Source organism: Camellia sinensis, chromosome 5 (genome assembly GCF_055761805.1).
Source record: "Camellia sinensis isolate YWXY chromosome 5, ASM5576180v1, whole genome shotgun sequence".
Lineage (NCBI taxonomy): Eukaryota > Viridiplantae > Streptophyta > Magnoliopsida > Ericales > Theaceae > Camellia > Camellia sinensis.
This window is the reverse complement of record NC_138965.1, coordinates 198592358-198719775: the sequence shown is the minus strand read 5'-3', so window position 1 is coordinate 198719775 and position 127418 is coordinate 198592358. Positions and strand designations below refer to the sequence as shown.

The 127418-nt window shown below is 36.4% G+C and overlaps 3 protein-coding genes across 12 annotated transcripts; 2 read left to right on the top strand and 1 right to left on the bottom strand.

The window, feature by feature from the left end:
• Positions 1-64284: 64284 nt before the first annotated feature.
• On the top strand, positions 64285-73513 carry LOC114309542 (uncharacterized). 3 transcript variants are annotated; one of them, XM_028255289.2, is made up of 15 exons: positions 64285-64511; positions 64827-65216; positions 65958-66035; positions 66411-66466; positions 66723-66842; positions 66954-67024; positions 67235-67328; positions 67512-67721; positions 69360-69611; positions 70465-70573; positions 71313-71380; positions 72000-72069; positions 72157-72231; positions 72326-72417; positions 73154-73513. In XM_028255289.2, exons 2-15 carry the CDS (start codon positions 64899-64901, stop codon positions 73227-73229), a joined length of 1689 nt encoding a protein of 562 aa, XP_028111090.2. In that variant the 5' UTR covers positions 64285-64511; positions 64827-64898; the 3' UTR covers positions 73230-73513. The 3 variants fall into 3 exon arrangements, 2 of the variants coding, with proteins under 2 accessions (XP_028111090.2, XP_028111091.2); XR_003645788.2 differs by having other exon boundaries at positions 64356-64511; positions 71993-72069; XM_028255290.2 differs by having other exon boundaries at positions 64502-64609.
• A 2936-nt stretch (positions 73514-76449) lies between these two features.
• LOC114309543 (uncharacterized) lies at positions 76450-85931 on the top strand. Of its 5 annotated transcripts, none has more exons than XM_028255297.2 (6): positions 76450-76616; positions 76733-76798; positions 76919-77001; positions 81608-81843; positions 82018-82795; positions 83497-85931. In XM_028255297.2, exons 4-6 carry the CDS (start codon positions 81610-81612, stop codon positions 85686-85688), a joined length of 3204 nt encoding a protein of 1067 aa, XP_028111098.2. In that variant the 5' UTR covers positions 76450-76616; positions 76733-76798; positions 76919-77001; positions 81608-81609; the 3' UTR covers positions 85689-85931. The 5 variants fall into 5 exon arrangements, with proteins under 5 accessions (XP_028111098.2, XP_028111095.2, XP_028111096.2 ...); XM_028255295.2 differs by having other exon boundaries at positions 76503-76616; positions 76733-76804; XM_028255294.2 differs by lacking the exon at positions 76733-76798.
• An 8667-nt stretch (positions 85932-94598) lies between these two features.
• Positions 94599-103497, bottom strand: LOC114309544 (uncharacterized). Of its 4 annotated transcripts, none has more exons than XM_028255299.2 (5): positions 103236-103497; positions 102846-102965; positions 98719-98954; positions 97722-98502; positions 94599-97049 (listed from the first exon to the last, which is right to left on the bottom strand). In XM_028255299.2, the coding sequence occupies exons 3-5, from the start codon at positions 98950-98952 to the stop codon at positions 94864-94866; spliced, it is 3201 nt and encodes a 1066-aa protein (XP_028111100.2). In that variant the 5' UTR covers positions 98953-98954; positions 102846-102965; positions 103236-103497; the 3' UTR covers positions 94599-94863. The 4 variants fall into 4 exon arrangements, with proteins under 4 accessions (XP_028111100.2, XP_028111102.2, XP_028111101.2 ...); XM_028255301.2 differs by having other exon boundaries at positions 102846-102928; positions 103236-103458; XM_028255300.2 differs by having other exon boundaries at positions 102846-102959; positions 103236-103428.
• Between the last annotated feature and the right edge of the window lie 23921 nt (positions 103498-127418).

Sequence of the window (127418 nt, the reverse complement as noted above, 5' to 3'; positions counted from 1 at the left end):
ACAGCTCCCCCTGCAAAAGTCATCAAATACCCCGAAGTAGATTTCCTAGAATCAACATCACCAGCCATGTCAGAATCTGTGAACCCATCAAGCATCGGCTTACCATCCCCAAAACACAAACACACCTTCGAAGTCCCTCAAAGATACCTTAAAATCCATTTTACCGCTGCCCAATGTTCTTTACCCGGATTAGAGAGAAAACGACTCACCACACCAACGGCGTGAGCAATATCCGGCCTTGTACAAATCATGGCGTACATCAAAGAACCAACTGCTGAAGCATAAGGAACTTTCAGCATCTCTTCCTTGTCTTTCTCACTTGTAGGACATTGATTCGAACTAAGTTTGAAGTGACCCGCAAGTGGACAACCAACCGGCTTCACTTTATCCATATTGAATCTCTCAAAAACATTCTCAGTGTAGCTTTCTTGAGACAACCAAATCAGCCCCTCTTTGCGATCACGAACAATTTTCATACCAAGAATTTGCTTTGCCGGCCCCAAATCTTTCATAGCAAAAGACTTGCTTAACTCCAATTTCAACCTATTTATCATGGTAGAATCTTGACCCACAATTAACATGTCATCAACATAAAGCAAAAGAATAATAAATTTGCCATCCGAAAAAATTTTCACAAACACACAATGGTCCGAAGTGGTTTTAAAAAAACCATTATTCATCATGAAAGAGTCAATTTTTTGTACCATTGCCGCGGGGCTTGCTTGAGGCCATACAAACTTTTCTTCAATTTGCAAACAAATTTCTCTTTTCCTTTTTCCACAAAGCCTTCCAGTTGCTCCATGTAAATTTCTTCTTCAATATCACCATGAAGAAATCCGGTTTTCACATCAAGTTGCTCAACTTCAAGGTTCATACTTGCAGCCATGCCAAGTACAACCCGAATAGAAGACATCTTCACAACTGGCGAGAAAATCTCATCAAAGTCAATACCTTTCTTTTTCCTAAAACCTTTCACAACAAGACGTGCCGTGTACCTCAGATTCTTGCCATCATTCTTCAATTTGAAAACCCACTTATTTTTCAAAATTTTCCTTCCTTTAGGCAACTTCATTAAATCATAAGTCTGGTTTTCAAGCAAGGAATTCATCTCCTCGTTCATGGCCTTTTTCCAATCACCTTTCTTTACATGCTCAATTGCTTCTTAGTAGCTCTCAGGCTCCCCTTGATCAGAAATCAACACAAATTCATTAGGAGGATACTTTCTTGAAGGTTGTTGGTCCCTTGTAGATTTCCTCAACTCAAGTTGTGGTGGTGGTTCTTGAGTTTGATGCTCTTTCTCAATTTCTGGCTCAACTTCATTAGAATTAGCATCATCCTCTATATCTTCAATAGGTGGCTGCACATCTCTCTCATTTTCATCATCAACTGAAGATGAAGGAGATGGATCCATGTCCATCAGATCACTAGTTTTTGGCTCCGGTTGATCACCTTTGCCAAAGTCTTCATTGTTTGGTCTTCAAGAAACACAACATCACGGTTTCGAATGACTTTCTTGTCGACCGGATCCCACAATCTATAACCAAATTCATCACGCCCATAGCCAAGAAAAATACATTGTCTTGACTTGCTATCAAGCTTGGACCTCTCATCTTTTGGAATGTGAACAAAGGCTCGGCAACCAAACACTCTCAAGTGCTCCTAAGACACATCTTTGTCAGTCCAAACTCTTTCTGGAACATCACCATTCAAAGGATAGGAAGGAGACAAATTGATCACGTCAACCGCTGTCTTCAATGCCTCACCCCAAAAGGATCTTGGCAATTTAGCTTGTGAAAGCAAACACCTTGTTCTTTCCACAATGGTGCGGTTCATCTTCTCGGCAACTCCATTTTGTTGAGGAGTCTTCTTAACTGTCTTTTGATGCCGAATACCTTGGCTGCAACAATACTCATCAAATGGCCCAATGTATTCACCACCATTGTCTGATCGGATGCACTTCAATTTCTGCCCTGTTTCTCTTTCAACCATGGCCTGAAAATGCTTAAATACTTCTAGAACTTGATCTTTAGTTTTTAGTAGAAAAGCCCAAACTTTCCTTGAATAATCATCAATGAAAGTGACAAAATAAAGTGCACCACTATGTGTTCTAACTTTTAAAGGACCACAAACATCCGTGTGAATCAACTCCAAAACATTTTCTTTTCTAGAAGCAACATTTTTATGAAAAGAAACTCTATGTTGTTTACCCGCCAAACAATGAACACAAGTTTTAAGATGTGTACCTTTCAAACCGGGTAGAAGCTCTTTCTTGAACAAAACTTGCAGCCCCTTTTCACTCATGTGGCCAAGTCGCTTGTGTCACAATTTGGTAGAAGTATCATCTTGAAGTGCATTGACAACACCTTTACAAATTTTTCCTTGCAACGAATAAAGTGTATAAGTCTTCTTACACTTAGCCACCACCAAAGAACCCTTTGTGAGCTTCCATATTCCATCACCAAATTTGTTGTTGAAGCCTTCATCATCTAGCTTCCCGGTAGAGATCAAATTGAGGCGAATGTCGGGAACATGCCTCACATCTTTAAGCAACAACTTGCAGCCCAAATTTGTTTCCAAGCAAACATCACCCATACCAATAATCTTGGACAAACCTTCATTACCCATTCGAACAGAACCATAATCTCCTTCGGTGTAGGTAGTGAAGAAATCAACTCGAGAAGTCACATGAAAAGAAGCACCGGAATCAATCACCCAATTACTCTCTTGGCCTACAAAATTGATATAATCATCTTCACAAACGACCATGAGATCACCATTGGTAGTAACTGCCGTTGTGTCTTCTTGCTTCTTGTCCACACTTTTGTCACGCATTTTCTCCTTATTCTTAAGCTTTCGGCATTCTCGCTTCATGTGCCCTTTCTCATGGCAATAATAGCACTCAATGTCTTTCTTTAAAAAAGAACCATCTTTTGATTTATCACGGCTTTGATCACGACCATGAGGAGTTTTACTCCTCCCTCTTGTTTTGCTTCGGCCTCTCACAACGAATGCTTCCGAATGAGAGGAACCTGCTGATTTTCTTCTAGTTTCTTCATTCAACAGGCTACTAGTGACTTGGCCAATTGTGACAACTCCATCGGGCGCTGAATTACTAACGGTCACAACCAAAGTCTCCCAACTTTCGGGCAAAGAACTAAGTAGCATCAAAGCTTGCAACTCATCATCAAAAACAATTTTCATAGAAGCAAGTTGGTTAACAATACTCTTTATTTCATTCAGATGTTCCGGAATAGGGCTGCCCTCCTTATATTTTAAATTAACCAACTTACGAAACAGAAAGACTTTATTTGTGGCTGATTTTCTATCATAAAGGCTCTCTAATTTTTTCCATAAATCATGTGCTGAAGTTTTAGTAGCAATATGATGAAACACACTATCATCAATCCATTGACGGATAACACCAACGGCTTTTCGATTAAGCTTATTCCATTCATCATCTTTCATACCCTCGGGTTTGCCACTATCACCCTCAATGGGTCCATACAAATCTTTACAAAATAATAGGTCCTCCATTTTAGTTTTCCAAGTTACCCAATTACTTCCATTGAAGCTAGACATACGACCCACATTCCCCTCCATTGATTTACATAAATAAATAAACCCAAATAAATCGTAAGCTCTGATACCAGTTGTTAGGAAAAATATGTGATTCCCCACAAGTAAATCAATCAATGGGAATAAAAACTAATGCGGAAAAATTAAATCAAAAACAACACAAGAATTTTTACGTGGTTCCCTCAATGTGAGGTACGTCCACGGGATCGAAATCCGATTCCACTATCAACCAAATAGTTTCAAACGATTACAAACGAGACACGAATGGTCTCACAAAAAACACCTTAGGTGAATTCTAAATAATCACAAATAAACAAAGAGGAAAAACCTCACCAAATAGATGAACCAAAATCTTCAGAACCAAAGTTGAAGAAGATCCAAAATAACGAACCAAATCAATTTCACCCACTAACCAATGATGCACAGCAACAATGGAACATCAATTGAACTTAAGCCCCAACAATCAATGTTGGCTCCGGAATCTGTGTGGCTGCCGCAGTACTTCTTCTTTTTGGTGAAAACCAATCTATATCTCTCAAAATATTGAATAATATATATTGTGAATCTAGGGTTTTGTAATCAAATCCTAATTGTATCCAAATTGAATTGGGTTTCCTCAAATATAATATATAAAAATATATTATACCTAAATCAAGTTAAATTAAAATTCTTTAACAAACCAATTGGGTCCCACACTCCAATAAGGAGGTATACCCAACAAGACATACCCAAGCGGTGAAGGAGGTCAAGAGTATATTTGCGCTGTGAGAGGAGTAAGCCATTATTCTGTGCAGTGACTTCCAGTCCCAAAAAATAATGTAATGGCCCCAAATCTTTGATACCAAATTCAGTAACAAGTGTAGCAATGAGAGATTGAATGTGAGACTGAGCATTGCTAGTGACAAGTATGTCATCAACATAGACGAGGACATAGAGAATAGCACCAGCTCGTCGGTAAATGAACAATGAAGTGTCAGTTTTGGAAACCACAAAATCATGAGCAAGTAAGAAATTGGTGAACCAAGAAAACCATGCCCGCGGTGCCTGTTTCAAGCCATATAATGATTTATGAAGTTTACACACAATTAAGATGTGTGTCATCAACAAAGTCGAGAGGTTGTTGTATATAAACAGTTTCATTGAGGTGCCCATGCAAGAAGGCATTAGATACATCCAATTGATGTACAAACCACTGGTAAAAAACAGCAAGTGAAAGAACGGTGCGAATGATGGTTGGTTTAACAACCGGACTGAAGGTTTCAGAGTAGTCAATACCTTCTTGCTGATGAAATCCCTTGGCGACAAGACGGGCCTTGTAACGATCAATAGTGCCATCAACTCGGCGTTTAATCTGATAGACCCATTTGTAACCAATGATATTCATGTGAGGGGATGGAGGATGTAAAGACCAAGTGTCATTGCGTAATAAAGTAGAAAATTCTTCAGACATAGCCTAGCGCCAATGGGCAGATTTACTTGCCATTGTAAAAGAAGTAGGCTCACCCTCGGAATCGGCCTCAGAAACTAATAAATGGGCTCGGTGTGTGGAAGACATGTGGCGTAAATTCATGGGATGGGTGCAGACGGGTGGTAAAGATGGTGGAGAAAATGGTATAGAAAGATCAACAACAAGATCGATACCAGGGACGGAAGAGTGAGGAAGAGGAACAGGGGAGGCCGAAGGTGGTGAAGGAGAGAGATAAGGGTGGGGTGTGGGCAGCAGGGAAAGAGGGGATGCGACGGGGAAGAAAGGTGCTTGAGCAAGGGTTGGAGAAGAGGCAAGGGATGGAGAGATAGGAAAAGAAATATATGGACTGGCAGGGGGAATGGGTGGAGCAGGTGGTGAACCAAGGATAGAGGGGCCCGAGAAGGGAAATTGAAACTCATCGAAGCGGACATGGCGAGCAATGTACAGGCGCCCTATTGGGGGATGAAAACAGAGATAGCCCAAGTGTTGGGGACTATAGCCGAGAAAGACGCATGCCGAGGAACGGAAGGACATTTTGTGGCGGTTATAGAGGCGGAGGAAAGGGTAACATAAGCATCCAAAGACACTTAAAAATCGATAATCAGGAGAACGATGAAACAAAATTTCAAGTGGAGCTTTTCCATGGGACATTGGGGATGGCATGCGATTGATGAGATATACGGCAGTGTCAAAAGCATAGTGCCAAAATTTGAATGGAAGAGAAGCATGGGCAAGAAGAGCAAGTCTGGTTTCAACGATATGGCGATGATGACGTTCAATGGAACCATTTTGTTCACGGGTGTAAAGACATGGTAAACGATGAATAATACCACAATTTTGGAAAAAAATATTTAATTTGCGATACTCACCTCCCCAATCAGTTTGTATTGATTTAATTTGAGAAGAAAATTGTCGCTCAACCATTAATTGAAAACGAGAGAAAATATAAAACACATCTGATTTATTTTTCATTGAAAAATACCACAAATATTTGGAATATGTATCGAGAAAAATTACAAAATATTTGTGACCTTCACTGGAAGAAACAGGGGCAGGGCCCCATACATCACCAAAAATAAAATCTAAAAGAGCAGTGCTCGGATGGCCTAGACTAGACAAAGGCCCTGTTTGGTAGAGCTGTGGGAAAGTGCTTATAGCTTATGCCTAAACAGCTTATAACTTATAACTATGAACATAAGCTGATTTTTGACTTATAAATTAAGCATCTACTGCCCCACTCAAAGAATAAGCTGATTTCTGACTTCCAAAAAGCTATAAGCTATAAACTATAAGCTAAACCAAACACATCAAAATAGCTTAAATTAAGCTGAAAGCTGAAATAAGCAGCTTTTAAGCTGCACCAAACAGGCACAAAGAAAGACGACAAGATTTTCCAAGTTGGCAGGCATGACAAATGGTGTGAAGATGGGTAGCCTTCAAAGAGCGTGGGAGTTAATGAGAAGTGATGATTTGACGAAGAACTCAAGCATGGGGATGACCAAGACGACGATGCCAACAGTCAACAGAGACCCAGTCAGAAGCAAACACGGATGGAGAAGATAAAACTGGAGGTGAAGATGGGGGAGAGGTGGAAGAGAGACGGTATAAACCACCTTCATTCGGACCATGTAGAAGCGGCTTCTTGCTGACCTGATCCTTACCAAGAAAATAAGAAAGGTGAAATTCAAAAAAGACATTGCTATCCTTACTAAATTGATGAACTGATAGAAGAGATTTAGTAATAGATGGAACATGAAGAATGTTAGAAAGGCGGAGATACGGAGAAGAGGAGTTAATAGAAAGAACCAATATAAGAAATAGGAAAACCATTACCGTTGCCAATACGAAAAAGATCAGTACCCGAATAAGATTCCAGAGCCGAGAGAGTAGAAAGATCAGGAGTGACATGATGAATGGCACCGGTGTTGGGAAACTAGTCGAAAGAGAAAGGAGAAGGGCCAGTGGGAGCAGCAAAATAGGCAGACGGATGAACATTGTGGCAAACGGATGAACATTACGGTCAAACCGATGAAAGCAATTTGCAGTAGTGTGATTGGTGAAGTTGCAAATCTAGCAGTGAGAACGCACTACAAGAAAAAACACTTTTGGCGACCACCTGTTTTTTTTGGTCGCAAATAGTCCACTTTCTGCGACCAAAATTTAACTTTTGGCGACCACAATTTTTTAGTCCCGGAAAATCACCTTTTGGCGACCAAAAAAAAAGTTGGTAGCGAAAAGTATACTTATTAGCGACCAAAGGCTTTTTTGGTCGCGGAAAATCACCTTTTGGCGACCAAAAAAAAAGTTGGTCACAGAAAGTATACCCTTTAGCGACCAAAGGCTTTTTTGGTCGCGGAAGATTACCCTTTGGCGACCAAAAAAAAAAGTTGGTCACGTAAATTTATTGCGGGATAAATTTTAAAAAAATGATACTACTGTAATTACATGCTATTTTTCTGTTTAAGCATTAAAAGTTTTATAAAATAATATATAATCCAATTTTTATAGGTTATATATATTTTTTGCCAAATATGAACGAGAAGCATGTTATTGGCAGAGTGGATTGATGCATGGTGACTCCTTGGTCAGGAGTTCAAGTCCTAGGCAGCACAAAAGAATTATTTTTTTTGGGTCAAGGCGCTGACTTTTGGCGACCAATTTATCTTTGGTCGCTAAAAGTTTACTTTTGGCTAATATGAATTGGACTTTCCACGACCAAAAAAGTTGGTCGCGAATGGTCACTTTTAGCGACCAAAGGCTTTTTTGGTTGCAGAAAACTATCTGTGACGAGGCTTTAGCAACCAACATATTTTGGTCGCAAAAAGGTTTTAGCGACCAAATATGGTACTTTTCGCGACCAAAATGTTGGTCACGGAAAGTGTTTTTTCTTGTAGTGACGGGAAGCAGTGGAGTACCCATGTGAGCCACGACCAGTTGAGTCGCGGTAGGTGAAGTCGCCACGGACACGACCACGGTGGGAGGAAGAGCGTCTACAACTAGGGAAACCGACGGAGGCTTGGGCAAGGTTGGCTTGAGCTGAGGGTGGTAGAGGTGGAGCCGAGGAAGAGGCTAAATTGAGGGACGAAAAAGCATCGGTGTGCAAGAACTCATGGCTGAGGAGGAGGCTGTGGAGTTCAGAAACGGATACGGGTTTAGAACGGGCTGCAAGAGTGGTGACATGATCACGGAAATCAGAGTTAAGACCTTTGAATACATAAATTCGGCATCAGAAATAGGCCGACCAGCAGCGGCAAGATCATCGGCAATGGCTTTAGCTTCCTAAAGAGAGGCAGTGACAGGTTTATCATTTTGGCGAAGAACTTAAAGACTCTAATGAAGTTGAAGAATGCAAGTATGAGAAGGGGAAGCAAGAGAGTTCTCAAGAGTATTCCAAATAGCCCGTGATGTGGTACAATCGACGACCAAAGGAAGCACGTCTTCGGAAAGAGACGCAATGAGTAAACTCATAAATAGTTGATCTTGACTCATCCAAGCAGTGTAGGCGGGGTTGGGTGAAGAAACATCATTAGTTTCGGTGGTGACGAGAGGGCAAGGAATTGACCCATCAATATAACCGAAAAGCTGCTGTCTACAGAAATAGGGAAGGAGCTGAGTTTTCCAGTATAAATAATTTTTAGATGTGAGCTTGAGAGAGATAAAATGATGAGCATGGTTAAGAGAAACCAATGGAGAAGAAGAAGAAGTAGAAGAAAAATGTGACGCCCTCAAAATAATACATAATTCCCACATCCAATCTTTCCATAAACACGATAAATGGTTTACATTTCCATACAACATCAGAGTTAATATTATAAAAGTGTATTTCATATTAATTACAAATGTTCACAAAAGTAATAGAATGCCCTGTAGGCTTACATCTTTCCAAGTTGCTACTTGGTCAATCAAAAGAAAAGTTCTAACTCCCTTACAGGTAAAGCCCTCGGCTTGCATTTACATATAATTAACAAAATAAAAAACAAAGCAGAGTCATCAACTCCGAAGACCTCCCAAGCAAAGATCTTGAACTTGGCACGTCTCCTGTACCTGAAAATGGTGTCCCAAGTAGGGTGAGCCAAAGCCCAGTAAAGATATACTAAACCCAACATGAGAAATAACTAAAACATTATCACACAATGAATGGTCGACACGTATAGACATTATCATACAACCAATGATCGGCACGTATACACCAAATCACATCCTTCTCATAGCCCGACAACAATTACATCCATGCCACCATCCACTTCCCTTATTTATCCAATTCAATTCCTCAATATGGTTCATTACCTAACCAAACAATTTAGGTGAGACTACAGCTCGACTCTTAAATACTTCCGTTATCGATGATTCAAAATGAGATTACATCTCACGTAACTATTACTTCACTTTATAAGGTCTCGGGACTTTCACCCCAGACGCCTCGGCCAACTTAATTATCTATGAGGTTCATTTCCCAATTCCTCTCAAATAATGATACAATACAATGTATTTAAACATATAACCACCTATGGAGTACATCCCCTATCTTCTCCCAAACATAGGTGCACAAACAATGTGTTAAAGTATATGAACACACGTGTGAAGTACATAAATAATGTGTTAAAGTATATGAACACATATGGAGTACATCCCCCATCTCCTCCCAAACAAGTTACATACATAATGTGTTAAAGTATATGAACACATATGTGTGTGGAGTGCATCCCCTATCTCCTCTCATACATTGGAGTACATCCCCTATCTCCTCCCAAATAAAGATACATATATAATGTGTTTAAGTACTTCATCACATACCATGATCAATCAATACACATATTTGCTGTATTATTCCAACCATCACATTCAATGACATAACACGTTCGATTAGTTTCAGTTTTCCCCAATCAACATGCAGTATCTACAACAATCAAGACTATCCTCCACCGATAATCCAAAGAAGTTATTTCTAAACAGATAATAAATTCATCAACAGATAAAATATCGACAATCTCATAGGTGAGCGATTAAATTAGCCAACTACACCATTTACTCCCACAATTTCCCAATTTCATTATTCTCAACTCAATTTCACATTTTTCCAAATTAATTATTCAAATTAATTTATTACAAAAATTAGGGCATTCTCCATTTTTCTCAAATATTGATCCTAAGACCAAATTCCACCAATTTAACTCTTAAACTCATATTTCCAAGGCCGTAAATACACATGGAGTTATTAAACACAAAACCCCTCTTTTATAAATTACAAACTAAACCCTAACTTTCTCCAAAATTACCCAACAACAACAACTAATCAAAATGACAAATATTTAGGTCAAGACCCATAAGAAGGAGTAGGATATCCCTACCTCGAAATTAGAAGCCCAAAGGAGTAGATGAGGAAAAACCAAAGTGCTCCAAATCCACTATTGTTCAGATTAAAACAAAGCCCTCGCGACCCTCTACCTTTCTTACAAAGAACTTAGGGTAGAAACATAATAAAAATAGATGAAACCTTAGGAAGAAGATGTATAGAGAGAGAGAGAGGGGTCGGATATAGGGTTTGAGTGAAAGAGGAGATGAAAAAGTGAAGTGTAATCCCGCTGCTATCTACTGATATAACACAGGCTCGCTCGAGCGAAGGATTGGTCGCTCAAGCGACCAGACACAAGGAACTCTCACTCGAGCGTAGAAAGACTCACTCGAGCCAAGAATGCGAAGTTTCAAGTCTGCAACCCAGAAGCACGCTCGAGCGACAAAATGCTCACTCGAGCGACGAAACCCAAAACATACACCTCGCTCGCTTGAGCGAAAAAAAGCTCGCTCGAGCCAAGAAACACAGCTCTCAGGTCCAGAATCAGACGCAGACGCAAGCTCGAGCGAAGGACTTCTCGCTCGAGCCACCAGATACAAAACTCAACTCTCGCCCAAGCAAAGGAACCCTGGCTCGAGCGAAAGATCTAAAACACAGAACTCGCTCGAGCGAAGAACCAAAATTCTAGGCAGTAACACTTGGTTTGAAAACTCACCCAACCTGTTACAAACCTGCCCAACACATCTTAAAACTCATATACAAAGAATCGAAGGACGGAAACAAGATACAACAGCAACCAACACCCACGAAACCAAGTCCGGGTTACAATAATCAATGGAGGAAAAATCGGGATCGCTATAAAGAAGAAGTAAAAGAAGGGGTGGACATGCTCTGATACCAAGTTGATACAAGTGATTGGGTTTGAAACTTATATTTTTTATTGAATTCATATTTTGCTCCAGTAGCTTGTGGACATATATACATGGGTTACATAAGTTGTAGATAAAGATAACAATTAGAGAAAATGATAAGAATAAATCCTAGAACAACTCTATCGACACTTATATCAGTAACACAAAATCATACAAAATCTTATCACTAACAATAACCAACTATTAATGTGGGATGCTTTAATCCAAAAATAACATTGAAAGTCTTAGGAGTCTTTTGGGAAGTTGGTAAAAAGCCAGTTTCTAACTTTTCATCTATTTTGGATCACATCACCTCTCACCTAACTTACTCACAAAAAGATAAAATAAACTAAAAAAACTAGCTTTTTATCAACTTCCCAAAACACCCCTTAGAGGAGTTCAACTAAAAACCATTTTCTTATGTCCTTTAACTATTAAACGTTTGTAAAAGGGAAGTTGTAGCCAAATCTCCCGATGTTTTTTTACAAAAATGATTCAGAATACTAATTTTAATATTTTGATAAAGTACTAATAACATGACAAGGAGAAAAAAAAATCAAAACTAAAACATCATATCACATTGAGTAGGACCCACTGTCAACTCATTAGAACTAATTTTAGAACTTAAGAATTAGAGTTTTAAAGAATTTTTATTTTTATTTTTATTTTTTATCCATAAGTTAACAAACTATTAATGAAAAAAAAATTAAGGGATTTTTTTTAAGGTGTCCTCAAAGAGTCAATTTTTTGGTAAATAAATCAAAATTTCAAAAAAAGTTATTTGTTATCCGTTCAGGTGCACCCATCATGCATAAGTCCATGCTTTCTGGGATAAACACCTCAGGCTTGGGTAGATGGGCCGGGGTGATGTATATGCTGGGGTCATAGGTGGATGGCAGTATATGGATGAGATTGAGATAGGCAGGAGATGTTTGGTCATTGGGGTCTGAAGGTGGAGCTATCGTCCGATTGTCGATGAGATTTTGGACCTCATGACGAAGGCGGTAGCAACGGTCGGTGCCATGACCGCGCTGCTGATGGTACATACAGTACTTGGAGGGGTTATGTCTGGCTGGGAGTGGGTCAGAAAGAGGTTGAGGATCGAGGGGTTTGAGATGCCCTTTTTCCATCAGGAGTTTTAGTGCACTAGTCAGGCTCATATAGAGGGGGGTGAAAGTTCTGCCCTGAGCTCGGGCTGGGCCGACGGTTTGTAGGCTTGGTTTGGCAAAAGGGTTGGTTGTGGTGACTGTATTGATTTCAGTGGGTTCGGGAATAGTGCTACTTCCAGCATTGGTACTCCTTGAAATCATCCTCCTTGTCGGTTCCCTTGTTCTGGGAATGATCCCACTGTTGAACGCATTCTCGACCTGAACCCCCAGTTCATGTAGGCTTTTGAAAGTGAATAGTGGAGCGACTATCAACTTTTGCAACATATCATGCTCGAGGTTTCGCACCATCATCTGCACTTGATCCCTCTCAGAAGGGCGACGATCTGTCATCTGTGCTGCCTTTGCTCTCCACATCGCAATAAATTCTACAAAAGGCTCTGTTGGGTTCTGGCAGGTTGCTTCAAGTTCTTGGATGGTCATTTCAACTTGGGTATTGTAGGAATACTGATCGACGAAGGCCTCAGTCAATTCTTCCCAATTTTGCTTCACATTGTCCTCCAACTTAGCGTACCAAGTGGCTGCTACACCCGACAGGGTTCTTCCATACAGAGAGAGTTTTTGTGGCTTAGTCAGACCCATCGGCTTCAGGACATCCAAGAAAAGTCGGATATGAACCATTGGATCTCCAGACCCGTCGAAACGGTCAATATGTGGCATCTTGAATCTGTCTGGGAGCCGTACGGCAGACTCCGTGTGCCCATCCTCAATGTCGGGAATAGAGTTAAGGCCATGTGCCTTTTTGAATTGCTTCTCAAGGTTTGCGATTTTCACCGCGGTCGGATCGAGGTCACTAGGATCAAGGGGATAAAGCCTCTCATTAGGCTGCACCACGGGTCTGGAAACTCGGGCTTGAGCCAACCCTTCTCAAGGATCTGGACCGTGCAAATCTTCAGCTGGCGGAAGTGGGTCAAAGTTCGGCTGGGGTCCCAAAGCTGGATGTGAGGTAGATGCCCCAGATGGGCGCTGCGTTTCAATACGGGTCTCAGCCTGCATGGCAGTTCCCTGATTTAGCGCTACTGTCACGGCCACAAATTCTTCCGAACCCTGTGCCATCACGGTCTGCTGAGTTTGAACAAAGGTGATGTGACTGGCGACTGACGGATTAGATGAACCGGTGAGCCCTGACTGGCTTTTCTTTGCCGTGCCTCAGTGAAAGAACACTGGTTGCCCTTGAATTGAATCTCTGGCCTAACAAAGTCTATCAGCACTAGTCTAATGTACCCGGGGGATATCGAAGCTTTCTGAAGCTATAGTTCCAGGACTACCCCTAGCAAAAGAGGAAACATGCAGCATCTCAGCCTGATTTCACCAAATAGATATGAGCATAACAGGATGACTGTGCCCTCTACTGAACTCTGCCCCAAAATTCGGCCTGTAAACTGTTACCCTTTGGTAAACCGAATCCCAAAATGCTGAACTGGTGCCCGCAGGCCTGATGCCCAAACTTGTAAACTGATACATGCATTCGTATAGAGACGCACTCTAAAGCACATAACAAGCAAGTGAGAGCCAAAACACCCCTATGTTGGGGTAGGGTTTCCCTGTCCTATTTTGTCAGGAGCTAGGGTTTCACTACGCACGCAGCGGTTTCAAACAACCTATATCGGGTAAGCAACCTGTCCTAGCTTGGAATGGTCACTATGGATTCCGAATATGCACTAGGTCGAATGGTCAAAAGGGTGCCCTGGTAAAACCGGGGTTTGTGTTACCATACTGGCAGAGCCCACAACCGGTCAGCCTTATGGTCATATCTTGACAAGACAAGCCTCCGGCAAACCGTTCAGGAATAGCAGATGGCAAACACAGTGTCCTAGGCGCACCAATGCAAATGCAATGCAAAGAAACACATAAGTGTAGTCAAAACCAGATATCATGAGTTCGAGTCAAGTTCTCTAACTCCCCAGCGGAGTCGCCAGAAACTGTAGACGTCCCCCGAACGCCCCGGGGAAGAACGAGTTCCCCCCGTTCCGTTCGATATTGGGCTCACTACAGTTCGGACTCTCAAATTGTCACGGTTCTAAGTCTGAACCAAAGAGTCCAAATCCGACAAATCGTTTTTGAGAAAACATATTTTTTTAGAAAAGAAGTGCCAAACATGGACTACTTTGCCAGATACAGAGTCGCCACCTAAATGTTTTATTTTGGGAAAATTTAGGAAACCCTGACTCGTTTGCCTAAGGCCACGTGTTCGTCATCACCAAAGTTGCCTCGGCTCGGGAACTTGGGTACGATTGGGGAAGGTCACTTCGTGAGCACCCCCGCTCGCCCGATCAAAGATTGGCCTCTACTAACCATGATATCGAGTTTTGAAAACATTATGTGTTCTTATTCCGGTTATTAGCCTAGATTTACTATGTGATACGCAAAGCATACAAGTATAGACTGGATCGCCTGAATTGGAACAAAACATTTCATGTTTGTTTGTTTGAAAATGGTTTGATGGTGCTACCCGCAAGTAGGCTAAGACGTGGATTTGCCACCCTCGGGTGGGCTTAGAAAAAACATGATTTTGCCACTATCTAGTGGGCTTAAAACACGCATTTGATGAATTGTTCCAATTCAAATAACCCAACCTTCACCCACAAGCATTCAGGCAGTTATATCACATAAGCATATAGCCTCATGGTAAGCATGCTATTCATGGCAGTCACTCACACGCATGCAAGGATGCTAGAGCGTAAAACTTATCGAGTACTCCAAGCCAAAACAGAAGCTAATTAGAAATCCATGCATGATCCTAATTATACGAAAATGCCTAATGCAACATATGCAAAAATGCAACTATAGCAGGCTCGGCTATTCTAAACATGGCATATGAAATGCTACAGCTAACATGTATTCAACTTGGAATTAAAAATACAATGCAGTTAGTATGATGCGCCGAGCCCGGTGCATGCAAAACAGATGAATGAATGCAAACATGCTATCATACTGTATGCTAATTGAAACATGCCCTAATCTAACCATCATAAGCGGGTAAATAAAAGGGAGAAAGACGTGGGGTTGGAAGACATGCATCACACACACGCACACTTATTACAACATTGCCCTCGTGCAGAGGGTCCGAATAAATAATATACAGTCCCAAATGAATAATTACAGTCCAAATATGTACAAAATCCTAATTAATTAACAAATTAAATTAGGAAAGCAATAAATTGGCATGCATGCCAGGGACTGCCTCAACTCTGTTCCGGATGATGGATGATGCATGCTTGAGTTGCCTTGTGCGGAAATCCACTGTGATGCCCCAATTAGCCTCTGTTTGTAATTATTCTCGGGATGCGTGCCAAGCTTTGGAAGGCTGCTTATTCTTGATTTGCTGCAACAGAGAGCAACAAAGGGACATGGCAAAGTATTTTCACATATGTATGCATGACTACTCTTCAAGGAGTGTAGTCCTCGGTTCTCGTGCCACCAATCACGCATATCGATGCATGATGGCGGAGGAGTCGAATTGCACGACTCAATATGAAATGAATGCACATATAAACACAACAAAACCTAAACTCCATAATGGAAAATCCGGAGTGTCGGTGACTGGGAATTGAGACACGTTCCGTCACTCGAAGTACGAAACGTCCCTCGTTTCCCGTGCTCGGGCTAACTCCTATCCCAAGCACAATGCAATATGCATGACATGTATGAATGTAACTAATATACAACCTAGCATGCACAATGCTATGAGATGGCATACACAATGCACGATGTAACAAGGCATACGCAATGCTCTAACATACAACATAGCATACGCAATGCTATAAAATGAAATGGCATACTCAATGCACAATGGACTTACACCAACATGAGTGGACCTCAGCCACAATCACATCGGTAGCCATTAGATGAAAATGAGACACTCGAGATGCGTGCACACATGCACGCAAATCGAGAACCGAACCCAAGACATAGCATGCAACACTAACAAGGCATGGCAAGGCATGAAACATGGTATGCAAACATGCAAATTTCAGTGCTGAAATATGATGCAAAACAGCCCTGAAACATGGAAACATGGCACCCGATGCATGGAATGAACCCGAAACACAAAACTAGGCATATGCATTGGCCTATAGCTATACAAAACATGCATTATTTGATCATGAAGAATGAAGAAAGATGAAAGACAGTCCCAAAACATGCATATTTCCAGTTTATAACAAGTCCCAAAAACGAATGCAAATAGGGCTAATCTATCATGCAAGAAAAGGCCTAAAATAGAGATTAAACACAAAGGGACAGCAGCTGGCCCCAAACAATGAAGAGCCCTTCAACAAAGTTGAAGAGGGGCTCAAAACAAGGTATTTTAAAATTTATGGACGAGCCCAAAACAGTGCACAAGTAAGCTTAAAATACTATGCAAGAAATAGGCCTAAAAGAAGGTTTAAACACAAAGTATAAAAAGGGAGCCTCAAACAGTAAAAGACCCTTGATCAAACATGAATAGCGGGTCAAAATATGACTATTTTCAGTTCGGGTCAGAGCCCAAAAATACAAGAACAAGGGGCTAACAAAACATGCAAAAATAAGGCCAAAAGAGGGATAAAGAGGCAAGTGACAAAAGGAAGTCTCAAACAGTAAAGATCCCTTCAACAATGTTGAATAAGGGATAAAAATCAGCCACTTTTCAGTTTATAACCAAGCTTGAAACAATTTACAAATGAGCCTAAAATACTATGCAAGAAAGAGGCATACAAGAGAGGTAAAGAAGCAAGTGTAAAAAGGAAGCCTCAAACAGGGAGAGGCCCTTAAACAAACATGAAAAAGAGCTCAAAATAATGCTATTTTCAGTTAGGGTCGGAGCCCAAATATGCAAGCAAGAGGAGCTAATATATTGAGCAAAAATAGGGCCAAAGAGAGGGATAGAAGACTTACCCTTGAAGACCAATGCTTCAACAACTCTTGGACCAAGTTTGGAAGCCCTTGACCTCTGGAAATGGCCTTGAAGCTGCTAGAATGGAGTGTGGATTGGTTGGCTTGGAGATGGAGTAGAATGGATGTAGGATTTGAGAGGTTTTGAGGGTTGAAGTGTAGAGAGAGAGAGATACAATGCAAGAGCCTTAAAACAAATTTTGTAACCCTTAAAACACAGCTGGGGGGCCTGGATATATAGGCAAAAGAGGGGGGAAAAAGGGGGGGAATGGATTTCAAATTTTCCCCCAAAAGTGCAGCCCCCCGGATACACAATCTGGGGGGAAACAAAATACAGATTTGTAATGTACCAGAGGAGGGGAGCAAGGTCGGCCTGGTATCTAAGTTGCAGGTGGCCGGCCGGCCAAGGGTCAAAAGGCTCAAGAAGTATTAGTGGCCAGCCACCCCAGATTGGTGGCCTCCCATGTGTGCACAATACAACCATGCGGTCAAAAACTGGAGAAAGTAAACCAGGAGAGAGAAAAGCCCACGTTTAGGAGGGGTTCAAAAGGGTCACACACAATTACTGGCTGGCCATATGATATTGGTGGCCTCCCAGGTGTGTACAACACAAATATGTGGCTTAGGGCTGGAAAAAGTGGCCTTAGGGTGGTCAACATTGGCTTTCAAGTGAGAAAAACGGGAAACGGAGGGCGATGGAGGAATAAAACTGGTTGTCAGAAAAATTACTGGCCTCCCACCCTTCTACGACCTTCTTAGCAGTGGAAATAAGGTCTCCACCAAAAATGAACTCAAACCGATGCAAAATGGAGGTTCTGGGGCCGAAACGCGCAGCCCGAGGCCCCGAAAACTGACTATTAGGCACCGAAAGTGGTGTTCGACCACGAAGTTGGTCTCTCGAGCCACAGTGTCCCTCAAAAGAGAGCAAATAAGATTCATGCCAAAAACCAGAGCAAACGGAGGTGGTTAAGCGGTCCCGAACCGAGGCACACGGCCAACAACTCCGAAAAACTGAAAACCGGGCTCCAAATGGGAAAAATGGCCTACAACCACGAAACGTAGCCTACGGCACTGAGAGATGATCTACGAGACCTCTCCCTCCCTTCGGGAAGAGAAAAATAGAGAAAACAGAGCCTGGTTCGCAAACCGAGGCAAAGCATGAAAGAGTCCGGAAGTCCGGAGGTGAGGCTCGCAGCCGAGACTCTGAAACCTTTGAACGAGCACGATATGCAACATCACCAAGCGCTCAATCGGTGACGTCTGAGTCTTAAGGTCGGTCAAAAATGGGGTGTCTACAGTTGCCCCTCTTTGACAAAACTCGAAAGTCATAAGTGACGGGAGTGAATGTCAAAGCCCAGAGACGACCCATTTTTGACAAGGCCGAAGACTTAGACAAACAGGTGAGATAAACAGAGATGTGCCCGCAGGCGTACCCGCAGGCAGGGGGCAAAATGCAACCGACAATGCAAAAAGCCGAAGGTACTCAATGATCATGCAAATGCAGCAAGCATATACAAATCTAACTACATTTCATGCAGTAAGGATCATGTAAATAAAGCTGTAACGAAGCAAATATTCACAATAAATGCGACAGTTTTAAGCGGGAAGGAAAATCAAACTACATTTCATGCAGTTATGATGCAATCTTAGCGAGCATGTGTGATAGATACACAAATGTGAATACAAAGTGTGATAGATGCACTATGTGAAGCAAAGTATGATAGATATACAAAAAGTGAACGCAAAGTGTAATAGATGCACTAAGTGAACGGAATGTGATTGATACACTAAAGGTGAACACAAAGTGTGATAGATGCACTATGTGAACAGAGTATGATAGATACACTAAAAGCGAACACAAAGTGTGATAGATGCACTATGTGAACAGAGTATGATAGATACACTAAAAGCGAACATAAAGTGTGATAGATGCACTATGTGAACAGGTGTGATGGATACACTAAAAGCGAACACAAAGTGTGATAGATGCACTATGTGAACAGAGTATGATAGATACACTAAAAGCGAACATAAAGTGTGATAGATGCACTATGTGAACAGAGTGTGATGGATACACTAAAAGCGAACACAAAGTGTGATAGATGCACTATGTGAACAGAGTGTGATTGATACGCTGAATGTGAACACGAAGTGTGATAGATGCACTTAGTGAACGAGTGTGACGGATACACTAAATGAACACGAAGTGTGATAGATGCACTTAGTGAACGAGTGTGATGGATACACTAAATGAACACGAAGTGTGATAGATGCACTTAGTGAACGAGTGTGATGGATATACTGAATGTGAACACAAAGTGTGATAGATGCACTATGTGAACAGAGTATGATTGATATACTGAAAATGAACACAAAGTGTGATAGATGCACTATGTGAACAGAGTATGATTGATATACTAAATGAATGAAGTGCGATTGATACACTAAATGAATGAAGTGTGATTGATACACTAAATGAGAATGTATGTGATAGATACACTAAAGTGAATATGTGCATGGTAGATACACAAAAAGAGAATGTGTGTGATAGATACACAAAAGTGAATGAAGTGTGATTGATACACTAACTGAATGAAGTGTGATTGATACACTAAATGAGTGAAGTGTGATTGATACACTAAATAAATGATCTTAAATGGAACTTCTTTGAATGAACCGTACATACAATATCGTGCATGAATAAGAAAGAAACTTGATAGGTACAATGCAATACAATGCATGATGTTTAAGGAACGCAATAAACAAGCGTAGCGGCGCTTTAGAAAGCACCTCATGGGGTGAGTGGCGACGAACCGCTCTACTCTGACGGGGATCTCCCCTCGTGCTCTTCGAACACTTACCTTCAACTCACAGTACAAAGGCTCTGAAATACTGACAAAGGTTCTTCATGTAGAACACTTTGGACGTTGCCTTTCTTCCTGATCATATTCACAACTTTCCCTATTCTCCAACGGGGTGACAGACTAGGTTGGTTCGGTATCCAGAATTGAGTCGCATACACGCTATCTCAACCTATGGGGCTTCCATACAGATTTCAAGCCGAGGACACGCCTCTGGGTATTTAAACCAGACTTTAGTCCCGGAAATCCCGAACCTTCACGTTCTAGGCATTAGCCATTCGAACTCTAGTTTCCACCTTCGCAATTGGTCTCTTAGGAACTCATTGCGAACACAGCCAAGGTGCCTCTGGCAGGGAATGGTACTCAGGGAGAGCACTTTTGATCGCCATTCTGGCTTGAAGCAGACTCGATCTCGAGCTTGAGGCAATGGCACACTCATACTTTGGAGCATTAGCAAGACCTGAAGAGGTACATCCGGAATACAATCTCGGAATTTACAGAAGTTGAAACAAACTCAGATGCTCCAAATTTTTCCCTCTTTTCTTTTGCTTTGCAGTCTGGAACCCATATAGCTTCAGATAGGTCCTGGTTTTACTGTTCCCACATGACCTGGGTTGAACCCTGCGATTTTTATGAAAGAACAAATCTTGTTTTGCACAGATGTGGAGAACGGCACGGCACTCTAAGCACAAAACGATTCATCTTTGAAATTGAGAATGAGTTCTCGACCGGGTATTGAGCCTATGACTGAACACAGCAAAACGACTCAACAAAGAAATAAAAGGCACACAACCTAGACACATCGAGTAACACTCGAAACGACTCAAAACAAGAATCGAGATAAAACAAAAAGACACGACACTCAGACGTGCACAGAGAGCCTGTTTCACCGGGTAGTGTTTCCCACCCTTTCTCATTTGTGGGTCTCACATCACTCGGCCCTCAAGCTCTGTTTTTCTGAAAAAGCCCTCTTCTCACTTTTCCTCTCATCGTACATCTCTCTATTCTTCAATCTCTCATTTTTCATCCCTCCCCTGGGTGGTTGATGGATAAACAGCAAATTGTGGGCTCGTGCCCCTAGCATTCTGCTAGATTCTCTTTCTTCCGCTCATAGCTAGTGAATTCCTCCCACGGAAAGGTTGTGCTACAACTAGGTGTGTAGCAAACCTGCAGCTAACATCAGTTGATGATGCTTTGCTGGGGAGTTTGGACATGATAAGATCTATCCAGATGATGGAGTGCAATATCTTGCCCCATTCTAGTTCGTGCTTCGCACTTTGCTTGATACCTCGTTGCTTGGAGGATGTGAGAGCTTTTTGCCCTTTGTTGTGCCTTTTTCTGGCGAATATGGTGCCCTTTTCGACAAGTAGAGTGCCCTTTCTGGCAAGTATTTTGACAAAGGGGAAAAGACAGAACACCTGACTCAACTATGCCCCTAGTTCATCATTTTGACCATTTTTTGTTTTTGCTTTCTACTAAAACAGTTTTGACCAACATGAGAGTTAGATTAACGCACTTGTTCGATTTTCTGATTTAAAATCATGCAAGTTAGGCTGTGAGCACTGAGAGTTTTCCTTTTTTGGGTCCAAGAAATGGTCCAGTTTTGAAAAAAAAAATGGAGTACTTTTCGAGAAGATTAGTCAACTTCAGTAAAAATTCTCAAAAACTATTTTTGCAAACGACCACTGCTCAACGAGCACGGAACCTACTCTTGAGATGCACAACCTCGGACCCATAGCAATGGAAAATTGCCCCTTGTCTGAAGGACACTACATGGCAACGGAAAGTTGCCCCTTGTTTGAAATGACACTGCGGCGTTTTGAATGGCAACGGAAAGTTGCCCCTTGTTTGGATAGCACCGCAGCGTATTGTAGTCAGTCCTCAAAGTGACGAACACAACCAGACTCTCAGATACAGAGAAGACAAAGATGACCAAAACCATCGCATGGACACAATCGAATTTGAAGTGTTTAACGGCTGGACTTCAAAATGAAGTTGCCTACGTATCCCAAACATGGGAATCAAGCCTTACGTAGTTCAGGGTTAAGGTACACTCGGGTATTTAACCTCTCCTTTTGCGCTCTAACTTTTGCCAAGGCCGCCCTTCCGGGTTTTCAACCTTGCGAGCTATGTTCTTCTTTCTTTTTCAATTCTTTTCATTTCTTTTCTTTTTTGATTTTCTTCTTTTTTTTGTTCTTTTCTTTGCCTTTTTCTTCATTTTTCTTCTTTTTTTTTTTATTCTTTGCACTTTTCTTTTTTTTGTTCTTTTTCTTCTTTTTTTTTTCTTGCTCTAACTTTTGCCTGGGTCGCCCTTCCGAGTTTTCAGCCCAGCAAGCCTCTCAAGGGTAAAAGTGTAGCTTTGTCCATGTCAAATGGTTTTGAGATCCTGAAGTCGTCTGAATCCAAGAGAATCGCCGTTAGTTGCTGACGAAATAGAAGTCCATCCAATGGGGGCTGAATTTGCCCCTAGTGTTGTGGATAGGAACTCGGCTGTCCTTCAGCAATACTTTCTTCTTTTCTCTCTTCTGGGATTTGGCATTCTTGTCGATCTTCATTTGACTTGCGGAATGATCCACCTTTGGCTCTTCGAGCTGTCTGACATTTTTTTGCCCCTAGTTCGAAGGGTGCTTCTGACCTAGCTTCGCAAGCTTCTTTTGATGACATCTGGTCTTCTTGACCTGACTTCCTTGCCTCTTGTTCGAGGGCTGCTTTGAATCTGGCCACACAGGCCTCACATTATGGTTGACCTTTGAACTTTCTGAGTCCGAGTTCGAGGTTTGAAAGCAAGGGGTCAAGTCTCGAGGCTGAGAGCGATCCTAGGCTGCACAATCTCAAGAGCGATTCCACACAGGTCTTCGCAAGACCGCGCAAAACATTTTTTGAAATCTTTTAAGAAAGCGACTAGTCACATGCGCTGAAGACAGTGTGGGACCAATCTGGATCAAGCTAGGATCCTTCTCAGTACTCACATTAATAAGCATGATCTCGATCATTAAAGGCTTAGCATGTCTCTCTTTCTCTCAAATGATCAAATTTTTGCAAAACCCGAGGAATTCCTTCCTCTTCGTTTTCACCGCAATGTTCAAAAAGTTTTGAAAAACTTGGGTCAATGCAATGATTTTGGAGTGCAGAAGAGTAGGCGAAAAGTACTGTCGTTTCATTCAAACTTTCTGGCACGACTAGCGCAAGGCAGAAGCAAACACAAGAGTGTGAAAATCACTGCTGTTTCATTCAAATCTGTTGGCACAACTGGTTCCCCGACAGAAACAGGCTCAAAAGAAAACAAAAGGACAAACACAAAACAAAATAGTGATATCCAAAGTAACACCCCCGGAATCACCCGACTCTAACAAAACAGGACTGACTCGATACAACAAGACAGACCCTTGATCAAAAAGACCGACTCAAAACAAAGAGACAGACTCAAAACAAAACCACAGAACTGACTCAACACCCAAGTCAAAAGCTACAAAAACTAGCATTCACAAATGCTCGAAACAATGCGTGCCATACGCCACATCAGGAGTAAACTGAGCGCCGTCTGCAGGTGGTTCATCCCTTGATCACATCACATTATCCCCCACAAGTTCACTGATCAAGTGCCGATAGACTTTGCAGGACCTGGTGCGGCAATGACCCCATTGTCAAACAGATCCTGTACTTCATGGCGAAGACGAAAGCAGTCGTCGATAGTATGGCCAGTTTGTTGATGGTACGCGCAGTACTGGGTAGCATCATGTGTAACCGAAAGAGGATTCGGGAGAGGTCGAGGCTCAAGGGGTTTGAGATGGCCTTGTCCAATAAGGATTTGGAGAGCTTTGGACAAAGGCATATAGAGGGCATCGAAGACCCTCTGACCTCGGGGTTGGTACTTCAAGGCTTGTGGATTTTTACTGGGCGCACCAGCAAAAGGATTGGCAGGTGCTGGCCTGGTTTGCTGATCTCTTCCGAGTGGAGGATTAGAGCTAACATGATCATTTCTGGTACAATGGCCCTTTTCCCGATTTTTCCCTTGATTCAGACTGCCCCCAACTTGAGTGGCTTTTTGCAACCATTGCAAGCACTTGCTGTTTGTTCAGTCCTTCAGCTTTCAAAGCCTCAACAGCGGACAGAAGACGTTCATGGGGATCCATACCCGCCCCTACCTTGTTCTTTCCACTCGCCTCCACTTTGCCAAGGGATTGGCATTCCTCAAATGCAGCCCGTTCCAAGACTGGGGAGCCTTTTGACATTAACTCCCTGGTATGTGATGTGGTTGATAACAGAGCCAATGTCCTGGAGGCCAGATCTGTCACAGTTCTCAGAAGATCTTCGATCATTCTCTTCAGCTCAGAAGTAGTGGGCTCACGGGTTTGAGATGATTGAGGTTCAGATGCACCCATCATGCATAAGTCCATGCTTTCTGGGATAAACACCTCAGGCTTGGGTAGATGGGCCGGGGTGATGTATATGCTGGGGTCATAGGTGGATGGCAGTATATGGATGAGATTGAGGTAGGCAGGAGATATTTGGTCATTGGGGTCTGAAGGTGGAGCTATCGTCCGATTGTCGATGAGATTTTGGACCTCATGAAAAAGGCAGTAGCAACGGTCGGTGCCATGACCGCGCTGCTGATGGTACATACAGTACTTGGAGGGGTTATGTCTGGCTGGGAGTGGGTCAGGAAGAGGTTGAGGATCGAGGGGTTTGAGATGCCCTTTTTCCATCAGGAGTTTTAGTGCGCTAGTCAGGCTCATATAGAGGGGGCTGAAAGTTCTGCCCTGAGCTCAGGCTGGGCCGACGGTTTGTAGGCTTGGTTTGGCAAAAGGGTTGGTTGTGGTGACTGTATTGATTTCAGTGGGTTCGGGAATAGTGCTACTTCCAGCATTGGTACTCCTTGAAATCATCCTCCTTGTCGGTTCCCTTGTTCTAGGAATGATCCCACTGTTGAACGCATTCTCGACCTGAACCCCCAGTTCATGTAGACTTTTGAAAGTGAATAGTGGAGCGACTATCAACTTTTGCAACATATCATGCTCGAGGTTTCACACCATCATCTGCACTTGATCCCTCTCAGAAGGGCGACGATCTGTCATCTGTGCTGCCTTTGCTCTCCACATCGCAATAAATTCTACAAAAGGCTCTGTTGGGTTCTGGCAGGTTGCTTCAAGTTCTTGGATGGTCATTTCAACTTGGGTATTGTAGGAATACTGATCGACGAAGGCCTCAGCCAATTCTTCCCAATTTTGCTTCACCTTGTCCTCCAACTTAGCGTACCAAGTGGCTGCTACACCCGACAGGGTTCTTCCATACAGAGAGAGTTTTTGTGGCTTAGTCAGACCCATCGGCTTCAGGACATCCAAGAAAAGTCGGATATGAACCATTGGATCTCCAGACCCGTCGAAACGGTCAATATGTGGCATCTTGAATCTGTCTGGGAGCCGTACGACAGACTCCGTGTGCCCATCCTCAATGTCGGGAATGGAGTTAACGCCATGTGCCTTTTTGAATTGCTTCTCAAGGTTTGCGATTTTCACCGCGGTCGGATCGAGGTCACTAGCATCAAGGGGATAAAGCCTCTCATTAGGCTGCACCACGGGTCTGGAAACTCGGGCTTGAGCCAACCCTTCTCGAGGATCTGGACCGTGCAAATCTTCAGCTGGCGGAAGTGGGTCAAAGTTCGGCTGGGGTCCCAAAGCTGGATGTGAGGCAGATGCCCCAGATGGGCGCTGCGTTCCAATACAGGTCTCAGCCTGCATGGCAGTTCCCTGATTTAGCGCTGCTGTCACGGCCACAAATTCTTCCGAACCCTGTGCCATCACGGTCCGTTGAGTCTGAACAAAGGTGATGTGACTGGCGATTGACGGATCAGATAAACCAGTGAGCCCTGACTGGCTTTTCTTTGCCTTGCCTCAGTGAAAGAACAATGGTTTCCCTTGAATTGAATCTCTGGCCTAACAAAGTCTATCAGCACTAGTCCAATGTACCCGGGGGATATCGAAGCTTTCTGAAGCTATAGTTCCAGGACTACCCCTAGCAAAAGAGGAAACATGCAACATCTCAGCCTGATTTCACCAAACAGATATGAGCATCACAGGATGACTGTGCCCTCTACTGAACTCTGCCCCAAAATTCGGCCTGTAAACTGTTACCCTTTGGTAAACCAAATCCCAAAATGCTGAACTGGTGCCTGCAGGCCTGATGCCCAAACTTGTAAACTGATAAATGTATTCGTATAGAGACGCACTCTAAAGCACATAACAAGCAAGTGAGAGCCAAAACACCCCTATGTTGGGGTAGGGTTTCCCTGTCCTATTTTGTCAGGAGCTAGGGTTTCACTACGCACGCAGCGGTTTCAAACAACCTATATCGGGTAAGCAACCTGTCCTAGCTTGGAATGGTCACTATGGATTCCGAATATGCACTAGGTCGAATGGTTAAAAGGGTGCGCCGGTAAAACAAGGGTTTGTGTTCCCATACTGGCAGAGTCCACAACCGGTCAACCTTATGGTCATGTCTTGACAAGACAAGCCTCCGGCAAACCGTTCAGGAATAGCAGATGGCAAACACGGTGTCCTAAGCGTACCAATGCAAATGCAATGCAAAGAAACACATAAGTGTAGTCAAAACCAGATATCATGAGTTCGAGTCAAGTTCTCTAACTCCCCAACGGAGTCGCCAGAAACTGTAGACGTCCCCCGAACGCCCCGGGGTGGAACGAGTCCCCCCCGTTCCGTTCGATATTGGGCACACTACAGTTCGGACTCTCAAACTGTCACGGTTCTAAGTCTGAACCAAAGAGTCCAAATCCGGCAAATCGTTTTTAAGAGAACAGATTTTTTTAGAAAAGAAGTGCCAAACATGGACTGCTTTGCCAGATACAGAGTCGCCACCTAAATGTTTTATTTTGGGGAAATTTAGGAAACCCTGACTCGTTTGCCTAAGGCCACGTGTCCGTCATCACCAAAGTTGCCTCGGCTCGGGAACTTGGGTACGATTGGGGAAGGTCACTTCGTGAGCACCCCCGCTCGCCCGATCAAAGATCGGCCTCTACTAACCATGATATCGAGTTTTGAAAACATTATGTATTCTTATTCCGGTTATTAGCCTAGATTTACTATGTGATGCGCACAGCATACAAGTATAGACTGGATCGCCTGAATTGGAACAAAACATTTCATGTTTGTTTGTTTGAAAATGGTTTGATGGTGCTACCCGCAAGTAGGCTAAGACGTGGATTTGCCACCCTCGGGTGGGCTTAGAAAAAACATGATTTTGCCACTATCTAGTGGGCTTAAAACACACATTTGATGAATTGTTCCAATTCAAATAACCCAACCTTCACCCACAGGCATTCAGGCAGTTATATCACATAAGCATATAGCCTCATGGTAAGCATGCTATTCATGGCAGTCACTCACACGCATGCAAGGATGCTAAAGCATAAAACTTACCGAGTACTCCAAGCCAAAACAGAAGCTAATTAGAAATCCATGCATGATCCTAATTATACGGAAATGCCTAATGCAACACATGCAAAAATGCAACTATAGCAGGCTCGGCTATTCTAAACATGGCATATGAAATGCTACAGCTAACATGTATTCAACTTGGAATTAAAAATACAATGCAGTTAGTATGATGCGCCGAGCCCGGTGCATGCAAAACAGATGAATGAATGCAAACATGCTATCATACTGTATGCTAATTGAAACATGCCCTAATCTAACCATCATAAACGGGTAAATAAAAAGGAGAAAGACGTGGGGTTGGAAGACATACATCACACACACGCACACTTATTACAACATTGCCCTCGCGCAGAGGGTCCGAATAAATAATATACAGTCCCAAATGAATAATTATAGTCCAAATATGTACAAAATCCTAATTAATTAACAAATTAAATTAGGAAAGCAATAAATTGGCATGCAAGCCAGGGACTGCCTCAACTCTGCTCCGAATGATGGATGATGCATGCTTGAGTTGCCTTGTGCGGAAATCCACTACGATGCCCCAATTAGTCTCTGTTTGCAATTATTCTCGGGATACGTGCCAAGCTTTGGAAGGCTGCTGATTCTTGATTTGCTGCAACAGAGAGCAACAAAGGGGCATGGCAAAGTATTTTCACATATGTATGCATGACTACTCTTCGGGTAGTGTAGTCCTCGGTTATCGTGCCACCAATCACGCATATCGATGCATGATGGCCGAGGAGTCGAATTGCACGACTCAATATGAAATGAATGCACATATAAACACAACAAAACCTAAACTCCATCATGGATAATCCGGAGTGTCGGTGACTGGGAATTGCGACACGTTCCGTCACTCGAAGTACGAAACGTCTCTCGTTTCCCGTGCTCGGGCTAACTCCTATCCCAAGCACAATGTAATATGCATGACATGCATGAATGCGACTAATATACAACCTAGCATGCACAATGCTATGAGATGGCATACACAATGCACGATGTAACAAGGCATACGCAATGCTCTAACATACAACATAGCATACGCAATGCTATAAAATGAAATGGCATACTCAATGCACAATGGACTTACACCAACATGAGTGGACCTCAGCCACACTCACATCGGTAGCCATTAGATGAAAATGAGACACTCGAGATGCGTGCACACATGCACGCAAATCGAGAACCGAACCCAAGGCATAGCATGCAACACTAACAAGGCATGGCAAGGCATGAAACATGGTATGCAAACATGCAAATTTCAGTGCTGAAATATGATGCAAAACAGCCCTGAAACATGGAAACATGGCACCCGATGCATGGAATGAACCCGAAACACAAAACTAGGCATATGCATTGGCCTATAGCTATACAAAACATGCATTATTTGATCATGAAGAATGAAGAAAGATGAAAGACAGTCCCAAAACATGCATATTTCCAGTTTATAACAAGTCCCAAAAACGAATGCAAATAGGGCTAATCTATCATGCAAGAAAAGGCCTAAAATAGAGATTAAACACAAAGGGACAGCAGCTGGCCCCAAACAATGAAGAGCCCTTCAACAAAGTTGAAGAGGGGCTCAAAACAAGGTATTTTAAAGTTTATGGCCGAGCCCAAAACAGTGCACAAGTAAGCTTAAAATACTATGCAAGAAATAGGCCTAAAAGAAGGTTTAAACACAAAGTATAAAAAGGGAGCCTCAAACAGTAAAAGACCCTTGATCAAACATGAAGAGCGGGTCAAAATATGACTATTTTCAGTTCGGGTCAGAGCCCAAAAATACAAGAACAAGGGTCTAACAAAACATGCAAAAATAAGGCTAAAAGAGGGATAAAGAGGCAAGTGACAAAAGGAAGTCTCAAACAGTAAAGATCCCTTCAACAATGTTGAATAAGGGATAAAAATCAGCCACTTTTCAGTTTATAACCAAGCTTGAAACAATTTACAAATGAGCCTAAAATACTATGCAAGAAAGAGGCATACAAGAGAGGTAAAGAAGCAAGTGTAAAAAGGAAGCCTCAAACAGGGAGAGGCCCTTAAACAAACATGAAAAAGAGCTCAAAATAATGCTATTTTCAGTTAGGGTCGGAGCCCAAATATGCAAGCAAGAGGAGCTAATATATTGAACAAAAATAGGGCCAAAGAGAGGGATAGAAGACTTACCCTTGAAGACCAATGCTTCAACAACTCTTGGACCAAGTTTGGAAGCCCTTGACCTCTGGAAATGGCCTTGAAGCTGCTAGAATGGAGTGTGGATTGGTTGGCTTGGAGATGGAGTAGAATGGATGTAGGATTTGAGAGGTTTTGAGGGTTGAAGTGTAGAGAGAGAGAGATACAATGCAAGAGCCTTAAAACAAATTTTGTAACCCTTAGAACACAGCTGGGGGGCCTGGATATATAGGCAAAAGAGGGGGGAAAAAGGGGGGGAATGGATTTCAAATTTTCCCCCAAAAGTGCAGCCCCCCGGATACACAATCTGGGGGGAAACAAAATACAGATTTGTAATGTACCAGAGGAGGGGAGCAAGGTCGGCCTGGTATCTAAGTTGCAGGTGGCCGGCCGGCCAAGGGTCAAAAGGCTCAAGAAGTATTAGTGGCCAGCCACCCCAGATTGGTGGCCTCCCATGTGTGCACAATACAACCATGCGGTCAAAAACTGGAGAAAGTAAACCAGGAGAGAGAAAAGCCCACGTTTAGGAGGGGTTCAAAAGGGTCACACACAATTACTGGCTGGCCATATGATATTGGTGGCCTCCCAGGTGTGTACAACACAAATATGTGGCTTAGGGCTGGAAAAAGTGGCCTTAGGGTGGTCAACATTGGCTTTCAAGTGAGAAAAACGGGAAACGGAGGGCGATGGAGGAATAAAACTGGTTGTCAGAAAAATTACTGGCCTCCCACCCTTCTACGACCTTCTTAGCAGTGAAAATAAGGTCTTCACCAAAAATGAACTCAAACCGATGCAAAATGGAGGTTCTGGGGCCGAAATGCGCAGCCCGAGGCCCCGAAAACTGACTATTAGGCACCGAAAGTGGTGTTCGACCATGAAGTTGGTCTCTCGAGCCACAGTGTCCCTCAAAAGAGATCAAATAAGATTCATGCCAAAAACCGGAGCAAACGGAGGTGGTTAAGCGGTCCCGAACCGAGGCACACGGCCAACGGCTCCAAAAAATCAGAAACCGGGCTCCAAACGGGAAAAATGGCCTACGACCACGAAACGTAGCCTACGGCCACTGAGAGATGATCTACGAGACCTCTCCCTCCCTTCGGGAAGAGAAAAACAGAGAAAACAGAGCCTGGTTCGCAAACTGAGGCAAAGCATGAAAGAGTCCAGAAGTTCGGAGGCGAGGCTCGCAGCCGAGACTCTGAAACCTTTGAACGAGCACGATATGCAACATCACCAAGTGCTCAATCGGTGACGTCTGAGTCTTAAGGTTGGTCAAAAATGGGGTGTCTACACTAGCCGTCGAAAAATCCTTCCATGATTGCTAATTATACTCTCTCTCAGTCAGCTCTACTATGCTATGTTTGCAGTTAGGCTTCCCTCTTGATTTTGAATTTGAACCTTGTGAGTAACCATTAGGCCACATCACTTTATATCCCTCGATCATTCCAGTGTTACGCAGACCCATTATTACCAATATGGGTTGACATGTGTCTGACTATGGTTGGCAATTTATATTACCTTCCCAAATTGCCCTTCTCATGCCACGTGTTGAATTGTGATTGGCTTATACAATTTATACAGTCAACATTACCCCCCGCACTAATATACCCAATACTTGGTGATATTAGTGAATCAAAACTTCACCCACGTCCTAGGACGTGCATGGGTTTCACATCTCCTTAGAACTGCAACCGTCTGCATTAAATTCTTTTCTATACTTTGAACATTTCCCACTATCTGAGCATTCGAAAAGGCTGATACAGCTCGCATGGCCAAACAAACTTTCTTTGACATAAATCGAGCATACGAGGAGTAGTTAGATAATGATGTTCACCCTCGAAATAATTTTCATGCATTTATTAGCCACACCTATCCATCTCCATATATTCAAGTCATAGAAGCTTTTGCAAACTATCGACCTTTGGATTACGAACCTATTGTTCATAATTCTTTAGCCCAAAACTTTGTAAACATGAATATTGGAAGCTCTTCTTCTAACCCAAAACCTTCTGCGTGGGATGAAGCTACGACTTCTTTTTCTTCTTCCAAGGCTTTTGGCTGGGGAAGCTGGCCAGAACTTGAGATATCCAAGTTGAGAGAGCGAATTGATCATCGATTCGTCGAGTTCGCTGGTCCTCTATCTTTCTCTCCTTTCACTCGGAGATCGGTGGTTTACCCGTATGTATCCATCGATTGCCGACGCAGTTTAGAAGAAAACTTACTTATAGCATGGTACACATCCTCCATGCCTACGAAGATAGTGCAAGCCACTCGTCATCCAGAGGAAGCGCAAGGGTACAACCCGTCATTCTTAGCCCATAGGGCAAAATTTTGCTCTTCTGACTGACTTAAATGTGTAAACAACCCCCAGTTCCCTTCTTCTTTTGAGATAGATCCTCCTGCACCTCATCTTCCTCAAAACCCTCACTGGATGGAAGAACTGAGACTTACTCTCTTTGAGAATCAGTTTCTTCCTTCCTATGAACCTCCAACTCCCCCCACTATATTTAGGCGATATCAAGCTCAGCTTCTACTTACGGCCTTTTCTCACTTGCCCTTCAATGTTCTTGAGGGTGATGTTCCTCTTAAGAACTTTCGATGGGCTTGTGACATTATGACTCGGGGTTATGTCCTCAACCTCATTGCCCAAACAGAGCTTTAGATGTTTTTGGATCAACTCCCACTGCTTCTTTATTGGCACCAAACTTCTTTGGCTGTCACTCAATCTTTAGACAAAATCTCAACCCATCAAATTCACACCCAGTATAAAGTAGAGAACCTTATCGACGATTATAATGATTTCAAGAATAAAGACTCTGCATACTGGGATGACTTGGATATGGATGAGATGGAGCAGGAATTGAAGGAAACAGAGTTCAAAATAAAAGCAAAACAACTTTTTTTTTATCAAATAAGAGCATATCAGCTTCAGCTACCTAGCTTGGAGAGGATAGAAGACAGAATAAAAAAAGAACAGAAATTCATTGATCACAGTTGGAACAAATTCCATGACGTTGTCATTTTCTTTATTCCTTATTTTTATGAAATTGAATATGTAGCCAAAAAGGCTTTCTGATGTAATTACTTTCATCTTAATAAAGCTAAGTTTTTCTTTCTTTATTCGGCATGGTCTGACTTTACTCTATTTGTCCAAAACAAACAAAATCGGAGCTTCGAATTCATCAATTTTGTCCTTCAGAACTTGATTTGAACATATCCAATAGAATACTGGAGACCTAATTTGAACTTCCTCAACATGTGGAGTATAATTGACAATCTTTGTCTTAGGTTTTCTTTTTCCAATCATATGGTTAACACAATCAACAGTTTCGAATCAACTATTTTACTTCGAATAAACAGTCTACATTTTCCGAAGTATGGAAACTTCCCTTAAGGATTACATTGTTTTATTCTAAAGGGTAAATTACACTGACACCCCTTGAGGTTTGGTTCAATTACTATCCACCTCCTGACGTTTTGGAAATTACATTCACACCCCTATAGTTAATAGTCTCATTTCACAAACCCTCCTGCTTATATAAAAGGTAACAACTCCTAGTAGAAAAACAAAGGAAATTACATTTTTAAAAAAAAAGTAAAGGAAAGGGAAAAAAAAGAGAAAGTACAGCAAAGTAAAAAAGGAGAGAGTACATGAGTTTAATATCTTCATTCCGTCTAAATAATTACAATGACAGGGGGGTTAGTGTAATTTCTCAAACGTTAGGGGGTGATACGTATTAAACCCAAACCTCAGGGAGTGTAAGTGTAATTTACCCTATTCTGAAAGAGTGAGTCCCTTTGTGTCCTTCACTGCTTAACCAAATATTGGTTTTATGTCACTTCGAACTCTAAAATAAACAAATTCTAACTGCAAAGTATTTTAAATTTTACTTCAAAGGATTTTACTTTCAACAAGAAACCTAAAAGCAGGTCTTTAACCTTATTGAAGTAAACAAACACCTGAGCATTCTTGTTCTCTTAGGTACGAAATGTGCTTCGAAGTCAACTTCCTGCTTTCGAAGCCCTAGCTAGATGTTTGTCACCTGACTCTGGAGCCAAAGCTTGGCTTCGAAGCCAAATATTTGATTTCGAAGCCAACATAAGTGTTTGAGATACGTTTCCCTCCCAAATTATCAATATTGAGAGAAACTTTTCGCACCCGTACCTTTAGTACTCCTTTATGAATTCTACCCATTCTAAAATGATTGGGTGTTTTTCAGACAGAAAGGTTTAAAAACCCTTTCCTTTCGTGCTCTTAATTTACTTGCTTGCTCAACACATAAACCCTTCATCTCCATTGACTTCTCCTCTCTTTTACCCCTTTTCTCAACTTCGTCTTCTGAAAAACTTCTGTCAATGGCTTCTTCCGCCTCGAAGATACCGGTCGTGGAGCGTGTGAGTCTATCCGTGGCCTTAAAAAGGATCATTGCTGAAGAGTGTGAGAAATACAAAACTAGTGAGAAGAGTGCTATTGATGGGCACATTTTCATTCCCCGTCGCCATAAACAATAGGAATATGTGCTTGGACCTATTTTTAAAGAGGCTCCCACTGAGCTCCCAGCTCTGTATCCGCATTTGTAGGATCATTACCTCCTTTATGAAGGCAGTCTTGATTAGGGAAGCTGGAGAATGAACCGAACCCATCGCTGCTGGCCCACAGTAAGGCCAGAATGGAAGGAATGGTATGATCGGGTCGTTCCTGCTAAGACACTAGATCTTCAAGAGCTTTGCCTCTTTGACGCCCTTCAATTGTCCAGGTTCACCATTTCAGAGGATCCATTTTTAATACCTGTTGCTCTTTGTTTTTGGAATTCTGCTTTCAATTTCTTCAAATTTAGATATGGGATGATGGCTCCTACTGTCCTTAACATCTGTCATCTATTACGATTATCCCACATTGGTACTCTCATTGGTCCAGACTATCCTGACCTTAAAATCCCTTTTTTCTTTCCCCCCTCTAAACTCATCCTATAGCGACTTTGTCAAGGTTGAGAACAAAAGAGAAGGCCCTGTGACTAATAGGGAATTCTTTTCTTTTTTATTGTATTGACTTTGCAAATTCCTCTTCTGTACTTCTTCTTAGAGGATCATGCCTGAGTTTGCTCCTCTTGCCAAAGCCTTTGTTTTGCATAAAAAGGTGGCCCTAGCTCCATATGTTTTGGGTCATGTCTATAGAGCTTGTTCCCTCTTTTGTGAAAAACCCATGGACGCCAATCAAGGAGGCCCATTCTGGAAACTGCAACTTTGGCTTTTTGCATACTTCACTGATTTGCAGTCTAAATGTTTAAAGTTTTTGGTGTCGAACCCTACCACTTATGGCATAAAGTTAGCCAATGTTTCACTTTATCCTTCCAACTTCGCCTTCTACTTTTCTTTCTTTCACCAACTTTCAACTTCCCTTTCTTCTCACACCTTCTGTCCCTTCGAAGCTACCAATATTGGCCCAGCCTAGTTGCGGACCTTTTTGAGTGATAGGTCCTGCTTTAGGCCTCAGCACAAAAGTATGTGGGCTTCTATTTTGATTCCAAGGGAACTATTCATTGGCACTATGAATCCCAGAGCTTATAAGTGCATCTCTGAGCCCTATTGCCCTGCCTAATTTGCCAGACAATTTGGACTCTCACAGGGGATTCCTATCCCTCTCTGCAGACAGTCCAATTCAAACCTTGCGAACAAAGAACTTAAAGTTCCAAGATCCAGATTGGAAAAGGTAACCTCCAAGTTCATCCAAGACTTGATTGATTTTGAATACCTACCCTTCATTCCTCAAAGCAACATACTAAAGAGGTACCAGAATTGGTGGATGGCCAATATAGAAGTGTACTTGGCCATTTCTCCTCAAGATCTACTAATGGTATTAGATGTACCTCAAGCCAAGTCCAAAGGGACTAGAGTTGTTACTTCCTCTACTGCTCATGCTACCCCAATTCTTACCCCTGTTACTACAAACCCTACTCCTGTTGCCTCACCTCTCCCTAAAGTTACTCAAGCTGTTTCGAAAAAAAGTATGTACTGCTTCTTCTTTTCTTTTCTCCTTCTCTACGATGCTTTTGCTTTTTACTTATAATTCCTTCTTTGGTGTAGGTGGTGTAGATGCCTCACAAGGAGACTCTCCTCAAAGAGCTCAAGCTTTAAATCTCCTCAAAAGCAAGCAGCAACCAGAAAGGAAAACAAAAGCTCTTGCTTGATCCTGAAGAAGAAGTACCTGAGGCTCACATGGAAGAAGAGAAAGCAAAAAAAGAACAAGAGACATCATTTAAAAAAAAGAAGAAAATGACGGTGTCTCTCTGATTTCACTAGGGATCTCATTCATGAAGCATCTGCTGAAGCAGTGGAAGCGGCAACACTCTAAAGAAATCATTGTATTCAGAGGGCTAAGAAGAGGAGACAACAACAAATGCTTAGGAATGAGGCTGTTGTTACTAATGCACTTCAAAGAAACAACAAATTATTGAACATTATACCGTTCGCAGCTCTCCAACCATTGCTACCACTTCTGAAACTAGTAATTTCCTTTTGTGTCTCTAATTTCCTTTCTCAAGTTTTTGATACTAAAACTTAACATTGCTTCGTATTTCTTCTTTTACAGCAACAACTACTCTGTCTTCTTCTTCAATAAGGACTTTTTCAGTTTCATCTGAAGTTGAAAGACTATCAGAAGCAGTGCCTCGAAGTGTAGAGCCCATTCAGGCAATACTCTCACTCCCTGGTTATACACTTTTCATACATTTTTTTAGGCAAAGCATTCTTGTATCCTTATCCTTTGGCTTAACTTCATACCTTCCTCTTCTATCCTTTAACTCAACCCAATTTATTCTCCCTTCAATCCTTACTGCTCTTTCCCCTCCTGAGGAAATCCCAGTTATTAGTTTATCTCTAGTGATAGTTGATTCTCTCAGAGAAGACACTGGTAGCTCACCAGTTCCTTGTCCACTATCCCCATCCGGCTCCAACCCCTCTTCTCTTGACCTACTGGTAGCGAGGACTATGGAAACTGCTAGGGATACTTCATCATCCTCTTCTATCCTTATGCAGCCATATCTTCCTTCTACTAAAGCCCTTTCTGCACCAACCATGTCAACGGAAGAGGTGGACATTTTCGAAGCTAGACTAGCTAGCCTTTTTGACATGTCTTCTACCATTCCAACAGCCAGTAATGAAACTGAGCCATTGGTTCTAGCTAATTCTCTCTTGAAAATTTTTAAGAGCTCTTCCACCATCAGTAGGGCTTCTTCACTTTCACTAGATTTGAGTAGCTGTTTGGAGTTGTTGACATTGTTCTCGAGGATCCCCTTCGAAGCCTTGCAAAGACCTATTATCAAGAATGGTTTCCTCCAGTGCTGCAAGGTTATTGAGCAATCCAACATGGCTATTTCAAGTTATTTATCTCATGCAGCAGCTACCATTGACTTTTACATCAACATCTGCCATGTTACCAAAGCTGCAGAGGAGAAATTGTTGACCAGATACATGCTGAGGTGTCTGAATTGAAAGAACAACATTCTTATGTCTCCCAATTTCGAGCCCAACTCTTGGAGAAGAAAGCTCAACTAGAAGAAGAGTTATTAGCAATCAACCTGGCTTTGGATTGAACTGCCACCAAGCTGCAAATCACCAACCGAGGGCTGGCTAATTGAAAACAGGAGATGACTATAGTCATCCAGTTGTTCCCATCTTTTAAGAGTAGATAATCAATTGTAAATGAACAATTGAAACATTGTACTGACTTTTAGGCCAATCTATGGCTGCATGTATTGAACTCCTTATGAAATAAATTCTTTATTCATTATTTGAGTGTTTTCATGCTTCTCTTGTTTAGCACTTACTATTCTCCTTGTGTTTCCCACACAGTTGGATAATAAGGCTTTAAATACCTATCATTAATTTTCTTAGGGTGCACATACCCATTCAAATTTCTCTAATGATATGCTCCCCAAGGCAAGGCTCTGTGAACTTGATATGGTCCTTCCCAATTAGGTGATCATTTGCCAGACTTATGGCTTTTAATCCCTATTGGGAGTATTGTCTTCCATACCAAATCACCTTCATTAAAGCTAATGTGCTTGACTTTCTTATTATAATTTTTGGTTGCTTTCTTCTTTTGAAAAAGAATGTTATTTAATGCCAAAATTCTAACTTCATCCACATTCTATAATTCCAAGCACATACTCTGATGGTACTGCTCAGGAACTAACTGATCCTGGCATCTCACCCTCAAGGACTTGATATTAATTTCTACAAGTAAAACTACATCATGCCCATATACTAAAGCATTAGGAGTAACTCATGTACTTGATCTTTGAGAAGTCCTATAAGTCCATAATACATCCAACAGTAAGTTATGTCAATCCCTGGGATTGTCTTCCATAACTCTCTGTATTCCTTATTGGATGATTCTACCTGACCATTTGCTTGTGCATAATAGAGGGTAGAATTAACAAGGCTAATTCCAAACTTTGCCACAAAAGACTTTACTATCTTCCCATCAAATACAGTCTCATTATCAACAGTTATGGTCTGTGGGATGCCAAATCTGTGGATCAGATCTTCAATGAATCCAATAACTTCAGTTTGGTCTACAGCCTTATATTGTTTAGCTTCGACCCACTTAGTGAAGTAGTCTGTGGTCACAAAGATGAAACAATGATGCTTCGAAGAGGGTGGATGTATTTTTCCTATCATATCCATAGCCCATCCTCTAAATGGCCAAGGCTTCACAACTGCATGCAAATCAGTTATTGTTACATGTCTTACTGTGCCATGTTTTTGGCATGCCTGGCAACCTCTGGCATACTTTATACAATCTTTAAGGATGGTTGGCCAATAGTAGGAATGCCTTTAAAGTAGCCATCTCATCTTCACTCCAGGCTGATGAGCACCACAGATGCCTTCATGACCTTCAACCATGGCTGTCAATGCCTCATTTGGCCCTAAATATTCTAATAACAACCTGTCTACTCCCCTTTCGTAAAGAGCATTACCATACACTATGTATTACATAGTGTCACGACCCAAACTCGCCCCTATGGGTTTAGCACCGTAACCGGCCAGTAATCCGAGATTATCGAAAGCCTGCTTAATAGTAAAACAGTAATACAGAGTACAGGGGCTGGCGGAAGCCAAAACAGTAATTAAAAGATGTCCAATGAGCTGTGACAATCTGTATGCAAAAATATTTTTCACACATATTCACATTTAGTATCCAACAGTACTATACATACGTCATATACAATCATTCAGGTTAGGGACCAAGTCCTTACCATAACAGTACAGTAACAGTTTATACAGTCGATACAAAACAGTGACAGAAAAGGAAGAATCTAAAACACCCCGAAGCAGCCTTAGCTTGGCAGCACTTGGAACCTCGCAGTGAGACAGGGTGGTTGGCTTTGACAAAACGAGAGCTTAGCCCGACACTCCTAGCAACGGTCTGGTACCTGGACACCTATATATATATATGAGCAGTGAGCTAAAGCCTAGTGAATAACATATGCGTAAAGAGGTTAAGAATGAATGTCCTTTCAGTATTGAAAACAGTCATTTATCAGTATATCAGTCATTCAGTTTGTGGCTCATATTTCATGCCATAACAGTCATTCAAAAGCTATAATAGTCATATGTGGTACATCTAATAGCAAAACAGTACAGTAGGTCTTAACAGACCGAACAGTCAGTTGATGGCCATCATATCAGTAAACAGTAGTGGTTTCAAACATGGGAACTGACAGAGATCTCTGTAACAGTAGCAACAACAGTTCAGTAACAGTAAATTACTATGGATGCCACGAATACAGTTCACAAATAGGACAAACATTCATTCAGTAAACAGTGTCATTTCATAAAGCAGTACAGTCATTTGTTCAGAAAATAATCTCAATTGAACATATCTTTACAACATTGTTACTCACAGAGCACTGGGCTATAAGCAGCTAGAGCGTCCTCGGATGCCAACCCTACACAGTTACAGAACGAACACACACTAAGCTACACAGTTGGGAAATAATAACTTAATCCCTAATTTGCCTCAGTGTGGTTCTACATAAATCTCCTCATTAAGATGCCTTAAACTAGGCCTAGGAATGCCTAAAATGGAATGAGGATGCAAAGATGCACTTTAAAACACTTTTTCGAATTTTCAGAAAACAGGGGTCTCGCTAGAGCGTAGCTTTCTACGCTCGAGTGAACATGCAGACAAATGAGCTTCGCTCGAGCGGACTGTAAGCTACCGTAAAAATACTGGATGCACAAAAATCACGCTCGACGGGCGCTCGATCCACGCTCGAGCGTGAGACACAAGTCCTCGCTCGAGCATGAACTCTCTCGTTCGAGCAGACTGCATAAACACAAGGCGTACGCTCGAGCATGGAGTTCCTCGCTCGAGCGTGAGTCCAAAATCTGGAATTTCTAGATTTGAACCTCAAGCTCAAAACTCAACTTTAAAGCATCAAATTCGACCCTCTTGGGCTAATTTCTGAAAAAACACTTAAAACCCATAATATAACATGTTTTGAAGATCAATTTGTAAAATCAAAGCCCAAGGGTGAGTCAATTAAACACCATTTTCAAATAAAACATCAAGAACATGATGAACATGCAACATGCATGAATTTAACCAACTTCAAAGCTTCTAAAGCGTGATCAAATGAGTTAATTCACTCCCAAACATGATGAATTCATGGACTATAACCCAAATATGGACATGCATGCAATAATTTCCATGAAAACAACTCCAAACTTCAAGAAATGCACATGCATGCATGTTTCAAGCTCCAATTCAACAATTTAAAACCAATTTATGACCTTAGGCTCCTATCTATCATGAATCATGCAAGATATAACTCAAATGCAAGCTCAAGAAGATGGTTCTCCTACCTTAGACCTTGAATTACAAGTGTAGAAGCTCAATTATACAAGACTCCTTTAAATTCTCTAAATTCTCCAAGCAATTGGTTGAAATCAAGTTTTTCTCTCTCTCTCTCACTCTCTCTAGTCGGTTGAGCTCAAGAAGATGGCTGAGGAAATGTTGTATGTCTAAGTGTACTTAAGCCTCAAGGTGTTGGAGAAAGTGGCCCACTAGCATGGCAATTTGGTGAATAAGTCCAACTCTTGCAAATTAGCATTATTTTATCCAACTTAATCATACCAAATCAATTTTCAATTAAAAATACCATAAAATCACATAAATTCCAATTAGCATAAAACATTAATCAATTTCAGATTCGGCCGCCGATAAGGCCTTCAATTTGCAGTTTAAAACATAACATATGAACAGATCATTTAACAGTCGAACAGATAGACATGCATTTAAACTAATACACTCAATCAATTAACTCAGAATTTCAATCAATTCAATTACTTATCATGATCAGTCTCAGTTTAGCAGTAATCAGTGGTGTCATCAGTAAACAGTAGTGAGGGTTGTCACACATAGATTGTAATTTGATCTTTCTGTTGGCTTTCAAAGATGGGCCAGTTAGATATTGCATTATTGGATATCTCCAATCTTGGTCTTGTAAGTCATTATGATTGACTTCTAGCACTACATTCCTTTTAGTTAAGGGTGATATTACCTTTTAATATGTTGCTTGACTTATGTTCATTTAAGTGTCATCCCTTCTCCTGAAATTCGAAACTTTTTGAGCCATATCATTAGCTTTGTTATTCATGAATCTTAGGATATAAGTCACATTTTCTATCTTAAACTAAGATAAAAAATGTAATGCAACAATATAGTATGACAACATGCTTGCACTTTGACATTTGAAAATTCCTTTCACTTGGTTAACCACCAATTGAGAATCCCCAAAAATATCAACTGCATGAGCTTGTAATTCAATAAGTATTTCCAATCCCATTATTGAAGCTTCATATTCAGCTTGATTATTAGAACAAGTAATTTCATCAACTCTAAAACCATGCGTAGTTTCTACCCTATGTAGTGATTTAATCACCACATCAATTCTAGTTAGACCATTGGTTTTTGATCCATCAAATCACATTTGTCATGGCTCAATATTAACCATACCAAGATCCATTATCTCTTGGCTTTCTGTCTGGCATGGATGATCTACCAAGAAATTAGCTAAAACTTGTCCTTTTACTGCTTTTTGGGGGAGATATTCTAGATGAAATTATGATAAAGCTAGTATCCATTTGCCAATTCTTCCTCTCAACATAGGTCTAGATAACATATACTTAACCAAATCTGTGGTTGCAATTACCAAAACAGTTGTAAGCAAAAGATAGTATCTTAGTTTCATTGCGGCAAAATACAATGCAAGGCACATCTTTTCTACAGCTGAATATTTACATTCACAAGAATTTAAGAACCTACTAAGGTAATAAACTACTTGCTCTTTGCCTTCTTCATTGTCCTGAGCTAAGAAAACTCCCAATGAATCTTCTGCTGCAGCAATGTACAACTTCAAGGGCTTATCACTCTTTGGTGGCGTCAGCACTGGAGGCTTGGCCAAGTAGGCTTTAATTCCTTCAAAAATAGTTTAATGCTTTGCTGTCCATACAAACTCCTCTTTATCTTTCAACCTTAATAAGAAAGAAAATACTTTAATTTTCCTTACAGTGTTAGAAATAAACCTTCGAAGAAAATTAACTTGCCTAAGGAATTTTTGTACTTCTTTCTTACTTGATGGAGACTTGGTTTCAATGATGGCTTTGACTTTATTCGGATCAATCTGTATTCCCTTCTTGTGTACTATATAGCCCAAGAAGTTTCCAGCTGATACACCAAAAGCACATTTGAGAGGATTAAGCTTCAACTTGAACTTTCTTATTCTCTTGAAAGCTGCTTCCAAGTGAAACAAATGTTCCTCCATGGATTGGGACTTCACTATAATGTCATTAATGTAACACTCTAAATATCCTCCAATGAGATCATGAAAGATAGTGGTCATAGCCCTTTGATATGTAGCCCCAGCATTCTTTAGGCCAAATGGCATTTTAACCCATTCGAAGGTGCCAATGTTCCTAGGATATCTGAATGCGATCTTATGGACATCCTCTTCTGCAATGTAGATTTGGTAATAACCAGAATGCCTATCCATCATTGATAAAATCTTGTGCTCTGCTGAACTATCTACCAATAAATCTACTATAGGCATGGGGTATTCATCTTTTGGAGTTACTAATTATGATTTCTAAAATCGATGCATACCCTCATTTTACCATTCTTTTTAACCACAGGCACAATATTGGACAGCCATTTAACATATCTAGCTGTTCTAATAAAGCTTACCTTAAAGAGCCTAAGAATTTTCTCCTAAACCTTCTAAATCACTTCAGGACCCATCCTTTTTGGTTTTTGCTTGTATGGCTTGAAATTAGGCTTCATAGAGAGCCTATGTTCCACTAATGACCTATCCAATCCTGGCAGTTCATTATAAGACCATGCAAAACAATCTTTATATCTCTTTAAGACCATTAATAACTGGTCCCTGTCAAGAGCACTTAACCAAGCACTGATATAGGTGGGTTGCTGTGTACAACCTTCCCCTAAATTAACTTCTTCCAAGGGGTCTTGTATTTGAGAGTTCACCAATGCTTCTTTTTTGATTTCTTCTGTCTTTGAAGCAATTTCTTTGCTTTGTTCTGCTCCCATTTTCTCTGATTCAACATCTTTGTCCTCCTCCTCATAAACAAAGGCTGTTCATAAGGCTTCTTCCTCCTATATTTCTTGGACTTTTGTTTCGATGTCCAATACACAGTATTTATCAAAGGTCAAAGGTCTGACCTATTGTTGTTTATGCTTACAGCCAACTACCATGGCTTCCTTCTCTTGTTCCTGAACCTTTTGGACTATTGCTTTTAAGTCCAATGTTGTAAACTTGACTAAAGCCAAAGGTCTAGCTTCTTGGGTTTCATCCTCTTGCCTACAACCAAGCATCATTATCATCTTTGACGACGAATTCTTCATTAGCACTCTCCTGTACCAAGTGCTTCAGGTGTGCTACTTCCTCATCAGCCGTCACTTCGGCTGAACCATCAGGTTTTCTCAATATACTGAGTGGTGTTACTCTTTCAGTATACAATTTGGCTCTGCAAAGTCAGCACAAGCGACAAAGGACAGAGGGTCTGCATTGATCTCCTCTGTCTCTCTGTTGCACAAGGCCATCATTATCTTCTGATGTAGAGAGGAAGGCACATATTTGTTGGTGTGAATCCAATCCCTACCAAGTAAAGCATTATACTTAACATTGCTGTCAATAACAAAGAATGTCGTCATGCAATCTCTGGTTCCTACACTAGGTTGATGGGCAAAATACCCTGAGCTATCTGTTTATCTCCAGCAAAACCAGTAATGGTTGTACTGGTTAGAATTAATCTGGGGTTCTTTTTCCCTAGTTTCTTCAAAGAAGATTTCAGAAACAGGTTCACCGTTGCTCCATTATCCATTAATATCTTATTCATCTGCATCCCATCGAAAAAAACCTTGATATATAAGGGCTTGACATGCTGTGTCATGGATGTTGTAGGATACTCAAAAAGATATGAGAGGTTAATACTCACTTCTTCTTCACTCTCGTCCTCAGTTTCCATCGGTGTGGCCACTTTGGATTCATCTTGAACCATACTAACCTGTGAATCTTCACTAGAAATTGGAATAGGGTCAATCTCTTGACCTTCTTGGTTTCCATCTTCAGCCTGGAACTCATGTGGTAGTATATGCACCATATTCACTGATACTAGAGGAAATGAGCCAAATTGAACTACTGACTGCACTTGCTTCTTTTCCAGGCTAACTTGTTCAATTACTTCATAAGCATCTTCCATACTGTATTCTGGCACTTCAGCACTTTTGACTTCCTTCGAATGGTCTGTTCCTGTTGATTTTTGACCAAAACTATATATTCAGCCATGAAGGCTTCAAACATCTCCTCCTCAACCATTTCCTTTTTTTGGCCTAGGTCAACTCCTCCTTCTGTCTCACTGTCGCTTTCTATCAAAGCCTTTTCAAGACCTACTAAGCTGGATCTTTCCTTGGTTTTCAGTTCAGAATGAACTTTAGCCAACTGTTGTTTGTTGAAACTCCTCCTGTTCTGAGGAGTCGATTTTGGACTATGGTCCAATTTTGGACTTTCTTTTTCCTTTGTCTAGCCTTTTGGCTGGGCCAATGAAGAACTCTCTCTACTTTCCTTTAGATCCTTTTGGTACTGAGTGTACCTTTGCTGGATCTTCCTCCTTTGGGACCTAGAAATTCCTGGAACCAAATTTGGTTCCTTTGTTTTTGGATGCTTCAGTAAGACCCAATTATTTGGAGTCACCAAGGGAGGTTTAACCATCCTGCCCTGGTCTCCAATAACACTTCTTTGGGTAGGCATTTCCTTAGGCTTGTTCTACATGACAAACCAATCTAGAACCCCAGGTACCCATGAACTCACTAGCTCGGTTGTTAAACTATCTCTTTCTGCCTTTGAAGCTAGCTTCGAAGCTGCCTGTGGAGGCCACTGCTTGGCCCTGATCCCCTGTCTTGAGCCTAATTCAAGTCTTCCATCAGGGTGGCTACTTTCCATCTTGTGTGAGGCTGGTCTAGGGGGCTAATCTCTAGCTCTGATCCATAACTTGAGCCCACTTCAGGCCTCCTCTCAGGATGATTGCCCTTCATCCGATAGTAGTTGGGTGGTCTGAACTCATGTAAAGATATCTTTTCCTTGGAATGCACTCTAGTGGCTGTTGGTCCAGCCAAGAATGGTTGCTGTCTGGAACCAGTTGGGTATGGCCTTTTGTTGTAGGCACTGGTTGGCTTAGGGCGCCTCTGCACATCCTTGTAATACTGCTTCCCATCAATTGAAAGTCCTTTTAACTACTTGTAACTTAACCTGTATCTGGGACACATCCTTTGCATGACAGTTGCCTCCAATGAGTCATCATCTAGTGCCTCCTCACTAGAATCCTCCATTTGGTCTGCAAAGCCGTGCCCATTCGCTGGTAAACTTCTGGTATCTTTCTTAACATTAGTATGGCTGGCAACATGCATCTGCATGTTAACCTCTTCCAATTCCTTCAGGGATAAGTTTTAGAAGTCTGGCACAATAACATTGGCTGCAACTTCTCCAATTTCTGGAAATGGATTACTGTCAATCCCCATAGTTTTCTCTGTTTTAGCTGGGAATTTTAAACTCCCCTTTCGAATCTGTTCTTGGATCATGTCTCGAAAAATAATACAGTTTTTAGTTGAGTAAGACCGAGAATTATGCCATTTACAATACATTTTTCCTTTAAGTTCTTTTGGAGAAGGAATTTTGACTCCTTTTGGCAACTTTAGGAAATTCGCTGCAAGCAAATGATCAAAAATGTCATATGCCTTTGTTAAATCGAAAGAGTATTTCCTATGAAGGTATTTCTTTTTAAACTGCTGATCTATTATAGTGTCTTTATATATTAACGCTTCACAGATCACAGGCTCTTTCCCTATGATCTCTGTTTCATTAATCTCATAATTAGGATCTTTATAATAAGTCTTGTATGATGCATTACTTCGGTCTTGTTCTTCCTCAAGTAATGATTCATGTCTAGACACCTTATAGGTTAATTCCACTAAGTCTCGAAACTCAGTTGAGTCAAACTTCTTTCGAAGCCTAAACTCTAAACCATTTTGAGTCAATCTCACAAATTCAAGCTCTGATAGAATGACCCTACACTTGTTTCGTGCTCTTTTGAATCTGGCAATAAATTGAACAACCTTCTCCTCAGGCCTTTGACTGCCATAGAAACTTCTGGCTCCGTTTGGAAGAACTGGGCATGAAATGCCTCTTCCATTTGTTGCCAAGTTTGGATAGAGCCAGGTGTAAGGTTAATATACCATATAAAAGCTGCCCCAGTTAGAGAATTTGGAAAAAGTCTTAACTTCATGTGATCATTATTGGTAAATTCATCACATTAGGCAACGAACCTAGCAATGTGTTCTACTGTTGACTGGTTTCCATTCTCATAAAAAAGAGCAAAGTCTAGTATTCTAAACCCTCTTGGGTATTCATGCACCCTATCCACCCATTTTGGATATGGCTTTCTATAGACAGGAGTTTGAACCCCCCGAGCCATAGGTTCACACATTTCTCTGACAATATCAGCAATTTGGTCCCTAGGGACCATATTTTGTGCTTATTGGACTATTACTGGAGGAACAAACACAGGGTTTGGTGGAATCCCATGTGCTTGATGTCCTCTTAGTCCATAGGGAGACATATTTGGGACTGGTTGTCCCCGTGGTACGTGCTGCTGTTGAGGGTGTGGCTGACCTCTCTGAACCTGTCCTGCAAAAGGTGTTGCAATAGGAGGAACAAGTGTTGTTTCCCTCCCAGCACCAGGAAACCCTTCCAACCCCCCGGGTGTAAATTTGAATAGAGGATTAGTGAACCCTCTTGTACCAGGTATGGTTTCGACCATGGGGTTTGGAAACATTCTCATGCCATTTTCTTGTGTTGGCCCAAATCCACCAATTTGTATGGCTTCACTGTCAGGTAATGGGACATTTAGATTTACCACGGGCCTCAAAAGAGGCTCATACCATGACTGAGGTACAGGTGATGGTCTTTCATAATTTGGATTACTAGTCTGACCATTAGTCTGTCCATTATTTTGCATAGACTGCTTATCTTTAGCCAATCTTTACTGAGGAGCATTTGAATTTTCCTTTATATACCTTGTGTTAGTTGGTTGATGGGAATTTATTCGACCTACAAAGGATGTTGCCCATCTTTCTATTATGTTCATTAACTGCTGTTCCATGGCATCCACCAAGCCTCCCCATGGATTCATTGGCTGGGTAGATGGAACAGTAGATGGTCTAATTCCATGGCCTCCTCCAATATTTTGAACATGTGGTACTTGCTCTAAAGTGCTGGTGTAGACACCCCATTTTTGACCGTTCTCAAGACTTGGACGTCATCGTTTGAACACTCGATGATCATCTATGATCGTGTTCGTTTTGATTTCTTGGAGGTCTCGGCTACGTGCCTCGCCTCAAGATCTCTCAACTTATCTGTTTTGTGCTTGGTCATGGACCAAACACTTGTGTTTTTGCTTCTAAGGGCAGGGAATGACTTGTTGGCCATCCCCACACCTCACCGGCCATGGCTTAAGGCCACCGACCCTGTTTTATTGTTACCGACCAAAAATGATGGTCGGTCGACAATGTATTTAGTCGGCCGGCCCTTTGTGTTGATCGATCGGCCTTTTCTGCTGGCGGAACCCTGTTCATCTGCTTTATGCAGATATTTTGTGCCAGGTGGCACAATCTGTATCCCTCATACACGTGTATGAAGGATTTGCATCCTTGTTTTAGCTTCTTGAGGAAGCTTGAACCTTTTGAACCCTTGTTTTAGCTTCTTGAGGAAGCTTGAACCTTTTGAACCTTTTTAGCTTCTCCAAGAAACTTAACCCTTTTTAGCTTCTCCAAGAAACTTGACCCCCTTTTTTTGGCTTCTTAAAGAAGCTTGACCCTTTGCTCCAAGCTTCTAAGAGAAGCTTGAACCTTTTTTAACTTCTTGAGGCAGCTTGACCTCTTTGCTCTAGCTTCCTCAAGAAGCTTGACCCTTTTTACTTTAGCTTCTAAGAGAAGCTTGGCCCTTTTACTCAAGCTTCTAAGAGAAGCTTGGACCTTTGTTCTTCTATAAGAGAAACCCTCTCCCTCATTAGCAAAAGTTTAGATTTTTGGCCACGGCTTCATACACATATATCTGTCTCTATATCTCCTCCATTTTAGCTCAAAAGTGTAAGGTTCTTGGCCCCATTGCACTACAACTCTTAGCCTAACCCTTCCACCTTCGGTCTAAGCATCTTGGAGGCCATTTTCAGAGACTAAGGGACTGATTTTTGGGTCCAGAGCTGTTGGAGTTCTTGGCTACAAGGATAACACTCCTTTTCTCTCTTTTATTCCCCATTTTTGCACAACCTTTTAGCCTATCTTGCATGTTGTTTTGAGCTTAGTGTATAACTAATAAAAGTTCTGATTTTGCATGCTTTTGATCTTTGTTTAAGGTCACTTTTGTGTTTGGGGTTGTTTACCCCCTCTTAGGCCTTGTTTAGCCTCATTTTTGTGCCTTTTTTGTGAGTTTCGGGACCACCTTGTATTGGCCTTCTCACCATTGAAATCCAGAGGGATTTCAATGGTGGGGGTGGTATTTTGAGGTCCTAAGAAGGAGAGGGTCATCCCCTCTCCTTGTTGCCCTCAATACTTGTCATATTTGCCTCATATGTGACCACCTTTGTTAAGTTCATGTTGGTCATGTCTTAGCTAGTATTTGTGCTTATTTTTCTGTCATATGCCACTATTTTTTCCTATCTTGGCCATTCCATGCATGGTTTATACACTTGTAGTGTAAATTTTGCAAACTAGTCTTGTATGTCTCATGTTTGAGCATGTGTTTCTAGCTTGTTTTTAGGCCATCTCAGTAGATTTTTGGTATAGTTTTAACATGCCTTAGATTTGTTTTTGCTTGGTTTGGTTGGCCCTTGCACGCCTCATACACTTGTAGTGTAAATCACACACACTAGCTTTGTATGCTCCTTAAAGTAGCATCTCATTTTAGCCTATGTTGTGTCCATTTTAGCATGTTCTCAGGCTTATTTTATCATGTCATACCTTTGTTTAGGTTTGGTTTGGTTAGCCCTTGCATGCTCCATACACTTGTCATGCAATCCTATGAAATAGTCTGACATGCGTCATGTTGTGACATATCTTTTTAGCATGCTTTTGGCTTGACTTCAAGAAGGTTTTATCCATGTTTTGGTATGCTTGAGGTCTGATTTTGGTTGCCTTGGTCACCCATGACTTGTTTTGCATAGCTTTGGTTCAATCTTGCTTGTAAGCTTTGTGTATTGAGTCATTTAGTATGCATTACTTGGCCTATTTCAATGATTTGGCATCATTTGTAGTGTAATTTCAGTCCATGTTTCATGGTCATGCACATGCATTTATCACTCTTCAAATGCGTTTGAGAGTTGTGCTTGTATGCCTCATTTATGGACCATTGCATGAGCTTCATCTTTGTGCATTCTGAGCCACCATCCCAACACATTTGGCCACTGATTTTGGCATGCTTGAGAGCTACCCATGTTAGTGTAAGTCCATCTCACCATATTGTTGCATGCTTGTTTCATTTTGCATGTTGTTGCATGCTATATATGTCCACATGTTTAGGTTGTATGCCTATTGCATATTGCATGTTAACATGCTCATGTTGCATTAGATTTGTTGCACACTTAAGTTATTTGCATGCTTGCTTGCTTGCCTAGGTTGCATTGCATTGTGTGTGCATCTCTTGCCTCTTGATCAATCATGATAGAGGTTGGGGCCCTTTATGCGTTTTGTGCATTTCATTCCATATTGAGTTGCACACTTGGCTTCTTTGGCCATCATTCATGGAAATGCGTGATTGGTGGCCCAAGGATCGAGGACCATCCTCCATTGAGTTCATAACATGATAAGGAAGGTGGTCGTGCACACATTGCTTTGAAAATGCATTGCCATGCTCTGTTTGCCCTCTGCTGCTGCAAAATAGGATTCTGCAGGAAGAGTTGGCCGACCGACCACATTCAGTGCCAACCGGCTATTCATTTATGTCCGAGAGCTATACAACTGGTCGATGACCACTTTTCCATGGCCGGTGACCTTCCACAGTGCTCAGAAGGTGGTCCAGAAGCAGCCTTAGGACTTGTGCAGTCTTCAAAGGTGCAGAGCAGTGTAAACAGAGGCAACATGTGGCATGGCGACGGATTTCTGAGCGAGGCGAATCGAGCATGCAAGCATTTGACCCTCTTCCTGAGGCAACTTTACTGCTTTAGTAGTTTAATTAATTTGTTAATTAATTACGATTTTGTAATATTTAATTAGCTTGTTAGTTAGTCAATTTATATTATTCTTTCGGACCCTCCGAGAGAGGGCAATGTTGTAATAAGTGTGCGTGTGTGTGATGCATGTCTTCCAACCCCCATTTCTTTCTCCCTTTTATTTAACCGCTTACGATGGTTAGATTTAGGGCATAATTCAATTAGCATCCTTATGCTATGCATGTTTGCATCATTCATATGTCTTGCATACACCGGGCTCGGCGCATCATACTTACTGCATTATATTTCAATTCCAAGTTGAATACGTATTAGTTGTAGCATCTCACGTGCCATCTTAGAATAGCCGAGCCTATCTTAGTTACATTTTGCATGTGTTGCATTAGCCATCTTAACATAAACTAGGATCATGCATTGATTACTAACTAGTTTTTGTTTTGGCTCGGAGTACTCGGTAAGTGTTTATGTGAGTGATTGCCATGATAGCATGCTTACCATGAGGCTATATGCTTATGTGATATAACTGCCTGAATGTCTGTGGGTGAAGGTTGGATTGCTTGAATTGAGACAATTCATTGAAATCCGTATTTTAGCCTACTTCAGAGTAGCAAAACTCAAACCATTTTTCCGAACAAACGGATATGCAATGCTTTGTTCCAAATTAGGCGATCTAGGCTATACTTGTTTCGCTGTGCTCATCACATAGTAACTCTAGCTAATTAACCGGAATAAGAACACATGTGTTTTCAAAAACAAGATATCATGTTTAGTAGTGGCCGATCTTTGATCGGGAGAGCGGGGGTGCTCATAGCTGACCTTCCCCAATCGTACCTAAGTTCCCGAGCCGAGGTAACTTTGGTGATGGCGGACATGTGGCCTTAGGCAACGAGTCAGGGTTTCCTAAATTTTTCAAAAATAAAACATTTAGGTGGCGACTCTGTATCTGGCAAAGCAGTCCATGTTTGGCACTTCTTTCTAAAAATCAGTTTTCCAAAATGATTTGCCGAATTTGGACTCTTTGGTGATTTATCAATCTCACATCGCACATTGTGAGATTAGATTAAGAACCGTGACATTTGAGTCTGAACTGTAGTAAGCCCCAAATGAACAAAATGGGATTCCCTCCCAGGACGTTCGGGGACGTCTACAGTTTCTGGCGACTCTGTTGAGGATTTAGAGAACTTGACTCGAACTCATGATATCTTGTTTTGATTACACTTATGTGTTTCTTTGCATTGCATTTGCATTGGCGCGCCTAGGACACCGTGTTTGCCATCTGCTATTCCTGAACGGTTTGCCGGAGGCTCGCTTTGAGAAGCGTGCCATAAGGCTGACCAATTACGAGCTCTGCCACGATGGGAACACAAATTCTAGTTTTTACCGGGGCACCATTTTTGACCATTTGACCTAGTGCATATCGGAATCCATAGTGACCATTCCAAACTAGGACGAGTTGCTTACCCGATTGTAGGTTATTTGAAACCGCTGCGTGCGTAGTGAAACCCTAGCTCCTGACAAAATAGGACAGGGAAACCTTACCCATCCATAGGGGTGTTTTGGTTCTCACTTGTTTGCTATGTGCTTTTAGAGTGCGTCTCTACAAGAATGCATGTATCAGTTTGCAAGTCTGGGTATCAGGCCTATGGGCATCAACATCAGCATTTTAGGAGATCAGTTTTACCCGAGGGTATCAGATTTGAGGCAGAATTTTGGGGCAGAATTCAGTAGAGAGCACTGTCATTCAGCTTTGCTCATATCTGTTTTGGTAAAATCAGGCTGAGGTGCTGTCTGTTTTCTCTCTTGCTAAGTAGTCTTGGAACCGTAGCTTCAGAAGGGTCTGATATCCCTCGGGTACTCTAGACCTATGTTGTTATGTGATCAGGGGATGAACCACTTGCTGTCGTGCTCAGTTTACTCCAGATGTGATGGATGACACGTACTATTTTGAGCATTTGCGAATGTTGTTTATTCTACTTTCTGACTTGGGTATTGAGTCTGTCTTGTTGTATCGAGTCAGTCCTGTTGAGTCTGTCCCATTGTATAGAGTCAGTCTTTTCATACTGAGTCAGTTGAGTCTGTGTTGTTGTATCGAGTCAGTCCTGTTTTGTTAGAGTTGGATTATTCCGGGAATGTTACCTCGGATGTCACTATTTTGTTTTGTGTTTGTTTCTTTGCTTTCTTTTTGAGTCTGTTTCTACCATGGAGCCAGTTACACCAGAAGATCTGAATAAAGCAGCAGTGGTTTTCATACTTCGTGCTTATTTCTACTTTGAGCCTGTTGTGCCAGAAATTCTGAATGAGATGGCAGTATTTAACTAAAAACTGTGTCTTTTCTGTGCTTTGAAATCATTATATTGACCTGAGTTTTTCAAAACTTTTTGAACATTGTGATGAAAACGAAGAGGAAGGAATTCCTCGGGTTTTGCAAAATTTGATCATATGAGAGAAAGAGAGGCGTGCTAAGCTCTTAATGAATGAGATCATGCTTGTTAGTGTGAGTACTGAGAAGGAACCTGGCTTGATCCAGATTGGTTCTACATCGTCTTCCGCGCGAGCGATTAGTCACTTTCTTAAAAGATTTCAAAAAAAATGTTTTGCGCTGTCTTGCGAAGACCTGTGTGGAATCGCTCTTGAGATTGTGCAGCTTAGGATCGCTCTCAGCCTCGAGACTCGACCCCTTGCTTTCAAACCTCGAACTTGGACTTAGAAAGTTCAAAGGTCAACCATAATGTGAGGCCTGCGTGGCCAGATTTGAAGCAGCCCACGAACTAAGGGCAAAAAAAGATCAAGAAGATCAGATCTCATCAAAAGAAGCTTGTGAAGCTAGATCAGGAACACCCCTCGAACTAGGGGCAAAAGATGTCAGATTGTGCTCGATGAGCCGAAAATGGATCATTCCGCAAATCAACAAAGATCGGCAAGAATGCCAAATCCTAGAAAGGAAGAAAGAAAAAAAGTTCGTTGCTGAAGGATAACTGAGTTCCTATCCACAACACTAGGGGCAAATTCAGCCCCCCATTGGATGGACTCCTGCATCGTCAGCGAACAGTAGCCATTCGCCTAGATTCAGATGACTTTAGGATCTCAAAACCATTTGACATGGACAAAGCTACACTTTTATCCTTAAGAGGCTTGCTGGGCCGAAAACCCGGAAGGACGACCCAGGCAAAAGTTAGAGCAAGAAAAAGAACAAAAAGAACAAAAAAAAAAGAAAAATGCAAAGAATGAAAAAAAAAATGAAAAATGAAAAATGAAGAAAATGAAAAGAAAAGATGAAAAAGAAAAAAGAAGAAAAGAAATGAAAAGAATTAAAAAGAAAAGAAGAACAAAGCTCGCAAGGTTGAAAACTCAGAAAGGGCGGCCTTGGCAAAAGTTAGAGCGCAAAAGGAGAGGTTAATACCCGAGTGTACCTTAACCAGAACTATATAAGGCTTGATTCTCATGTTTGGGATACGTAGGCAACTTCATCCTGAAGTCCAGCCACAAACACTTCCAAATTGATTATATCCATGTAATGGTTTTGATCATCTTTGCCTTATTTGTATCCAAGAGTTTGGTTGTGTTCGTCACTCTGAGGACTGACTACAATGCACTGTGGTGCCATTCAAACAAGGGGCAACTTTCCGTTGCCATGCAGTGTCCTTCAGACAAGGGGCAGCTTTCCTTCCGATCTGAGGTTGTATATCTCAAGAGTAAGTTCTGTGCTCGTTGAGCAGTGGCTGTTTGCCAAAATGGTTTTTGAAAATTTTTACTGAGGTTGACTGATTACCTTGAAAATTATCCCATTTTTTCAAAACTGGACCATTTCTTGGACCTAAAAAAAGAAAATTTTCAGTGCTCATAGCCTAACTTACATGATTTCAAATCAGAAAATTGAATAAGCATGTTAATTTAACTCTCATTTTGGTCAAAATTGTTTTAGTAGAAAGCCAAAAACAAGAAATGGCCAAAATGATGAACTAGGGGCACAGTTGAGTCAGGTGTTCTGTCTTTTCCCCTTTATCAGCGCACTTGCCAGAAAGGGCACTCTACTTGTTGGAAAGGGCACCGTATTCGCCAGAAAAGGGCACCATTGAAGCTGACCGCAAAAGGGTAAAAAGCTCTCACATCCTCCAAGTAACGAGGTATCAAGCCAAGTATGAAGCACAAACTGGAATGGATCAAGATATTCCACTTTCTCATCTGGACAGATCCAATCACGTCCAAACTCCCTAGCAAAGCATCATCAACCGATGTCAGCTGCAAATTTGCTACACACCCCATCTTAGGGCAACCCCTCTGTGGGAGGAACTTACTGGCTGTGAGCGGAAGAAAGAGAATCTAGCAGCATGCTAGGGGCAAGAGCCCGTAATTTCTTGCTTATCCATCATCCACCCAGGGGAGAGATAAAAAATGAGAGATTGAAGAATTGAGAGATGTGCGCTGAGAGAAAAAGTGAGGAAAAGGGCTTTTTCAAAAAAACAGAACTTGAGGGCCGAGTGATGTGAGGATCACAAATGAGAAAGGGTGGGAAACAATACCCGGAGAAACAGGCTCCCTGTGCACGTTTGAGTGTCGTGTCTTTTGTTTTGTCTTGATTCTTGTTTTGAGTCGTTTCGAGTGTTTCTCGATGTGTTTAGGTTGTTTACCTCTTGTTTTTCTTTGTTGAGTCGTTATGTGCTGTGTTCAGTTGTAGGCTCAATACCTGGTTGAGAACTCATTTCTTAATTTCAAAAAAATTATTTTGTGCTCAAAGTGCCGTGTCGTTCTCCACATTTGTGCAAAACGAGATTTTGTTCTTTCAAAAACCGCAGGGTTCAACCCAGGTCATATGAGAACAGTAAAACCATGACCAATCTGAAGCTATATGGGTTCCAGACTATGAAGCAAAAGAAAAGAAGGAAAATCAGAGCATCTTAGTGTGTTTCGACTTCGGTACATGCCGTGATTGTACTCTGGATGTACCTCTTCAGGCCTTGTCAGTGCTCCGAAGTATGAGTGTATCTCAACCCCAAGCTTAAGCCAGCTTCAAGTCAAAATGGCAATTAAAGCAGCAGCAGATGTTATCTCTCGCCAATATAAACAGGGTGTACCCTTTTCAAGCGGAGTGTTTTACAAACCCCTCCGAGAGGTAAATCGAAGGTCGCGTTTGGATTTGGTCTCGTTAAGGCTTGTATTTCCTTATTCGGCATTTTGTTTCAAACACACTTTTGAAGTTACACATTCGTCGCATTGTTATGCACACCATTTCTCACATTATTATGCACACCATTCGTTGCATTGTTATGCACATCTATCTAGCATTGTGTATGCTCGTTACTTGCATTATTATGCACATCTATCTTGCATTGTTATGCACCCTTCCACCCACATTGTTATGCACCTTACTTGCATAGAATATGCATTTTATCGCACTGTCTTGTGCACTCACGCTGTCTAACGCATCGCGCTGTCTAGCGCATCGCACTATCTTGTGCATTTGCACTGTCTTGTGCATTCGCATTGTCTAACGCATCGCGCTGTCTAGTACATTGCACTGTTTTGTGCTATGTATCACTCGCGCTCTCTTGCGCACCTTCATCGCACTATCTTGTGCATTCGCACTGTCTTGTGCACTCGTGTTGTCTAACGCACCGCGCTGTCTAGTGCATCACGCTGTTTTGTGCAATTTATCACTCGTACTCTCTTGCGCACCTCAATCGCACTATTTTGTGCATTGCATTTCAATGGTGCTCTTTTGCGCATCGCACTGTTTTGTGCATTGCATTTTATCACGCTATCTTGCGTACCTTACCTGTACTTGTTAGTGCATTGCATTATTCGCACTGTCTTGTGCACCCTCTGGTCTAGGAGACCTTAAATCCTTTGGTCTAGGAGACCTTAAATCATGCATCTTCATTCGCACTGTCTTGTCCATTCTCCAGTCTAGGAGACCTTAAATCCTCTAAAGGTGCAATTCCTTTGGTGTTTGTCGTGCCCGAACGACTCCCAGTGGTCTGGTATAGCCATCTGTCTGTGTTTGCGGTGAGTTCCTAAGGGACCAACTGAGACGGTAGAAACTAGAGTTCGAATGGCTTACGCCTAGAACACAAAGGTTCGGGATTTCCGAGACTAAAGTCTGGTTTAAATACCTAGGGGTATATCCTCGGCTTGAAGTCTGTATGGCAGCCCTATAGATTCAGATAGCATGTATATGCGCCTTAATTTTGGATACCGAATCAACCTAGTCTGTCACCCTGTTGGAGAATAGGGAAAGCTGCGACCATAGCCAGGGAGAAAAGTAGTACCTATGGTTCAACCAAGAAGAAACAAAAGATCCCCAGCAGCATGAGGTAGGTCATTGCCAATTGCCACTGTAAGGTATCTTCGATTCCTAACTACTATATCATCTAGTATGTATATTACATTGTACATAGCATACATTACATGCATTCATTGCATATAGAATATATATTGCATTGTAGTGCACTTCCACCTGCATTGTCGTGCATTCTTCACTTGCGTCGACACGCATGTTTCGCTTCCACCTGCATTGTCATGCATTCTTCACTTGCGTCGACACGCATGTTTCGCTTCCACCTGCATTGCCATGCATTCTTCACTTGCATCGATACGCATGTTTCGCCTCCACTTGCATTGTACATTGCATTGTAGTTTGCATGCATTTACTGCATTATCCATCTATGACTTGCGCCTTTTCATGTTGAGCTTGGTTTGGTATGTGCCCATACTTTTCGAGTTGAAACATGGTTATGATATTATGTGTACGCACCTAGTGTTGAGGGTGACGGCACAGTTTCCGTGTTAAACGTGGTTTGTTTGTGTCCATGCCTTTCCTAGGCAAAATTTGGTTTGGTCGCGCGCCTTATCCACTGCATCTATTGCATTTTAGCTAGTATGTATATTGCATTGTACATAGCACATATTGCATGTATTCACTGCATCACCTCCATCTATCACTTGCGCCTTTCCATGTTGAGCTTGGTCTAGTATGTGCCCATACTTTTCACGTTGAAGCACGGTTATGATATTATGTGTACGCACCTAGTGTTGAGGGTGACGGCACCGTTTCCGTATTAAACGTGGTTTGTTTGTGTCCATGCCTTTCCTAGGCAAAGTACGGTTTGGCCGCGCTCCTTATCCATTACATTCATTGCATTGTAGTGTAGTGTGTTGCATCCAGCATTTAGGATCACGATCTTTCCTCAGCGGGTCATTCCTTACTTATATCATGCCACCCAATTACTTGTTTTATCTACAAAACGCATAGTTATGATATTATGTGTGCGCGCCTAGTGTTGAGCGTGTCGGCACCATTTCTATGTCAGATGTAGTTTGATTTTTGCATCTCCATCCCTTCATGATATTTGTATGGTTTTATACTGCTTGTGGTTTGATCATTTCAAATGCATTGCATATCATTTGCATTGTTTCAATACATTATATATCATTACATTGTTTTGTAATATTGCATATCATCTTGCATCTAACCCGCATTGTTATGCATCACACTTAGGTTGCATTTTCATGCATCCACACTTTGCTTGCGTTGTCACGCAGTTTTCACTTGCATTACTATGCATATTGCTAACGATATTGTACCTGTTAAGTTTCTTCCTCTTTCAGGCACGATATTGTATATACGATTCATTTGAAGCTGGCGCGACTAAACGAACCGAACATGTATTGTATTCTCCGTGTGAGACGCATAAGAATCGTATAATTTCCTTACATCCTTTCTGCATGAAATGTAGTTTGGTTTGTATATGCTTGCTTAAAACTGTTGCATGATTTGCTTCATTACAGCATCATTTGCATGATCATAAGTTATGCTCGGCTTTGTGCATTGTTCTTGCATTTTGCCCCTGCCTTCGGGCGCATATCTTTATCTGTAGCTTGTATGCTTTGTCTAAGTCTTCGGCCTTGTCAAAAATGGGTCGTCTCTAGGCTTTGATATTCACTTCCGTCATTGTTATGACTTTCAAGTTCTGTCAAAGAGGGGCAACTGTAGACACCCCATTTTTGACTGTCCTCAAGACTTAGATGTCATCATTTGAACACTCGATGATCATCCATGTTTGTGTTCGTCTTGAGTTCTTGGAGGTCTCGGTCGCGCGCCTTGCCTCAAGATCTCTTGACTTATTTGTTTTGTGCTTGGTTGGACCAAGGACTTGTGGTCTTTGCACCTGAGGGCAAGAAATGGCTTGTTAGTTATCCTCACACATCACCGGCCATGGCCTGAGGCCACCGGCCCTGTTTTATTGCTACCGGCCAAAAGTGATGGCCGGTCGACAATGTATTTAGTCGGCCGGCCCTTTGTGTTGGTCGATCGGCCTTTTCTGTTAGCCGAACCCTGTTTATCTGCTTTATGTAGATATTTAGTGCCAGGTGGCACAGACCCTGCCCTCTATACATATGTATGGAGGATTTGCACCCTTTGTTTTAGCTTCTTGAGGAAGCTTGAACCTTTTTAGCTTCTCCAAGAAGCTTGAACCTTTTTAGCTTCTTGAAGAAGCTTGAACCTCTTTAGCTTCTCCAAGAAGCTTGAACCTCTTTAGCTTCTCCAAGAAGCTTGCACCTTTTTAGCTTCTTGAAGAAGCTTGAACCTCTTTAGCTTCTCCAAGAAGCTGGAACCCTCTTGTTTCTCTATAAGAGAGGGCCTCCCTCTCCTTTAGAGAGGTTCCAAAAATTTGTTTAAGGCAAGAAGCATATATCTCTCTTTGTCTCTATAATTTCGGCTTAGAAAGTGTTTGTTCTTAGCCTTTAACACCACACCTCATAGCCATACACCTCCACCATTGACCTAAGGTTCTTGGAGGGTCTTAAGAGGTCTCAAAGAGCTGGTTTTTGGTCCAAGAAGCTGCTGGTCTTGTTGAGCTTCACGGGTAATCTCTTTTCCCTCTTTATTTCCCATTTTTGCACAAGCTTTTAGCCTATCTTGCATGTTGTTTTGAGCTTAGTGTATAAATGATAAAATTTCTGTTTTTGCATACTTGTGAAGTTTGTTTAAGATCATTTTTGTGTTTAGGGTTGTTTCCCCCCTCTTAGGCCTTGTTTGGCCTCATTTTTGTGCCTTTTTTATGAGCTTCGGGACCACCTTGTATTGGCCTTCTCACCACTGAAATCCCTCTGGATTTCAGTGGTGGGGATGGTGTTTTGAGGTCTTAAGAAGGAGAGGGTCATCTCTTCTCCTTGTTGTCTTCAATACTTGTCATATTTGCCTCATATGTGAGCACCTTTGTTAAGTTCATGTTGGCTATGTCTTAGCTGGTATTTGTGGTTATTTTTCTGTCATATGCCACTGTTTTTGCCTATCTTGGTCAATCCATGTTTGGTTTATACACTTGTAGTGTAAATTTTGCAAACTAGTTTTGTTTGCTTCATGTTTGAGTATGTCCTTCTAGCTCATGTTGGCCTCATTTCAATGGATTTTTGGTCATATTTTGGCATGCCATGAATCTGTTTTTGGCCGGTTTGGTGGTCCCTCACATGCTTCATAGGCATATAGTGTAACTCATGCTTACTAGCTTACATTGCATGTTGTTTTGGCCCTCCATTCTAGCACATTTTGACCTTGCTCTAAATTGATTTTGTTCATGATTTGGGCTGCCTCAGTGCTGTTTTGTGGCCTCATGGTCAAAAAATGCTTGTCATGCATACTTGTTGTGTAATAGCATTGACTAGCTTTGAGTTTTGAGCACTCTTGCATGCCTAACTTGAAGTATTTGCATGTTTTGGCATCATTGAGCATGATATTTCAGAGCTTATAGGGGTGCTACACTTCCATATTTTCCAGTGCTCCTTAGAGTTGTGCTTGTATGCCCCATTTGTGAGCCATTGCATGAGCTTCATGTAAATGCATTCCGAGCCACCATCCCAACACATTTTGGCCACTGATTTTGGCATGCTTGAGAGCTACCCATGTTAGTGTAAGTCCATCTCACCATGTTGTTGCATGCTTGTTTCATTTTGCATGTTGTTGTATGCTATACATGTCCACATGTTTAGGTTGTATGCCTATTGCATATTGCATGTTAACATACTCATGTTACATTAGATTTGTTGCATACTTGAGTTATTTGCATGTTTGCTTGCTTGCCTAGGTTGCATTGCATTGTGTGTGCATCCCTTGCCTCTTGATCAATCATGATAGAGGTTGAGGCCCTTTATGTGTTTTGTGCATTTCATTCCATATCGAGTTGCACACTTGGCTTCTTTGGCCATCATGCATTGAAATACGTGATCGATGGTCCGAGGGTCGAGAACTACATTCCCTTGAGTCTTAAACATGATAGGGAGGGTGGTTGTGCATACATTGCTTTGAAAATGCATTGCCATCCTCTGTTTGCCCTCTACTGCAGCAAAACAGGATTCTGCAAGAAGAAATGGCCGGTCGGCCATTTTCAGTGCCGGCCGGCCATGTATTGTTGGCAGAGAGCTCCACTTATGGCCGATGACGATTTTCCAATGGCCGGTGGCCTTTCTTTTTAGCCGGTGACCTTCCACAGTGCTCAGAAGGTGGTTCGGAAGCATCCTTGGGACTTGTGCAGTTCTCAGATGTGCAGAACAGTGTAAACAGAGGCAACATGTGGCATGGCAATGGGTTTCCGAGCAAGGCGAATCGAACATGCATCATCCCATCATTCCGAGGCAGGGCTGCGGCCACCTCCTTTTGTAATTAATTTGTTAATTAATTAAGGTTTTGTAATATTTAATTAGCTAGAGTAGTTAATTATTTATTTGGTTTGTATTATCCTTTTGGCCCCTCCGAGAGGGCGAATTTTGTAATAAACGTGCGTGTGTGTGATGCATGTCTTCCAACCCCACGTCTTTCTCTCTTTTACTTACCTGCTTTCAATGGCTAGTCTTACGGCACGTTTCAATTAGCATACTTATGGTAGCATGTTTGCATACATTCATTCGTATTGCACGCACCGGGCTTGGCGCATCATACTAATTGCATAGTATTTCAATTCCAACTTGAATACGTGTATCGAGTTGTCGCATTTCACATGTCATTCTTAGGGTAGCCGAGCCTATCTTAGTTGCATTTTGCATGTGTTGTATTAGCCATTGCTAACATGAACTAGAATCATGTATGATTACTAACTAGTTCCTTGTTTTGGCTCAGAGTACACTGTGAGTATTTATACTTTAGCATCTTGCATGTGTGTAAGTGTTAACATGACAGCATGCTTACCATGAGGCTATTTGCTTATGTGATATAACTGCTTGAATGCCTGTGGGTGAAGGTTGGATTGCTTGAATTGGGATAATTCATTAAAATCCGTGTTTTAGCCTACTTACAAGTAGCAAACTTCAAATCATTTTCCAAACAAACGGATATGCGATGCTTTGTTCCAAATTAGGCGATCTAGTCTATACTTGTTTTGTTGCGCGCATCACATAATAATTCTAGCTAATTAATCGGAATAAGACCGCATATGTTTTCAAAAACGAGATATCATGTTTAGTAGTGGCCGATCTTTGATCGGGCGAGCGGGAGTGCTCATAGTTGACCTTCCCTAATCGTACCCAAGTTCCCGAGCCGAGGCAACTTTGGTGATGACGGACACGTGGCCTTAGGCACGAGTCAGGGTTTCCTAAATTCTCCTAAAAATAAAATATTTACGTGGCGACTCTGTATCTGACAAAGCAGTCCATGTTTGGCACTTCTTTCTAAAAATCAGTTTTTCAAAACGATTTGCCGGATTTGGACTCTTTAATGATTCATCGGTCTTGCATTGCACTCTGCGAGATTAGATACAGGCCCGTGACATTGAGTCCGAACAGTAGTAAGCCCCAATGAACAAAACAGGATTCCCTTCTGGGACATTAGGGGACGTCTACAGCTGGTCTATTCGACCATAGGTTCTAATAGGATAGGTACTTCTACAGGATGTGCTATCACATTATCCTCTGGATTAGGTATTTCTACATCTACCTCCACACCTTCTTTCAGGCGTTCATTTTCTCCTTGTCTCCTACATCTAGCCATTTAAATATGTCCCACCGGGCATGCAAAAATATATGTTGGCTTTTTTGGCTTTCGAAGGTTAGTATTGTAATTTTAAGTGTACTAGCAAGAATCAATCAGTCCTCATAGAAGATTAATTGCCAACCAATTATCAGACGATTATGTTTTAGTTCTTTCAGTCTCAATGAAGAGGACTTTTACTGGTGGCTTGTTTAGGAGAATTTAGTAAACAACAATTAAGTGAAGAAAATCACAGAATTTCATTAAGTAAAAATGAAGAAACTTACAATGATATGACCTAGACTTGTAGAGGTTTACAGTAACAAGCTATTCAAAACTACTCCTATGAATGAAATGCAATACAGGAATTTGAAGTACAGAAATGTAAAGAACTGTAAAAACTGAAAAGGAAAATAAAGTAGATAAAACTGATTTTTTTATCTGAGTCTGGATCTCCCTTTCTGGGGCCTTTTCTGCTATTTATACTTCTCAATGATAACAGTCGAAGTGGACTCCTAACCGTCGAAATATCCCTCAATGATCGCTGATCATGCTTTCTCACGGTCAACTCCATTACGCTATATTTGCAGTTAGGCTTCCTTCATGATTTTGAATTTGAACCTTGTGAGTAACTGTTAGGGCACATTACCTTATATCCCTCGATCATTCCAGTGTTACGCAAACCCATTATTACCAATATGGGTTGACACGTGTCTAGGGCTGCAAATAAACCGAGCTGTTCATGAACAAGGTCGGTTCGGCTCGACTCGTTAAGGGCTCGACTCGGCTCGGCTCTCGAATATTAGGCTCGTTTAGTAAATGAGTCGAGCTCGAGCTCGCATAAGCTCGGCCCGTTTATGTTTATTTAAATTATATAATAAATATATTATTTAATTATTAAATAATATATAAATATATATAAAAATAATAATATAAATACATTTTTTATATATTAAATAATATAAATAATATTTTTTAAAAAATATTTATATTTAAATAATATAAACAATATTAAAAAAAATTATCGAGCCGAGCCGAGCCTAGCCGAGCCGAGCTCGAGTTTCATTAAAATTAACGAGCCAAGCCTAGCTCGAGTCCAGTTCCTTATCAAGCCGAGCTCGAACTCAATAAACGAGCTCAAAAAGTAAACGGGTCGAGCTCGAGCTCAGCAAAGCTCGGCTCGGCTTGGCTCGGTTCGTTTGCAGCCCTGCACGTGTCTGACTATGGTTGGCAATTTATATTACCTTCCCAAATTATCCTTCTCATGCCACGTATTGAATTGTGATTGACTTATATAATTTATACAGCCAACAGTTATGCTAGAGATCCTAAATAATTTATCAAATTTTTTACCAAACTTCTCATATAAATGTAGAACCTACAAAGATATAAATTTATATCGGTCCCACTCCATATAAGAAATTTGATAAAAAATTTAGTAAATCATTTGGTCCAGAGCATTTTCCTATAATTTATTTTGTTAAGCCTCCGTTTGGGAAGTAGGTAGACTTTTTGACTTTTTTAACTATTTTAGCCTGGGCTAAAAGACTTAGTTTGGGAAGGACTTTTTAACTTTTTTTTATGAAAAAATAGTGTAATAATTATAAATTAAATGTGATATTTTATTTGTTGTGCCTAGGAGATTTCATTGGCTGTGGTGATCATCACATGTTGGTCGTGCCAATCCCCAATGATTGGCAGGACGTGGGGTCAACATGCAATTTAAAAAAAGACCAGGGGTGTTTCTGATAATAAGACAAGTCAAACCGCGCAAAAAGGACCCCCGCCCCCCCCCAAAAAAAAAAAAAAAAAAAAAAAAAACATAAAATAAAATAAATTTCAATTTCAATCGACATCCACGCCCCTGGCCAAATTAAAAACAAAAGCTCATAATCATCATCATCAGGTCCAGCAAATCCTCGTCTCTTCTCTCTCACGTCACATCCTCTGCAAATTCAATCCCCAAATCTCACATCAAAGGTACATCTCTCTCTCTCTGGAAATTGTGACTCCCCTCTCTCCCTGTCTCTCTCTCTCACACACACACACAGCAAGTTTCAATGAAATTTTGACTTAGGGTTCGTATATCCCTAATATAATATGTACTCGTTTGTATATCTATGTATAATATTGTGTTTACCATTCAATTGTGGTTGGTAATTTTGGTTGATCGTTGCTTTGACTGATTCGAGGAAATTGAGCTTGAATTGTGTAATTTGTGCGGGGTTGTTGTGGTTATAATTTTTTGATTTTGGATTATTTAGAGTTTGATATGGAGTTGGTGTTTATCTTCAGGGGAAGCTGTATATGCAGGACTTTTGAAGTTTGAGTATGTTTTTGGTGAGGAATTGATTGGGAGTTGAGAAGATGTATCGGCCTGTGGCTGCCACCACTACCCGGGGTGGATTACCGACTGATAGTGGGGGGGATTCTGTGGTGACTCTGGACCAAGTTCCGCGTTGGATTGATTCCGAGTTCAGGTTTTCGTACGAGAATGAAGATCCCGCCTTTCCCAATTCCTACTTTCCGGACCACCCTTTAACTTCTCCAGCAGGGGCAGAGAGTAGTGGAAATGGAATGGTGTCCAGGTTTCCCATGGATCACGAAATCAACTCGAAGATTTATCTGTGGAGGGGCAACCCTTGGAATCTTGAGGTGGATGCTGTTGTTAACTCCACAAATGAGGTGATCAATAGTTACTTTGTAAAGCAGTGTTAGTTGTGCGAGTTGGTGCCGTCTCTAGGACGGTGTATTTACAATGATGGTTATGTGGTTGAATAAAATAAATGTCTATTTTTAGAAACTGACACCTTGAATTTCTATTCCTATCTTTATATGGAAAGGGATATGATTAGAAAGCCCGTTTGTGCATGTAGGCATGTTTAAATGTGCTACAAAAGGGTAAATCGTCGGCTGCTTGGTTCACCGAATTTGGTTATATGATAGAAGCATGAATGCAGCAGTTTAGGTTTCATTTCATGGGCTCTATAAGTTCTCTGAGCTTTTAAAACCCAAAGTTATGATTGTTCTCCTTGGACCTTGGAATCTTGAAGTTTATAGAAAGTTTGCGAACTTCCTTTAAGCACTTATTGCATGCAAAAATAAATGAGACCTTTGATCTTTTTTACGAAATTATGTGAGATTCTCTGGAAAATTTTGCCACCTAATTTCATGCAATACCAGCATTTTCATCCATTCTGGAATTCCAAATTCATCGAATTTAATTGAATCATAATCTATTTATCTGACTTTTCTTTAGGGATCACTAAATGCACCATAGGACCAGTTCCATTTCTTTCCAGCAGAACAAACAGTGAAATATTAAGTTTCAGTTCATGTTCACATTAACAGTGTCAGACTTAGATTACTAACATACGAATGCATGTGTTTTTTTTCTGAGTAATTTCTCAATTGGGTGGTTGACAGAACTTGGATGAAGCACACAGCAGCCCTGGTTTGCATGCTGCAGCTGGACCTGATCTTGCAGATGAATGTGCAACATTGGTAAGTTGTTAGTATATCAGAAGACTTTTTCAATCATTTTTTTCCCCTTGATCCTGTTTCTTTCATTTGTGGTTGTTATTTGGAGATGCATTTATTCTTTGGCATACCTGTGTATACTTGGTTTTGCAATATTGGTAAAAATATAGTTGTTACTCTTTTTGCAAATATAAAATTTACAACGAAAAAATGTGTCATAACATTCTCATTATAGTTAATTGAGAAGTACTTTTTTGATGAAACAATTTTTATTTTGGATCTAAAATGAAGCAAGTTGAATGAAGCTATTGTGATAGGTATTAAGATGGAACTTTATGGAAATAACTAATAAGAAATGTCAAAAGCTGAAAAGACTTGGTGTACTTTGTTTCTTCACAGGGTGGCTGTCGAACGGGGATGGCAAAAGTTACCAATGCATATGGCCTTCCTGCTAGGTGAGTGTAGTGGTTTAGCTTCCTCAAGTAATCTGCTTGTACTTATCTGACTAAATTTGCATATTTACATTAACAATGGAGAAAGCCAGTAATGCATTGAAGTATTGTATTAATGCGAAGCAGTAATTTATACCTTTTATGCTCTATTCATGCGCTTTGTTTGAGTACCAATTGCAACAACGACAAACTCAATTTGTGATAGTTTGAGATGCAAATTCATTGACTTAATACTGAATTGCATTTCTACTTTTGTTAGGAGGGTTATGCATACTGTGGGTCCCAAGTATGCTGTAAAGTATCATACCGCTGCAGAGAATGCTTTGAGTCACTGCTATCGGTCTTGCCTTGAACTTCTCATCGAGAATAGGCTTCAAAGGTTAGTTGGTAGACCCATGCCACACCCTTTTCTTTATTTTATCTTTGTTTTTCTGTTTGGTTTCATTTTTGTCAAACTGGAGTTTATTATCTTATACATATATCAATGCAGCATTGCTATGGGCTGCATATACACAGAAGCAAAAAATTATCCTCGTGAACCTGCTGCTCACGTGGCAATAAGTGAGATACGTCTTAGTTCGCTATTACGCTATTATGCTATTACAATTCTTCATCACGTGCTTGCGAGTGTGAAAATATTTCAGTTACTATCATTCTGTTTCAAATGACATCTTATCAAATTTCAGTTTGGAAAGTTAATTGTTTCTTGTTTCAATCGCTATGATCAAATTTATTCCCTCACCTTTTATTTATTTATTTAAATTTATCTAGGAACCGTGCGACGGTTTCTTGAGAGACACAGAGATGAAATAGTGGCTGTTGTTTTCTGTACTACGACGTCAGTTGATACTGAGATATATAAACGGTATGTCATTCTTGTTTTTTGTTTGTTCCATTAAAGCAATGTGGGTGTTTTACATTTTTGTATGTCAATATCAATACGAGACCTCTCTGGGTCTAATGGCATTTGACTGTTACAATTTTGTTTATTGTTGATTACTTGAATGTTGAAAATTCATGGATTATTCTCGCTTTATTCAAAATCTAGATTGCTTCCGCTTTATTTTCCTCGGGATAAACATGAAGAGGAAGTGGCCATGGCAAAGCTTCCTGCAGATGTTGGGGATGAAAACGGCGAGACAGTTATAGATGAACGTAAAATCAGAATAAAGCCTTTGCTCAATGTGAAAAAAACTGTTTCGAAACCTCTTCAAGCATCAATGGATCTTCCTGCCAGTGATGTTGGGTTGATGAAACGGTTGGTGAATTTAAAAGCTTAATATAAACTTATACACCTTAAGTGCTCTCTCTGTCACTCTCTGTCTCTCTTCTTTTATTCTCCTTTTTATTAAGATTGTTCGATTATGTAAATATTGGAATTGCCATAATTAAGCTGAATGTGTGTGCTTGTCGGTCAGCAATATGTTTCATAGTCCAATTTCCTATGCATTTTGTTCTATATGTTTACAAATTCTGATTGTTTACTATGGTACATAGAGTTGAGTACATGTATTGGGTGAGGATATGTGTCTTAAGTGTCAGATTCATCTAATCTTATGGCCAAGGACATGGGAACATGGCAAAATATTTGTATTTGTTGAAATATTTTTTTATTTTCTAGGGTAAAGTGGTGTTTACAAGGTGCCATAGAACATTTCAGGCATCATATGGGGTTATATGCATAGTTTCATGGTTAACTCGAATTACTAGACATGCTTGTTAGGTGAATGTCCAAGTATACATGTCAATCGCACATGTCATATTCTTCAAGTTTCAAGTGTAGGACACGGGGTACATCATACATTCAGAAGACTCCATTTAACATAAGTTGTTTCCAAGATTTCATTGTTGAGTATTGTGTTACAATTTGAGTAGTTTGGTCTAATGTTCCAATTTTTCCCCTATATAGAAATATAACGAGAAGGCCATAAGGAATATGGGTCTTGGTGGTGAGAATTAGATACAATTGGCTGTTGTCTAATAGAGAATATGGAATTTGTAGCCAAAGCCATCTACTGGAAACTTGGGATATGTTCAATAGAGTTGAGCTGATTCGGACGGCAACATTGTGCTGCTTATCATTATTATGATAAACTCATGCAGTCCTTTAATGAATCACCCTTCTCGTTTTCACTATTAAAGTTGAAGTAGTTTTGATGAGTTGGTAACCAAGGTTCAGACAGACATTTTACCCATCTTACAATAAGTTTCAAGATTCTGGTGATCTTGCTACATTTAGAAAGAGGTGCTTTGCTAAAAAGCTTGGCATGTCTAGTGATAGGTTTGAAAAATGAAAGCATCAAGAAAGAAACTAACATGAACAATGTGCAATATGAAGTGATGAATTCACCATGATAAATTTCATTAATTTTCATGGATAAATTAATTTTTTGAGAAATCTTGGATACCATTCTAGTTGAGGAACCATTCCAACCAAAGTGGGGCCCAGGGGCTTTTATATTTTATTTCTTTTGGGGCTTCCCTTCTACATGTTTATGTATATGATTGCATTGGAAAAGTTGGTGTAACATTTTCCAGATTAATTTTGGACTTACAACCCCATTGCTTCTCACCTAGATACCGAATAATGTAGTTATACACAACTTTTTGTTTTCTTTGTTCACTGATTAGTGTTTTTATTTATTTATTGTTTGCTGTGTATTTGTTTCTTAGAGAAGTAAAAGCTATTTTTATCACCGAAGCAGCAAAAGAAAGAAAAAAAAAAGTTGTTGCTATATATTATCAAGCACTTTGTTGTTAAACAAATTGATGTTATGTGGTTATGGGGTTTCCATATGCTTGCATATGTTTTGTCTTCCTCTGTTCCCTCTTTCTCTTTAAAATTCATTGTTCCCTTTCTTATCAACCTGACTTATTGGATGATTGTTCTGAACAGGAACTCATCATATTTGGATTCATATTTAGATCCTGCTTTCATGTCCCTGATTAAGGATCCAGATGAACGGCGGAAGGAACAATGGGAAAAAACTGCTCAAGCACAGAGTGGATGGAATTGTGCTAAAATGCTCGGATTTGGTGACCTTGGTGGGCCTCCAATGTCAGCTGCTGAAGAATACTCTATTCATTCTCGACATCTTGCTAAAGCAAATTCTGTTAACCTTTCTGAAATTGCGGAAATGAAAATTGTGTAAGCATATGTTGGCTGTCCTTTTTGTGGTAGTAGTAGAACACCTTCATTTTTGCATTTGCATTGATTTTCTCTATAATTCTTTGTAAAAAGAACAATTAATTCCAATTAAATCAACCCCCCCTCCCCCTCCCCCTCCCCCTCTAAAAAAAAAAAAAGAAAAAAAAAGGAGAAAGATAAAGAAAACTCCCACCAATCGTTGACTAGTGTTTTTTTTGTTGTTGTCAAAAACTTTAAAATTGTTAATTAGTTGAATTATTAAATATTAAGTGATGTTTAGATTTTTGGTGACAAGTGCATATCAAAGAAATTTTTTTTGTGACAAAAAGATCGCTTAAATATAAATAAATTTTCAGAAAAATGACAGGCACAAATTTTGAGGCTGTGTTCTCTTAAATAAAATTTTTCTTGACATCCTATCAAATTTGTAATATATCTCCCATTCTACTTTTTTTGTTACTCATAACTTGTATCATAATTTTTTCATATAATATGTGCCCATACGCCCACATGGAAGTTTTTTTTTCTTCTAAAAAATATAATGTTTGACTAATAGAACATGCAAAAGGTTGGTTTATAATGATTAGATTGTTAAGTTGTTTGAATGAATGTCTTATTCTTTTTAGATGCTTAGGTTTACCTAGCTTTTAGCATGTCTCTACTTAGCTGTCTTTATTTTGAAGCATAAAAAGTTATTCCATTAAAATTCTGAAGTACCATAAGATGAAAACCTTATTGTAAAGTCCTTGTCCTGCAAAAGTTCTTTTGAGTTTTCAAGCATCTGTTTTAAGCATGCGTAATATGGTGCATATGGAAAGCAAGTATTCATGTTGCCCTTTCTTTCTTTTTTCAGTTACCGCGGGGGGATTGATAGTGAGGGTCGTCCAGTGATGGTTGTTGTGGGAGCACATTTTTTGCTGCGATGTCTTGATCTGGAGCGATTTGTGCTTCACGTAGTAAAGGTGAAGGGACTACTTCCTGCCTCACTTGCACTGTTTGCAGTTGAATTTATTTTTCACGTCTTTTAAAGTGATCCTTGGCATTGGAACCTGCATGCTGCATGCTTTTCTTTGTGTTGCATTTGGTCTAAGAAGCACAGGCACTTTTACGAAGAAGGCGTTGTGTGTCCAACACTTCTTTAACGTGTCTTATTTAAGAATTTAAATTTCATAGTATTAAACACTTCACAAACACTTCAGTGACGTGACGCTTCTTAAACCCTCTAAACACGACCTATGTGATGAATTATTTCATAGTAACAATGTTCTCCATTCTTTGGAATGCAATTTGTACACTTTAAATATATTTTGAAAAATTTATAATACATCATGTGTATTTCAATGTTCGACAATTCTGTTAGAATGCAATTGTTATGTGAATGATATCTAAATGTTTAACATATGGAATATATGACTTTTAAATTTTAATTAGTGTTGTGTTTCTTTTATTTTCATTACCTTTGAATGAACTATTCTTATATTTGACATATAATAAATTTATAAAAATAAAAATAATAATAAAAAAATTAATGTAAAAAAGCATATTGTGTTCTGCATTTTTTGAAGATTGATGTGTTGGCATGTCGTGTGACTGTGTCTTTGCTATTAGCATTTGGTCTTAAACTCTGGTGGTTCATTGACTATGCTCTTTAGTATTGGCAATTAGAAGTAAGGGTAAATTGTTCTCAATTTTGAATTTCAGGAGTTTGAGCCCTTGATACAGAAGCCTTATTCCATTGTTTACTTCCACTCTGCAGCATCTTTACAGATGTAAGTATTGCATATTTCCCTAGTTGACTTTCACTTTGTAGTATCTTCAGTAAATTTGCTGCTTCTCTGATCAATAAGTCGTAAAGTACTTCTCTGCAATTCAAATGATGTGAGATAAGTAAAATTATTGGAATCGGCAAGAATCGTAGTTAAAATTTTCAGCTTTTTACTCTAAATAGAAGTGAAGGAAGGATAGTTTTGTTTTGTGGCTTTGTATGGCTCTAAATAAAGGTTTGCTTGCGTTTAAGAACTACTTGAATGAGTTTAGCTTTTTACTGCTGCTAATTGACACTCTTGGCTCCTGAGGTGATATTTTTGGACACATGACCAACATACATATTCTAATTCTTTATTTTAATTATTTTATTTGACCCCATTTGTGCATTAATGCAGTAGTGTCTCCCTAAATTTTAAACTAAATTAAATGGCAGCCCGTTGCATGAGATTCCCACCACTAAATCTTCTGGAAATAATGAATTCTGACACATGCTGAATTTTATTTTATTTTAATTTTTTCAAAAGTGGCATTATCTTGGTGGAGCTTTAGCAATTCATTTTTCCGCTCTAAATCTATTATTGTTTTGTTCACCTTTTGACTTCTGCATCTTGGAGTAAATAGGCAACCAGACCTTGGATGGATGAGGAAGTTACAACAAATACTTGGTCGCAAACACCAGCGTAACCTTCATGTATGTGATAGTGAATCGTTTATCCAATTGAAAATTTACATTTCTTTTATTTATTTTCTAAATTTATCCTCTCCCTTTGCAATGTAGGCAATTTATGTTCTTCACCCGACATTTGGACTAAAAGCTGCAATTTTTGCTCTGCAACTGTTTGTAGATAGTGTGGTATGTTGAGTCCTTGTTAATTAGTGTTTGGAGCATAAACCTAATTAACTTCTCTTTTAGGGAGCTTATTAAATTATTGAGAATTGACGTATAGGTATGGAAGAAAGTGGTATATGTTGATCGCCTTTTGCAGCTATTCAGATATGTTCCTCGTGAGCAGCTGACCATCCCCGACTTTGTGTTTCAGTTGAGTTTACAGTGCTATTCTGAAATTTTGTTCTTCTATTACCCTCCGTTTGTTTGGCAGAAAATATTTTTTGTATTTTTTGGCATTTGGTACGATTGAAAACGAGAGTCTTAACGGAAAATAAGCTTATTTGGGTAAAAATGGTTTTTTACTTTTGAAAGGTGGAAAACAAAAAATATTTTTCAAACTAAAATCTTACCACCTCCCCACCACTAACCTCCACCATCTCACCGCCACTAGCACATTAAGTTTCGAAGTCGCAACCAAAAATGTTTTTTTGCATTTTCTGCTATTTGGTACGACAGAAAATGAAATTTAACGGAAAATAAGTTTATTTGGGTGGAAAATGTTTTTTATTTTTGAAAGGTAGAAAGCGTTTTACGGTGACTAAAGTTTTACCGCCACTAACACCAGCACTAGCACATGAAGTTTCAAAGTCGCAATTGAACATCAGAAATTTTTTTCTATGGAAAATATTTTTTCTCAAATTCTTGAAAACATTTTTTGTCAAAATAAACAGAGCATTCATTTAATCAAAAGATTCTGATTTGAGGCTACCCTATTATTTTTGTTGTTGTCCAACTTGTTGATCCTTGCTAGAAGATTGATTCTGTGATCAAACATTGGTTCCATACTATCTTTTGTTATTTGGACAACAGTTTTGCTCTGCAGTGATGCTGAACAAAATGTCAACAAAATTTTCATTCCGAGTTTTCAATTTATGTGTCGATGCAGGCATGATTTGGAAGTGAATGGAGGGAAGGGCCTAATTGTGGATCCTAGAACAAAATATGTATATCCTCGAACATAGTTTTATTGCGATTCAAAATTGGAGCAAGTGTTTGAGCTGGTCTTCATGATTGCGTTTTCTTCATTTCTATGCATTTTTTTTTTTTTTTTTCATTTCTTCCCATTTTATTGTCTAAAGGTATCGGGGTTATATGTGTTTTTATTTATAAACAAGTCAGCTTTCATTTTATTTAATTTTCTCAAAATTTAGAATTTTTTTATTTTTGAAAATATTTCCGGATGAATGTTCTGTATAATGTTTGCAGATGGAAATAAAGCAGCAGCTTCTTTTTTCCTCTCCTGAAATTTCTTGTGCCTTGGATGAGTCAATAATAATATATATTTGTATGCATTGAGCATTAGTGATGGATTATGGAGTCATCTATTCTTAAATTTGAAGTTTATACCTGTTTTTTTCCGAGCAATAGAACCACCCTTCCAAACTAACGATATTATCCCATTGGCCCCGACCGGAGTTTTTGTAATTACTAGGAGGTGTATTCTGTCTCACTCAAGTATAATATTTTTATTTTATCTTTTTTGTCTTTAAAAATAAAATAGATGACAAGTATATTTTTAAAAATATATCATCATATTTTTAGATAAATAAAATAAAATATAAATGTTATAATTATTGAATTGATTTAATTTTTTTACACGATTGATGTATATAGGGAGTAATAAAATGAAAGATTTTAATTATTGAAATAGAATTAATGATTCGAATTATTGAAATAGGATTTATGAAAGAGAGTGAGAAACTGTTGAACTATTTTTGTATTGGATAAAGATTGGTAGCTCGAGGATATCCCCCCGAATCCCCCTAAAGCCCAAAACGACGTCGTTTTGGGCTTTAGGTTTTTTTTTTTTTTTTTTTTTCTTTTTTTCCGCCATTTTTGAACGCAAAGCAGAGGAAGAGGGAGAGAAAGAGAAGGAGAGGGAAGAGGGAGAGGAAGAGCTCGTCGCCCAGCCGAGGTCGTCCGCCCGCCGGTCGTCGGCCCAGCCGAGCTCGTCGCTCGTCGCCCAGCCGAGCTCGTCTGCCTGCCGGTCGTCGGCCCAGCCGAGCTCGTCGCGTCGCCTCCGCCCGCCTCCGCCTCCAGTCCATTTTTTAGGCCCCCTCCAGTCCTTCTTTCCCCTCCCCCTCCCCCTCCCCCTCTTCGTCTTCTTCATCCTTCTTCCGCTGTATAAAAAAAAAAAAAAAAAAAAAAAAAAAAGAAATTAGGGGGATTCGGGGAGCTCGTTTTCGAGCTCCCTAGCACTACTCTTTTGTATTTACATCTGTGATATATTAATTTGTTTCCTTAAAATGTAACGGTCTCACTGTAAAGATGGGGGTAGGGTAGGAAAAGAAATATATATATATATATATATATATGTAACTCTCATCTTTTTGAGAGCTTCTAAATTTTTCTCTACATCCGCATGGCGAATACTTTATTTTAAAAATACAAGTTGTATAATATATATGATAGGAGATCAAAATAAATAAATTAATAAAAATTGTGTATGTCTGTTCAAAGAGATTAAAAAGTGTTTTTAGAAGCTCCCTCTGTCTTTTGTGAATAAATATTTTACCACACTTAGAGTTTCCATCAAAGATAGCAAGAATTAGAAGTTGTTTGGGATGACCTAAATAAGTGTATTTTTTGTCTTTTTACGAAAAGATGTGCAGAAAAGTAGAGAGGTGATGTGATGAAAAAAAGATAAAAAGATAGATTATTTTGTAGTAGCCAAACTTAGCTTACTATATATGTAACAGTTGTAAAGAGATTTTTTCTCTATTTTTTCACAAGATATTTTGGGAATTTGCAAGATTATTTCCCATACATATCTACTATTTATCTCATACATGTAATTATTGAGTATGTGACTTCTCATATAAAAATTAAAATTTACAAACTCAATTAATCTGTTTGAAAACAAATTTAAGATATATATTTAGATCTCTGTTTGTCAAGAATATAATTCATTATCCCCTTTGGTGGGACTCACATAAAATCTACTGTCGTTAACTAAACCGTTCATCTTGTCAAATTTCTTATTGAGTACATCATTATAAAATAAAAAATTAAATCAAATATTAATATTATATGATCACATCATATCATATTTAAAGGAATGGGCATTGTTGGGTTTCATGGAGCCACCACAAGCTCCACTTTGATGATTTGAATTGTTTAATTTATTAAACTATGTGTGTTAATCATTCATAGAACTTTTAAATTAATCTAGTAATCATAACATGATTTTATTAGATTTGCCAACAATATATATATATATATATATATGCATTTTTAAAATTATTATTATCGTCTATTTTTATAGACAAATACCATCTAAGCATATTGATATATGTCAAATCAATTTGATTTTTTTCATAAATAACCTAAACACGTTCAAATAAAATAAACAGTTAAAATCATTGAAGGTAGACCCATGGTGGATCCCACCAAACCCAGCAATTCTTTCAATTTTTGTGGATTGGAGATCCACATCTTATGTAAAAAAATGAATTATTTATTTTTTAATGTCAAATATGACTGGATTATTATTGTAGATATCTCATTAATTTGATTTTTCATATAAAAATTACTTGGTAAGACATTATTTGACACTTCTTGCAAAAGTGTTTTTTTTTTTTTTATCTTTTATCTTTTTTTTGAATTATATTACTTCTTTACTCTTTTTGTAAATTTTTTATAAAATGTTAAAAAGTATAATTATATATATATATATATATATATCATCCCAAATATCATCATTATTTTGATAAGATGGTTAAAAGTTGACTTTTTTAAGTTTTTAAAAAAAATCTATAAAAAAAATAGGAGAGACGATGTGACTCCAACTAAATTAAAACATCTTCTCAAAATAGCTCAAGGTGTTGCGAAATAAAAATTTCACGTCTTGAAAGTAGACAATCATTACGGGACTCTCATCCCCATTAGTCTATGTTATTTTAATAATTTTTCATTTTTTTATAAAAAGATTTATAAAAAAAATTACTAAAATCTAGTGAACAAAAAAAAAAAAAAGAATTTTGGGGTTAACAACTACCAAACAGCTAAGAAGATTTTCAAGTTTTTTTTGTTGTTGTTGTTTTTTGGTAAGTAATACAGGTATAAATATATTTATTTGTGTGTATCTTTATTATCTTGGCATATATAGTTGTACGGTTTTAAATGTAATATTTAATTTTCATTATTATCTTTACCGAAAAGCAAGGAAGGTGGAGAAAATCTAGAAATGTTCATTTCTTTTCATTTCCTCAAAAACCCAGAAAATTTTAAATTGGAAAAGAAAAAATGAGAGAGTGAGAGAGAAGGAAGAGAGAGAGAAGGAAGAGAGAGCAGAGAATAAAAAGAGACCGGATGTTGACAAATTTTCATGTCACTGTTCTTAGAAGAAGGTCGTTTTTTTTTTTTTTTTTGTGTAGATTTCTTATCTAGGATCTCTCTTTCTCTCTCTGAAAATAAAAAATAAAAACTCATTCTTTTCTCTCTCTAAAAACTTTCTCTCTTTCAGAGACTGGCCCAGCAGATCGAAATCTCCATCTTTATTCCTTCTAGTTGTTGACGATCTAAGCTTCTTGTAATGGTGTTACCAAAACACCCACTTTGTTTTTCTTTGTATTTATTATTAATCTTTCTTATTCTTTTTTGCCCTTTTGGTAGTGCCATTCTCTGACTCTGAATTTCCACGATTCTTTAGTTATTGGGCATAGGACGTACGGCTGAATTATTGAATCCATAAGGGTTTCTTGAGAAGAGTTGATTGCAGGATGTAGGTCTGAGGTAAATTTTATACACTCTTGCTGTTTAATTAGATTTACAGGTTTTTGATTTCTTGGGTATGGTGGGTTTCTGAATTTGATAATATATTTAATTGGGTTTTAATTATTTTCTAGTTTCTTTTTTTGGGTTTGTCAGATTATTGGCTTAGATTGCTTTGAACAATTGTTTTGTGCATTTTCTATATTATATCTAGTGAGACACTTTATTGTAATCTGCTAATTTGGTTTTACTGTTGATGAATTTGATGCACTTTATTGTAATCTGCTACTTTGGTTTTATTGTTGATGATTTTGATGGGTATTTGGATTTGACGAGTCTTCATTTTTTATTTTTGTAGGATCTGTTCTAAATTCTTGTTTTATCTAGTTTAACTGCTTGTTGATTTGCAAAGGAAAAAGTTGCTGCTTTCCTTACTGATGATAGGGTTGTACTGGAAATTTTTATTATGGTGTTCATATTTTTTTGTTAAATTGATCTTATGCATGATGGTTACTATCTTAATTTTAAGTGAGTGGTTTCAATTGCATTAGTGAAGTTCATGGTCCTTGCAAATAGAAGGAAGGTCTTTATTGCTCAATTGAATTTTGAATTTTCTGATCGATTGTTTGGGGACAACAGTGGTTCAAGTTCAGTTTTTTATCCTAGTTTTGAGGGAAACTTTCCACTTGTGACCTGCTGATGCCTGTTGAAGTGCATTACTTCCAAATCCAGAAGTCTATTAGTTGATTTATTCAGTTTTTTATAATTCGTTTGTGCATTAGAAGATATTTTGTTGCCATTATATGGAGATTTAGACGGCGTAGATGAGCAAATAGTTGTGTTCTCTAATTTATCAAAAAAAAAAAAGTTGTGTTCTCTAGCTGTCTTTCCCACTTTGTTTTTTACATCGTGTTCAACTCTAGGTACTATAATTAAGTTAATATCTTATGCATCTCTACAAGCTGTCTTCTCTTTTTCTATTTCTTCTTCTTCCTCTTTAACTTGAATCTAACCTAGCTAGCTGTCTCTGAGTATCCTATCGTAGTGTGTAAACTTTTATTATTCAAGTTTTAATGGTATTGCATTTTTGAGCTTTTGGTGTTGCTGTCCCAAATCACCAAGAAATGCAGATTTGGATCATTGTTATTCTATAACCTGACTGTGTATACCATTGCTTTTTAGTTTTTATGGTGTTGTGAAGTCAAGTTACAGTCTAAGCATTCACCTTCGGCCCTATAATTTTGCCCATAGGTGTATTAAAGCAAGAGGACCATTACTGGATGGTAAAATTTGTAAATGATTGCTGATCCTAAAACTGTAACCCCTGGTGAAAAGTTTTACGTATGCTTAATCATGTGGTCATGATGAAGAGTATGCTACTTATCAGGGTGAAACATATAAAGAATATGCCAAACTGATTTGCTGATGGGTTCAGCACAGTTTTTCTATGGATGTCATTGGCTAGGAAAAGAACTTCAGTGCGACTTTGATATACTGAGAAAACATACCATAAAGTACACTCTGCAATGGCTCTACAAGCATGGGGCGATGAGTTCTCTCTGTAGCATATTGCAGCATAGAAGAAACCTAACTTTTATGAATTATTCATTTAGTATTGGAATGTATAAAAAAGTTGCATTCGGGTCTTTTGATGAGAAGGGATGTCTTCCTCTTGTACCGTTGGAATGCTTGCTATGTTCTTCTCCTATTGCTACGTTGTTTGACATACCATAACTATAATATTTGTAAAATGACTTGAACTCTAAAAGATAATTTTTGCTTTTCTTTTTTATTAATATGGAAGATTATGTTTATCACCACTGCATTTAACCATGAGGTGAATTTTTTTCCCTAGTTGTCACATTCCATATGATACAATTGAGCAAAACTATATGTCATAAGGATATGTAGTGCATCTTGACTTGATTATACAATAAGCATAAGAGACGTGAAGAAACATATGAAGGCACATTAACTATATTTGACATTGCTGCAAATAATCAAACTGTAAATCTTTTATTTAAAGAAAAAAAAAATTATGTACTATTGTGAGACAAACAATTCCTCTTAAAGTTTAAACTATTGGGGAATAGGATGAAATTGTGTACCAGTCTCTTACACCCTCTCGCTTGTGGAGAGAAACAAAATAGATTGCAAACACAAATGCAATGTAGTCCATATGGATAAACATTTTGGAGGAATAATTACATGAGGATAACCTTGAACCTGCCAATGTAATCATAGCCTTGTTACATATCTAACAATCAGTTGCCATAAAATTTTAGTTGTTAGGGAATGGGCCAAACAATGTTTATTTGGCTATCACAGTTTCATGCTCTTGTGTGCTTATAGCATAATGCCAATGTCCTAATGCATTAGAGGGAACCTAAAGATAATACCCCCTTATATAATCTACTTAACTCTACAAGACTTTGTCCCAATTACCTTATCCATATTATCTACAGCATAATTTTTATGTTATACTTGGCCATGTGAACAACATTTGCTTCATGTGCATTTCATTTCCAATTACATGTAGAAGTGTATCTTATAGTCATGGTTTTAGAAAACGGTTGATATTGTTGTGTAATGTTATCACGTAATAAAACTATCCCTCTCACAAGTAAATCTCCAAAGCCACTTGCCTAATAGCTCTATTAGCTCTATTAACGATACCCAACTCAGACCCCATTCTCTGACTGCTGAACAACAATATCCCAATCAGCAAAATGATGTTTAAACTTTTCCCTTACTCCACCATAAAAAATCCTGCCGCAACTTCTCAAGTTTCTTGGCTATGCAAGCTGGAATAGTGTGCAAAGTACTTGCATTGGTTTAATATCAGTTTAAAATCCAGTGCCATTTTTAATCACATTTTTAGGTCTTACTAAATTGATTAGAAACTTAAAATAAGTAATGTGACAAAGTGGGAACATCCATTTGAACAAGTTTCAAGTTGTTTGTAGTGATTTTGAAAAATGTCATGACTCAATTTTTTTCCTGTTATGTAGTGACATCAATACACCGACATGACCATTATGGCATAATTGAAACCATTACAGTACACAGGTTATCATCTGATATGACAAAAGTGATAAGTTGATAGTCAATAATTTACAACTTGACAGCTCCAGTTATCTCTATGTCAACACATGAAGTGCCATTAGATGCTTTACCAAATGTAACAATGTGTGAGATATATGGAAAAAGAAAAATACCAAGATGATAATGGTCTGTGGAGTCTGTTGGAGTGATGGTATCATGGAAATGAAATCCCCTGTAATTCAGTGCAAGTTCTTAACTAGTGTCTTCTAACTCTTTCTGTGTCATGGAGCTGATCCTGTTTGTGGCGGACATGGTTTGATAGAAGAAGAGAAGAGAGACAGTTTTAGAATGAGAGGACTCATTATTAAAAGCCAAATCAGGTTCTTTTTGAATGCCAGGTAAGACAATGATTTGTCTCAAAAGAAGAAGGATAGTGCTTTCTAAAAACAGTGAACATTCCACCTGAGAAAGGCAATGGGAAATGAATGGGATATTACTGGTGGAACAGTGCTTTAAAAATAAATAAATAAATAAAGTAGGCAAATTAAACAAGAAGTTACTAACACCAATCCTTATCTGTTTCTTGAATTGCTTTCCAGATGTGATTCTCTGACACTCACCCTGCATTTGAGATATGTAAAATGGGTTTCTTGTGGAAAGTCCATTCTTCTCAAAATTAGTTAATGGTGATCACTCCAAATGTCCCATTAAGTTTGCAGTTTCATGTCTTCATATTTATCTTGTGATGTGTTTTGTTCTGGCCTATTGAAGCAACCTTGGGTTGCTTTGTTCATTTTCAATCTTTTAATAAGAACACATTGTATTGCAGCAAGAAAAGCTCCAAAAGGGGTGTATCCTTAGTACAAAAGATAAAGGACATCAAAAAGCTCAACACAAAAGTTGAGCTCAGCTAAGATATCTATAACGAGAAAAGAGGATTCACAAAATCCAATATCGAGTTATCAATTGTGAAAGATGGAATCCAAAACTGCCGTCCATACAAAGAAAGCAACCTTAGTTGGTGTCCTGATCTTCCATATTTTTTTCTAGGGGAAGTGGTCCCTCGGCTCGGCCCTCTAACAATCAAGAAATTATAGGACTTGACCGAAAAGGAACCATTTCTATGCCATATCTGGTCTTCCAGATGGGACTTCAAGTCCATAGTCTCCAATTCCCAGTCCTGAGGAAGTCTACTAAATAATCTTCCAGAAATTCTAAAAAAAAATAAAAAAATAATAGCATAGCATTATATTAATTGCAATGCTAAACAGAGCCAAAAAAGCTACCGAAAGAGGAACATTTAAACCAAACTGAATCCTGCTGCCATCCCCGACCTCAATGTTGATTATTCAGTAGCTTGAATACCATCTAGGTCCAGGCATCAGAGATATCAATCTGTGTATCGCCATTGTGATAATCTAGACACAAATATTCTGATTAAAACAATGTGATGCATGAAGACAGGTTTTTTCTTTTATTCTTTATATATATAGTCTGTTGTCTGTTTTTGTGCTTGTCAGATTGAGGACTATAGTGCGTCCTAAATAAGTGAATGTAACATTGTTTCTTCTTTGATTTGCAGGAATGGGAACAAAAGTGCACTGTGAAGGCTACCTGAGTGGATATTACTCCATGAGGGATCTCAATTTGGATTCTAGTAGTAGTAACTGGCACTTGTTTTATGGAGACAAAACCTTAGCAAATGGGCAATATTACAACAGTTTTTTACCTAGGACTCCCACGAATGCATATCCAGGGGGTGATAAGGATGCGTTAAAGCAGACAATGCTTGAACATGAGGCCATATTCAAGCGACAGGTAATTCCACTCTCAAGTGCCTACAACTCTACTTTGTTCTGTGTCTCATTTTGACACAACCAACCGATTTAATAATTTACCGAGTCTAGTTTACTTCTATCAATAAAGGACTTTATTTTTTGTGGTCCAATTTTATAAACACTTGAATTATTTGAATTTCTTTTTGTCACCCAGGTGTTTGAACTCCACCGTCTTTACAAAATACAGAAGGACATGATGGATGAAATTAAAACAAAGGAACTACATAAGCATCTGATACCAATGGAGACATCCTCATCATCAAACCTATTCGTATCTCAAATGCCGTCTGAAGAAGCTTGGAAATGGCTTCATAAACCCAACTTCCGCTTAGTGAACTCTGTTTCTGCAATGCCATCTGCTTCTGGTACTGAAATCGTTAGTTCTCCCCTGAGTTGTACAAAAGGGAACAACACACAACATAATCGAATTCCATCCCAGAATGGATGTAACTCAAAGGATTGTGAGATATTGGAGTCCAGACCTTCGAAGGTTAGGAAAAAGTTGTTTGATCTTCAACGCCCAGCTGATGAGTATCTTGATACAGAAGATGAGGAGCAGTCCGCGGACAATAAGATATCTGATATTTCAAGTTATCCTCCCTGTAGAAATCATAAGATTGCTTCTGAGAGCAGTGTAAAGTTGAATCTTGGAGGTGGTGCAAAGATCGATTGTAATGGAGATGCTTCAAGATCTGGTTCTTGTTTGAGGAACTCTGTTGGGTTGGCTGATTTGAATGAACCCATTCAGGTTGAAGAAGCAGAGATTGAAGATCTGGATTTAGCTGGTAAACCAAAGTCACAGTTTCTTCTAGGTTTGACCAAGGAGAATTTTCAGAACTCCCAACATGGAAGCAATAACGGGACTTTCACTAATTTATGTGTTGAGGGTAAAGGAATTGGAAGAGAGTGGCTATCCCATATGAATGAAGCAGGTAAGTATTTTTCTTCAACTTGCAAAATATTTGTTAAGTTTGTCTTTTGTTCTAAGTCAGCATTTTCCACCATTATTATTCAATTAGGAGAAAATTTTGATTCTAAGGATCAAATATGAAGAAATCTTGACTATCTAAGGATTTATAGAAGTAGTTGGGATTTGTGAGAGATTTATATTCCAAGTTGTAATTGATTCCGGCAAGAGTAATATCTTGGGGTTTATCAAGTACATTTCTAGGGCACATCATCTATGATCTATCTTGCTTCTTACTTTTGTGCTATGTTTGGATCTTTGGATTTTCCAAGGGAAAGGAAAATTAAATTACTTCTAGGTATTTAGCTTATATGGGTAATTGAACCCAAAAGATGATTTTTTTTTTTTTTGGTTGGGGGGGAAGAGAACAATTATAGTCATTTTCCAACCAAAACAAAAGAAAAACAAAAAGCAAAAGAAAAAAATTTAGCTTCTTTCACTTCATTTTTTTTCCCTTTCCTTTTACATTCATTTTCCTTTCCCTTCACAGATCCAAGCTCCAAAACATATCCTTGGTGATTATGCAGAATTTGTGGAACCAATAACTTGCAGGGATTTATTTTTTAAAATTAAAAACTGTAGCAATTATTTTCATAAGCTCATTTTTTTTTTTCTTTTTTTTCTTTTTTCCCCAGACTGACTGCTGATGATTTTGTGTATGTACAGGACACAGTAAAATCAATTTGCAGTCTTTTCCTCAAGGTCTCCAACCAGATAAGTCGAATGTGTCTTCCCAGAGGATGCATACTACACTTAACAAACTTCATCAAGCTTCGGAGATTCTTCCATCTGATCATAGCAGGGAAGATCTGTGGAGAGAGAGAACAGCTGGTGGTTTAGAACTCTCTGAAAGAAGCTGTGATCTCACTAGTTTTAACCATCTGGAACTGGTGGTGCGTTCCCATGTTCCCAATCCCTACCCGTTGGTTCATGCCTCTGATTTGGACAATACTTGGTCCCACTCCGTCTCATCTTGGGGAAAGCCAAGTAGTAGCTTGACCCAGAAATTGACATCAATTCAAACACACCTGCCTTTACATTCATTGGCTACCTTAAGTAGGAGTTCTCAATCATCCGCTCAGAGCCATGAGATTTTTATAGACAAGTGGCATCTTAATAGCAGTTCTGGGTCGAAGCCTGGTTTTGGAAGTGGTCTACCTTACCGTAATGGGTTTTACCAAGGATCATCATCAGGGTCCAAGGACATACCAATTCATTTCCCTTCAGCTGGATTTGATTATTTGAACTGTAATAAGGATGATAAGGTGGCCTCTGAACGCTCGATTAATTTTGGTCCCGGAAGCTACTTAAAGGGCTCAAATGTTATGGATAAGCCAGTGAAAGGTATTAACCTGAATGTCATCCTTTCAAAATCTTCATCCAATGAGATTGCTCCCCAACAAGTCCTAGAGATCATAGATGAAGAAAGGAAGTGTGAGGACCATCTGGAAGTTTTGCCTTGGCTTAAAGCTAAGCCTGCTAGTAAGAACGAGGGCATCAGTACAAGGAGGGATTCAAATTCCTCACAAATAAGTTTCTTACAAGCTGCTTCGAACCAATTGTCCAACAAAACTGAAACTTTGAAAGGCCCCAATCAAATTTTTACCCAAAAAAATTCACTAGCTTCATGTGACCATGAGATCGGGGCCAGGAGGAAGGAGGTAGGTGACTGCCCAGTTACTAGAAAGATCCTTGGGTTTCCCATTTTTGACAATCCTTGTACTCCTAAGAAAGAGTCTTCTTCTCTTGTCTCTACCTCTGCGTCTCTTCAATGCCCTCCTCAAGGTGAATACATCTCAAATGTAGGCAAACATAGAGTAATTGATATAAACTTGGCTTGTGATCCCGAGTCTGGCGCACAGATTGCTGCAGAAGTACTTACTGTAGAGAAGAGAAGAGATAAAGAAGTTTCTAATTTCAGAAACTTTGATTTGAACTCTTGTGTGAGCGAGGATGAAGTTACATTAGCACCGTCTGTTGCAAGCACCAGTGTCAATGTGAAGATTGCAGTGGAGATAGATCTTGAAGTCCCCGCTGTTCCAGAGACTGAGGAAGACATTTTACCCATGGAAGATCAAAAGCAGCATGAGATGTCTGTGAAATCACCACAGCACAAAACTGAGCAGCCTCAGGATGAAGAAGCTTTCAGGATGGCAGCTGAGGCAATAGTTGCCATCTCATCCTCCGGTCATCTCAATAGTGTGGAGGAGACTGCTTGCGACCCATGTGAAGCTCCATCGGCAGATTCCCTCATGTGGTTTGTGGAGGTAGTTTCTTCTTATGTGGAAGGTGATAGCAAATCAAGAGGCAGAAATGGAGACAACAAAGTGTCTTCCCCTGAAGAGATTGATTACTTTGAGGCCATGACATTGATGCTGAGAGAAATCACAGAAGAAGAGTATATGCCTAAGTCTCTGGTTCCTGAAAACTGGAACGTGGAAGAAACAGGAACCATTCAATTACCAAATCGACCCCGAAGGGGCCAGGCAAGGAGGGGGAGGCAGCGAAGGGACTTTCAAAGGGACATTCTTCCAGGCCTGGCGTCTTTGTCGAGGCATGAGGTAACTGAGGATCTTCAGACATTTGGAGGGTTGATGAGAGCAACAGGTCACCCTTGGCAGTCGGGATTGACTAGAAGGAATGGCACGAGAAATGGTGGGACCCGGGGAAGGCGGCGATCGGTAGTGCTCCCCGCCCCTGCTGAGACAGAGAGCGTGATTTGCACGCCCCTAATGGAGCAGCTTAATAATATTGTTGGATTGGAGGATAAAACCCTAACAGGGTGGGGAAAAACCCCTCGACGGCCCCGCCGCCAAAGATGCCATGCAGGTAATCCTACCTTGATCACTTTAACCTAATTGTGGGATATGAGGATTTGATTTTTAGACTGGGCACTTCATATATAGGGAAGTAAAGAGCTGTTTTCATGGCTTTTGAAGTGAGTTTGTTGTTAGTTTGAGGGGGATTTGCCTTTGTACATGTCTTCTTAGCCCATAATTGGGGCTTCCCCTTGATTTTCTGTTTGTGGGTTATCATCCTTTGTACTATTCCCAAATAATGTTGCATTATTTCTTCTGGGATATATATACAACATTCCTTCGGATGCGTGTTCCCTACTGCTTTCAAGAATTGTTCTTCGTCTCAGGAGTTATTTTCATATAATCTTAGTTACAAGTATACGTGTCCTTTTGTTAGATTATTTCATTGGATTTGGAGTGTAATCTTGTTTTAGAGATGTATGCTAGTGAGATTGTTTTCATACTTCTTCAATAAGCTTTTATAGAGTTGTAATTATCAGCCATCGTGTCAAGATTTTAAACTTTTGATACCGTTATTGATCAATATATCGGTCAATTCTGTCCAATACTGTCTGATATTGGCAGATTCCATTCAACATATCATCCATCCCATTTTCAATGACCCCCCTGCTACAAGACACCTCTCTGCCAGATAGTGTGTTCCTGGACACCTTCGTAGCACTTTTTGACCATAAACTTTAGAAGCCAGTATATTAAGGATTTGCATTTCTAGGCTTATTCTCAATTGGACGGTCAAAGGAGGCTTGGGACATGGGACAGGATATCCGAGCAGCGGATACTCTGCCACTTACTGCCCACCTATCCTATACTCCCCCGGCTGGAAGAACAATACTCTTCCCTGAGGTAGTGTTCTGTTCATGGAATGATTATTCTATCAAACATTCATTCCCATGTTTAGTTAGACTAAAAAAATTATGACAAATGCATTACAAATGGAATCATCTTTCACCATATTAAAGGAATTCCATTGAACCAAATAGAGCAGGAGTGTCTTCCTTGGTAAATTTCCAAGTAATCTTTTTTTCTTTTTCTTTTTTTTGAATGATTTTCCAATTTATCTTGAATCCAATGATTTTGAATAGTAGGCGAACCTCGAGTTGTGACCACCCCAACTAAACATATGAACCTTAAATTGTGGGTTGCCAATTTGGCTACATCTATGAATTAAATTGTTCTTAAAGTGAACAGACATTGTTGTGTGCATCCTCAGTGTGCAGGAAGTGAATTTTGATAAGTACTGAACATTAATCCTAATACTATGTAATTATAGTTGAAGTGTCGCATATCTTTTTATTGTATTGTTAAGAGTGAAACTGTAGTGAGTTGACGATGCCACATATTATGGGATTAACCATGTAAATCTGTGTTTTGTGTGCTTGATCTTGATTCTTGTTTTATTTTCATCTGTATGTTGTGCTTCACCTATTCTATTTAGCTTTTCAATTCTTAACAAAGTGGTCAAATGATGTGCTGCATTTGACATATGCTACATCAAAATATTGTGTTCTCACATCTAACTGTAGAAGCTTCAATTTTTGTTTTTTGTTTTTTGTTTTTTGATTTCCCTTGTTTGCAGGCATTAATGCCATCTATCCACATTCATGTTTAAGAATAAACATATCCTTAGTATTCTCAAGCTTCAAAGACAAAAAAAGCCCTAACTACATTTCTCTCTCTCATCAATGACAACATCGACCCACAGATTCAAAGTCCAATTCCTTCTGAACCCTCAGTCAAAACCCTAATTCTCACCTCAAAATCCTTCATTCTTCTCTCATCTATGGTTTGTCACTTTCTTTTTCACTGAAGTTATAGAACATAAGGTGGAGGTGGTGTGTGCCAATGTCAGCATTTGGCGAGATGGGTCAGTGATGGGGGGCAGAAAGGACCAAATGTAGCCTAGTAAATCAATAATGTTTGGCTGCAAATTGTCCGACTAGCTAAACATTATTGATCTCTTTACTGCATTTGGCCGAATAAATTAAAAACATTCCTGAACATGAACTGAATGATTAGGCCTAGTTGGATGAACAAAATTTTTTTAAAAATTAGATCAATATTTGTTAAAAATATGCAGATATTTAGGAGATTTTTCAATGGTAAAATATTTGTATTATAATATTTTACAATACAATTTTTTGACAATATGAATTGGGTTAGCGACTCTAATTATACATTCAATAGTCTCTCTAAAATTAAGAAGGGTAAATTACACTGACACCTTTTGAGGTTTGATCTAATTACATTTTACTCCTTGATATTTTGAAAAATACTTTTCTATCCCTGTGGTTGATAGTCTCATTTCACAAACCCTTTACTTATATAAAATGCAACAACTCCTAATAAATAAAAAAAAGAGAAAATTACATTTAAAAAAAAAAGTAAAGCAAAGGAAAAAAAAAAAGAAAAAAGAAAGTAAAGCAAAGCAAGAAAAGAAAGTGCATGAGTTCAATATATTCATTCTGTCTAAATAATTACAATGACAAAGAAGTTAGTATAATTTTTCAAATATCAGAGATAATATGTATTAAATCTAAATTTAGCGTGTGTAAATGTAATTTACTCAAAAAAAATAGTTTCAATAGTCAAAAACAGATATGAAAATTGACTGCCAAAATAACACAAACCAGTAGAATGATATAGCTAAAAATAGTTGATTTTGTTTTATTTATTATTATTTTTGTGCACTGTAATAGCGTGTCTTATTATTCAATAACTAAATGGCTATTCATTATTATATTTTATCAATGAATAGTGGTAAAAATTAATATTTAATAGCGTTGCTATAATATACAAATATTATTTCTTCTATTTTTCTCACAAAATGTCAAGTAAAAAACATATATATAGATGATCATGGGAGATATGTATAAATAAAGATGATTGTCAAATTTTAAATATAGCTATATTAAAAATAGTCGAGTTACATCTCACAAAGATCTCTCACAAAATTATTCCTTTATAGGCTTTAATTTGTAAGAGTTTATTCACTTATTCCATAATGCTAAATTCTAACTGGTCAGAGTTTAAGTATTTTGTGGGAATGAATCATTTTTCATATAAATATAGCTTGATCATATAACTTATGGTTTATCTAGCTATTAAAATATCTTTATTAAACTAGTTATTTTCATTTTTTAGTTAAAATAGTGAATAAATCAGTAAATTTCATCTCTATCAAACTAGTTATTAAGTTAGCTATTTTAATTTTGAGGATTTTGACTCAGCAAATGTAACTAGTGGTTTAGCCTACCTAAACATTAAAAAAATATTTTACTTTTTATATTTTGAAATTAATTGTGTTAAGTTTATAAAAGATAATTTCAAATTAAAATAAATAAATAAATATTTAAATAGTATAGAGAAATAATAGAGAGTTTGTTGGATAATGTATTTAAAAAGATATAAAACCAAAATAAATAAATAAAAACTTTTAATTTAAAATATAATAAAAACTAATTTGATATTGATGTTCTTTCAAAATTGATATTCCTTATATATTTTTGACGATAACAAAATTATTTTGACACTGGAGTTATTTTAGATGGAAACATGGGTATGTTTGGTTTGGTTTTGAGAGAGTAGTTTTTAAAAATTGTTTTGGAAAGAGATTAAATTTTTTTGGTTTGTTTGGTTGTATATTTTGAAAGTAGTTTTAGAGTTTGTAATGATTTGATATTTTGTTGTAATTGAGTAGATGTATGTGAGAGAAAAAATAATTGAGAATGAGAGAGAAAAGAGAAAAAGTGATTGATTGATGTATAAGAGAGAAAAAGAGATTTTAAAAATTATTTTGAAAAAATTACAAACTAAACAAGTTTTTTTAAAAAAAATTTCCAAAATCACTCTACAAAACTAAACCAAACATACATTGTCTCTTTTTTGAAGCTTTTCAGGTTGAGTAGGACTCATTACGAATCATGTTCTAATAATTCAAATCATTTATTTTATATAGCCATCTTCATGTATATTATCATAAAAAAATTAATTTAATTCGATAATTATAATTTATTGAATTTGTGATATTTGTTTTTAAGAAAATGGTATACAAATGTATTTTTTTTTAAACATAAAATTTATATTTAATATGATAAATTATAATTATTAAATCGATCTATCTTTTTACCAATAAATAAATAAATAAATAAAATATATTACAAATAATCTAAATAAAACTGGTGACACAAGATCTAAAATGATGCGGATGTACGGCAGAGAGAGAATCTAAGACGCGCGTGAGGTCAGCAGTTGGTGGGTGCAATCGTTGGAGAGAGAAAAGAAGCATCCATGACTTGTACTGTACGCCTCACAAAGCGTTTGTTGTCGGTTTATATAAAAATATACTAGTAATATTATATTACTATATTTGATGAGTACAATCCAAATATTGGGGGGGTCAATAGATACTCATCTGTCCAATCACAGACTGCCACCTCCTCCACTTTTCCTTCGACTAGCAATAAAAAAGCACACACACATCTTATCCTTGTTGCTCGTCCTTTTCTTCGACCCCACCTTTGCACTTATGCTCCCTTTTTTTTGTTTTTATTTTTTATTTTTGAAAAAATTATAAAAATAAATAAAGTTAGATCTTTTAATAAAATAAAGGGTTTTTTTTTTAAAGTCCCTGATATTATGATGTTATAGCATAAAGAACATTCAATATTTTTATAATGTCTAAGGTCCCTCAACATCGATCTAGAGAAAATTTGACCAGAAAAAATTCGAATAGAGAAAATTCAATCCAAAGAAAATTTGAATAGAGAAAATTCAATCCAGTGAAATTCTTTGGTCCAAACCCAGAAAAAATTCAATTTAATCCAGATAATTTTTCTTAACCAACCCAGAGAAAATTCAGTGAAAAAACTAGAGAATTTCTCTGGTTTTAACCCAGAGAAAATTCAGTTTTCTTTTACCTAGAGACTGTAAATTTGATTTTGAAGTTTCAATTCTGTGCATGAATGTAGGTATTTTTCTTCAGGTAGTAACTCTATGGCATAGACCACCCGAAATCCTCCTTGGCTCCTCAGTGCACTTCGCTCCTGTTGGCGTGTGGTCTATAGGCTATATATTTGCTGAGATGGTTATGCATCGGCCTCTGTCTTCTTCCTGTCAATCCCATCTTCGTCCCAGCTCGACGAGCTCTTCTACTCCGGATTCAATGAACTCAACACAAACATCACTCTCTCCGGAATATTCGAGTTTCAAAAAAATGGCATTCTTCGATTAACCAACGAGACCAGTAAAAAAATGGGTCATGCTTTTCACACCTCTCCATTTCACTTCAAGAACTCCTCCAATGGCTCTGCTTTTTCTTTCTCTACCTCTTTCGCCTTCGTCATCGTCCCCGAATACCCAAAATTCGGCGACCATGGACTCGCCTTCACTCTCTCTCATTCCGTAGACCTCCTAACAACTCTTCCTAGTTAATACCCAGGCCTCCTCAACGCCTCCGACATCGGAAACTTCTCGAACCACCCAACAATCGTTGCCGATGATGATGCTGAAAACAAGGATTTTGAATCGTCCGAGAAGAGACCAAGGAGTGCTTGATTAGGGCTTTTTCATGTGCTCTTCTTGAATTCGACATCGGTACACCAACCAGTGCGTTCAAAGACATACCAACACCCTCCATGTCTGTTCAACAGCTCTGCAATGCAACTATGGCTCTCTCTCTCTCTAGATTCTCTCTCTAAAAAGTGCAGAGTGTTTTTGATAGGTAGAATGGAGAGACAAATCATCGAATTGGTTGATGGAGGTTTGAAGGATGAGGAATATCAAATTTATCTGTAGGGACCTTAGACATCAAAAAATAATTTTGTGGATCTCTTCCATTACGAAAAGTAGAAGAGGGACCCTAGATCAATTTTTCCTAAAATAAATATTATATTTTAATTTCATTAATTTAAATTCTAATATTTTATATTATTTTCAATCTAAATTATTTGTCTATTTTTATTAGATAAAATCAATAAAAAAATAATATTTTAATCATTAAATTCAATGTAAGTGTATATTAAAATATTTTTTTTGTTAATTTTAAAGATTATTATTTTTTTTTATCGATTTTACTTAATGAAAATAGATAAATGGTTTAAATTAAAAACAAATCAAAAGATTAATATTTAAATTGATAAAATTTATTACTTATATGGGTGTGTTTGATTTGGGGGGACTGGGGGGGATTATTCACTGTTCGGATTGTTTATCCGAATGAGAGAGATGTTCACCGTTTGTTTTTTTTTTTAGTCCGCTGGACATGGAGTCCGGTCGAACTCCATATCCCTCATATGAGGGACTATTGTATCTTGGGGAGGAGTGTGATTATTTTCATGGGATTATTTACTGTTAGGATTAAGTAATGAAATGACCATTTTGATCATCTACTATTTAATTATGTATTATATTTAGTAAAATTCAATAAAATTTAAATGTCTCAATTTAAAAATAAAATTTTATTTAACTTTTTATTGATGTTTTATTTATTCAATTTTTGAAAATATTTTTTTTATAAATATTTTATTGATGTTTTATTTTAAAATTTTGTTTATATTTTATTTATTTCATTATTTAAATTTTAATAGATGTTTTATTAATTTCCTTATTTAATTATTATTATTTTTTAAAATAAATTTATTTAAAATTTTTATTGATATTTTATTTATTTAATTTAAAAAAAATAAATTTATTTAATTGTGTAAAAAATAAAATAAATAAATTTTTATTTAATCTAGCTAAAAATAATTAAAATATTAAAAATATGTTTAACATTGCTATTACTTAGTAAACAATTGAAAAAGAGTAAAATAGTCTTTTGCTCATTTATCTTATACAATCCGTCCAAGCAAACATTGAATTCACTAAAAATAGTAATTTTCAGACACCTAATTCCATGAGAAAACAAACACGAGATACATATCCAATCCAACGAAATAGTCCGAGAGATTCATAGTCTCCTAATTCAAGTCCGACGGATTCTGATCCCCCCTTTATCCAGTCCGTCCAATCGAACACACTCATAATTTATTTTGTTGTAATGGTCAAACTCTGAGTTTTTTTTTTTTTTTCAAATTTTTTAATTTCATGCAAAATAATTTCTTACAATGATGATGTAATATAATAAATGTCAAGGTTTAATTTGTCTCACACTCAATTATATAGAGATCAACTCTCTTACCATATCATTGTGAACAAATTAAAAAGTTTAATTTGTGTGTTTCTAATATTTCTCTTATTTCAATATATTTATCAACTCCAACCCATCTGATTATATCTATTTAAAACTCATTTAAATGTGTCTAAATTTAAATAAATTACATCTTACAAACTCAATTAAAATTAAATTTAAGTTGGTGTCCATGCAATCCCGTTTAAATGTGGATCACCTTATCCTCCATTATCACCATCACCTCCAACCCCACCCCACCCCACCCCACCCCACCGCACCACCCTCACCAGTTTTTTAGTAACAACTTTATTCTAAAAAAATAATTAAAAAAAACGGAAACAATACTTGTCAGATCCAATCAATATTTTGTCATATTTATTAGTACAAAGACTTTCATATAAATCATATAAATCTTTAGTTATTATAAATATGTCACGTTAATTAATTAATAAAATATAATAAAAAGGTAAATGTAACATTATTTTCTATTTATATCATGGGAAATGATTTAATAGTCTCTCCTCCAATTGTATCATTGAACAGGAGGTTATTGGGTGCTCCAATGTATTGCCAGTTATATGTCAATGGAGGTGGAATACTTTTTTGTATTGGTGTTTGTTTGGGGCAGGACAATGAGTTGTTTATAATTTATTTATTTATTTATTTATTTATTTGTTATGAGAGTTTGTGTCAGTATATGTTTAGTATAATTTTTATTTATAGTTTATGAATTATAATTAGCTTAAATAAATTTAATAAATTAATCATTTAAAATGCGGAAATGGTGACTTTAACTTTTGTTATTAAATTAACTTTTAACTTAAAAATAGTTGCATCAAATTTCCATCGCAGCTAGGTAGATGTTTTTTGGTTGGTACTGGAGCTAAAAATTAAGGTCATTTTGACAGTCAGTCAGTCAGTTTGAGAAGGAAATTTGAATTAATAACATGTGAACTATACAAAAATCATATTTGATTGTGAAAAATGGCAGGACACTATGAATTCTCCCAAGGAAGGATGGGATCTTATCTCACGAGATTGGAGATAAAAATGTAATTAATCTTTTTCTTTTTTAAAATAATTGGGAACCAAGTCCTAAGCCCACGGTAAGAGCCTAAACAAAACTCGATAATCAAATGACACTCCTCTAATCGCATAATTCATGCAAACAGGAGCTAACAAAAATCAAAACTGAGTTGAACGTGTGAGCATAGCCACCAACCGACCATTGAGAAATTATTGAACATTCATTTGGATCCTTACCATTCATTTGGATAAGTCTCACATGGAATCTTAACAAACAGTACAGATGACAAAAGATTCATTTTATTACACTTTTAGATGTGGGCCATCAAATTTGAATAAGATGAAATCCTAACCATTAATAAGTGAGTAATTTGAAGGGTAAAAAATAGAATCAACTTATAGCTCTAACAGACTTTATTTACCACAGCACAGCAATATTTACTGCTGGATATCCCCGTCCCATCTCAAGTCTCCTCTCCATCACACGATCAGCTGAGAAAAACCCATCCCACCCCTAAGTAGGTGTTCCTTATCCAGTTCTTTTCTTTCATTTTCTAGGGCAAACTCAAGCCTAACATGGTTTAAAGGCGCTTTGGAGAAGACTCAAAACAACCTACACTAGCATTCATATATATCTCTAGACAAGACTATGCTCCAAAACTAATGAACTAATCTAACCAAAAGACATATACTTGTACTTTGAGATTACATGGAAATAGCTCATTGAGACCAAAGAACAATACCCAAAAGCAGAGTAGTGAACATGCATCCGAAGCAATGTTGTATACATATATATCCCAGAAGAAATAACGCAACATTATTTGGAAATAGTACAAAGGTTGGTTGATTACCCACAAACAGAAAATCAAGGGGAAGCCCAAATTATGGGCTAAGAAGACATGTACAAAGGCAAATCCCCTTCAAACTAACAACAAACTCACTTCAAAAGCCATGAAAACAGCTCTCTACTTCCCTATATATGAAGTGCTCAGTCTAAAAATCAATCCTCATATCCCATAATTAGGTTAAAGTGATCAAGGTAGGATTACCTGCATGGCATCTCTGGCGGCGGGGCCGTCGAGGTGTCTTTCCCCACCCTGTTAAGGCTTTATCCTCCAATCCGACAATATTATTAAGCTGCTCCATTAGGGGCATGCAAATGGTGCTTGCTGTCTCAGCAGGGGCGGGGAGCACCACTGAACGCCGCCTTCCCCTGGCCCCACCAGTTCTGGTGCCATTCCTTCTAGTCAATACCGACTGCCAAGGGTGACCTGTTGCTCTCATCAACCCTCCAAATGTCTGAAGATCCTCAATTACCTCATGCCTTGACAAAGACGCTAGGCCTGGAAGAATGTCCCTTTGAAAGTCCCTTCGCTGCCTCCCCCTCCTTGCCTGACCCCTTCGGGGTCGATTTGGTAATTGAACGGTTCCTGTTTCTTCCACTTTCTGGTTTTCAGGAACAAGGGGCTCAGGCATATACTCTTCTTCTGTGATCTCCCTCAGCATCAATGTCATGGCCTCAAAGTAATCAATCTCTTCAGAGGAAGATACTTCGTTGTCTCCACCATTTTGGCCTCTTGATTTGCAATCACCTTCCACATAAGAAGAAACTACCTCCACAAACCACATGAGGGAATCTGCCGATGGAGCTTCACATGGGTTGCAAGCGGTCCCCTCCACATGATTGAGATGACTGGAGGTTGAGATGGCAACTATTGCCTCAGCTGCAATCCTGAAAGCTGCTTCATCTTGAGGCTGCTCAGCTTTGTGCTGTGGTGATGTCACAGACATCTCAGGCTTCTTTTGATCTTCCACGGGTAAAATGTCTTCCTCGGTCTCTGGAACAGCAGGGACTTCAAGATCAATCTCCACTGCAATCTTCACATTGACACTGGTGCTTGCAACAGAGGGTGCTAATGTAACTTCATCCTCGCTCACACAAGAGTTCAAATCAAAGTTTCTGAAATTAGCAACTTCATTATCGCTTCTCTTCTCTACAATAAGTACTTCTGCAGCAATCTGTGCGCCAGACTCGGGATCACAAGCCAAGTTTATATCAATTACTCTATGTTTGCCTACATTTGAGATGTCTTCACCTTGAGGAGGGCATCGAAGGGACGCAGAGGTGGAGACAAGAGAAGAAGACTCTTTCTTAGGAGTACAAGCATTGCCAAAAATGGGAAACCCAAGGATCTTTCTCGTAACCTGGCAGTCACCTACCTCGTTCCTCTTGGCCCCAATCTCATGATCACATGAAGCTAATGTAATTTTCTGGGTAAAAAGTTGATTGGGACCTTGCACAATGTCACTTTTGTTGGACAGTTGGTTAGAAGCAGCATGTAAGAAACTCATTTGTGAGGAATTTGAATCCCTCCTTGTACTGATGCCCTCATTCTTACTGGCAGGCTTACCTTTAAGCCAAGGCAGAACTTCCAGATGGTCCTCACACTTCCTTTCTTCATCTATGATCTCTAGGACTTGTTGGGGAATAACCTCATTGGATGAAGATTTTGAAAGGATGGCATTCAAATTAAAGTCTTTTACTAGCTTCATATCTATAACATTTGAGCCCTTTAAGTAGCTTCCGGGACCAAAATTAATTGAGCGTTCAGAGGCTACCTTATCATCCTTATTGCAGTTCAAATAATCAAATCCAGCTGAAGGGAAACGAGTTGGTACGTCCTTGGACCCTGATGACGACCCATGGTAAAACCCATTACGGTTAGGTAGACCACTTGCCGAACCAGGCTTTGACCCAGAACCACTATTAAGATGCCACTTGTCTATATCATGGCTAGATGATTGAGAAATACTACTTAAGGTAACCGATGAATTTAAAGGCAGGTGTGTTTGAATTGATGTCAATTTCTGGGTCAAGCTACTACTTGGCTTTCCCCAAGATGAGACAGAGTGGGACCAAGTATTGTCCAAATCAGAGGCATGAACCAATGGGTAGGGAATGGGTACATGGGAAGGCACCACCTGTTCCAAATGGTTAAAACTAGTGAGATCACGACTTCTTTCAGAGAATTCTAAACCATGAACTGTTCTATCTCTCCACAGATCTTCCCTACTACGATCAGATGTAAGAATCTCTGAAGGGTGATGAACTTTGTCAGGGGTAGTATGCGTCCGCTGGGAAGACATGTGTGACTTATCTGGTTGGAGACCTTGAGGGAAAGGCTGAAAATGAATTTTACTGTGTCCTGTACACAAAGAAAGAGTTCACACAATATCATCAGCAGTCAGCATTGAGAGTGAGAGAGAGAGAGAGAGGCTTATGGACATAATAGCTACAGTTTTTAGTTTGCAACAAACAATTCCCAGCAAGTTATTGGTTCCACAAATTCTGAATAATCATGAAGTATATGTTTGGAGGTTGGATTTGCAGAGGGGGCGGAAAGAAAAAAAAAAAAAATGAAATAAAAGAAGCTAAATTTATTTATTTAATTGTGGGGTTAGGAAAATGAGGAGAAAATGAATGTGTATCTGCCAAAAAAAGAGACATTTTCGGTTTGGCTATCCACAAAAAATAAGCATGTACAAGTAGTTTAATTTGCCTTGCATTTTCCTTTCCCTAGGAAAATCCAAAGATCCAAACATAGCTTAAAAGTATCAAGACAGACATAGATGGTTTGCCCTAGAAATGTACTTGATAGAGCCCAAGATATTACTCTTGCCAGAATCAATTACAACTTAGAATATAAATATCTCACAAATCCCAACTACTTCTCTAAATCTTTAGATAGTCAATATTTCTTCATATTTGATCTTTAGAATCAAACTTTTCACCTTATTGAACAATAATGGTGGACATTGCTGACTTAATGAAAGACCAACTTAACAAAATATTCAGCAAGTTCAAGAAAAAAACTCACCTGTTTCATTCATATGGGATAACCACTCTCTTCTAATTCCTTTACTCTCAACTTGTAGATTAGTGGAAGTCCCATTATTGCTTCCATGTTGGGAGTTCTGAAAATTCTCCTTGGGTAAACCTAGAAGAAACTGTGACTTTGGTTTAGCAGCTAAATCCAAGTCTTTAATCTCTGCTTCTTCAACCTGTATGGGTTCATTCAAATCAGCCAATCCAACAGAGTTCCTCAAACAGGAAGCGGATCTTGAAGCATCGCCATTACAGTCAATCTTTGCACCACCTCCAATATTCAACTTTACACTGCTCTCAGAAGCAAGCTTATGATTTATTATACTCGAAGGATAACTTGAAGCATCAGATATCTTATTGTTCGGGGACTGCTCCTCATCTTCTGTATCAATATATTCATCAGCTGGGAGTTGAAGATCAAACAACCTTTTCCTAACCTTTGAGGGTCTAGACTCCAATATCACAAAATCCTTTAAACTACATCCATTCTGGGATGGAAATCTACCAGCTTGTGTGTTGTTCCCTTTTGTACAACTCAGGGGAGAACTAACGATTTCAGTACCAGAAACAGATGGCCTGGCTGAAACAGAGTTCACTAAGGGAAAGTTGGGTTTATGAAGCCATTTCCAAGCTTCTTCAGATGGCATTTGAGACACCAACAGGTTTGATGACGAGGATGTCTCCATTGGTACCAGATGCTTATGTAGTTCTTTTCTTTTAATGTCATCCATCATGTCCTTCTGTATTTTGTAAAGACGGTGGAGTTCGAACACCTGGGTGACAAAAAGAAATTCAAATTATTCAAGTGTTCATAAAATTGGAGCACTTAAATCTAACAAAAGCGAACCGGACTTCAATTTGACCCACAACAAATGAAGGCCTTCATTGGTAGAAGTAAAATAGACTCAGTAAAGTAGTAAATCAGTTGGTCGTGTCAAAATGAGAGATAGAACAAAATAGAGTCATAGGGCACTTGAGACTAGAATTACCTGTTGCTTGAATATGGCCTCATGCCTAAGCATTGTCTTCTTTAACACATCCTTATCATCCCCTGGATAAGCATTTGTGGCAGTACCAGGTAAGAAACTGTTGTAATATTGCCCATTTGCTATGGTTTTGTCTCCATAAAATGGGGGCCAGTTACTACTACTACAATCCAAATTAAGATCCCTCATGGAGTAATATCCAGGTAGGTAGCTTTCACAGTGCACTTGTGTTCCCATTCCTGCCGATCAAAGAAGAAACAAAGTTACATTTACTTATTTAGGATTAATAGGTGAAGCTACACACTCTTGTTATCAATCTGAAGAGCACAAGAACAGACAACAGACTACATATATAAAGAATAAAAGAAAAAACCTGTCTTCATGCATCACATTGTTTTAATCAGAATATTTGTGTCTAGATTATCACAATGGCGATACACAGATCAAGATATCTGATGCCTGGACCCAGATGGAATTCAAGCTACTGAATAATCAACATTGAGGTTGGGGATGGCAGCAGGATTCAGTTTGGTGTAGAGATGTTCCTCTTTCAGTAGCTTTTTTGACTCTGTTTAGCATCACAATTAATAAAAATGCTATGCTAGCTTCTTCCTCTTCATCTTCTTTTTGAGAATCTCTAGAAGATTATTAAGTAGACCACCTTGGGACTGGGATTTGGAGACTACGGGCTTGAATGCCCGTCTGGAAAATTGGATATGATAAGGTGAAGGCATGGAGATGGGTTCTTTTAGGAAAGAGATAGTGGTTCACTTATTCATTTTCCTGTGGCAACGAATTATGGGATTCATTACTTTCCATCTAGGCGATTCAATGGGTGATGCGTAGCCTAGTTCAGTGAGGAATTTGTTGTAGTGTTGGGAAATTGTTTGTGGGTGGAAAAAGAAGAAGAAAAGCTTGGATGTTTGCTCAATTATGGCTCTTGTGGAGGGAAAGAAATAGACACTCTTTTGAAGAGTTGGAGTTAGGCTGGAGACCCATTTACTTTTCTCAGGAAACCCATTTACATATCTCAAATTCAGGAAAAGTGTCAGAGAATCACATCTCGAAAGAAATTCAAGAAACAGATAGATCAGCACAAGAAGCGTAGAGAAACAGACACTAGAATGATTTTGGTAATGCTTGTTGTCAATAACTTCATGTTTAATTTGCCTACTTTTTTTTCCCTTTTTTTTTTAAATCACTATTCCACCAGTAATATCCTACTCATTTCCCACTTCCCCCTCCTTGTCAGACAAACCACTATCTTACACAGCATTTAAAAAGAGCCTTATTTGGCTTTCATGGCATTTGCACAGCATTAAGCCTTTGTCCTCATCTATCAAGAAATATCATCTTAATGAGTCCTTTTGCTTTCTTAGTTGTTAGGATTATGTCATCAGACTAGTCAATACTCTATAGGCCTTATTAATTAGTAATAACAATATCTTCAATTTATCACTAGCTGGTCATTCTTTAATTATTAAAATAAAAATTAATTATAAATCTTGACCTTTTCACTCCCCCAACCTTTTTAAACTAGAATTGCAATTAGCACAAATAAATGCTACCAAACAATGTCAAAGATTCACCAAAGAAGCAAATTAGATGTTAGTAGTATTCAACCTCCAATAAGAAAACATTATATTAAGACTCATGAAAAGTGTTTAATCTGAAGTTAAGAGGTTAAATTTTATTATTTTGGTGATAGAAAGTGTAAATTTAGCTAAAAATAGCAACTTAACTCTAGAACAAGATAGAAGGGGAAAATTTGAGAAAAAAGAGGCTAGTCCCAATGCACGAGACTCTATCGTTGTCTAAAGAGGGTCAAATGTATGCAGTCTTATCCCTGCATGTGAAAAGGTTGTTTCCGTGGTTTGAATCAGTGATGCCCAAATTGCAACGGAGCAATCTTACCATTACACCAAGGCCCGCCCTCTCAAAATTTAGGGTGAAAAAAAGGTTTCAGAATGCTTTTACAAAACCCTATCAAATTCAAACACTATAACATATTGTAGTGGCCGTAAGTACTGGTGTGAAAGTGCCATGGTCGACAATGCAAACAATTTTTCATCACACTAATATATCAGCCTACTACAGATACTATTTCAACGATAGCATTAAATAACAATATCAGTGATTTTCTGAAACCATGACAAAAGCTACACTTCTAATTGTAATTGGAAATGAAATTTACATATTCACCTTAAAAAAAAGAAATGAAATGTACATGAAGCAATGTTTGTTCGCATGGCAAAGTATAAGGGTATTATCTTTAGGCTCCCTTCTAATGCATATGATATTGGCATTATACTATAAGCACACAAAAGAATTAAACTGTGATAACCTAATAGAGCCCGTTCCCTACTGGGTAAAGTTTTAGGGCAACTTATTGTCAGACATGCTATGATTACATTGGCAGGTTCAAGTTTATCCTCATGATCCATATGGACTTCAATATATATGTGTTTGCAATTTGTTCAATTTGTGTATCTCTCCACAAGAGAGAGGGTGTAAAAGCCTATTATACAATTTTGGCCAATTCCCCAATAGATTAAGCTTTATGAGCAATTGTTCATCTCACAACAGTATCATAATATTTTTTTTTCCTTTAAATAAAAGGTCTACAGTTTGATTATTTGCAACAACGCCAAACATAGTTAATGTGCCATCATATGTTGTCTTGATTGATCTTATGTTGTGCAGTCAAGTCAAAATGCAATACATATCCATATGACATATAGGTTTACTCAATTTTGTATCCTATGGTATTTATCATATCATATACTATATGCTAATGACAACTAGGGAGATAAGATTCACTTCATGGTTAAATGCAGTGGTGATAGCCATAATCCTCAACGCTAAAAAAAATAAAGGGAAAAGCAAATAAACATATTGTAGAGTTCAGGTCATCGGTCATTTTAGAAATTTGAACATCCAGTAATGGTCCTCTTGATTTAATGTCAATTTTTAATCGTATTGCATTTTTGAGCTTCTGGTGTTGTCCCAAATCACTAGGAAATTTTGATCATTGCTATATTTCTATAACCTAACAAAGTACCCAGTAGACGCTTTTTGTTTTTCTAGTGTCGTGAAGTAAAGTTACTCTCTAAGCATTCACCATTGTCCCTATAGGTGGACCCACAAAAGTTTACACAACTATAGTCTACTTAAAGACGGCTAGGTTAGATCCAAGTAAAAGAGGAAGAAGAAATAGAGGAAGAGACACAGCTTGCTGAGATACATAAGATATTTACTTAATTATAGTCCCAAGAGTTTAATATGATGTAAACAACAGCAGTGGAGTGGGAGAGACAGCTAGAGAACACAACTATTTGCTCTAGATCCCCATATATTGGCAACAAACTATCTTCTAATGCCTAAACAAATTATAAAAAGCTGAAAAAATTAACTAAAAGACTTTTGGATTTGGAAGTAATGCACTTCAACAAGCATTAGCAGCTTGTAAGTGGAAAATTTCCCTCAAAACTAGGATAAAAAACGGAACTTGAACCACTGTTGTCACCAAACAAACTGTCAGAAATTCAACATTCAATTGAGCAATAAGACCTTCCTTTTTAACAAATGCAATTGAAACCACACACTTAAAATTAACATAGTAACTATCATTGCATAAGATCAATTTATCAAAAAAAAAAAAATATGAACACCAAAGATAAGAACACATAATAAGAATTTCTAGTAGAACCCTATCTTCAAATAAGAAAAGTAGCAACTTTTCCTTTGCGAATTGACAATAAGTTAAACTAGTTCAAAACAGGAATTTGGAACAGATCCCACACAAAAAATGATGACTCATCAAATCCAAATACCCATCAAAATCATCGACAATAAAACCAAAGTAGCAGATTACAATAAAGTGCATCAAATTCATAAACGATAAAACCAAATTAACAGATTATAATAAAGTATCTCACTATAGATAATAAAGAAAATGCACAAAACAATTGTTCAAAGCAATCTAAGCCAATAATTTGACAAACCCAAAAAGTGACACTAGAAAATAAATAAAACCCAATTGAATATATTATCAAATACAGAAACCCACCAAACCCCAGAAATCAAAAACCTGTAAATCTAATTAAACAGCAAGCGTATATAAAATTTACCTCAGACCCACATCCTGCAATCACCTCTCCTCAAGAAGCCCCCGTGGATTCAATAATTCAGCCGTACGTCCTATGCCCAATAACTAAAGAATCGTGGAAATTCAGAGTCAGAGACTGGCACTACCAAAGACCAAAAAACAAAAACAAAAAAAAGAAAGATTAATAATAAATACAAAGAAACACAAAGTGGGTGTTTTGGTAACACCATTTCAAGAAGCTTAGATCGTCAACAACTAGAAGAAAAAAAAGATGGAGATTTCGATCTGCTGGGCCAGTCTCTGAAAGAGAGAAAGTTTTAAGAGAGAGAAAAGAAGGGGTTTTTCTTTTTTTAAGAGAGAGAAAGAGAGATCCTAGATAAGAAATCTTCACACCAAAAAAAAAACAAACGACCTTCTTCTAAGAACAGTGACATGAAAATTTGTCAACATCCGGTCTCTTTTTATTCTCTGCATTTTCTTCACTTCTCTCTCTCTTCCTTCCCTCTCACTCTCTCTCTCTCTCTCTGATTTCTTTTCCAATTTACTTCTGGGTTTTTCAGGAAATGAAAAGAAATGAGCATTTCTAGATTCTCTCCACCTTCCTTGGTTTTTTGGTAAAGATAATAATGAAAATTAAATATTACATTTAAAACCGTACAACTATATATGTACAGATATTTAAAGATACACACAAATAAATACATATATACACCCCTGGATTTTATTTATTTTATTTATTTTTGGATTTCTTACAACAACAACAACAGCAAACTTTACAATCTCTCAGCTGTTTGCTAGTTGTTAATCCCAAAATACTTTTTTTTTTTTACTAGATTAATTAGTATAATTGCTTGGGACTTACCGTTTAAAGTATTTGCTTAATTGGCCACCCACATCAGACAAATGGGGATGAGGGCTCCCACAGCCGGGCATGTTGTCCATTTTGGTGGGCTCACTCTTGGTCCATTTTCATGAAATGAAATTTTCATTTTGTGAAGTATGTTGATAAATCATTCATATAAATAATTAGATTTTTACGTCCACGTGTTATTATTACATTTGGCATAAAAACAAAAATTGAATAGTTTATTTTCAAATATGATTTGATTACATAATAACCAATATTTAATTAATTTTACTTTTATGTGAATGATCTATTTTGAATCGTAAACGTGACCAAGGTTGCATCACCGTCTTTCCTCATTATGATTGTTAATGTTTTTGTTATGATCTTTTAATATCACACAAAGTCATATAATCTTCACAATTATGCACAAGATAAGGAACGTATCTCTCCTATTTCACTCGCAAAAAGCTTTTCAAATTTAATTTTGCAATAAAAATTATTGTATGGAGACTTTATTTTGTATCTACTCAATAGATTTGAATTTTTGAAAATTCTTTCATATACATATTAAACATACATTTAGAAGCATGCAGAATTAATTTCATAATTTTTGAAATAAATTATTTTAAAAAAAAACTAATTTGTTGTTTTGTATATTTAATTTTTATATAGAATCGTAAAAACTTAATATATGAGAAATCGAAAATGTTGAGATTATTATGGTGTTTAGTGATGGTAATGATTAATTTAGACAATAAAATTTTATTATTTTTTTTATTATTTTAAAATTTTCACAGTTAGCATGAATCTATTTAATAGATGATTTCAATGTATAAATTTTATTAAAATTTAATATCTACATAAAAATTATGCAATCTAAAAATTTTAAAAGTAAATTTAAAATATTTTGATAAATAAATAACACTTTGCGCATTTCTTCAATTTTTTGAAAATAATTATAAAAATATATATAAATTAATAAAAAATTGAAGGTGTATTTTAGCACCTCTCCAAAAGGAGGCAAGTGATGTTTATTGAGGAACGTGAAATACCCTCAATGTTGGAAGTTATTTACAAGAATGAAAATGGTACCTCTGTGTTTGATTGGTTGATACTCTGTTTCATTCAGAGAAAGTCCATATGTTATGTTACATGAGTACTGTATAGCTTTGTCAAAAGCATATTTTATATGTATTATAGAATGTTTACACGTGGTATACCATTTTTTTTTTTTTTTTGGCATAACATCTTATATTCTATACCACATAATTGATGATAGTAGTACATTTGGTGTGGTTCAATAAAAATGTTTACACTTTGGATGGAAGTATGATTATATGGTCAAATTCTAAGTCACATAAAATCATTGATTGCATAAGTTCTTATTTTATGTATTTATAATTTTTTATTTGTATAAAAATTAATCATATAATTGGATATAATTTTGTCACGTTAGTGTGAGACTCAAAAAAATAAAACTCAGAGTAATTCTAATTGATGTCTATATTTATATATTTTTCTTTGTATTTATGCCCTTGTTTGATGTATTTTTTTAAAAGCTGTTTACAGCTATTTTTATTATAAAAATTGGTGTTCTTGTGTTTAGTTTTTTTTTTTATATATGAAAAAAATAACTTAAATAGAAAGAAAAATATTGATATCTAAAAGTTGAGAGAAAAATATTTTTAACCTACAGTTTGTAAAAAAGTCATCAAATAGACGTTACACTAGTTTTGTTTGCAAATATTATTTATAAAAATAATATTACAATGATCATTTATTTTTTTATCACATTTTATCCACTATCTAATACAATGCGCACGTATTAATTAATATTAATGCCATTCATGTGTATTGAACATCATTAAATATTAGAGAAAATGATATTGAAGTTGTAAATGGAGCGTTGGGTAATATGAATTAAATGTTGCATAAGATATTGCAATGAATAAAATTAACTTCTTATATGTTTGTAACGATTGTGTTTTCACAATTTTTTTTTTTTTGAAAATTTGTCCAGTGCAGAGTTCGGTAGAAAGTAAATATGAATAAGGAAAATGTTTGAGGGCCACAATTTTTGTGGCTCAAATGGCTCAAAATTGCTAAAACGACGTCGTTTTGGCAATTTTAAAGTTGTTTTGTACTCAAAACGACGTCATTTTAGCAATTTCGAGCCATTTGAGCCACAAAAATTGTGGCCCTCAATCATTGCTGTATAAATAATTAAGAATTATATCAAATTAAATATTTAATTATGAAAGAAAAATTCAATAAATAAAAAAAAAAAAACTCCTATAATAAAATATAAAGAAAGACTTAAACATAAATACAGAGAGACGAATACCTCATATGCTAGTAATTATAAGGACTAGCGTCAACGGAGAGGGGTGCTGCAGTTACTGTTGTGCCCCTTGGGAGAGGTTTTTTCAAGTGTTTTTTCGATAATCTGAACTGTTCATATTGTAGGGTTTGTTGAATAAATCATCTATACAAAAAATCAAGTTGATTGGATATCTATAACCCTATAACCAAAGCACATTTGTTTCTATAAAAATAACAGTTAACATAACTTTCATAAATTTTTAAAAACAATTGGGATCTAATCATGTGGTTATAAATATCCGATTAATTTAATTTTTTACAGAAATACTATTTTCAATAAATTTTACAATATAACGATTCAAATTATTGAAAAATACTCATAAAGACCTCCCAAAAGGGGCATCAGTAACTGCAGGCACAGTAACACCCCCTCATCCTAGGGCCAATGGGTTAATTCCGTTTGTTTGGAAGGGTTGTGGTGGGGTGGTAAATTTTGGTAAATCAAAAAAGTCAAGGACACATCATCGAAACTCAAAATTTTATTTAGAAAGTGAATATATGGTTTAGATTTAATCTTTAATCTTTGAATGGTAAGATCTACCTCTATAAATCTCAACAACAGACTAAACTTTCTAAATAAATTTCTGATTCTAAATGTTGTGTATGTGGAACTGGTTCCTGGTAAATAGCCTCCAAATCAATTTCTCTTTTGTATAACTTTCAAAGAGTATTTATGTCAATTCACATGAAATTACTTAACTTTGTTTGAAAGTTATAAAGTCTTGTTTCTAAGTCGTTGGAGTGACATTTCAACCCTTGATCGGTTCAATCAATGATTTATTTATTTATTTTTTTTGTATAAAATTAAAAATTATATATATAATAAATAAAGATGTTGAGAATCTAAGGTTGTATATAAAAATACAATTTCAAAGGTTGTTGATCCTAGCAGATGATTCTGGAAGTAAGGTGGAATGTAATTGACATGATTTCAACATAAAAAATGACACACTTATTGAAATCTGCAATTATGGATATTTGTAGGTGTATTTAAATTTAACAGTTATAGAATTTAACAATTAGAGAAAAAGGGTAATTTAGGAATAAAAAAAAGGTTGTGACAAAATAATTCACACCAAAAATGCTGTAAGCTTTATATAATAGTGTAAATGAAAATGTAATTTTTTTTTTCTAAGGTTGTTTGATAACAATATTAGTTTCTTTATAAAAAAACATGTTTTTGTGTTTATCATTTTGTAAAAAAATTAAGTTTAAAAAAAAAAAGAAAAAAAAAACTGTTTGGTATATATAAATATTTTAAAACAAATGAAAATAAAAATAAATAAATATACTTGGTCATTTTGTGAAGGTAGTCGATTGCAATGTAGAGTGGCAAACGAAAGGGATGGCCAGAAGTGGGTCGGAGATGATGATGAAGTGTCACTAGAGATCCGAAGAGTGGTCAAAGGTTCACCGAATATTGGTTGGTTAGTGATTAATAATGGGTGGTTGTCGTATCTATACTATATATATAATCAAATGTAGTGGTTTTGTCAAAAATTTGTAAATATTCATTCCTAAATTCTTATAATTTTAAAATTATCTCTTTCCTACGTGGCAACCCTTTTTGATTGTCTTTCGTGTTTTCTATTTTCCTCCATTTTCTATTTGTTTGATTAATTAAAATGAAAATTAATTTCATGGCTTATGGATAAAGATTTGAATTTCAAAATTCCTCCATATAGATAAACATATAAAAACTAATAAATAATTTATGAAAATTAATTTCATGGTGTACAGATAAAGATAAAAATTAAATACTTAATTTCATAACTTATAAATAATTTAAAATTTCTTCCCATAAATAAGCATATAAAAATTGATAAATAATTTATAAAAATTAATTTCATGGCCTATTGATAAAAATAAAGGTTAAAAAATTGATTTAAAAAAAATTACTCATGTTTTTTGCCCTTCATTTTGTACTTTAATTAATTTCATTATAAATAAACATATAAAAAATCATAAATAATTTATGGAAATTTATTTCATGACATTTAGATAAAGATAAAAATTTTAAAAATTATTTGAAAAATAAAAATTTCATGACTTATAGGTAAATAAACATATAAGAATTGATAAATAATTTATAAAAATTAATTCCATAGTCTACAGATAAAGATAAAGATTAACTAATTGATTTACAAAAAAAAAATTAAAATAATAAAATTTAGATAAATATATGATTTGTTAATCCATATCTATCAAAAACATATCTATTTAAATCTTTATTTTGGTTTACTTATATTTTTTTTCTCCTTTTATCACATATTATCTTTTTTTATTTTGAATTTTTTATCTTGTGAAATACTCTTATCTATAACTTCTTATCTCCTCTTAACCTACTCCTCATAATTTTTATTATTTGTTATTATCTACCAAGTGATAAAGATATATATAAAAAAAGAATGGTTGGCTTTGAATAAGAAGAGTATTAATAATTAAATAATGAAAACTGTATGGGAGAAGGCAATACAAAAATCTCACAAAATTATTTTCCGTCACTATATTTATCCAAGGTAATAATTTGATATTCTTTCTTTTAATTTTTAAAAATAGTTTACATTAAGTCATTGCTATGTGTTTTTTCTTTTTCTTTCTTTTTATTTTTTTTATAAGATTATTATTTGTTATAGTATTTTTTCAATCCCATCTCTAAATTTTCTCTTTGAAATTTCTATTTTTTTAATAATAAAGTTTAGAACTAATTTCTTATCAAATTTGTTTTCTTGGTGTTTATTTTATTGAAAGATTAAGACAAGTAAAACTTTCATATGATATATGAAATTAATGAATATGATACAAAGATGGTAGAGAAATACTACATATTTGTGGATATCTCTCTTTTATTATTAGTTGATTTATTAGATTATATTATCAATTTAGAGCCCATATGATTTAATTCAATATCCATGACTTTAGTTATATTCGACCATTTTGTTGTTGAGTAACCTATATAATTTTTTTTTTTTTTTTTGATATATAATGATTAAAGCTATCATTTGTTATATTTCTTCAAATACAATTCAAATAATTTGTCATCATTTTTTTTTATAAATAAAATGGATTAAACTATTTTCTTATATAATTTTTATAATCCTACGAAATTCTTATCTTGATTTTTTTTAAAATGTTGTAGAAACTATGCAAGTATTATTCAAGTTATGGAGAATGATTACTTACAAATTATAATTAAAAGTTGAGATTTATTCATAATTTGGTCCCACAATAATAATATAAATCATTGATTTAAAATAAGTAATTTTATGATAACTTATACAATTTATTTCTTTTAATGCTTTGTTTTTGTTTTTGCATGACACTATAGTCTGATACAAATTATTTATGTTAGCAAGTGATTGTAATACTATTATCCTAATAATCTTTATAACTAACAATTTTTTATGTATATCAAATTTTTATTGTGAAATTTTGTAGATTAATTATTGTTAACATCAACCAAGATGGCCCAACATCATGGCTTGCTGCTATTAAAATATAATTCAAAATTAGAATAATTTATATATCACACAAAATGTATATAGTTTATTTTTCCGTGCATCGCACGGGTTACCGCTAGTAGTAAAGAAGGGAGAGTAACTAAAAAGTTGATTTTATTTTTATAAGTTTAGAAAATTTTAGAATCAATTCTATTTTTATAAAAATGAAAACACTTTATCAAACAAATTTTGGTTATCAATTTAAAATATATATATATATATATATATATATATAGAAGATGGAAAATTAACAAATGGTCCCTAAATTAAAATAAGAAATTTCTTTGTCATTTTTTTTCAACAATCATTAGTTTCAATGCATTAAAAGTGAGAGGGTGTCCCTATAATTTGCCCTAAAAAAAGAAGGATAGTGAAGGGAAGGTTTAAACAAAACTATAGACTTTTAATATATTTTTTTAATATCCAATTATATTATATATATATATATATATATACATATGTATTATTTATTTATATATTATTAATTATATCTGATTAAGTTTGGATCGGGGAGGGTATACCCGCCCCAGCCCTGCCCCGCCCCCGCCTTCGACCCCACCCCCACCCTCACCCTACCCCCGTCTTCGTTGCGGGTAACCAAAATATAATCCACTCATGCCCTACATAAGTATCAGAACAGGTAAAATTTGTCTCATTCAAACAAATATGAACAGACGCATAGATTGAATTGAAATAGTCATCTATAATGTTGAATGATCATTATTGCTTGGCACTATATTAAACATTCACTAAATGCCAATTTTTATATTAAAAAATTACAATAATTGGTTTTTTAATTTTTTTTTTAAATTGATTTTAATTTTTAGAATTGTCTAGTTAAGACGAATCTAAAAAATAAATTCATTTCAGTTACTTTTAAAATAGAAAAATGTTACTAAAGACAAAATTTAGTTGAATTATTACTTTACAAAGCATTACAACCGTAGCCATGTTATCCATATTACTGCCACTTGAATTTGGATCTTCTATATTGCATTACCTATAACGTACCATGTAGTGCCTCAAAACGAGAGAAGGGTGAAAAATCTAGAAATCCCCTAGATGTTGATTTGTGATTATGTATCAATTTTAAGCAGAATATAACAATCCCAATCAAACAATCAAACAATCAAGACAAAGAGACACAGCGATTTAACGTGGAAAAAACCACAATTGGACACCTCCAACTGTGATCAAAAAACCACGGGCAACAGCCACAAGACAATCCACTAAGAAGAATTAAAGGAATTACACAGGTATACTCTCAATTACCTAGCGAATCCACAACGCCTAATTGAACCAACCTTTATGTGCCTCTTCCAACCCCATCTTCACCACGGAATTGTCTTTCTGATGAGCCACTCCGGATTCCACCAGAGCTTCAGGCTCGAAATCTTCAGAATCCACAACTGAAGAATAACTCTCTCTTTTGTGTATAGCAAACAAACCTTTGATGTACTCTCTTTAGATCATGAGTTGAAAACTCAATAAAAACATCAAAGAAAAACTCCCAAAGTATCCCCAGATATAAACCCTAGAAACCAAAAAGAAGATCTGGAGAAGTTCTCCTTAAAATCTGACCCAACACGCGAATTTATAGAATCTGTCCCGCGATCTCCGCTCGAGCTCAACACAGCCCGCTCGAGCGGACTGACCAAAAACTGCGTGCGAACAAACTGAGATGCGCTCGAGCGTAGGAGAATCCGCTCGAGCGTACAATCACACCTTCCAGTATTTTTACAGGCGACTGCAGAGATGCTGAGAACTTCCAATTCACGCTCGAGCGTCCCTTTCCCCGCTCGAGCGGACAGGCCAAAATTGGAAAACTGGAAAAAAATAACAGGCTCGGACAGGCAACTTTGAATGCATTTTTGCATTTTGCTTCGGGAGCGCTGCCCCTCAACCCCGCCGTGGCGCTGCCCCCTGGACCCCCGCGAGCTGACCGGGCAGCTCGATCCCCGTCATAATCAGCGAAGTGGCAATCTTGAAAGCTTTATCATCACAAACTTCTCTGAAATGCTTTATTCGGGTTGGATTCGCATCTAACAACTCATAGCCTCACTGAACTAAAAATGCGAATAAAAGTACAACTCAAAGGAGTTTTGTCAAACGGGATTGCCAAGAAATAAAACCTAACAAAGGGAAAGAAGAAATGGGCAAATTAAGGTTTTTTTATATTTAAATTTTGTCTCAAAATGATATTCTTTTGGGACACTACAAGGTGTTTTACAAATTATACACTACAAAGAATCTTGATTCTTAATTTAATATTATATTATTCAAATTATAAAATTTTGTATATAGAATTCAGATTTTTTTCAAATTAGATTCGTCCAAATTGCACCCTTTGTGCTATACACAAACAAAAGCTAAAATAATTTTCAAATGAGTCATGGTAATTGTGCTTATTAAAAATAATGGTAGTACGCGATTTATATCTGTAGTATTTGATAAATTAATATAGAATTATGATGGATGGAAGCCCTTGTCATTATCAACATACTAATCAAATGTAAATTTTAACAAATGTGATTGGTTGTGACGCTATTAAGTTTTTAATCTATCTAGATATTTTTTTAAAATTTTCCTCCTAATGAAAGTACACTAATCCTAAATGTGGTCCCTAAACAACCATAGTCATTGTCATGGAAAATGTGTGAAACTTTCCAACTAGTGGAAGATTTGGCCAACTAGATGTCAAGGGCCCGCTCAATTCCATGCGATGACCCAAAGTCTCACGAACTTGGTTTATAGTATTTAATTGTTTTAGTTTGGGTTTTGTCTCAAATCTCTTCCCTTTTCTTTTCTCTTCCTTATCCAAGATTTGTTTCACTGAAAGTCTTAAATAAAAACCATTGTCGGCCAGAATTTTTTTTACTTTAATAGAAAATCAGGAATTTGAATTTTTCTTTCATTTTGATAATTTCTTTGAGATAATTATATGTTATATTTTATATTCATTGTGATTGTTAGGGCAATGCTATTTGCACTCTATTTTTTTAATATTTATTAATGCACCTCATATTTTCTTTAACATAAAAATTATTAATGCACCTTCACAATTTGGAGTGTAATGCCTAAACTATTATAGAAAATAATTTATTGTGAAGCCAATTAAATTTATTTGTCCAATATAACCTAGGTCTAGAATGTTTTTACCTATTTTAATTTTTTTTTTTGGTAAGTAAAAACAGAGAAAATTATTATTTATTACTTCCCAAGGTCTACAAAATGTGAGTTGATTTGTCCTAATATATTATCAGTTGCACGATTGTGTTTTTAAATTCATGTGTATTGATATTCCCACAGCATCTTATAGTTAAGAGAATATTGAAGTCAAGAGAATAAGATTTTTGGGAAGAGAAAATCTCTTACCGTGTTGGATATTTGTGTTGTTTCTTTCATTCACGTGTGACATAAAAAATAAAAAAAAAATTAAAAAGTGGAAATTAAGTACCTTTCAAATTACTTTTACATGATTACCATTCAAGTAAATGGAGTGATTGAGGGCCAAAGGAGATAGCAAATTTGGTAGAGCTCGTCATCTAGATTTAGAAAGGAGATCTTGTGGGTGGTTTATATGCAAAGGTGTTAAAAATCAATTAATTCAAAAGAAACGCGCACATATGTTGAATATTATTAGGCAATCCATACCCCACTAGCCACCATGTATATATATATGGCATAGTATAGAAAGAACTATGCTTATTTAAATGAATATTGTTTGGAATAATGATAATTTTGGTTATATTTATAGGTTTTTTTTTTTTTTGTGTCTAATTATATTTATAGTATTCATCGTGTTAATAAATGTATTTATATACTTGAAAGTGTTTGGCGAATGACCTTTTCACCATTACCTCCTCTCTACCGTCAACCATCACTATATTATTTTTAGTCTTTCGGATAGGGTTCAATGACCTTGTCATTATTATTCTTATTATAATTGTATATTATGCTATTACTAAGCTAACCTCAATCAATTTAACTACCACTAAGCGAAAAATTAGTAGGTAGTCTCAGAATATCATGTGACATTATTTAATTAGTATTCCTATCAAATGAGGAATCTCAAAACACATTAAGTGGATCATCCTTTATCTCTCAACTATTTGACAAGATGACGATGAAACCCATAAAGTTTTTAGCTAAATCATTAATAGCTTGATGGATTACAATCTCCCTTTATCCTGTCCATCTAAACAAACATGACCTATGTGGATAATATCACATGACAAATAATTACCCTTTAAATATTGCCTACATATAATTCATAAAAACACTTGGCTATTGATTGTTCAAAAAAAAAAAAAAAAACACTTGGCTATGGAGAGAGAGGGGGAAAAAAATAGATATGAGTAATGTTGTACAAGAATTTTTTTTATAAAATTTTAATACAAAATGTTGGGATTGTATGCGATTTTTTTATATTAAAACCTAATGCTCTAAGCGTCATAACTCATAATTTCAACAGGAAAAAATAAAAAAATAAAAACGGCCATATTCCTTCAAACAGATTCTGTTAGAAAATTTTATTAATTTAATATTACTTGATCTATATGTTAATTTAACTTATAAATTCACTTCTTTTTTTTTTTAAATAACTGCAAATAAGTTTAAATTTATTTTTAGTATTTTTATTAAAGAATACCATTTTTCATAACGACTATATCAAAATTTAGTGAATTATCAAGGGTAGAAATGTGCTTAATTATCTGGTAGATATAGTAAAAGTAATTGCATGAACAGAGTTGCACCTTTAATCTTGATTAAAACTGATATATATATATATATATATATATATATTGGGCACGTTAGTTTTAATAAATGCATAACAATACGACTAACAATTTATTATTCTTTATTTTTTAAAATTCCTAAGCACATTTTGAGGTGAAAACCATGGTAGGTTCTTATGACATTATTGTACATTCATTCTATGTTTGGTTCTTGATTTATCAACAAAATGATAGGGAAATAAAAAGTAAGCAATTAGTTTTATTGGCATCATTTTCTTCTGAACTTTTTCATTTTTCATTTTTGTTTATTCTTTACATGTTTTTCCACAAATTTACAATTCAATCACAACCTAAAAGATTGGAATCATAGTCCTGCCGATGGATCTAATTCGAACACTTGACACTATGCATGGTAGGCCTGTCAATAAATTTAATTCAAACATTGGATTTAAAAAATTTGAATTTCAAGCCAATTAACTATCTATTTGAATCTAAATTTAACAAATGTGATTGTTTGGATGTCTGATGCATAAATCCGACCTAGCCCTCTCTCTTTTTTTTTTCTGTTATGTTGTGTTTGGTTGGAAGATTTGGGAAGAGATTTAAAAAGGGAAATAGAAAAGGTAGGTGAAACGTAAATAAAATATGCTTATATTTCACCTAATTTTACATACCTTTTCTCTTTCCCTTTCCAAATCCCCTAACCAAACACAGCATTAGAGCATACTTACAATCATTTTTACATGCCAAACACAATTAATATTCAGATCTTTTTGGTTCATCATAGTGGACTAACATGCGAAACACAGTAGATAATTGAATCAGATCGGATTTATTTATCCAAATCCATTCCATTTTATATAGAATCAAAATGATTCGAATCCAGATTTTATTAAACATATTTGGAATATTTCAAATCAAATTAAGATAGAATTTGGGTTAAACCCAATCCATTAATAGTCGTAATTATTTTTTTCAATCCCAAATATTTCTAGTTATCTCTTACTCTTTTACAATTTTTGACTATACTACTACAAGTACCAGTATTTGTGTTCTCCCAAGGGGCCAAGAAGCCCAAGAAGGTATATCCACATACGCATGTGTCTTTTTAACAAATTAAGCCCACAGACCATAGTCTTTGTGCCTCCTCTCAATTTTTTCTCTATTCATATTCTACAACTTCAACAACTATCCAATCATGCTATCCAAAAATAATAATAATAAATAAATAAATATTTACCATAACAAATTTATAAAATTATAAAAAAAAACTATTTTATTACTCTTTTTTGGGAGAGTTGGCGAATATGAAAATTATAATAAAGCTTTCAAAGTGAGAGAGAACTATAACATTTTCATATTTGAAACTGTCCAAAACCCCTTGTAATAATAATTATTAGCCTATCACCCGTGCTATACACGAGATAATTATAAATATTTATATTTGTTTTAGATTTTTTTTAATATATAAATTATGTTTTTTAAGATTTTTTATAAAAATAATTTAACAATCTTATCACTAACCATAGTATATGAAAAAAATTGAAAAATGTACTGTAGTAACTATACATAGATTGTATCTATAATTATTTATATGAGGGAATTTTAAATGTTGACTAGGAGATTTTGACCAAATCAATAAATGCAGGCATGTGGATTCAAAAAAGTTAATAAACGCTGATTAGGAGATTTTGACCAAATCAATAAATGCTGAGTTTTTTTTTTTAATAAAAAATTTAAAAAATTCAGATTGGGATATTGAAGCTCCCACAGGCCTTGGGGTTAAAAATCTCATTTTCCTTAAAAACCCCCTTGAGTGTTTATGTTTATCTAAGTTCAATCATATTAAAAAATTAAATTATAAACAAGAGGAGATAATTTCAATCATACAAATTACATTTTTTTTAATGCTATCTAACTACAATCACATTTTTTCATAATAAAAAAAATAATTCAAAAAAATGACCATTAAAATAGTAAATAAAAAGATTATTTAGTAGTATTGAATAAACGACAATCACATTTTTCTTTTTGTGACTGTTTATGTTTATCTAACTTCAATCATATTAAAAAAATCAAATTATAAACAAAAGGAGATAACTTCAATCATACAAATCACAATTTTTTTAATGCTATCTAACTACAATCATATTTTTCTCAAAATAAAAAAATAATAATTAAAAAAAAACCATTAAAATAGTAAATAAAAATATTATTTATAGCCATTGAACAAACTACAATCACATTTTTCTTTTTATAAGTTAACTTCAATCATATTAAAAAATAAAATTATAAACAAAATGAGATAACTTCAATCATACAAATCACAATTTTTTTAATGCTATCTAATTATCATCAATAATTAAAAAAATAATTACAAATTAAGTCAATTGATAATTAAAAAACACAATAATTTATTTCCAAAAAACATAGTGAGTTAAAAAGATCAATTACAATTTTTTTTAGTCAAAATACAATCTAATCATCATCAATAATTGATATATTATGTGACCCTAATGAGTACAATCCATTTTGTTTTTCAAAAAACACAGTGAGTTAAAAATCAAATCACAAATTAAGTGAATTGATAGTTAAAAAAACACAATAATTTTTTTTCAAAAAACACAGTGAGTTAAAAAAATCAATTATAATTTTTTTTTTTCAAAATACAATCTAATCATTATCAATAACTAGTAGTCACCCGTGCGATGCACAGGATTTTACAAAGTGAACATAATAAATTTTTTTAAAAAAATTTATGCTATTTAGTTGTATTTTCTAATATAAATAAAATATTTTTATTTAATTTGTGTATATAAATCTTATTATACATCATTCAAAATTTTTAATACTTCACAACATGAAAAATTAAAAAAGATATCATATATAACATATATCAATTTAATAATTGCAATCAATTATTGAAATGAATTTTTAAGATATCATATATAACTAATAATTAGATCAATAGAGACTACAAATGTATAGCAGTAGTTATACCAAATATTATAGGACAAATGATATATTTAAGAAACATGAATAATATATACATATATATTTATTATGGTGAGTTAAAATGAAGTGATTGATAATTGTAATATGCACGAATTATTCAATAAAAATTCTTTTCAAGTATTATCACAAAATGCATTTGAAGATCTATAAATCTAGAGCAATTGCATGAAAAAGTTGATAGACCTAAGTAGATTTTATGTAAAACCATATATAGACCCTATGTAAATTTATATGAATTTGAACATGTTGATTGAAAAGATCTATCATTAAATAATACAATAGAATAAAGATGAAAAAAAAATTACATGAAATTTTATGACTTCAAATAGATTTCAATTAAAAAAATGATTAACCTTCAGATATTGCTTGCAAAGCTCTACGTATATTATAATCTTCCCTGGAGAGGAAAAATAAATAAATTATTGGAGTTAGGAGATATAAAATATTAATACCTTAAAGAAATTTTTATGACCACCACTGCGTTAAGAGGAGGAGGAGGAGGAGGAGGAGGAGGAGGGGAAAAAAAAAAGAGAGGATGTTGTTGATGGTTTGTTTGCAATGTTGGATTTTATTGGTGGTTGTTCAAATTTATATGGAAACTTAATTTAAAGATAATGTATTTTGGAGGTTTAGTGTTTAAATTCAAATTTAATTTTTTTTATAAAGATAAGGAGCTAAAGATATCATAGAAAATTTAATTTTAAAATTTTAACATCACATTTAAAAAAAAAATACAAATCAATTATTTTATTAGCAAACATTTATCTAATAAATGCGAACACTTATCTTGTTGTTTATTTATTATTTTTGACCTTTTTCATCTTAAATCATCGCATAACAAACAGATAATAAGAGTTAGTTAAGACAACCAAAAGTGGAGTAACAAAAGCATACTAAAATTATAATTAATCAAAATGACTAACATTAAATAAAAGAATGCTATTTTTTCATTTTTTTTTTCAATCAATAAGAGTTATGTTAATTATCCCACACAATATAATGAATTAAAATAAAATAATTTTTTTTTCCTTAATTTATGTTGATTCACTAAACATAAATAGGTTTGAAAATGCATTAAAATTGAACGGACAAACATAAAGAATAGAAATATTTAAATTATTCAAAAACGCCTAACATCTTAAATATGAGATCGCTTGCATTTGCTCAGGCTTTGAATCTGCATAAAAAGATATTTAAAAAAAGAAGAAATTTGTGGTTTAAGTCTCAAAAGAAATGAGATCTTGAAAATTAATTTAATCATAAGTTATTTCAACATGGCAATCAACAACCAAATATAATTGATGATTAAATTTAAAACATAAACAAATTAATAGTAGCACTTCAAAGATAGAATGAAATCTTAATTAAATGACACATTATTAGCCAAAAAAGAAAGAAATAAAAAAAATACAGATTGTAGAAAAAAGAAAAAGAAACAAAAACATAAATAGAATTTACAGCAAAAATAAAATAATAATATTCATTTACATAAACTTCCTTTCCCACAAAAGCAAAAACTCATGTAAGTACACATTTCAAATGTAAAGTTTGATACAATTGAAAAAAAAAAAAAAAAAAAAAATCACTTGTGACTTGAAATTTAAAGCAAAATTTTTTAGGCACCGTGAAGGAGAGTCGAAAAGGGCACAATATTGATTGTATTTTTTTTTTTCTTTTCAATGTCATGTTCATGGTTCCTTTTTCAAGCACTTGTTTTTATATTGAAAAGATTAAGCTTAGACAAAAGATATACTTGGAATTATATCATATTTAAAATTTATATGGATAATTAATTGACGATTTTTAAAGATAAATAAAGTTCAACTTGAAGATAAATTTTTAAAAGATTAAGTTAGAATATATGAAAATCTACAACAATCAAATTCAAATAGAAGATAAACTCTAAGAGATAGGAAGTTTTGAAAAAAGTAAAAATTTAAGTTCAAATTTAAAGATAAAATAATATAAACATGAGAAAGTAGAATAAATTAAATAAAATTTCAACTTTGAAATCTTTATCTTATTTATAGGCTATGAAATTATTTTATTTTTTAAAAGCAAACGTGAATCCGATAAATGCTAACATTTTATTTTATTTATATATATAATAAGTGGAAATAAGAGTTGTGAGAGTTGTGAGTTCTTTTTTTTATTATTATTTAAATTTATGTGATATGGTGATAAAAATGTGGGGTTCTATATACATATGTATATCCACAACTCCAATGAAAGATATTATTTAATTTTTTTAAATATTTTTTTAGATAACACAATTGGTAGAGGAAGTGAGAATACTTGAATAGTGAGAAGAGGGGTAAAGGGATGTGCCACGTATTTATTTTATTTTTTCCAAATTATGAGAATTTAGGATTCAAGTTTTGGAGTCTTTTGACCTAACAACTACATTTGATTATATATATAATATAGATAGATAGATTGGTACTTTAAAAATCAAATCAGAAAAAAATCAAATCAAATCACAAATATTTTTTTCATAAATAATTGTAAAGAAAAACCATTAAAGCAGTACATAAAAGATTAAATCACATTAAAAAAAAAAAAGAACCATTGAACAAACTACAATCACATCACATTTTCTCATAATAAAAAAATAAATAATAAAAAAAATAACCATTGACTAACTACAATCACATTAAAAAAATAGAACCATTGAACTAACTACAATCATTTTTTTTTTCTTTGTGAGTGTTTATGTTTATCTAACTTCAATCATATTAAAAATAAAATTAAAATAGTAAATAAAAAGATTAAATAACATTTTAAAAAAAAACCATTGAACTAACTACAACAATCATATTTAAAAAAAAAAGAGTCATTGAACAAACTACAATCACATCACATTACAATCACATTTTTTTCTTTGTGAGTGTTTATGTTTATTTAACTTCAATCATATTAAAAATAAAATTAAAATAGTAAATAAAAAGATTAAATAACATTAAAAAAAAATCATTGAACTAACTACAACAATCATATTAAAAAAAAGAACCATTAAATAAACTACAATCACATCACATTTTTCTCATAATAAAATAAATAAATGAAAAAAAAAATTATTAAACTAACTACAATCACATTTAAAAAAAAAGAATCATTCAACTAATTATAATCACATTTTTCTCTTTGTGAGGGTTTATATTTATCTAACTTCAATCATATTAAAAAATCAAATTATAATTTTTTTATTTGCTAGAAAAATCACAAATATTTTTATGTGCTATCTAACTACAATATTAAATGAGTAAACAAAAGGAAAAGTCAAGAAAGAGAAAACAAAAAGAAGACTTACTGTTTGCATAGGTGGTCACTGAAGTTAAAAGTGTAGAAGTGAGAAATCAAGAAAGAGAAAACAAAAATGAGACTCACTGTTTACAATAAGTATGTGAAAAGTTAAAAAGAGTGTGTGTTGAGAAGTTAAAAAGATTTGAAAGAATTTAATAATTGTTAAGTTTTTTTTTTCAAAAAAAAATCAAAAAAATTAAGAAATTAAGGTTTAAATATTGAAACTCCCACAAAACTTGTAGGTTAGATATAGATATAAATAAATAGATAGATATAGATATAGATATTTATATTTGTTTTAAATTATTTTTAATATACAAATTATTTGTTTTGAAAAAGGTACTGCAGCAATTATGATAGAAGTCAAAAAGTCTTGCGGGTTGAGAGAAATTAATAAATGCTAAGGTTAATTTATTTTTTAAAAAAAAACAAAAAATTAGAAAATTAAGATTAGCATATTGGAGCTCCCACAAGACTTGGGAGTTAAAAACCTCATTTTACTTAATATATAGTATAGATGAGATAGCCTTATTTTTAGAGCTCGTTTGGGAAAATAGTCACAAAAAAATAAAATAGATTTTTTAATTCAATAAAACAAAACATCACATCCAACACATAATCATTACATTTTTTTTTCTCACAAAAATCAAAAAGTCAAAAATTCATTCCAAACAAAATTTTTTAACCTACACTAAAATAACTAAAAAGTCAAAAAAATTAATCCACGTCCCAAACCAACCATAATAAGAGAATTTCAAATAAATGAGAACAACCTAAAAGAAATACAATTTTATGGAGGCGCATATGAGGTTGTATCCATACAGTGAAAGTTGTGCATGATATATATGCATCTTTAACTTGCACTTATTTACACTTCTATAAAAATGTAGGGTATGTTTGGTTTGAGTTTGGAAGATGAGTTTTAGAGATAAAAAGTACGAAAAGTTATTTGGTTTGGTTTTTTTCAAAAGATGTTTTGGAAAATTATTTTGAGAGAGAGTTTTGGAAAAAGTGATTGATTTGATGTGTATGAGAGAAAGATTTGTTTGGAAAACTTGTAAACTAAACAAGTTTTAGAAAAAAAATTTGAGAAAATTTGTTTGGTTTGATTACTTTTGAAAACTTATTTGTAGAGAATTTTTCTCAAAAATTTTTGAGAAACACAAACCAAACAAGGCCGTAATAATTTTTAGGCTTGGTTTGGGAAGTGGGTTGGCTTTTTGGCTTTTAGGCTTTTTTGGTTATTTTAGCCTGGGCTAAAAAGCTTGGTTTGGGAAGGGCTTTTTGGCTTTTCGGCTTTTTTGACTTTTTTTGTGAGAGAAGAGTGTAATGATTATAGGTTGAATGTGATGTTTTATTTTTTGTGGCTAAAATAGTCTATTTTGTCTTTTGTGACTAAAATAGTCAAAAAAGCCTCCAACTCAACTTGCCAAACGGAGCCTTAATTGTATTCACCTATTTACAATTCTACTTTAACAAAATGCATCAACGATCAAGATTTATACTTCGACTCAATAATTAATTAAGTATACACACATTTTTAATTTATTATTTAATAACATTATATTTAAAATTTTAAATAAACAGCTTGTCTAGAACATGTAAAAAAAACTAATATATATATATATATAAAGTGAAATAATAATATAATTTTTTTCTCTCAATATGTTAATTACACTAATAAGGCCTTGTTTGGGGAGCTGCTAAAATAATTAAAAAATCACTATAAATTGTCACATCACTCTCTTTACTTTTCTATACGTTTTTTTAATCATTTATATAAAGAGTAAAAAAAATCAATTAAAAAATCATATTCTCAAACAAGCTCTAACAGCCCTAACTATTTACGAATATCAACTCATTTTCTTATTTATATACTTGTACATTTTGAGTTTTTAAACTATAAAAATGTATAAATTTCAATGGGGGATTTACTTGTCAATGGAGCAAAGAGAAATTTTTTACAAATTAGTGATAAAGTATGGTATTTTAATTATTAAAGTGCATAAATTTTAATACTAATTTGTAATTTTTTTTCCTTGACACTACTGTGCCATTATTTTCCCAATTTCAATCCCTTTAAATCACCTTCAGCAGGATTTATATAATCAGTATAAATAGATTCATAAATTAATAAGTAAAATGATATTCAATAATAATTAAAAAATAATCGTGTAACTAATCTTTAAATCCCCGTTTGTAGTGAATAATTTTTATTAATATAGCAAAAAAAAAAAAACCTAAAATATTGGTTTCCTTTGGAAACTAAATATTTTTGTCAAAAAATTAAAAAATAATTATAAATTATTAAATTATTTTCTCTATTTTTTTATATATTCTTTCATAATTTTTTTTTAAAAATATTAAAATAATCTATTCACAAATGAAGTCTTAATTAAGCCACCATCCTTATTTTTTTATACATCTCTTCATAAAAAATTTGAATAAATTACAAATACACTCCTTGAGTTTTACTTAGGGTTGGTTTGGCAAGGGCTCATTGGGCTTTTTTGGCTCAATGAGCCATAAAAGACAGAATAGGCTCATGAGCCACAACAGACAAAACATCCCATCCAACCCCATAATCATTACACTCTTCTCTCGCAAAAAAATTAAAAAAATCAAAAAGCCAAAAGCCCTTCCCAAACCAAGCTTTTGAGCCCTGGCTCATATAGTCAAAAAAGCCAAAAAACTAAAAAGCCAACCCACTTCCCAAACGGAGGCTTAAAGTACAGGACTGCCCTCTATGGTTTAAAAAATTATAAATACCCATTTGTTAGAATTTTTTATTTAATAGAATTAACTAAAAAAATAAAATTCATAATTATTCTCCTATATAATAACAAAATTACCTAAATTATTAATTGAAACATATTTCTAATATCATTAAAAATTATTAATTAACTTGATAATTTATTAATAAAATGAACGATTTGTTATAAAATTAAAAATCTCAGATAATAGAATGTAATTTCTAAAATCATAAAAAAATAATTTATATTTTAATTAAATATCAGAGAGTATAATTATAATTTATCCTAAAAAATTAAGGGACGAATTATTAAAGTAGTGAATTCTCAAACCATTTCTAAATGCCGTAAATGTTTGCTCAAATGATATTTGCAAATTTACCACTGAGATTGGAGGCCCAACGATGAAAGCATTGTCTTCTTACAATAGCAAGTCAAGTTCGACTTGGGGCACAAATTGAATTTTTCAATGGCTCTTCCTTGAGATATCGAGCTATACTTTAATCGAATCTTGGTATTACTGAGGTTTGGTTTGGGAAGTGGGTTGACTTTTTAGTTTTTTTTACTATTTTAACTTGGGCTTAAAAGTTTGGTTTCAGAAGGACTTTTTGACTTTTTTGAGTTTTTTTGTGAGAGAAGAATGTAATGATTATGGGTTGGATGTGATGTTTTGTTTGTTATGATTAAAATAGCTTATTTTATTTTTTATAACTAAAATAATCAAAAAATCTTTCAAACCCACTTGCCAAACACAGGCTGAGAATGGTTGAGAAGCTGGATTGATGTCTCTATAATAAGTTTCCTATAAATTATATTAAGGGTTGGTTTGGAATGTTCTAAAAAAAGTACACTTTTTGACTTATTGGCTTATATGGATTGGGTTTGGGTTGAGTTTGATGTGATGTGTTAGAGAGATGATGTGATTTAAATAAGATGATGTGACTTAAATAGGATAATGACTTTTTGACTTTTTGTATTATTTAAGTCATGCCAATATTGGCCTAAATTAGATTGACAACCATCATTCATGGACGTGAACTTAGCAATACCGTATTAACACCTTAAAGTATCTTTTTGTTCTTGTTAAAAAAAAATATGATATTTACAAATTTGTCCGTACATATAACTTTCTCTCTCATCCGGAAGCCTTGCGATGAAAATTCCTCCCTCTCTCTCTCTCTCTCTCTTTCTGTCTCTCTCAAATCCCAATGTCGATTTGCGTCCACGAATCTTGGGCTTCTAAACGACTTGGCCCTTCTAACATCAAAAACCTCAATTCTCTTGATAATAACGGAAATACCTCTCATTGAACATATGGACCCCACAAGCCTAGGGCTACAGCAAAGCTTTCAATCTGTCTGTCACGATTCCCAAAGAAGCTGACAGCATCTACCTTTTTTCTCTCAAAAAGCTTTTTGGATAAAAACTATAATAATAATAATAAATAATAATAAAATTCACCTCAAACAAACACATATGTTGCCCTCAAATAATGACTCCCAGTTTTGTGCTTTTTAAGGTATTATAAAATAACAATAAAAAAAAAAAACTACTACTCACGTGTATCTCACTCATACCAAATTTAAGAGAAATCATATAAATTTACACTTTAATTATACAATTATAAAATTACTTTAAATGATGATTAAATTGTTTGGTGTAATTTATATGAATTAATTATAATTTTATTTATTTCTTTTAAAATTTTATATTAAATTATTTGGTATAATTTTTATTTACAATTGAATAAAAAAGTTAATTATCTAAAAGTCAAAAAAAAAATGTTTTTAATTATCAATGTTTAATTTGCGATGCACTAGGTAGGCTATTAAATTATATACAATAATTGAGTAAAAAATTGAGATAATTATTGGACTAATTTTAAATAATGTTTAAGTAAGAATTTTTCATTTTTCATTTTTATTTTGATTCACTAACAACAAACGAGATTTTTGATTTGATCTCTGACCACAACCATTCATGATATTGTAGAATTAATACTAAGTATTACAAATTTAGATATAAAAAAAATATCAATAAAAAAGTATTGTACGTATTAGATTGAGAAGATTTCACCTTCCTTATTTTTTTTTTTTGTTGATTTCTTAGCCTCCGTTTGGGAAGTGGGTTGACTTTTTAATTTTTTGGCTTTTTTAGCCTGGGCTTAAAAGCTTGGTTTGTGAAGGATTTTTTGACTTTTTGACTTTTTTGAGTTTTTTTGTGAAAGAAGAATGTAATGATTATAGGTTGGATGTGATGTTTTATTTGTTATAGCTAAAATAGCTTATTTTGTTTTTTGTGATTAAAATAATCAAAAAAATCCAAACCATGGCTTCCCAAACGAAGCCTTGGACAACTTTATTCTATTTTTAATGTTTCTTTTTGTTTGCTTTGCCTCCTATCTAAAATATATATATACATATATTAAATTTAGACCACATATTAATTTTTTTTATTTTTTTATTTATTTTGACTGAGTTCTTAATTTGTAACATTAATGAAATAAGACTTAAATGGGACTGGAGGTATCTGACACCTTCTGCATTAGATTCTACTCATAGCAATTTTCCAACTTGATGCAGGTTTACAGTAAATCTTTAGGTCCCTTTCACAAGTTAGTTTCGGACAAAATAAAATATTTTAATTATAATAAATAAAATATTACATTTAATTCATAATTATTACACTATTTTTTTTATAAAAAAATTAAAAAATCAAAAAGTCATTTCCAAATCAAATTTTTTAACCCAGGCTAAAGTAGTTAAAAAAGTCAAAAAGTCAAAAAATCAATCCACTACCCAAACGGGAGCTTAGTGGGTGTTTGGGATTATGGTTTAATCACATTAACCTCTCAATTATTAGTGAGTGTTAATTAATTTATTTTATTTATGAATTCGTATATGTTAATTTTTTAATTATGAAAATGTAACATTTTTACTTTCTCCAGACTACTTATAAAAATGATGTATTTGTACAATTTTGATAATTTAAAATTTTAATTTGCAAAAGTTTATAGATGAGGGGTAAAGTAATACTCGTTAATAATTGAGGAGGTTTTGGTATAATTAATTCTTAATTTTTTCAATGACTATTTTTGTCATTTTTTTAGTGAACTTCTAAAAAAATAAAAATTAAAAATTACACTTTCAAATTCTACTTGAGTAAATGAACCAGAAAAGTTAAAAATAAATTAAAATTTTAAAAAAAATCAAGAAAAGAAAAGAAAAGAACTAAAATAAGTTGGCGTTTTAGCTTTTTAATGTCCTTTTTTTTATCTTTAGTATTTTTTTATTTTTTTAAAAGTCAATTTATCAACTAATAAAGGCCAATTTTGCTTAAAAAGAATAACATAATTGTCAAATTTATATCCCATATATATATATATATATATATAAATCACTTTAACTATTTAAAAAATTACTTACAAAGTCAAACAATTAAGTGTATATCAAGCAAATTAATTTTTTAAGCGTTAAATGTTATAGACTTATTTTTAACTAATAAATTAGTATTTTGGCTTATTTTGGAAAATAAGTTAAAAATTAGACTTTTGATTTTTTTTAAACTTTTTTTTTTTTTACATATATAAAAAAATATAGAAGTGATGTACCTAAAAAAAAATTAAAAAATCAAGAAATTAAATTTTAACCGTGTTGCCAATCCAAAAAAGCCTCACTGACAAATATATTAGGAAATGTTGAGCATTTTTTATTTTTTAATATTAATTTGATTGATTACCATTTGAATTTAATTGATTATTATTATTATTTTCAAAAGATACCATTTATGATTTATTTTTTAACAATGTTACATCTATCGAATTCTGACTCGTCTAAATTGTTTAAATTTGTGCATGTCGATCATTCAGGCAGTCATTCGAAAAGATGCTGGTCATCCAGATGAATGCTAATTGACACACCGAATGACAAGGGTGACAAGTTGACAAGGATAACAATGACGGTTGACAAGAGTTACAACTACGATTGACAAGAGTTACGCTGGTTATCCAGCCGATAGTCTGGACAATTGTCTGTCCACGTCATTTAGACAGAATCGGAT

Coding starts and splice junctions, on each gene's coding strand:
- LOC114309542 (XM_028255289.2), top strand. CDS start 64,899: ATGTATCGGCCTGTGGCTGCCACCACTACCCGGGGTGGATTACCGACT. Junction 66,467..66,722: donor GCATATGGCCTTCCTGCTAG/GTGAGTGTAGTG, acceptor TACTTTTGTTAG/GAGGGTTATGCATACTGTGG. Junction 72,418..73,153: donor ATCCCCGACTTTGTGTTTCA/GTTGAGTTTACA, acceptor GTGTCGATGCAG/GCATGATTTGGAAGTGAATG.
- LOC114309543 (XM_028255294.2), top strand. CDS start 81,610: ATGGGAACAAAAGTGCACTGTGAAGGCTACCTGAGTGGATATTACTCC. Junction 81,844..82,017: donor AGGCCATATTCAAGCGACAG/GTAATTCCACTC, acceptor TTTGTCACCCAG/GTGTTTGAACTCCACCGTCT. Junction 82,796..83,496: donor ATCCCATATGAATGAAGCAG/GTAAGTATTTTT, acceptor GTGTATGTACAG/GACACAGTAAAATCAATTTG.
- LOC114309544 (XM_028255299.2), bottom strand. CDS start 98,952: ATGGGAACACAAGTGCACTGTGAAAGCTACCTACCTGGATATTACTCC. Junction 98,503..98,718: donor AGGCCATATTCAAGCAACAG/GTAATTCTAGTC, acceptor TTTGTCACCCAG/GTGTTCGAACTCCACCGTCT. Junction 97,050..97,721: donor ATCCCATATGAATGAAACAG/GTGAGTTTTTTT, acceptor CTTTGTGTACAG/GACACAGTAAAATTCATTTT.